The sequence below is a fragment of the Bombus bifarius genome, unplaced genomic scaffold, assembly GCF_011952205.1.
Source record: "Bombus bifarius isolate JDL3187 unplaced genomic scaffold, Bbif_JDL3187 scf7180000010271, whole genome shotgun sequence".
Taxonomy (NCBI): Eukaryota; Metazoa; Arthropoda; class Insecta; order Hymenoptera; family Apidae; genus Bombus; species Bombus bifarius.
The window spans coordinates 6,102,344-6,242,778 of NW_022885586.1; the positions used below are offsets into that span (position 1 = coordinate 6,102,344).

Below are 140,435 nucleotides of genomic sequence, written 5' to 3' on the forward strand. Positions count from 1 at the left end.
GTATACGTAAAGTTCTCAAGACCGATGATCTAATCAATTCTCAAGGCTTTTCATTAAAATCTAATTGACATATTACCGTCTTCCTCCGTATCATCGAGAATTCCTTGAAACGTACCTGGTTCCTAGATTTTATATTGCAATTTCATAAATTGATAGCTGTCAATTAACTACATAAATGAGGCTTAGGATTATCTAAGGATATGTTCGATTGATAGAAACGAAGATGTACGTTAGGAACATCTAGCCAAGATTTCCACTTTTGATATCGAGTTTTGTTATAAAACTGTTCATTTAAGGGATAACTACCTGGTAATCCTCTTCTTCTTCAAGCCATTTCTCTCGGAGGAACACCAGGCGTCGTTCTCTTCTGTATATCGCGCATGTAGATGTATATGGGAATCGGTCGAGTGTTTTCAGCGTCGATCCGTGACGCAACAGCATCATCTACATAATTAATAGAACCGTTTATGCGTCTACGTGTAGCTACAAACAGGGCTGGCATGTAGTTAATACATCGTGTCGGGCGATCGCGCGCGATTATGATTTCATTGCTAAAAGCTATATGAGCTTTATCGGGCCATATAAAGGCATTATCAAGCGTGTATCCAGCCATTAGCTGAACACACGCGAAAACAAATAAACAACATGGAAACTGAAAACATCAAACGCGATCCGTTCACATCGACTTTCTTTATGCATATAATGTAATAATGTTAAAGTATCGTACGACTTGTAATATTTATTATATCGCGATTAAAATGTAACAAATTATTTCTTTGACGTGGAACAACCACTTACGACTATTAATTCTCGTTATTTTTAAACGATCGTAGCATTTTCGTCGATGTCTTCATCATAGGCAGTTCCGTTTCTTTAACCTTGGTACACGAAGAACTATGAAAGACGTATCGACCGCTATGGTGGCGCCATCTCTTCAGGAAGTGGCGAACCAAACTCTCGTGCATACCAGAATCGGTTCGTGCCGGCGGAACAGAGGCTTTATCCCACTTTATACGGCACTCCATAAAACCTCCAAGTACCATGGCCCGCGTATACGAGTCATATTCGCGTCTGAGACTTTGATCGAAGTTTCGTTAACGAAACTGCATTTTAAGTATCGCGAAAAAACCTCTAACGTTACGATTTATACACTCAGAATCGAAGGATGTTCGCCTGATTCGTCAGAATGGACCTAATGGCATGTACCTCGGCTAATTGGGTCCTCGATTTTAAACATAATTCCGTATCTTAATGCAGAACGGAATATCGAGTAGTCGATTGCTAGCAATAACCCTCATTATGTACTTCCTTTTCATAATATCAAGCGGTTTACAATTTACCAGAACCGCTCGAACGCTTATTCCGAATATAATCAACTTCCATGAAACAAATATCGTACTTTTCGACTATCAAATTTTCCATCGATAATTTTAATTACGTGAGAGACTTTACGTTCGAAAACTTTAATTTAAAGCATAAAGTCTGGTATATTAATATAAATAGAGAAAGTTAAAAATGACATTCATATATTTCTAAAATTCTCAGCCTCGCCCAATATCACCCAAATTGCGTATACCATAGAATAAATATTTCAAGAAAACCCGATTATATGTTTACGGAGAAATCTCTGCGCCTCCTTAGCAGCACCAAAGATTTAAATTATTCCATCGAATGAATACTTCGATAAAATCATATGTATATATTTACAAAGAAATTTCTATTTCACCCAACAACAGCCAAGATCCAGATCACTTCACCGAACAAGTATTTCGAAAGGATACAAAGAATATATTCGAATAGATCCAAATCACATCACCAACGAAAGTAATTCATATCTCCATAGAGAAATTGCTAGCCTCGCCCAAGGCTCAAATTACTCCACCGTTAAATAAATACTCCAAGAATGAAATTTATCGCCGATTTAGATCACTACGAATAAATGTCCACATGCTCATTGACCAAAATCGTCGAAAGCAGGGACCACGCTCGAGTGTCTCTCTCAGCGTCGATGAGAAAATCCGTGTCCCATAAAAGTCAAAAGCTTAACGTGACGCAGTCACTATTTCATTTTCGCCATAGTCGAACTTGGTAAAGATTGGTCGCGACGAGAGGTCCGAAGAATGTCGACGGTCGTTTTCTCCGTGCACGTATAGGCGACATCGCGGAGCTGGCGTGTATAAAAGAATCGCGGCGGAGAGCAACTTAGAAGGCGACGACGTCTGTTTAAAGTCGTCCCACGGGCACCTACGATCCTGTTGGAAAGGACCAATGACCGAACGGGGGCCCATGGAAGGAGCCAATCGTGCTATAGGAACGCGCGGTATCCAGGACTCTCGGTAAAAACCATCAAACGAAGCCGCCGGCATTCACGGAAAGCAGCGACCCTGCTGCACCCTCTCTTCGACCGTGTCCACCTTGCGTCCTTCCTGCTGCATCGACCGCATTTTTTCCGTTGCCATCGATCGTGCCGTTCACCGTTCGCGAAAAAGATCGTTCGGGGGAAAGGAAAGTAATCCCGGTACGCGGGATAGTGCTAAAACTCGACGTAGCGGTATCTCGCGATCCACTCGTCCGCTCTTCGTCCTTTTATGTTCGCTCTGATTCTGATTCCGAGAGACTGATTCGTTTAAATCAGATCGGAATTTGCAGTGTGTTATTCGGTTGCGTTATTGAGAGACCATTTCTATCGTGCGTCTATGCAAATGTTCTGGTTATCGAATTTTATGAACTAGGTTCCTCCACATGAGGATGGAAAGTTGGATTTACTTCCTGGGGAAACTGGAAGAAAGCACGAAGCGAAGGTATAAAACGTTCATCGGTCGTTTTGTTAGCGACGATTCGCTGCAGCGAATTTTAGATCATCAGTGTCAATAAACCGCAATTTTACTGAAATGAAAGGATTTCAGAAAGTTCCCTTTCACTCTTCGTTTCTTCGGCCTCTGACTGGGAAATGGTATTTGCTCCATATGTGGTGAACGTTTCCCTTTTTCCGACGGATGGCGATATCGCAAGGGTTTTGTGATAGACGCTCGCTGCTTAGACACTTAGGACGTGTTATAATTTATTAGCTGAATTCGCAATTGTTATGTAAGAATGTACATCTGGACTTCTTCTTGTCCCGTCGACTGCATTCTCGCCGTCGCATCCATCATGCCGTTTACTGGAAAAAGCCCCGTGAAATGAAGACAACCGACGCGACGACCAGCGATGGTTAATGTATTATTCTTCTCATCCCGTTATGGTGTTGTTTTCTTGCTAAGTTCTTGCATTTAGCGCCGATTATCATTAATACGATTAACACGAGCTTAATTCGTTCGAATAAATAAAATACATAGTCGTAGTAAAGAAACAGAAAAATTAATATTCCCGGTAATATTAATGAACAAAAATAGTCTGTTTAACACGATAATAACGGAAGAAAATTCCAAACATGAGTACAACTCTCGGAATAAATAATGGTAAAGGAAGAGTCTCAACGATCATCGGACGATCCAAGGAGCGTCTTTCATTTCAACCTCCAAATCTCGAACCCGAAGACAGTCCTCGATGGACTGTCATTACGAGAAAATAAGGCGAGCTCTAATGTTAGGGGTCTGTGGAACTGGTTCGGTTCCAAAATTCTCAGCAATGGAACAAAGGACTGTCACAAGCACGCCATGTACTACCGAAACACAAATCACAAGAATATAACAAGAAAATTGAGAAAAATAAATTACGAATGTTAAATGAAAGATAGCGGATCGTATTGAAATTGCAAATTCTGATAAATAGGCAAACCATAACAGCGTGATAGCCAATGGGGATAATAAAACTGCTGTTTACGATGCGAAAAAGTTGCGCAAAAAGGCTTATCGCACGCTGTGTATTTCTGTCGATCGAAGGGATTCACCGGTGTCTTTTTACTTCTGTTTTCCGCGCACCAAATTGCTGTCCGATAATTTACGAGAAACCAAGGCTTACCACGGTATTCACTTAGCACCACTTACGCCACCGGTACGTAATTGCATAGATCAATTAGGCTGTCCTTGCCGTTAAATTCAAGCGGAATTAGCCGGCAGCAAGACTAACGCTTTTACGCTATCTGGAAGAATGCGTTTACTATAATGAACCACTCATTCCGATTCTCCTGCAACGTCTTAATTTGTATACAAAGGCTAAACGAACAAACAATATTTAGGAGTTGCATTTGCATCGCGCGATAGTGCACACCGATGGTTCGATTATCACAAAGATCAGACTCATTACTCAACTGTTGATTTTTATGTATTTATGAAAAATTTGAGAGCACGCAAAAACATAATTAAATGCCCACAGTGCACTACCTTTTCTAATATTAAGTAGTCGAAAGAAATCTTTACTTAGGTTTCATTTCTTCGATCGTGTTTATATAAAAATATAAATTTTCCTAAATATCTACAGTCTACTCGCTACGTATACCTATGAACTTCCTGATACATCATCTATCTTTGATTGAAATAAAAATTCAACATGTTGCTAGCAGCGGTACAAAGCTACTACAGAGGCAAAGATAAAAAGAATAAGTATACTACGATGAAAAGGAATAAAAATCTACAGTTTTGTTACAACTGTGCAATTTTCAGCTTTCGTCTCTGGCTTCCATTGCTAGATACTACAGGTATAGTTTATCATTTTCGTTATCTTCCGATCGTCACGTCCGCGACACGGGCTACGTTTTATGAATTATTATTAGATTATACCAATGGAATGACACGATATCCCACGACTCGTGGGTTCACGGTGAGCAAGTGCACAACAATGTTGAACCACCGTCGTGTTGGTGTAATTAAGATAAGAATAATGAACTTCTAATGGGCACTCATCGACGAAATGTAGGCATAAAACGACTATAGAGAAGATTAGAAAAGTAGAACGTTTACGTCGCTTATTTAGTTAATTATTTCGCGTTGCGTAATAGACAGCTCTGTCGTGACGATACATGCCCGTTGTGAAAATAGTAACTTATGCAATGTAAAACTCATCGGTAAATATTATCAATCGACACGGCGAGGATCGATAAATTCAGAGCGGAAGCTAACACGTATAGCAAATTGTACACGCTTCCTGTCTCCTTAATTGCATATTATGCAATAATATACGAGTGTAAGTACGTTTGAATCAGTAACCTGGCCAACAATCGATCAAGCATAAAGACGTTAAATTGTTTCTTCGCGCTACTTTTTTAGTAAATTGACATCATCATTGGAAAAAGCTGTAATTTCAGTCATCGATTCACAAGGTGAGCATAATTGATGTATCGTCTGCTTAAATGTAACATGATGTTTTTGGAATAAATTATTCCTCCTTTGTAAAATATTTTCCATATTTATAATTACGTTTAAAACATACATAATTTTCGTTGAATATAAAGAACACGTGTTGTCGATGGTTCATCGTTATTTGATCCTCGTCATCATCTCTCGGTAGATCGTTAGGAGGTATCTTCCGGTTCCGTAGGGAGTCGACAAGAGCCGGACAAAACACCATAAACCATATTAAGCAGACTCATAAACTGCGCCTTATATGTGCCGACACATGCCGTCTGATTTCAAATCCCGGGAAGCAGCTCGATCAAGCTGCTTCTGCCTTGATACATAGCCGGGGTGTGTCGTATAATATATATTTATTGAGACAATAAACCGCAATTATGGCCATCATATAACTCGCTAACTAACCCTTTCGTAGTCTCCCTTCTCTTTTCTTTTCTCGATATAGAAAAAGGATTTTTTGGTATCCATCGCTGGCGCCTCTAGAGTGATGAAAAATTTCTGCACAAAAATATCAAGTAAGATAATCACTTGAATGACGATCTTCCTTCTTTCCTCCTTTAACTCACTGATTTTCTACTTCTCTCCTTTCCTGTGCTGTCCTTAATAGAAGAGATAAACGAGAAAAGATTTTTGTGCAATCATAGCCGGCGCCTTTAGCCTATTGGGGAAATTTCTTCGCGAAAGAATTAAACGCAAAACCGTGTTTGAGCTACAACTTTTTAAATTCAATCTGTTTTTAACACATCAACTATCTCGGAATCTCTCGTACTTTTCCCTAATACGAAGGTGAACGAAAGAAAATTTTTTCGGTACAGTATCACCGACGATTCCTCTCTATAAAAGAATTAATGCTAGTTAGAGTTAAGAAATTCTTTGAATGGCAATTTTTTCAGTCAAATTCTCTTTCGTACGAAAGTTTGTTTTCAGCTAATAGAACAAACGATTATTCTTGTTGATCGTTTAACAGCGAAACATCAGGATCAACGAATTAATCTGAGCCTAACGACGAGCTCGTTCAAGAGAGAAAGAGACAAAGACCACGAGACCCTGGAGCCCACAGCTTCGGCCAACGGATTTAATGATTATTACCGCGCCGATGATTGCACCATAAAACAACATATTGCTGTACCTGGAACTCCACGGCGATGAAACTTCGGCTAGCTCGTATAACCTCCGGGGCGATAATAGACCTGCCCTCGTTTCCGGTTGTTCTCTACGCGCCGCCGTCGATGCTGCACTCGAAGGTGCAAACGTCACGGTTTTACCACTCGAACATGCTCGAGAACAAAGTTTAGAAAATGGTGTGACGAGTTTGTATGAACCAGACATCGAAGGAGAAAAACATTGGTGGAATACTACAACGACTATGGTAGTCCAGTTTTCCTGATTTCACTCGTTCGTTTCGCATTTGCCATCAAGTCAGAGCCGTACCTTTGGAAGAACCACTTCCCAAACGTGATTCGAAGTTTATTAATTGACTGCATTTCCATGCAAATTCACGTCATTGAGAACATAATGAAATCATTGTTGTACGAGACACGTAAAAATATGTTGGTAGTGAACAGGACGCGTATAATATTTTGGGATTCGTATACGCATTTTCTGCCAATCTCCGTAGAAGATTATTCCAATTATCGATATCATACAAAGCGCTATATTTTCGATATTTTATATATTTTCTTCGTATCGCGCGCGCTCTGTACAATTTTGTATTTTCAAATTTCTTATAAATACATAAAAATCCGCATTCTATTTGTTAATATTCGCATGATACAGGTTTCCAAGAAGGTTGTTGTTTTTTCTGAACGAATTCGCGGGAAGACTGGACGTGTGGGTGCCACGGCTCGGGTCTCGAATCACACGAAACCCTACGGTTTCGCGGGAATGAGGTAGGCCGTCCTACGCGCGATTTCCGATGAATTTTTAATTTTCCCCAACGTACCAAAGCCCCGTATTAGTCAACACACAAAGACTGGCTCCGTATCGCGTGTAAACGCGAACCGTATATTCAATTAATTCAGGGCGGATGTTGTAGGCCGGCGATACAGCGCAGGGGTCGCTCCTCATTCTCGAAACAGGAGAACAACCGCGTACACAGTGTGGTTAATTAATGGGAGTGAAGACAGAAAGTATGCACGCTTGTACTGCACACAACAGAGAGGCAAGAAAGCACATTGGCGAGATGTTGGCCGGCCTTTCTCAATGACAACGATCCCTGCCGATGAAAAACGAGTCGAAAGCTCGATTATAAAAAGGAAAACATAGTATACGATAATTACAAATTAGCACCTTGCCTTCAATGGCGTTAAGAACTTATGTTTTCACCCTCTTGTTTCTACGAAAGTTGTGTGGCTGCACACAATATTTAGCTCTTCGTAAATCTTTCAATTTCTGATAAGAAGAAAAATATAGTACATAATACTAGAAATTAACATTTTGCCTGTCACGCTAATAGAAAATTAAGTTTTATTAACCTTGCCGGTTCTATGAGAATTGTACGCTTACATATTCAATCCATCGAGAACAATTCAATTTCCTTGAGAAAAGATTTTTCATTTTTATTAAAAAAGGTTTCAAATATTTGCTTCAACGTAGCGTTGTATAATAGTAGGATAGAAACACTGATAAGTATTCCAGAAGTTTTGTACGTTTTTTGAAAATCGAGAACAGCAGAAGATTTATACTTGAATATAAACGACCCACTTCGTCTAAAGAGTCTGTAAAATGTATGGCTATGGAGGATTGAAGTTGTACGAAGTAGAATAGACTTCGTCAGACAGTAACGGTAGAATTACAGAGACGGTTCAATCGATTCGCTTCTAGTTCAAAAATCTTTAAATAAATCACTCGTCTGTCGCGTAATATCTATCAAAAAAGTTCAAGACAAATGTTCGTGATTATTAAGAAAGGGTTCACAGAAGTAAAGTATTCCTTTGCGTAATTAAAAAAAATTCAAGGGTCGGCATGAAGTTCCCAAGAACCCACTTGGACACAGGTGCAATTTTTCTTTGACCCATATTTATGACTTTAAAACTCTCCATAAAAAAAGAAACTAAACCTTCTGTTCGAACGGAAAAGAATGAAAGATAAACGGCGTCAAATTGTCGCATGTTCGAAGGGACAATCGAACGCGGCGGACAAAGGACAAGAACAATCCTGAAAACCGGGACAAAGAGTCAGGGAAGAAGGGACGAAACGTCTCGACAAGGTGAACCGCGTGGAAAGGAGGCAATAGCGATCGTAGAAACGGGCGCAATGCCACAAGAAACTGACTGACTAACTGGTAATTAGCATATTTCCAGAATATTTCGGTGGCACGCGATGTTCCGGTAACTCGTTCCGAAAATGCGAGGCCCTCTTTGTTCGGATTCCAGTGAAATAGGCGGCTCGACGAATACATACGATATAGTATACCAATTCTATTTTAATACCTCTAAATATGATCGCGAATTCAGTTCAGGAAACTATTCTACCTTTCTTTCCAACTTCTTTCTTCGTCCAATCGGTTTTCATATTCGTTCAAGAATATTCAATTCAGGAAACTATCCTTCCTTTCGATCTTCTTTCTTCAATCATTGTTCATATTCGTTGCAGAATAATTCCTATCTTGTGCAATACATTAGACAAGTACGATATAGCTATAAAATCTAGCAATATTATTTCAATATATCTTCAAATGTAATCGCAAATTCAATTTAAGAAATTCTCTTTCCTCCCTCGTAAACTCCTTTCTCCATCCAATCATTCTTCCTACTTGGTCAAGAATTCCTCCCTCTGTCTATTTTATCGTTGCAATCGATCTTGCAAAATCAGCCAAGGTCGATATCCTAACCGATCATTCGCGGAATAATCATTCTTTCACCGACGGTGGCCGATTATCCGTGTCGGTAATTGAGCTTAATTGGCCATCGATCTACGTACGATCTTCGGGTGGATCTGTGTGTTTTGCCGGCGGTGGCGTTCCAGGCCAGCGTACAGTCGACAAAGAGAGATCGTTTCGTTACGAGCCGTGATTATTATAACGCTAATGACACGATGACTCAATTAGAAGGCAACGTCCAATCGGAATTCAGGCGCCTAGCGTCTCCGATTGTCTCCGTACGCCCATTCACGATCTTAAAGCCGTACTTCTAAGCGGCGGAGCATGATTTCATTTTCTATTCGACTCATCCTGTGCGACGCCGAGTCGCACGTGGGCCGAACGATCGTTGGAGGAGCGTGGCATCACGAATCTACCGTAGCAAGCGAACGCAGATCGTATCTGACATTATGCGCACGCTATTAGGATGATTAACGGTACTCGTGTGTAATCGAGTCACGGGGTATTGTCCGTCGAGTGTCACCGTTCAATCTCATCTTCCTTTTCGATCGGGTAAGGTGTGACCCAACGACGCTTTCTCGTCTATTGCAGCTCCTTTTCTCGTTTTTTGATTACTATAATGGCATAGAATAAATCTCTCTCTTTCTCTCTGGTTTTTCGTGGGCGAAGCTACCGCTTTATTTTCCAGTTACTCGCAATTAAAGTGTAAGAAATGATACACAGTTTGCACGATAATGGTTAGTCATTAATCCAAGTGGAAGGATTCCCAGAGTTATCACTGGGGGAAATAAATGACACTTTTTTTCATCGAAACCATGTCAGAAAATAGTGCACGCTCTCCATCAATCACTCGGTTGCGTTGTGCAATAATGTTCTCGATAGAAATCTTCAAACCCGGCTCGCCAGTCATTTTCTGAAACATCTAAACATCGTTATTCGTAATCCGTCAAATGGATGATGTAAATCAATCGTAGGGAACACCGAGCCATGTTTCGACGTGCGAGGATTGACGTGGTAGAAAGCTGTTCGCGGCGAGGAGCAAATTGTAACGTCTGAATCGTCGTTCGTAGCACGCACCGGATTCACGATTTTCGTCTCGGGACCAACGTCTACGTTCAATCTTCGTTCTCTCTTTTATATTTCCTTTTTCTTCTGGCACAGAGAGCGAGCTCATACCCACGTTGGTAAGTAAGAAACGAGATCCTACGTTCCGATTTACAGGTCGATAATTTCGTGGCTCGCGCTCTTCTGGGAAAACCGCGGAGACCGACCGCTTTCACTCCACGCCATTTACGATTGGTTCAAGGTTCTCGTTCTCTTTTTTCCTCTGTCCCTGTGCTGCACCTGCAACAGGAAAGAACACGGAAACGTGATTGCTGTGTCGGCGCCCTGCACATGCAACGTCTCTTTCTCTCTTTCTCTCTCTCTGTATTTTTTCTTTTTGTCTGCTAACGACGAATATGAAGTACGAAAAGGAGAGAATAAAGCAAAAATAAAATAGAAAGAGAAATATCCTTTAACGAGACAAAAGAGCAAAACAAGGGTTCCAGAATATTCCTCTTTTTTACTTCCAGAGAGGAGGACTGTTCATTACCGCATGCTGTGAAAAATAAAATTAATTGGTCATGAACTTACAAACAAGCCCTAATCGCTGTCTTATATCGCGGCAGGAAAACACGTAGCTCGTTGGCCGCGTGAAAAGTAAAAAAAAAAGAAAAAGAGAAGGAAAAAGAAGAAATGTGAAAGGCACGAGTTTGAGGAAAAACGCGCGCTCCGATAACATTGGTTTGCATTGAAGAGGAAGGTGGCAGCTGATGTGGCACGCGATCTGAAAATTACGGTCACCATCGATCAATAGCCGCAAAAAGGAATCAACGAAGTTCCTGCGCGGACTGCATCAATGGCTACGTTCCTTTCCTTCCCTTCACGGCTTCGTTTTGGTGCATTTGGTGCGACGATCACCTCAACGAACGTCTCGCGTTGCCGTTCGAGCGCGGTCATATTCTACTTCGCAGAAATGGAACAGAAACTTGGTACTCGAAGCTATTCCGATGTGTACCGTTTCTCGTTAAATCAATTCTTTTAATGGATCGTAACAGTGTGTGAAACGTTGATTAATAATGTGATACCGTTGTATCTAATTAATAATTAACGGTATCAATGCGCTCGTCCATGTAGAGATCGTGTGGATTAATCGGACTTAGGATGGGGCACGCGAAAAACACATTGTCACGTGATTGTTATTCCGGAGTAAACGACAGAATCACGCAATCGCCGGAGGAATCTGTCGCTTGTGTTTATCAATCCTCCGTTTTATCCTCTTTGTCACATCTAGAATTCAACAAAGATTCACGAATGTTGATAATTATCCTTTGAATTACAAGCAGAATTGCGTAACGTCATGTAAAGCTACTATGAGATAGATCAGGTCCTTTTTTTGTTCCCTTCTTTTTTGTCTGACCAAATTTTCTGTGAAATCATTAGCCTGGCTATTGATAATTATCTGTAATGGTTAGATCCGTGGTATCGACAATCCCGCAAATTTTTTCGTCTTCGACGAGCTCTTCTACTTCCCACGTGTTTCAACGTACCCCGTAATTTCTTGTACTCGAAAGGAATTGCGAAACGCTTTGTTCGGTATTGACAGAGGAGAAGGAGATTGCGCGCAGCACGGTTAAGCAGTAACACAGAAGAATGTAATTAGAGTTCTCGACATATCGATGGCCGATAACCCGATTATTAGGACAGGAGCAACAGAGGCTGCTGCGAAGTGAAAAGCCAAGCCAACGATGTTGCTGCCTGTAACGAGGCATCGATAGAAACATTTTCTACCCGAAACGGTTCCTCCGAGCTCGCAAGTCAATCGAAACTCGGGAATTATCAAACTATGTGGCTACATCGAGGTTATCGCGTAGTTGCAATTTAGAATGAACTTTCAGCCACATTCGATCATTTTTCCTACGTAATCACGAACCCTCGAAGATCTTCAGAAACGATCAACTAATAACGTCTTCATACTGCAAACTATAAATGTTGGAACCAACCTATAAATAAATGTAGGATGGTTTTTCAAAAGTACAAAATAGAATGAATATTTCAAAACCTTCCAATGAACATACGAGGCGGTTTTAAAGATAACCAAGTTTCGATAACTAGCTCTGCCACCTCCACTTACACTCGCGATAGCGGTTTATCTTGGCGTTTCACGTGGTCCTAAAACGAAGGCAATGCTAAGTATATAGTGGACAGGCTTTCGTCGACAGCGAGCAGCATTGGAGGGGCGAAGGAGTCGATGATGGAGCGACGAAAGTAGAAGAAGAAGAAGAAGAAGGAGAAGGAGGAGAAGGAAAAGAAGAAGAATAGGAAGAAGAAGAAGAAGAAGAAGAAGACGACGACGGCGATGAAGAAGAAAAGAAGAAGGAGGAGGAGGAGAAGGTTGGAGAAAAAGTGTAGATAGAAAAAAAAAGAGGAGGTAGAAGAAGAAGAAGAAATGCCTAACGCCGATCGAAGAGACGGAGCCCCACCTCTTACGAGAGCGATGCCGTGCCGGGACAGGCCCGTCGAATGTTAAGGAGACGCGGGGAGCGAACATAACCTCACCTAACCTAACTTCACCTCCACTCTCGGAGGCCGCCGTGCGGCCGGCGATCCCGCGTATGATTTCCAGTCGAGCTCTCATTGGTCGACTGGTCTGTGCGCGGTTACCGCCTTCGCCATTAAACAAAACCTTGCGAGAAGAGAGCGAAATTAAAAAACGAAGGGTCCCAGGCCCTCCTCGATACGTTCTCGACCTTGCCCCGACACCGTTTCGGTACCTCTAAGCCAATTGCGATTGCCTCGCGACGTGTCGATTCACTTACGCACCCCGTCAATTCAACTCGATTATTCTCGTCTCCTCTTTGTCTTCTCCTAGGCTTCAACCGAGGCGCAAAGTGATTCTATAAGGATTCCTACCGTAGAAAGCAAAAATAAAATTTGATCTCATATTGCATTCGAAGGGGCTATAGAATTATTCGATGCTAAGTATATTTAAATATAAATAATGTCATTGTTTTAATAGGTTTGGAGCAGAAAGAATTTTAAGGAAGAACTTGTTAGGCGTGGATACTAGTTCTTCTGTATACCTACGCTAAGTGATACTACAGAAATAGATGAAACTTAAATTTCCTAACTCGTAATTAAAATACAGTGAACTTAGAGAAAGTTAATGATAGGAAGTATGTACGCAATACTAAGTTCATGAATCGCTGCCTGTTAGTCGAACGAGTCCAAAACCTGGAATGTTATACGTTCTAAGATTTCTAAAGATCTACGAATCATCCCTCTGATACACAAATCTCGTTACCCTCGAGCTTGATTACGAGACTTAACGAGAACGTCACGACGCTCTCTTCCTATCCCAAGACAGCTGGTCGGCTGGAAAGGTTTCGTTGGTCAATTTTCTGGCCGACAGATTCGCGAATCCGCGTCGCGAATATGCTCCCTCGATCTAAGCCCTCTGCTTCACCCTCCGTCCCTCTCTCGTCTCTTTCTCGCCACAGTTCAGACTCTCTCTCTTACTTTCTCCTGTTGCCCCGTAATTGATATTATTATGGGCCGGTGAGGCCCTCCCATTACGTTATAAATATTACACGGGTCGATTACCGCTCTTTGTTCCGGACATGCTTACAATGTCCGCGAACAATGCTGGACCCTCTTCCTCCCCCGCCACAATCTTTTTCTCCTCCAGCAACTCTTTCCACGGGCGGCATCGCACATGAACGTAGAGGACAGCGACGTCAACGACGACGAGGAGTTAACCCTCGATTTAACCGACGCGAAGATACGCAGATAAGAAAGGATCGGAGCGGATTGCTCGTTGGCCCACGAGTGGTGAATGGTATACGTTCGACCACCCTGACACGATGTTGCAAATAAACAAATTTCTGCGCGATACGTTAGTTACTCTAAATTATGGAAGAAATAAAGAAAGTTTCAGATAGAATATTTTCTCATACTTTTCGAAGGAATTCGTATATCTTAGATGGGACCGAGGATGGTTGCACGTGGTTTGCTCCCCCGGCCGCCATCTTAAGATGGATCCAAGGCAGGACCTGCTGCTCTTCTACTTTTTTTCATGCTCCGTTCGTCGTCCTAATCATTGTTATTACGAGCGGTCGCCCGTTCGCACACGTGCTTTTTTTCTTCTTCCTTCATCCCCCTTGCATCCCTCGGTGCTCCTTTTCTCCCCCCGTGGCCCCCTTATCCATGCGATAGATTTCGGTCAGACCAATTACATTTTTTCCTTGGCCGTGGAAGGAATAAAACTATGATACGGATCGGTATCGCGCCCGTTCCCCACCTGCCTCGTATCGGCGTAACCTCAAAAGAATCTGCCCGTTTGCAGTAAAAAAATGAACAAGTCGTAGGCGCGACAGACACGCTTGATTCTAATAATCATACGGCCGGTTCATTATCTCATGACCCGGGCTGGGCGTAGCAACTTTTAATGTGTACGCGGGCGCGTTAAGTTTGATGACCGCCCGTAAAATCGTCGCGGAAGATACCGATGGCGCGGCAAGCAATTTACGCTCATATCGAATCGGGAACATAATCTCGTAGAAAGGAAAAGGAGTGGCGAAAGTGTAACAATTTCAGAGAAGGTTTAAAATTATTTCAACAATTGGCCAGTTGAAGAAAGCCATAGGTGCTATCAGCTTTGTGTGCTCGCCTTTCTAGATTTATTTTCCAGCTAGATTGGTATAGTTGAAAGTAACCTATCTTTAGCGTAATTTTTATAGTCATTCGAATGTCTTTTTGAAGGGATTTTAGAAAGGCTCGGAGGTTGCGATTGGGACGAAACTGTAACACTCGATATCTATGTGTCGTATAAAATATTGGGATCTTTAACCACACAATCTTTAACAGTAGAACTACCAAAGTTACAATTTTTACACTTACAATTTTATCAGTTACAAACAAAAAATTACAATTGGAACAGTAGAACGTAATCTATCGAGGTGGTAGATTTCAAATTTCTTGCGTTTCTACGTGCAGACCATTTCAGTAAGATTAACGAGATGGTAAAATTATTGAGATGGAAACTTGGCTCACATCGTTTTAATTCTAACTTCTATCAGCGTATGGTATATTTAGATATATACTCTGTTATCAACTATTTTAAGATTAACTTTTTCTGATAAAAAGGGAAGAGTCACAGCTCTCCCTCTGTAAATTTGATTTCTCTTGTCCGTCCCTATCACATCCCTAAAGCTTCATATCGAAGAAAACATTATACAAGAACGATATACTGGCATCGTATAAGAGCAAAATTTGCAAAACGCCGCGACAGATGATCGGTACGATGGAGCTTTCTCTCGACACGCTTGAAATTGACCGCGCAATCCGCCGATTCCGGACGTTTCTGTGTGAAACGAGGGGAGGGCGTGCCGACTTTCTTGCAAAACGCAATTCCGCCGGCAAGAAAGTGGAGCGCGCTCGTTGTAATGTATTCACGCGATTTTCTGCTCGTCGTTCTGTTTCCTTCACCCTCCTTCCTTTCATCTCTCACTGTCTGTTGCTCTCCTTACCGCGTGGAGGATCGTTAAAAATGTCCGAAAGCGCGCGTTTCGGCTTTCCGCGAAGTGTATTTCGCGATAGAAACGACGTACACGACCGACACTCGCCGCGTAAAAACCGCGATACGAACCGAGAGGAAGAGAGAAAGAGAACGGGAAACAAAAAGAGAGAAAGAGGGTAGAAGAGGAGGAGGTGAGGGGGGAAAAAGGCGGACGAGCGGTGCAGTTATGTCACTATTAAAAACGCATTAATCCTGAATTCGCCTTGGATCGGGCCGGTCGCTTCGTGCGGACCCGTACGATTTAAGCGCTCGGTTTCCCGGCGCGCGATTTCACACGTTGCACGCGCATTATTGCTTCTCCTGGTTTTTACCACCCCTCCGTTTCAGGGGAATGGATTACTATCTTCCCGTGAAAATCATCGAGGTGAATTTTCAATACAATTTTCTTTTTTTTCTTTTTTTAGCACGACATATCCGCGATAAAAACAAGGAAATAAAAATTGTTAGATTTTTTTCAAGGGTGAAACGAGGAATTAGTGAGATTTTCAATTCGAAAATAGGAGAAATCGAGGTATCGATGTTCCACCCTTTTCCGTAGGAACTCGCCCGAATGGATGCAATATCACGAAAGCGCTAAGAGAACAACGACCAACGACGAACATCATGTTGCTGTACTCGAAAGCTCGGCGATGCAACGAAGCGGGGAAGCTGGAAGCTTCTAAAGTACTCGCCGCCGCTGCTAATGGCACTTCTCCGACCAACGAGGGGGAGATTTTAAGCTCGTTTCGCGGAAAAACTGTTGATTTTCCTTGAACGAGAAATTACTTTCTCGCGTTCGCTACCCCTCCAGCTCCTCTCCATTCGTATTGTCGAAGAATCGATATTTAACAAGAAACTTGATACGAAGCATAAAACGAAGAGACACGTAGCCTGTGTATAAGAACGTCCGCGTTTCTCTTCTATGCCGATCTACTGGAAATGAAAAATTTAAACACACCGGCATCGTGTTTCACATACTCGAAGAAAGATTCTTTTCCTTCTCCTCGATACACGCTTCGCTCGCCACGCCTATTAATGCCCTGAAAAGGTGTAATCGGATCGAAGACCGTCGAACGATCCGCTTTCTAGTCGGTTGTTTTTTTCAACCAATTAGAAAACCGAACGTAACGATGTCTCGTCTAATATCAGAGGGTTCGAGACGCTTCCCTGAAACGCCGTTTAATATCCATAGCGAGAAGAAGAGCAAAAGAACGTGTCCACCGTGTGCGTTGCCATAGATCGTGGTTGCCCTCGCGTAATGATGCTGCCTGTGAAAAGTATATCGGGATTCCCGAAACGAGAAAATAGTAAAAAACGAAAGGGAAAGACGAAAACGTAAGAGGATACGGATAAGCGAAGAAACGGGAGACCAGCAGAGGAGTCATCCGCCTTCCTAATTCGATCGAAGCCTCATTATGATCTTAGAGCTCGTCCCAGGGAACCTAGCATTAGTATAAACACGGATCGAGAGTACCATTATACGGCCCTGGTGGTGGCCCATTTTGAATACGAAAGGAGCAAAGATATTATGTTAATCGAGCCGACGATATTACAATATAGTATCGCCACGCTGTTCCCGGAGGCCGATCCCGTCCAGACTTTTCGCCTACTCGTCCCATATTCGCGACCACGTATGCATATATGTATGCTGTTCGTCGCTGATGCATTATAAGTTGACGAAAAATAATTAATGAACACAAAGGGGATGAAATAACACGGTGGTGAATGCCGGCCGAGAGCTCACAGTGAGACGTGGCAGCGCTAGACGGTGCTCTTGATAGGGAAGCAAGGAGTCGCTCGTGAAAGCTCATGAATATTTATCTGGGTCAGACTTGACCAACTTGCCGATTAAAGCGACGTTTTGTCGCTTCGTTAGATTCCCGACAAAGGATTGGAATAACGGTCGCCGTGAACCGCGCCCTTTTTAACTTCCTCCATTAATTAGACGTCGTTAAAGAACGAGCTGACTACTTGTCTTTTCTCGCGAGTTTCTTCTCCCAATCGGAACATTAGGACGTCGATCGATTGTCAATGATGGCCGATCAAAAGGTCTGATATTCGAAGTTCAATGCTGAAGTTGATATTTTTCAAAATATCGCGTGTTATTTCGTAAGATAGGCGATGAATCGTGACGATTGTCGCTTCCTTTAAACAGATTCTCTATTTGCCTTACGATCCCCGAAAGTCAGCGTCGCGAACTCGGTATCCTCTCATGAAAATTGCGTAGTGGCTGTCTTCGAGTTCGAGCGGATTACAGGGGTGGTAGAGTTGAATGAAGGGTGTAGGTGGGCTCGGCTACTGAGGGATCGTTGTTGCCATGGCGACACCAACCCCGTCCTCCGGCAGTTCACCATTTCCCCCGTGCGCTACAGCGATCCCTCCGACCTCCGGGGAAGGCGCGATCCATATCTGCTAACGCGAAGTCACGTTTCAATGGCCATTTTGTGCTGTGACAAGAAAGAACGGGTCCTCGGCTTCTCGCGAAAACTTCGCCTTCGTCTGATTTCACTTCCTTTCAGGGAAAAACTCTGGTCAACCTCTGGACTATTTATGAGTTTGCTTAAATAAGAATAGAGGATATACCACCCATTGATGGTTACGCTTTAATTAAACGTATTTACTAAACAGAGAGAAAATTCGACGTAATGACACGTATTATAATGACACGTATTTAAGCCACGTTGTCATTATGTCAAACGTGGATTCATGTGGGAATTACATCGTTGAAGATGTAAATAGCGAAGCGACAAGGAAACACCACGTCGCATGGAAGATATAGTTCCATAGCGTATAATGAACATGTCGAAGACCGGATAATAATTCGTGACAAGGACGTCTGGGAACGAATTTTCGAAACAAAGAACGACCAAGTGATGATTAGAAACAATATTGTATGCAATCCACGGTGCAATTAGCCGCGTTTACGTAATCTTGACGAACCGTATCCGCTGTCATTCGAGCGTTTATTTAGAACAATGTTCCAAGTAATGTTCTAAGAAACTTACCAAAAAAAAAAAAAAGAAAATCATTTTTCAGCAGAAAGAAATATACTTAATTCGGTAACTACGATTCGACGAAGAAAATTTTTGGATATTATTAAATAAACAAACAAAAAAGCAAATTCGATGACGAAGATTCTTTCCAAGTTCTTCCATTCTTTCCAAGGCATTAGTCGCAAGGTCTCTATGTTACGCGAAGTGCTTTCGACACATTCCTAGAGCACTCAAACTCACTCCACACGTAACCAGCCGCCCTTTCAACGACGCATAGGGGTGTACTGTCGCGACACTTGTGCATTGGTCGTCGAGGACCGATTTAAGAGTCACGGCCCTCGAGTCGATTATGACGTTAAGAGGAAACAACGGTCTGGATCGGTAATTAAACAACGAGGGAATGGGCAAAGCAGAACAATCGCGACTGCGCTGGCGAAAGCGGAGAGCAGAGTATGAAACGTATGGATCACGTGTCACGATGACGACACGGGAGTAAAAACATCGTTCAACACTTTGCATACGTGTCTACCTTGCCGTAATTGAACGATTTGCATACGCACGTATCCGATCTCGTCCCGCAAATTGAATACGAGAAACTTATTTAATTTCCGCTGGCAGGCAGTTACGTACATCGTGAATTAATTAATACTTACGAGAAGCAAATCACGGTAAAAAAGACAAGTATCGAACGAGACAAAAAAATGAGACAAAATAAAGAAGAAAAAGACACGTCCTTGGCAATCCGTATGACGCCGCGTGGAAGTCACGCGCATGAAACGATCTGCATTCTAATATCGATATTATTGTAATGTGCTCGACCAACGGGTTCTCTGGCGCGACCACTACCATCAACCACCCCTGGGCCACGGTTAACAAGAATTCAAAATGGAGGTGAGGCGGCCCGCGTGCACATCCCCTCGGAATCGAATTTCAACACCGTCTACCTATCTTTCACCGATTCTCTGGTAATTATTTTTTCGCTAAATCTGGGGATCTCGATCAGGTGATTCGGCTTCCCCCGTTCGACGATCGACGATTCGTCGAGGGTGCGAGGAGAAAGGGCGTATATATACATGTGTATCCTTTTCGAGACTCGAGGCTGAGCTGCGTGGCGGAGACCCATTTGCGATGCAGGTAACTCCACACCCCCCTCGAGGTATCTTCCAGCTTCGGTCGGCCGCTTCCTGTACGTGTGAACGTATACGAAGGTTGGTGCGACCGTATACGTGGCTACACGCGTATAACAGTGCGCCTGTGGTTCGACGATGCACATGCAGACACCGGCAAAACCTATCTGCCATGCACGATCGCTCGGTTGCATATAAGCCGAGACGCGCAGCACGTCATTACGCGGGCAGAAAGCAAAAAGACGATAGCCTCGCGGCCGGCCAATCGCCGTTCGCGTGCTAATGAATCTGAACCGACCCGACCAATGGCGGAACCCCATATACGCCGCTGGTGAACCCGGTATAACCCTCGTGGCAATGCCGCGGTACCAGAAACCCGGGGTGTGGTGTGTGCGCGCGGCCGTTCGATCAGAAATCCTCCTCTTTTTCTGCGATCGGAGAATTGCGAACGACAGGCCACGCGGCGCACGATTTTTTCGAAATTTCCAATGGTTATTACGCAACGCCCTAACTCCCCCCTCCCCTCCCTTTAGTTTAATTTATCGACTCGAACATATTTCCGAACAAGATTCCATGGAAAGATTAACCCCTGCGAGCCGGTGGATCGTTTACTCGTGTTTTAAGTATCGCGATATAAACCAGCCACTATGCTCTATACCTAAGATATACATATATATATATATATCTATCGGAGTCAGGTTGGTATTTTGGGGCGTTCGATGAACCTTTACTTACTTTACCGTCGCGAATGTAGCTAATATTTATCAGTACGAATGTGGACACTACAAGAGGCTATGAGTAATGGCAATAGGATGGTCGAGATGATGGTGACAAGGAATTCAGGTTCGATAACGAATCCACGGTCCACGGGAGGACAAGTATCAACGTACTACTCGATTCGGGTAACTTCTCGATAACTCAATCAGCAATTCGTCCAACGACTAACTAACAAACTAACTCTCCCGTAATTCAAACGAAACTGCCCTTATATACTCCTGTCCCCACTTCTCGGGTCAATCTTTGTTTTTAAGGAGAGCCATATAATCATTTCATACCTCTGTCAGGTACACGTCCCTCCCGTGACCGTGGCTATGTCTAGTGACCCGCTATGTCACTTCGAGCCCGAACCCATCGTCATAAAGTCAGAATGGAACATTAAGACTATTTCTTATTTTTATTACTTAAGTGCAGCTATAGTAAAAGTCTGGACTAGGGTATTGGGGTTTTTCCCAACATTCCGGACGGGAAATCCCGCTGTCCTTCCATCTCCGACATATCTATATATATACACATTCTATTTCGAAACCTACAACAATATCACCAGCAATGTTAATCAATGTATGAGAAAGTCTCTTCCCTTACGATTAACTTCTCCACCCTATACTTCGATTTCTAATAACCGTTTTAACTTGTTCATCAGGCGAGTTTAAATTTTAAATGACAGCAATTGGCGAACAATTCGTACAACTCATAAATAAACAGATCCTCACCCCCAGAAACCGGAACGCATGCGAGTCGCGCATGCACCGCGTGGGTAGCCAGACACAAAGGTTCAAGCATACTACGGTGAGTGCATGAAGATAGAGGAAAAGGGTAAGGTTCCTGGAGAAACGAGGTATAGCACGGCAAGGAACACGCTCATTGTTTCCCTCCTTCTCGAGACTCTCCTCGCTAGCTGGCTGGCTGTCTGGCTGGCGACACGTAAAGTGCGTGCACGCGTGCATGCGTGCCTGCATGCCGTGCAGCGGCTCGGTGCATGTGCACATAGCGCGTACAAACGCACGGTATAGTCGATGCAACGTGCACAGAACAGCTCGGTGCAGCGTGTACCGGAGTCAGAGAGCCGCTCAGGGCTATCATTATGGCGGCAGTAGACACTCCCTCCTTATCGCCGGTTTCCAACGCGAGTCTCGACCGAACGAACGCTCGCAGCTCCGTTCGCTCGCCATCATTATATTTTCCGCGGCGAGAAAGGACGCGCACACGAGCGAACGCGCCCAGAAATACGCACACACGCGACCAAACGTTGAATACCGTGCCTCTTTCCAGATGGAGAACGTATCAGAGTATGGGTGAATCCGGTCACCATCCAGTCGAATTTCTTCCTGCGTCTTTAAATATACCTCCAGCATCGATTCGATACTTTGTAACCGATACTTTGACGAGAGTCAGCCCCGGTGAAACTGGATTAAGCAGGCTGCGAGGAAAACTGGATTGGGCGGAGGGACGCGTATCTGGGCTTGCCTGAGAAAAATCGATCTGTTTTTTGCGTCCAGGGGATGATTAGTATTATGACAGGCTGCAGTCGGTACGATGATTTTACGTTCGGAAATCTTGCGCGGTCGATTGGCAATCCAGTCACCGCGAAGTTAGTGGCGTCTGCTTTATTATGCAAACTCTTGTAATCTGTTTAGAATTAAAAGTTTGTCCTATTCGATTATCGTGATGATTACAGTCTCGTCGAATACCAAAAACAATCAATGTTTTTCATACCTTTAGTAAAATTGGGAGGCCGGCTAAACCGAGATCGTAAAATTTATCTATTTTCTTCGTTTGTATTCGTTATAGCTATTAGTCTTTTTAATATATTTCGTATACACTGCTGTATCAGTTATTTTATGTCTTCGTTATATTGCTAGACATTTTGTATCCTCGTCTTCAGGTCGGATATTATAATAATCGATAATAAATACAGATATTTTCAATAAAATTCAAGTTGAATAAATTGTCTGACCATGAAAGGACAATTTTGTAACCACTTGCTTACAAAAAATCTCTATGACATAGTGTAGTAATAAATTAATTGCCGAATGTACCGATTCTACGAACAAGCAAGTGCAACTTCCCATTTATAGCGTCGTCTTTAGGAGAGTAACATTTTTCCCAACTCAATAGCCAAATACTGTACGTGCAATTAAGTACATTGTACCCGCGTTGCACTTTCTTCTCGCCAACCCTCCATTCATTCGCGAGAATCTTTATTTATGTCCGAGTACAATTATCGAGGATTCGTCGAAGAAGGGTGAAACAATCGCGAGAGATGTGTGCCGGCGTTCATTGAGAAGCTCCTCTCTTGAAACGGACGGCAATTTCAACTTTTTCCCCCGCGATGTATCCCTCAGTTTGCGAAGCGCAGCCGCGTTTTTACCAAGCGTTTCCTGCAATCTGTTCTTTCGATACCAGTTAAAGCTCTAACCGGTCTCGCGACCGCGGTTTTTGCCCCCAAAGAAATCAGGGTTTCGCAAGAATGATCCGGATAACTCGCGAAGTGATCGATTCCATAATTTCCTAGAACCACGAGGACTTCGATTCGATCTCTTATTACGAACGATTATCACCGGTCATTATGCTCCACGTTCGATACATAACGATATAGGACATGAACCATATTTCATCGTTGTTAACAAGCATTGATATTTTATCGACTTTGAAATTGATACCCGTCCGTTCTCTCCTATCTCGACGAATATTACGCGCATCCGTCGAATCAACGCGTTGCATTCTATCAATGACGCGTTATCACTTTACCGTTATGCCTGCTCGAGATTTCTTTCCACCTGCATCCGGACGAAGGAATTCACCGAGCATCAGAAATCGATCGGTTTTCAAACGACAATTAGCGATTAACCTCGTGGCTCCGTTGTACAGAGAAGTTTCAGCAAACTTGGCGAATCTCCAGTGACTGATGCTGCTAAACGGAGATACGATATAATTGCCTTACTTATTTGTCACGATTAAATTACATGGTAGAGGCGAATCAATTGGAAAATATTATACGGTCAGACGTAAAAATGTTGAACGTTTGACAGATGTCTTATTAGAAATGAATACATATTTCTTATTGTCAGTTACCTTGAAAATGGTCGCACAAACAGTCACGTGGTCGAATGACCGCCATGTTCTTCCGTCATCTCGATGATTCTCATGTATAGACTTTTTGCATACATTTTACTATGTTTATCACAAGACTTTTCCATCATTCGCCGAGCCATACAAAAAATCTTCCAGTAATTACATCATCCTGACCCTGAGTATTCGATGACGCACTCATATCGCACTGAGACGTTTCCATCACGCGACCGTCGCATCGTCCGCGTCTTCCATTCGTCACTTTCTCGATCCAGCATCGCAGTCCATTACTCCAATTCCATTTCTCAAATTAACACCTCGAAAAGCCACAAAAATTCCAATCCAATCTCGGTAAACCTTTCTCCATGATAGAAGTCTTCTAGAAATCCACGTGTTCGAGGCTCGAAATCGTCGGCCATACTTCGAACGATCGCGTCCTCGACGTCTGTCCATCTTACACGATCGTTCAGCGAAAAGGATGGTATTTTTTCACCGTGGTAACGAATTCGTAAGGAATCGCGACGAAAAGGAAACACTCCGCCGCGTCGGGAGCATGTGACAAACCGCTCGCATCGAGGACCGAGGAGAGACTCTATAAGGTGGTTTCCATCCCCCAATAGCGGCTGGCGCGCTGGCGGACCCGACGCTGCAATCATTCCCCGTAATGATTGTCATTACCGGGAACGGGAGGGCGAGCGAGCGGGTGGACGAACGGGGCAGAGGGATTGGCCTGCATTGCGATTGCGTTTCTGTCTGGTCCCATTGGCCGACAAACTGCGACTACGGACGAGTCTCTGTTCCGGTAGACTGCGACCTCAGGCCGTTCGAGATGTAATTTTGCCTCCTGCTATTCCTTTTCGCCGCTAAAAACTGCTTTTCGGAATCGATCTTCGTGGTACCTGGGCCAATGTCGCGGATTCGTTTTCTTTAACATCCGCTGAAAGCGACGGCAAAGAGTTACTCGTGAACTTGGCAAGTTTCAGTAATTTTTCGTTACAATTTTGGTCGTTGGAATATGGAGATTTGATTTATAGTTGTCATATGTAATTGCAGTTTTTGATTGCTTTATAAGGCACAGAATTCTTTTGTCTAGTTCTGAACATCGATGCTATATACGTATCTATCGTTTCGTTGTACTAGTCTGTATTAACGTGTTCGCGATGTACTCATCCTACGGAAGATTTATAGTTTATCCTTTCAGGAATCAAATTAATCGGCACCTTTGACCAGTTTATTAATCTCATGACACGAGTACGCGATTAATATTCAACTGTCGAGAAACAAATGATTTACTTCATAGGTTCAGTTGTTATAAAAGGAGGACATAATGAATAGTAAAGTATAACGTACAATTAAAAAATAGTGTTTGTAACGTTATATTTTCCTACTTTTCAATTTATGGAGTTAATCAATGTGGTGTGTGAACAGCTCAAATATCTAGCTTAGAATCTAAATGATACTGTTGAAGCAAGTATTGTGTGTTCTGAGATTGTACGTTTCGATGGATTGCGAAAAATAGTATAATATAATCTTGAAATAAAGACCTTCTTGATAAAAAAAAAATATGCATGTAAATAACAGTGAATGTGTTAAGTAGACATTATTAAACCAATTATATCCCTACTCAAATTGCACCATTGTCGATGTCAGAAACATAGGAATGAGCAATAGCCAGCCGTTCAAAGCGTATTTCAGAGTCTAGTGCCCTAATTAGGAAACAGTGTATTATCTCCTTTAAACCGCCAATTAATTTTATTTACAGATCGTTTCCCCTATTTCACTTTTTAATCTCAGTTTGTATTGCAACAAACTATTCCATAGATTTTAGTAGCAGATTCATGTAAGTACTACGAATAAATGTATGGAATTACATGCAGAGGGAGGATACTTTTATTGAGATCGTTACGTCGCGTCGCTTCGGATCGTAATAAAGCAATCGACAGAGGCAGTGTGTGTGGGTTCAAGAATTTAAAGTGTTAGTGAAAAGAATGGATTTTGAAGCGAGCAGCTTTGGGAGAGGACATCAAAGCATCAGATATCGTGGTGGGGCCTTTCATAGCTGCCATTATCGCGTTACTTCCGCGTGGCCGAACGTCATTTGCCTCACACCCCCGTGATGATTTGAGGGCAACCGAGCCACCGACCCAACCCCTCGTGGCTTGTTGGGGCCATTATGTTACTGCATCGCAGCGACTCTACATTCGCGTCGAATGCATCGATGCAGATTTCTCTGTCACCTCGTACAAACGTTAAAACAAACTAACAAATATTTATTAAAATTTTAACGACACCCACGTTCGTTACCAGTTGCCCATAAATTACCTTAATAAACTCCTGCACGCCATTAAATCGCAATCAAATTTTTCACGCGTTTCACGCACGTACAGAAAGAAAACTACGACTACATTCTGAAATAGAAGAAGCACGCAATCAAATATAAATCCTCGTATCCCGCATTAACGAATAAAACCCATAAATCTCCGTCTCCATCCTGAACGAAACCATTCCGTCTTTATTTGCGAGAAAAATCTAGAAGGAGAGAAAACATTTGAAAACGTCACCGACCTCAAAGAACGCTCCATCACCAAGTGCACCCTTGATGACAGCCTGCACCTGCACATCTACACAATTGCTAACGCTTCGCGCACCAGCTCGTTCATCGGAGGCCGGAAAATCGTTTCGCGATTCGCGGTCCCATGGAAATCCGCACGTCGAAGAAAGCCACGAGACGGTCGAAGATCTCACGGTCGATTATCTTTACGGGCGACATTACCGGGACCATTAGAGGAGCGTCGCGTTAGTCGTCAGACTCCTCGCCCAGATGACAGTTTTGCTACGCCTCTGACGTCAACCAAGCTTCGAATTCCAGCGTGGGCGGGTACGGGCGAAATGGCTTCGTCTCCCTTCGTCTATAAGAGCGTCTCCTCGCCCCAATCCTGGTCCTCGTCCTCCGCCACCTCGACGGCCACCACCTCGCCTCCTGCATTAAGCACTTCGCAACGACAATTTGCGATACATTTGCAAGAGCGCACGCGACTTCATATTCCATCCAACTCCGCGGAAAATTTTCTGGAAAGGCAGACACAACCTCGACTGGTTGTCGTGGCTATGTATATGAAGAAGGAGAACATCACGAGGATGAAGAGAGAGAGAGAAAGAAAGAGAGAGAAGTGTCGAGGTCCACTATTGCTGAAAGTGTCTGATCGAACGATTCCACGGCTGGCTGAAGCAGTTACGTTTTTGCCAGGCAACGTTTTACAGCGTCATGGTTCTTTAATCAACGACGACGAACGATTGTATCGTTCGGGTGGAAAATGTGTTTAAAGATCAGAAAAGTCGGACGATGTTACCGCGGCAACCAACGATTTAGAGAATCGTAAAAACTATTAATTTATAATAAAGTCATTTAAAGGCTGGTTATTAAGAAACTTTATCAGAAGAGTTGAATTACAGAACTCGTTCCCAGTGCATCGAACCATGAACCCACGAAAGCGGTAATTTAAACAACGAGTGCGTTCGTGGATCGTTAATTAGGATCGTAACTTTCGAAGTAATCTGGAATCGCATTTCACGGTGTACCGATGTGCCGCGCACGAAGTCGATTTATCAGCGAGGCCAACGGTTGTCATGGGGATGCGACCCGCCCCCTTAAACCAACTCGCAACCCCCATGCAAACTGCGCATGGAGTCTCGAAAATAGTCCTCTTTGACTAACGAAACAAACCAGAAACCACCAATCAAATACGTAAAATCTAAAAGACACAATCGTCATTTTCACGAAAGAGAAAATACAAAATCTGACAGGGAACTGGAAGAATGGAAGCTCTAAAAATTCCTCAACCACGTTTAGACGCTGCCAATGATTTCTCACGAAAGTTAACGGTTATCTATCTGTAGGATCTCGCTCGCACGAGGATTTCCCAAGATAAGGATCTAAGCCAATCTATGTCTAAAAACGTAGCTTAACCAACGCTGAAAACGATCGACGGCAGAGGCTTTCTGTTCCTTTTAGCAGATTTTCCATCGTCCATTCGATAATCTCGTATATCAATATCTACCGTAACGGATCACGCGAGAATATAATTCTCAGTCGAGTATACGATGAATCGACAAACTAATTAAAAGACAGCCGAATTAAATCGTTCAGATTTAATAACTCGTTCATAAACGTTTCAGTCGAAAACGTTCTCTTTCGTTTAGTCTAATTGTTCCTAATCGAAGGACAATTGCAATCGTTTCCGAAACTAATTACTCGCTCTTCGCAGAGTTATTCTGGCCAATTTTGGTATGGAGGATTCGAGGATCGCCTACGCGAGGAAGTCGTTCTTCTATGCGCACCGCGCACCTTTCGACTTCTTTTTTCTCGTCGCGACGTGCACCAGCTCTCCCACGGGGCTCGACGCTGTGAAAGGTATCCACGGCACTCCTACTTAATTGTTGTTTATATCAAGCAATTTTTTCAAGCCTCGCCGGCTCGATGTGTACGCTCATATAAGAACAAAGCACGCGTCGTCTCTTTAGATCGCGTTTGTAAAAGCGACGCTTTCTGTCGCAGCACGACGATGAAGGTTCCCTCTTGTCGAGTAAGGTCGCATTTTTAACCTCTGAACCCGGTTGCTGACGGTCGCCGCCTCTTTTGCATCTCGACGTTTGCAAACGCCGTTCTCCGCCTTCTATAATTTCACAGAAGCGAATGAAGTGTTTTCCTTTCTCCGCGTCGAGATGCTCGCCCTTTGTCTGCCTCTTTGTTCGCTGGATTCGATATTAAATCTCCTCTTCCTCCTTCCCGGCTCCACTCGAATGTACGTGCTTCCAATTATCTTTCCGAGAGTATAAAAGCAAACGTAAAGAATGTTGATTACCTTCTTTGTAACGTGCACGACAATTTATTTTCCTCTCTTTTTCGCTTGTTTGAAGAGGTATCAAGCGAAGAATTATGTAAGTACGTACTTACATTCATACAGAAATCGATAGATTTGTCAGGAATCTTTCTAGAATCACGAATATTTTGTTTATGAACACAGCGTAAAACAGATTGGTTCTGGAATGATCGAAGCAGCAGATTGACTGGGGATTCGTTGAAACGGAAGCGTGTTCCTTCTTTCACTGCACTGCCACCGGACAGAGGTGAGAAGAGACCCCTGCTGCGTGTTGTCGGCTACCCGGCTACCTACCTACCATTTCACTGGTGAGGTCCGCCTAAGGCCTCGCATTTATCATCGTGGACCACCTCCGGTGACATTCGTCGCCATTCCAGATTAACATTAGATCTCTCGTACGAGTGAAAGAACGAACAGTCGTACGTCCGAGTTAAAACCAGTATTCCTTCGGTGCTCTCGATATTTTTAATATCGTACATAAAATCAACGATCGGGAGTGATCTTTTTTTAAACGACCTATTCTAATAGCGTTTAATAACATTGTTGCCTCGCCTAAAAACCGGTCGGCGACATCGAACAGGAACAGAGGCAGAGATTGATGCCCGACAACGTTGTTAATTCTTCGTTTTTCGCCGGTGGTATCGTGTACCGTGCCGTGTACTTACATATACGCGTAATTTCTAATATGCATAAATAAGATTGATGGGCTCCACGTGCACACCGGAATTTCGATGGGACTTCCGCGCGTTGCAGAGCCATGTTCCCCCTGAAGGGGAAAACGTGAAGCCGAGGATCCTACCTATCGTGGTGCCGCGAGGCTGGAAATTAATCCTTCCAGAATTTTTCATTGTCGACACCGACCGTCTCTCATTCAGGTAACCCAATAATTACGAGGCGCTCGATCGGTTCGACCCAGCCAGTCAAACGACAGACTTTACGTTCTCCTATCCTTTGTTCCTTTTTCCGATCCTCCATCGTGTCGCGGATTCGCGTTACGATACTCCAGGTAAAGGAGAAACTGCCGGGTCGAATCCGAGCGAAGCGTAATTCGCCCGTCGCGTCGTCCAGTTTTTCCAAGGCTTCTCTGGCTACCGTGTTCATGGAAAAAATATTATTGTTGTAATTAAACGTCATTAATGCTCCTTTATTAGGAGTTCTTGGGCGGAACGACATTTTATTATCCTGTACGTGGAACGCTACATCCTGGATTGTTGTCTAGTTACAGTCTGTTGTATTTTTAGTTGTAGAATCTTTTTCTTGTTCTAATAGTGTCATTTCTTCCGATACTCTGGGGCTTTTCTATTAGTGTTGAAGGTTGTCGCTGTTCTTTTTGTCGTTAAATTCCACTTCTAGTGTTCCTATGCTGCTCCTTTCTATTAGTGTAATTCTTTGCTTCCTTGTTTAACGCATTTGGATTGCTTTTTATCACTGCATTCTCTTTTTCGATATCTTTGCATTCTTTCTTCTTGTAGTCTATCCTCGCACACTGTTACTTTTCTGAGAAATTTAGTTTTTCTCTCGTTGCTAGAACTTTTCCTAGAATCCTTCTAGCGACAGGATCTTTCGAACGTACAAGTTCTCCTACATCTCAATTTACGTGTACTTCGAGAAGGCGCTGCCTATCGGAGAAGATTGAATGCTACATATAGTTTCGAATGCGACTTCATCAATCAGGTCTCTAATTGTAATGAATCGCAAATGGTATATCGTAAAACATACATACGTTACTAAGTGAAAGATAAATCGTTTCATAGAAATTTCATGGCGGATATAGATAGTTCTCTATGTAAATTTCTACATGCTGTCACACCTAAATAGAGAATATAACCGACTCGTTTGTCGATTTCGAAACACGAGCGCAAGAAGGGTGGTCTCGCTCTTAAAATCCATCGCGTATACTATTGTACACGAACAGCGAAAGGAAAGAGGACAAAAGCTGCTATTACACTGACATTTTTCCATCTTTTTAAACGGCGGAAGGGAACGCAATACCTTCGAACGCCACACACGAAATCGTTTCTTTCTCGAGGCGAAAAAGCAATTGCAGAGGCACGGATTAACTTCGAAAGGAACGCGACACGAGGTGGCAGCGATCGAAAACGGCTACCCCTGCCTTGGTAATAAACACAATTACTAATTTAACGCGTTCTGCCGACGGCCATGGAATGAGACTAAGGCACCGAGCTTCGACTTCTTTCCTTTGGAATCGTCCAACAGAGAGATCTATACGCAAATGAACTGCGACGAATCGTGAAAGAATCGAGCCCCCTGTCGCGGTATCGTTGCTTCGAGAGGAAGAGAAGAGAAAAAAGAAGGAAGAAGAAGAGAAAATAGGGAGGATGGTCTTTTAGAGGTAGATAGAAAAAAAAAAGAGGAAAAGGAGAAACAAGTCTGGTAGGTGGCTACGATGGTCCAGCGACGCGAGAACAAAAGGACGACGACTTAGTTCCGCATGGACCTTTCACGAGGCACCGCAACGGTGACGCTCGTTCCTCATCTTGCTCTCTTTTCTTCGTCTCCTCCTGTTTCGACTCCTCGAGTCTATCATCCCGCGCTTCCGCCGCGAGCCAGACGCGCTGCCCGCAGAGATACGCCGATGATGATGATTAATCGTCCTACCTTTGTCTCGCGATAATGAGATTTTCGTTTGCGCAATGCGTCCACCTGTGAGACCCTCTCCTTTGATCTGGCATTCTGTCTCTCTTTCTTTTCGTTGACCGTGAATTTACCGGTATACCATTTATAGCGACTGCGTTCTATCGCCCAGGAAGAATAATTAAACTAACCCATTGTCGGGGTTCATCATTTTAGTCAATAACGTGGAAACAAAAGGACTGTTTTAAGGCACAGATTAATTTATGGTCCTGAATTCGATGGAGGGAGAATGATTAAATCGGTCCATTGTTCTGGTAGATAATTTTGATTTTAAAAATGAGGACGAATGATAAGATATTGGAAACAATTATCTGAAAGTTGATTATTTCGATTAATAATGGAAATATTTCGAAGTACAGTTGAATTTTATGGATGACGTAGGTAGAACAATCAAATCGTTCTATAATTTAATTGAGAAAAGGGAAAACAAGGGATAGGAAATTACAATAAATAATCTTGCGATAGAGTCAAATAAATATCGCTATGATTTATGGACGAGCAAGGAAGGGGACTGATGATTTTCACAAATAAAATGAAAACAAAGGAAGGAACGATCGAATGAGTGATTCCGAGGTAAAATCAAATTCACAGCGCGTGAAACGAGCGAAAGGTAGTTTAGCAGCGACACGTGTACCAGACGAGACGAAAACGAGAAGTTACTGTTAGGGAAGCAGGCATGTGCGTATGCAGATACAATGGCGGCGTAGAGGAGAACGCAAGGGAGCGTGGAACATTTGACTACGGGCTGTCAGAGTGTCAGCCAAGCCCATCCTCTTTCACAACGTAGGAAATATTGTAATTGCCCGTGCGGAGTTTCCTCTGCGACATAGTACGCTGTCCAAACATTATTCGATTCGATTCCCAAGGGGTTCAGGAACCTCGTGGCCTTGACCAAAAATAACTTCATAGCTATTTAATACATCCTCGTCGTCATCTACTTTCACTTATTATTCACCAAAACTTTAAAAATTCCAAATCGATTCACAAAATATTATAGCAATACTGTCCGCAACAGAGAGAATACAAAGTATAATATATAATTTCGAACTCTTTCACATGCCACATCTAAAAAAAGAAAAAAAAAAGAAAATAGAAAAATGAAGACGCTATTAGAAAAAAATAATTTTTTTTTATTATTCAATGGTTTGAAGCAGTAAACTTCGCTAGATCTATAGCGAAAGCATGCATTTTATTGGTTTTGTTGGTTCCCATAGAACCAGCAAATTCACGGGTGTCTCGGACGAAATGAGTCACACAAAAACAGACAGTGAACAAAAGGGGAAAAGGATAGGAGACGAGACGAAGAAGGAGGATGAGGAACACGGAGAGAGAACAGGCAGACACGGAGAACACGGAATCCGCTTGTAGAGGCATGTCGCAGGCCCGATTGTTCTCCTCTTCCCGGCCCTTTCCTGAATCGGGGCTCGCGAAGTTAAGAGATTTGCCGGCTTGGCGGGCGCGAGCAAAGCGATTCCTTCAGCCTGGCAATCGATTGTCCGATAATATCGGCCTCATTTGTCAACCATAGCGAGCCGTTTAAATGCAAATAGAGCAAAGCGATCTGACCGCTGTGAACATCCATGAAAATACAGTGGATGGAAATTAGAATCGTGCCTGGCAGCCGATCGTTTCGTCTACAGAGTTGCACAAATGTCTAGGGCCATCTAGATTTGAAAAATGTAGCGTCGATTAAACGAGATACTCAGAACCAAAGAGACGCAGGTCACATTTTGTCATTTCTAAGACAAGATTAGAAACGGTTAATTAGATAGTCAAATATTAATGTTGTCAATGTAAATAAACGAAAACTGTTTAGAGGAAACCTGTTCTTCGAAAATGGATTTACTCTTTCTCCCTTCATTTTTTAAAAAACAGAAAGTTTCTTAAATAGCGAACTAAAAGATTCAGAAGATTCCGTAAAATGTGCTTCATAAAGAAGTGTGTATTAAAGTATTACACGACCTATCTTAACACTTAAAAATCAAAGATTTATATTATGATCGTTTAGAAGCTAAAAATGAAGTGTTTAGACGATGTATTCTCTAGAGGAGTCGCTAAAAATGAATGAACTAATTTCGTCTCTTTCCTCTTTTATTTTTGAAGAATCAAAGAGAATATTAGACTTATAGAAGATCTAACTGGAAAATTAAACTGATTTTTTCCACGAAATGCTATATGAAGGAATCTTCCTCTTAACTATTACACGATTCAAGTTAACATTTAATTACTACACTCTTCTTTCTCATCATAAATAACAAGATACCGAGAGATAGTTTTTTCTACGGAAGAAGACAATTAAGCTTCTCCTCGTCAAATCTGGGCACCTGTTCCCTCTCTTTCATCTACTGTGGATGACCTGACGACGGCATAGGAACCGTGGCAGAGACCGCAGCCATTGATGAATAGCTCCCTATAAAAATAATAAATTATCGCCTCCGGGGGTGGTCTCTCTTTCAAAGAGCAGCCGGCAATTGTTGCTCCGTATGTGTACACGGCTACTGTTAATTATATTGTGCCGGTACTGTGAGTACCGCCGCGTGGAGCATCGTCATTATTATTCGGCTCTACGATTCAAACATTCAGCTTAATTATTCTGCGAACAACGAGTCGCGTTATCTTCCAGATAACGAACGATCTTCATGGTCGAATCTTTTCTTCTTCTTTTCTTCTGAAAAAAATACCGCGTCTGAAATAAAGAAGAAAAGCCGAAAATATATACATCTTAGTTTGACTTCGACACTGAACCATGTCAGAAAAAAGCTACGATAATTCGGTTACTAAAATAGGAAAAGTCGAAAGCGTGACTCTCGATCCTGTCACCCATCGTTTGTCTTGTCTTCGTTGGTCGCCTTCTAGTTCTATTGTTTTCTATATCGAGAGAAATAGAAACTAGGATCCAAGGAACGGTCGATAGGTATGCAGATTTTGACCTGTTTGAATTTCTGGCCCGTTGCGAATTTCTGGTCCTGCGAGCTACAGTTCCCAGCCTCTTATTGTCATCGTTGTCACGTTATGCTTCCTCTGAGGGCGTAAAAAATGTTGAATATGGAAGATCAAAGGTATGATGTAACGGAGAAGATCTCAACGTTGATTCGGTAGAATCATCAAGGCCATGGTTCTTTCGCTGGTTCACTGCGAGGAAAAGAAATTAAGAAGCCTTGCGTAACTCTCTTCATACGTGGCACGCACGAGGCTCTCTTTTACGCGCACCGCAAAACACCGGTACCTGTTTTGAGCTAAAAACTTGAACAACGAGCTCCGCGATTCGACTACGCCTTTAGCTGGACCGTGTCTTTCCCATAATGAAATTACGTCTTTGCGAGTTGCGACTGTCGTATTTGCAATCGTCACACTTATCGAAGTATGAAATCTAAGATAAGTTAATTTAAAGAATCCTAATGCCATCGGCTTTTGATATCGTAATTTTACATTTCTACTATTTTGCATTCGTAGCACGTGTGTCAAATTTCTAGTACAATTTCAATCCTTGACTCCTTATGATCAGAATTTGTTTACAGCTGTAACTGATCACAATCTTTCTATTTAACCAGAAATTTACAAACTGATAATCATAGATAAACTATTTAGTGTCAGTTGGTACAGTGGTATGGCAATAAGCGAAAAAACCAAAATTCAAGAATATCGACAGGCTTCATGAACCTATAGAAAATTAGTATCTCAAATCGCGAGTACGTCACATTCCTGGTATTTCGAATCCCTAGTACCGTACTTCTCCGAAGGAAAAGAAAAAATGTCAAGGCAAGAGTAGAATTGCAACGCAATCAAAATTCCTGGGTACTTGAAGTCAGATTATGTTCCAAGAGGTTCTAAACTCACCTAGATAGCAGATAGCAGAAGGATATCGAAGGTGGTGAGCGGAAAAGATGAAGTTGAAGAGAAGATGGGAACGAAAAGAGGAATAGAAACTGGCAACGGCGGCGGCTCGATTGATTGCGCTGCAAGAAGTCAGGCCTTGCCTTCCCACCGATGGTACGGGTGGACAGATGGACACACGGTTACGTGCTACAGGTGCTGGCCAAGAGTCGTCCTCTTTCCTGATCCCGCAGGAACGCAAGCTCCGCGATATCCTCGTGCTGTTGCTATCGGTACCGCCAAAGCGGGGGAAAGGGACGTCACCACTTTTTCTACATCCCACATTCCGGCCACGTCGGGCATCGCCGAGGATTTTGCTTTCCGTCACTCTTTCGTGCTCCTTTGATCGACGTGTCGATACGTACTCTGCAACCGTTTTCTCTCCCGTCCAAACTATATCTCCATCCAGAAATTGGGGACATCCTCTGTAACAATGAATGAAATCCAGGTCATTTTTTCTAAAGTTCCAACCTTGTTGTACTTTTAGGCAGTAAAGAATTTTAATCCTTTGCCATATAGATTAGGATGAAAGATTCAAGCGGAGATTAATTTGCGAAGGGAATATTAAAATCGAAAGCTTTCGATATTTTACTAGAACATAAGGATTAACGATTACTAGGAAATTATCGCTCCTGCATTGCAGATTTCTTTTTCCTAGAAATCCACGAATCTGGATTTCCTCGGCGATGGAAAAAACGAAAGGGAGGAATTGATCGTGTCACAAGGCAGGCTAGAGCATCGTCACACTCGGTTGTCTCGACAGGGGGTGAAGTTCAGTCCGCGAGGACACCGAGATGAATTGCGGAACGAAGTCGAGAGCGTGGTGCAGCTACAAAGTAGCAGAGAAAGCGAAAGAGGGACGAGACTATGCGGCAGGACAATGCGAAAGAAAGAGAGAGAGCCAGCAGAGCGAGATATAAAGGTATTCAGGGTGGCGAAGGTAGCGGCGGCGGCGGCCACATCAAAGCGTCCACCGACTGCTGGGCTTTGGCTTCGACTTTCCGCGCGTGTTCCTGCTTGCGTGTGCGTGCGTTCATGCACGCGCTCACGGCTCTCTCGTGAGAGATCGAGCCGCGGAGACTGGCTGGGCTTCGACGGAGCTTCGATTCCGGTCGAACCGGTGCGCTCTGTTGGCCGCGTGCGTGCGATCTCCGCTTGTATGCTACTCGTGTCTGTATACTTATACACGTACGTGTAGCCTTTCGATACAAGCGCGTTCCTCGTGCATTCGTCGTCGATGCGTTCGCTACATGGAAAGGATAATGTCGCAGCATCCTTCCGAACACCGTGGAACGACCGTGTCGCCGCGTCTCCGCGCCACCGTCTCCATGGAACGTTTCCTTTTTTTCCTTCCTCTTTCTTTTCTTTTTCTTCTTCTTGTTTCCTCTTAGACCAGAAGATCGAGCGAAGTCTCACGACTCACGAGCCGAGACACATCCAGGAAGGAGAACGCATTCAGCCGAAACACAATGAATCCGAACGAAATATTCTTGGTATTTTTAGCCATCGCGTCCTCGTTGGCTCTTAGCGATGATTCTGTAACGAGTCGAAAATCGTCGCGCGGTGAAATTATGCGCAATCCCGCGGCCATCGCTGTCACATCAGTGAATATTGAACACGCGGTTGGAAAAAGCGGTCGGCCTGAAAAATATTTTGACAGCGTGATTTCTACGGTTGTCAACGGGTATCAGGAAGTCGGCGCTCGCGCGCTCGCGAGAGACCGCCATGGGATAATACATTGAAGCACGGCTAATTTGAATTTCAGGCGAATTGAAAGGCACCGTGTGTCGCGCTACGTGTCAAAAAGATTACGGTAACGCGCGCCCAGGGAAGTCGTAACAATAGTAATTTACGGTAATAACTCATCCGCGTATAGAAACACTTCAAATAATGCCAACCGTGGCCGCATGGTTGTTGAGAATCCTAGAATTTCCGTGGCACACTAAGAGCACCGCAATCCCACCAGAAGCGTCGCATTTTCTACCCTGGTAACGATTAATGACAGGATAAACTCATCAAACTGCCATACTCTTTTATTTATAATTAACACCGTCTTATCGTTTTGCTATCTTACAAAAACGTTCGTTCTCCGCGGAGTACATAATTTCATATTATGTACTATATACAAATATTATATGGCGCCTTGTTAAATTACTTAATTCCTATCATTATTGAAACCAATCATTTTATATTAATTTGCAATTATAATTTCACTCGTGTATCGTATCAAACAAATTTATTACAATTAAATTTACATTTGCTAAGTATAACTCAGTCGATTAACTAGAAATTGGATAAAAAAAATGCAAACAAAGGTAAATTCCACCGGCAATTAATCAGTCTTATAGTAAACATTGAAGAAAAAATATAGAAATTTACTCGACTCGACAGGAACGTGCGCCTATCGTTAATTTACCGAAACGTGGAGAAAGGATAGTCAAAGAAGCGAAGCTGAAAAATGAGTAAAAGGATGTTGGAGAAGGTCTTGTGGATAGAGATTGACGAAGAGGACACGATCCTGACCACCACGCTGGGTTACTCCCGATCGTAAAGTAACCGAGGCGCAGAAACCCGACGAAACGTGCAATTGAAGCGTCGAGCGAGCGTGATTACCGTCATCAGCGAAGTTCAAATACCGGTGTAAACGCTTCGCACTTTCGACTCCCTTGGATATGCGATTGTGCGAGATCGTGAACGGCTCTACACTTTGATCGGGGACCCGTATTACGAGGAATCGTTCGCAACGTTGGTGTCAAGAGAGGAAAGAAGAGAAATTGAAATCGCTTCAAAACATAAAATCATTTGCTGTGTCTCGTCGATGAACCTCGTGAATTCCTACATAGGTATAGGTTGTTCAACGAACCATCTTGGGAACCGGACTAATGCTTCTCAATATATATTGCATCGATGAGTTCGATGCGGGAAAAACAGGTTTTATTGCGTGGCGTTATCGAAATTCTAAATTCAAGATTGCATGTTGCGCCGGCGAACAAGCGTTTTCGCTCTGTACGTGTTGGTTTAACAAGGATAACGTAATGGATCCGTTAAGAGCGTGGCGATCAACTTAAACGCCGCTCTAAATTACACGAGTTAATTTTTCAGTTACTCTGCTATAACAGCGGCACGATAAGTAATAACGGTAGAAGTGTAAAAGAACCGTTCATTTGCTAAATAGAAGACATTATTGTTTTTCATTTTCTTACTCTTTTTAGTGTAATCGACATCCATCAAGTGGTGATTTTCTATATGTATGTATATTTATTCGATATTACAGTATTTTCTTGTGAAATTATCGATGCACGAAATGGCTGCTCGTTTGCTCTTCTATCATTAGTTAATCGAGTATTCAACACGTCAAAATATTTGCTAATATTTTTCGATACTTGGTAAAGGCTTATCCACAATTTGCGATACTGCCTCTGCCATCTGTCAGCAGGTTGATTAACTTTGCGTTTTAGACGTGCATCGTGGCGTCCTCTGAAAGACTCCCTCTGAAACGCTTCGCTACCAATGGTGGGAAAATTATTGGCCACGTCGTGCTTCAGACTATTTTCAACAACCTTGTTCCAGCAATTTCTTAAGCACCTTAGTACTTTATGACTTTTGATAAAGCACGAAAAAAATTTCTTCCATAACAATGTCTTACAGGAAAATCCAATCGAAAAGAAGTTTTCGAAGAGACGCTATATAAGATATAAGCTTCTTCGCAATCTGTCCGGTAGTTCATCACCTAATTAAGCGAGATTCTATCTTATATGTATGTATGTATGTACATAGTTAATGAACCCAATGACCACGAAGTAACGGTAGATCCTCGACGCACTTCGAATTTCATCGGACAAGGTTATAATATTAAATTTTATCACGGCCTAAGTGCTATTTACCCTAGGATCGAATTATCGAAAGAAAGTCAATTACTCGACTCGATCTATGATTCGAAACGATCGGCCTGAGTGACCATTATTCACTTACAATCAGCCACTTGCTCTCGTTCAAACGATTCACACGAGTCACGCAATTAGCGTTTGTAAGCTGTTTAATAATATAACGGTCAATTTGTCACGATTAGCTACCGTAATGATAGCTTCCGTGGATAATTTATTGTTAATTATTCCCGGAACGGTTGCAGGTACATATATCCAACGTACGTCCATCAGGTGCCGACAACTAAATTGACAACTAATGGAAATATTGCACGTGCCCATAATCAGAGGAAAAATTATCCCACCGTCGCGCTGGTGCTAAAGCCTCGGCTGTACTTAAATTTCCCCTCCTACCACACCGGTACATCGTAACAACAACTCTACCTGATATTATGTAGTAATTAGGTTATCTCCGCGATCGGCAGTAGCAATTTGCTGCCAGCGTTAATTGTAGTAAAATTTAGTGGCCCCGGAATGGAAAAATTGTAGTCTTTAATGCGAGGCGCCGCTACAGATTCCATCTCTCCGCGAGCGGCTGACAATCTTAAAACATACAAAATCATGCTGTAACAATGTATATATAAAGTAGCTTGGCCGATTTTATCTGGCAACTAGTAAAATCGTTTAATCTCTCGATCAAAGGTGATGCAATTTCATAGCGCTCTAACAGCTACGATATAGAATGTATAGACCGGATGATATTTCAGCCTGATATTCATACTAAATTAACCACAGTCATTAGCGCGCGTAATTAAAATAAAAACGTAGATAATACGATCTCATATGTAAACAACATATAAAAATATATATAAAATGAAGAACTTGTTCGTTCATTTTCTTGTATTTATTCCATTATATTATGGTAGCTTCGTGAAGCGACTTACTCGGCCAGCCGTCTTTTATGCTCACGGATTTTCAACGGCAGTTCACCTTGAAAAGTACCACCCATGCGATTCTTTAAGGCTCGTGCAGCACCGTGGCTCACTATGCCGCGTCATGACGGCCAAAAAAAACAGGAACTGGCATTACACGAGGTGCGCATAAAGTTCCATGAATTATCGCGTGGCTCGACGTGCCCCGAGAGTGCGGGACTTACGTGTTCGGGGAAGCAATGCTCCTGGTATGGCCGCAAGATGGGCTAGAGTTGCCGATCTAACCTATACTTACCGTCACTGAGATAATCTAGCGCTGGTCTAACCCACTGTAATCCGAGCGCCGGCAAAGTCGTGTCGAGGGCTTCTCGATCTTCTCTTCCTATTCCTTCTCGCTAAGTGTGCGTCTAGCACGTGTATTGAAAAAAATTTCACCAACTAGAATTTTCATATCGGCAACTGATTCGGCCGAATTCAATCGGTACTCGTCAAATTTGCCAAATTCCTTGAATTTCAAGTTTTATTTTTTGACGGATGTTTTTGATCGCATTTTGTGACGTAGACTTTCTCGATAACTTTCTTCGGGTATGATGCATTTCGGCAATCATTTCATCATCAATCATCAAGAGTATTTGAAGTTTGTATATTAGGGACACCCTGTAGAGAACTGGCAGTGACCTGCACGGGGTCCGTAGGCCGTGGGTGGTGTGGTATCTTATGGGTGAGGACGGCTCGGCCAATGGGAATCAAACGTGGGTGGTTGTAGTAGTCTGAGTTTTCTCAACGGCCTTACCTTTGCGTGGGTGTAGGTTGCACGGCTTGCAGGATGCACCATCTTTCAAAATGGTGGCCATGCCCCCCGTGTCTCGCGGTTCGGTATGGCCGTCGTTCCTCAAATTCGCGACAGTGTAAAATACGAAAGTAATCGATAAATTATTTCCACGCGTAATGTAACACGTTGCGTTCGTAGGAGAAAATTGGTTTCCAAGAAGCAATATGGAATCAAGCCACTATATATGTGGTCTCAACTGACGATTTGCCAACGAGACCTGTTTACGATGTGAAAATGCGAAAATATATTCTCCGACTGCAAATGCAGCCGAACGAGCAATATTCCATTCCGGGAAACACAACGGCGTTATTACCAAGCTATCGATTATTGATTTTTCTGGCGTGAAGCGAAAATTACAATGACTATGGACGCAACAATGGAGTTGGTACATGAAGACATCAGTCACGAGCACTCAGCACTCGCGTGCTATCATATTGTTTCACGCCATACACCTATATACATTGTAAAATGCGTGGTACTTACAAAATAAAATTCACCCTTCTAGGCACAAATTGACGTTCAGCAAGTTAAATCGTAAACATCCATGTAAGAATATGGTCAGTTCATGTTGATTGCAAAATTGAATAATAATAATAATAATTGAATAATAATTTATACATATATGTACTCGCTTCCATGGATATCAGCCTATATCAAGTAATTTGTTTACTTTACTATCACGAGCCTGACAATCGTCGTGATCATATGGTCGGTGAGTATGTGTCTCTCATATATCTTACGCGCTATTCGCACACGATCGATTAATTCTATCCGTTGGGAAACCAAATAAATCATCGATCACCGACGAATAGAAAATTTGGATGAATAACTAGAAATCGGTAATTAAATGTGATCATCCTGAATCGACATTGCTGGGTGGCCACCCCGTAGCGAAATATTTCAACCAGGCTGAAACTGGTTTCCAGGAATTTTTTCGAATTTTAATTGTACCTTATACGTATCACAGGTAGGCACAGAATCAGGGTTCGTTATAGATAGACTCCCTATCTAGTGCGATCATGATGTAATAGGTTCGCGGTGCAGTGTGTAATGGGCGTGTCAAGATTAAACTAGATTGCCGTTATTCAGCGTTCGCGGCCAAATTTTTTGTCCAATATTCATCACATTTTCTGTGCCTTTTCCGTTGTTCGAATATGTAACTAGAAGAACCGGAAAAGACAACCTCGGAAAAATCTTCCAGTCGATAATGATAAACATCGTAGGTACGAGAAAAAGGCAGAGACATACTCGTTTATTATTAGATAAATTCAAAAACATCGATTTAATACGGCTATCATTTCCTCTTGGTTCGTCGTCAGATCTTGAAGAACGCCATCAAGAACGCGTCATGAGCTCACGAATGACGAACACCTGAAACAGAAGGAAGAATATCAGACAAGTTCTAACGGTGATCTTATGAAACTGAGTGACCGTAGGCGCGCGTGCACGCGATTTTCATGCGCGCACGAAAAGGAAAAAATGTTACTTCTAATTTTCTATTCTATATTTTACCGTAGACTATCAAGCCAGCGGCGAATTGTAATTTATCTAATCTCGATCTACACCGACACACGCTCGCTACGGTACACGTATCCGCAAGTTTATTCATACACCATCTTTGTATACCATAGCACGCCGACAGAACCGTCGGTGGAAATCTGAAAGTTCGCGGTACCACCGCATAGAAAGGAGTATTAGAATCGGTAGACGTAGAATGGTCGTGACTAGCGGCGCTATCGATGGAACGTCCTGTAGAAGGTTGCCAACACTTCGACGTTCCCAGGCAAGATCTTCGCCATGACGGTTCCTTGGAAACAATTACGCCTCCTGGCTTATAATAATGAACCGTTCTTCTGGAATCCTAGATATATTTATATATGTACAATGCACACACACACACACAAGGGCGAGCTTTTCTCGAGAATATGTGCAGCAAGTGCGTGCTACGAGGATGGATAGGCTCGTAAATCTATTGGCAAAATGCATCTCTCGTTTTCGTATCCTGATTTTTTTTTCATATCTTTTTGGTACCCCAAGGCCCACTAGTTTCGAGATTTATCGCCTAACGTCAAAACAAAAAAGGAATTCGATTTAGAATGGACTTGAATGAAATTTTAGGGCTTCAAACTTTCTACATAGATTTTTGAAAGCCTGATGTTATTTTTTTGTATTATCAACTTGTCTTCTAATCCGCACTAACTGGCTTTTTCGAAACAATCAAAGTTTTAGATAAAATGCTATCATAGGTGTAATGAAATTAATGGCTGTAGATGAAACATATGACAAGATACATTTCCTGTGTTTTATAGAAAAGCAACTACAAAATTTAATATATCGTTAACTTTTCATTTGATTTTGGGGCTGAATATGTGTTTTTATTACTTCCTTAAACATTTCGCAAATATTAATAGTATTGTTCGTGCACACTAAAATTAATTAAATTACTGACATAACTAAAATAAGATTACTCGTTTTTTACGAAACAACGTGAATTTTATATTTATTTCTAGAAGACTTATATCTTCGAATTTATCAAGTTTTCCCTTTTATAATTATTTCATATCAAAACATTTTTTAACTACCAAGTAACATAATGTTAGAAACTAAAAAAAATGGACCTTATCATATCTTTCCTGTGTTCTTTTTAATCGATAGAGTTCTACAGTCCTGAAACAAAACTTTACCAACCGCAGTCTGTCGCTCAAACGCAAAATCGCATTGTATAAATGTATTACGGAAAATATCGACCGTCATTTCTCGTCAACAACCCGAAACAATCAGCGTTTGAAAACAAGCACGCGATCAATGATAACGGACTAAAACCAACCTAACGCCAACTCTTAACATTTCTCATACAACCTACTATTTTTATTTTTGTATTCTAACTATAACTTGAGAAAGATAAAAATTATCTCATACGATACCATATAAAATAATCTGTTTCTCTTGTTCTATACTCCCACGCCATCTTGAATAACTACAAAGATAGCGAAACGGTTGAAGAAATCCATACACCACGCGGGTCGAACTTTTCTTACGCAGGATCTGTAATAACCCAATAAATCAGAGTAGTCTGCCGGTGCAATTACGTCCCATGGTTGGAACTCGCAGAACCCAACCCTTCTCGTAAATATTGCCCTCCACAACGGAGCAGTATCTTTTCTGGCCTGCTTTTTCTTTTCTCTTGGGCCTTTTTTCTCGCTGCTCTCACGACCCCGGCGCAACCAGAGGAACTTCACGTACCCCGTTCACCAGGGTTGTCGATGATGTCTGTCTTCCTCCCCTCCCAACCCTCCCTTCCCTCCTTAACCTCTTCGAATCCCCATGTTTCCTTCATTTCGGCGCGGTCTTTTTTTCGCCGTCCAAAGAGCCGAGGCGCATAGTGCAACCATGGGAACCAGCGAGTAGAGAGTTAGACTTTGGGGGGTTTAATTGCCACCGAGCGATCTGTTAATTCCTAAGTGTCAGCTTGAGAAAGCAGGCTGAGAAAGAAATACGAAGGCATGCAATAAAAGAGCGATTCCGTAGCCCCTGCCCCCTGCCCGACCACGAATGTACTCATGAAACGCGTCCGCGTATTCTGTTGCGCATGATGGATTACGAAAATGTCCGACGACGAGTAAGATACATCAGGCAACACCTCGTATCTAAGTGGAAAATGCAATAAATATCGCGCGTTATCTGGCCAACCTGTTACCACACGAGTAAATGAAGATCGACAACGTGGCGCTCGCATGTCTATAACTGATGGTATAACGTCGGTTAAGTGACCAAAATTACAGAGTCATTACACTGCATTGTGACATTTATTACCTTCGGATAATACCGTGTCATTTAACTGCCAATATTACCGTGCATCTTCTTTAGCGTCTCGCTACGTTAACTAACGATTTATCGTGTACCAATATTGGCCGCCGCCTAACGAGAGAAAGATACGCCGATTTGATACGCGTTGCGCATTTTCATCATACGCACGATGACTTTGTGCTAGGTAAGTAAGCGCATCATCGTTCGTTGGTTAAGTACACAAAGGATAAAGATTATATTCAACCTTTCGAAACGTGTATTTTCCATCGAGACTCGCTAGCAGCAAGATTTTCGTAAACCTAAATGTTGCGCCGTCGAAACCGACAAACCAGATACAATCGAATGGAATCGCTAAAAGTACGCGCATCATCAATGCCGGTCAACCTAACCTCAAATCATACTGCGTACGCCTTCGCTTTTGCACGCGGCAAATAAAACGAGTGGCAGTCGACATCGAAATTATACGTATAGATGGCATTGATGTATAGCCGAGCGGGTTTTGATAGACCGGACGGCCCTCACAGCCGAGTATAATCGCGCCGCAGCGCATCGTTTTCTCGCCGTGTCGGAGAGGTCCTCCATTTTGAGCCTGGACTCGGTAACCTCGGCATCATGGTCATAAAAGTGGTTGATTATCAGCGATGCTATTCTATCAAGCCTTCATAGATGAATTTCATCCCTTCGTGCGTCGTTAGTATCATCCCTTATAATTCCTTACTTCGTCCTTCATCGATAAAAGTATATAAATATGATATACAGACAAGAGTGAATACAGGCACAATTAAAGATACATTTCTGAAAAGTATTTGGTAACATGAAAAAGGTCTAAATTTTAATTTTATAACAAAAAAGGTGAATAACCGTTACGGTAATTATATTTGGACAAGCGTTTTACGTTTAATTCGTCTACGAAGTGGTTCCAATTAGTTAATAACTTGGTACTTCAATTATTGATATAGTAAAGGGGCTGAACGATACCCGAAAGTATTTCGTGTTGGCGTGCCTAATGTCAGGTAACATCGCAACGGGTAACTCCGTGGAGGAACTTCGGCCTCGGGATATAAATCTTCCGCCGACAGATGCGCCGCCCTCAACGTTCACCATCGACCAACCAACCGACCAGAATTTCCGAGGGTAACGCCCTGAAAAACCAGACTCGCCTTGGATGCCCATTGCATTTGCATGTCATTTCGTAAGCGATTACACCCATCTCAAATCCGCTGTAACACGTTCAAAGAACGCACAGCCTGTACCGCATACGAAGATTTTGTGTCACCTATTTTTTCATATTCGATTAGATACTGAATAATTCTTTGATAAATATCGATTTCCATATGTTTATGTACTTCTACAAAGTAAGTTTTCGATGAAATCTCAACTTGAAATCGTAAAAGTAGTATCTGTTCTCATCCTTTGAGATCGCGTGTTACCCAGACGTGTACGAACCCACAAGGGAGGAAAAGTTGAATGTATGTAGACAGTAGCGTGCGTATTACGTGGGGATACTTTAGCGCATAACGCGAACAGACGTTGCCTGGATAATTTTTCTGTATCACGGAGTACACGTGCATCGCAGCAGCTCTGTTGTCACGAATGAGAAAGGAACGAAGTCTCAGCTCAACCGCAGGGAATTCACGAATCACGCGATCTAACTTCGTTCCGGGGTTAATCTCCTCTAACACTTGCGATAATTTCATTAGTCTCATTGGAGAAGACATACGGCGTGAATTTCTAAGAGATTTCACAAAGGAAACACAGGATATCCTTCATTATGTTCACGCGGTATTATATTTTATCAAAGAAGCGTCAAATTTTCTTTTTTATAGTTTTTTATGATACAAAACACGAAGAATCATGTCCACCTTAACGATTGCTATTCCATACAATCATTCCCTAATAGAAAATCTCTCTTCCTGCTCGATCCTTCAACCCTGTCAGTATACTTATAGCCAAGCCACGATTAATGAATATTCAAGAGGCGAACGAGCTCGATCTTTCTTTCTCGAGTAGGCCTTAACTTACGTGTACTGCCCGATTTTTCATTATACCATTCTGTCCGAGATAAAACACGGACGTACAGCTTCCTGGCGTCATAATTCTCTCTCCCCCTCGTCGAGGCTATGCTACTTTTTCATCGATCAATGATTTATACACGCTATTACGTTTTCATACTCGTGCCTTTGTACTTCTTTGATATTTTACATTTCGGCGACCGTATTCGATCGTTTGCTTTCTATTTCCCTACCGTGTTAAACGGCAGAACTTAATAAAATAAATCAACGAGGACATTTTTAAATCGCTGAAGGTAAATCTTCGCGCATAGAGCGAGCTTCTGGGTGACAGGAACGAATTTTCTTCGGCTGATCACCATTTTATTTCTGCTGGTTTGTATGCAGTCGCGGAATTTTCGTGCGGCGGACGATCGTTCAGCGGCAGCTTAAGGTCCAGCGTCGGCTTGGAGGTCGTGCATCACCAGAGTCTGGCAGGATAATAGCTCCCTCCTTCGAGAAGTCTTATTGCCGGACCATGCGCCAAGTGATTGATAGGCACCGAACTATAGAGCCGGGCAACGTGATATTTCGAGACCTTACGCGCTCGGGAAACCAGTCGAGATGCATTGCATAGAAATGCGCGCGGCCTCGCGACTCCTACATGCGGAAATTTGCGTGAGAAATCAACCACGTTCAAACTAACTCAGTACTTTCCTCAATTAGAGGCATGAAGTTCCGTTTTAAAGCGTAATGGAAAAATTTGCATGTCGTTGCCTCATTCATAAATGTAAGCTGTCTATGGTGATGATTTTCTAACGTAGACTAGGTCTCAGCCGAGTATGGAAACTAAAGAAGAGCAGGTAGTGATTTTCTTGCTAAGAGAAATTTGTCTTTTAGCAAGTAACATGGTAGAACGATTCTTTTGTTTTTAACAAGAAGCAGAAGATAGGGGGTGGGGGGAAGACACGAACGTGAGATATCAAAGTCAAGTGCAATTGCGGTAAAAGAACGTAATTCAACGCTTCTGAAAGAAAATATTCACTTTGAGAAGAAAGAATATAAGGTGGAAAGCATATAATATTAGGTGGATTGGTCAGCTGGTACCTTATTTCATTCTGTACGCCAGGTGGAGCCACGCAACAGACTGTGAATACCACAGACATTTCGCATATCATTATGAAAATTGTATTCGAAAGGTGTAACTTCAGAATGCAATGACGAATTATTATGCATATGCGAGAAACGTACTAATGGTACCTAACACGTGATTCAAAGGACAAAAAGGGAGAAAACTGAAATCAAAGAAAACTACCATCTATTCTTTATGACAAAAAAGTAAATTCTACGAATTATCTATTTGTAAAGTTTCAAAGATCTTCGTTTTTATTTACTAATCTGAATTGATAAAATATCTGTACAGTGTTCAAATTTGAACTAAAATTTGCGTCAGCTAGTTATCACTGCTATTTCAAGCTGGCACGCGTATCGACCTGGGTGTAGGTGTAGTTTCTAAAGCTAGAAGCTATCGCCGGAAACCATTCTTCCATCAACCGCCCTCTCGGTACCCTTTCCGGTGCGGAGACTGTAAATCTTTTCCAGCACGCCAACCGACACGAGGTCCGCCCGAGTCCTCGAAACTGCCCTATTTTCATCGTTCTATCGTCCCTCGCCCTTTCTACTATCCAAGTGCTTTAGATCGTAACAACGATCAGTGAAAGGTTAGCAGATACCGCGAAGAACTACGCCCTTCGAACGAAACCAAGGTGTTCTTGTCAGTCTAGGGTAAACTATACCGTGGTTAGACCGTTTCGGTTGGGCAGTTATGAATATATTATTTGGTTTCGCTTTCTCTTCGATGGAACGGTTAATGCTAGGTATCACGTACCGCGAAGGGTATTTCTAATTACACACAAGACCGAGACGGTGTGTCTTACACTCTAATCGCGAAAGTTCACTGAACACTGTTCACTTAATCTAACACCTACGATCGTAATTACAAGTATTTAATACACGGAAGGAGTATTCTTTTCACCAATTTATCGCCAAACAAAAATATCCAAATTATACAATAAAAAGAACGAATTCGTCCTTTCTATGATGAAAATTCGTCTCTAACGGTTTTCTCTTGACTCTCATTACCACTCAACTTCCTTCCACCGTGATTGCATCGGTGGTATCCGATCTGCGGTCACGGAAATAACCATGCATCAACCCTTCACGGCGAATTGGTCGCATGCCTTGCGGTCGTGCAGTTCGCGAGAAAGCATACAACCCAGAAAACCGAAACGTGCCGGATCGATTTGTGTCTGACGCCAGACGCCATATAATAGATCGGTTCGTATATACACACCGAAAGTCTCATTCCATCGAGTTCGCCCCCTACTACTCTTTGTCTCCTGTTTCTTTAGGGGTTTACGTGGACGTTTGGGTCGCGATGCCTCGCGGTGGCTCTCGCGCGCCTCTTGGCCCGGAGGGGCCCCGAAAACCTAACCTCAAAACGCACACGGATAATTGGGGATAATGTCGGGGTTGCCGGGGCCCCGTAATTGCACGAGGCCAGGCCCTTTCGAGACTTCCCTTCGTTCCCCATCCCCGAATGCCCCCCTCAACAGTTCCTCGTTCTTAGCCACGCTGGGCCCTTGCGCTAGCTGTCTGTCCATCCGTCCGTTCTGCTACGTCCGTCTGTCGACCGCTTTCGCAGAACCCGATAGTACCTAATTCGTCGGTTTGTTTCGTGCTGCCGTGTTATTACGCGGTCCTGACTCGTGTAGCTGGCTTATGCGATCCGCTCTCCATCCATGATCCACCGCGAAAAAGACAGCCGGCTGTGACCTCGAAAATGGACCTCTGAGACACTCACGGTTCGAGCATCGCGTTGACCTAACTGCCTCGAGCATCCTTGTTCGTTCTAACGTGTTAAGTTTTACACCTTGGTATCTAGATACGATAGTTGCTTGGAGAAATGGTCCATAGGAATAATCTATGACGCGGTAAATCTTCCACATCGAAGGTCTGTTTTAGAAAGAAGAAAGGATTGAATTGTTATATTATAGTTGTATCTCTAAATTAGGTTTTGCGAAGAATTTGAATTTAGTTCCTGATACTTATGATTACTTTGGACATATCGCCAGGCGCGAATGAGTTGTACTACCGTGTTGAAGTAGAATGTTTCACGATTGAATAAAGTGTGCCGAGGAATAAAAAGTTCCCGTGTGCGCAATTGTCGAATCGATAACATAATTATTACACCGAAGCATAGTATCTATTGTTTTGTCATGATTAGTGTATGGTGTCAAGATTACACTCAACAACCTCGAATTACGTTGTTCCCATCAGATCAAGTTTGATACAATTATCCAATCCGCGAACAAGACGAGGGTAAACATTAAACCTCCTCTATTCTCGCACAGAACTACCATCGACACGTCTACAATGTAATCTATTAGCGAGGAAAAACTTTAAACTTGCGCCACTTGCAGATTTGATTAGTCGTTTCAATTCCAGTACCCGTGGCGCAAGAGTAGAGAAAGCGTGAAATGTCAGACATTGGAAAGAGAAACGAAACCATTTGAACTTTGGAATTAAACAATTTTCAACATAGAATATAAATGTGGAGAAAATGACATTGCATCGGCATTTATCAAAGAGTGGAAGATATAGCATACAAGAAGCTATTGCAAGACTGATCTATGATATTACTTAATAGGTAAAGTTACAAATTAGCAGATAAGCAATTAGCTGGAACTTCAGGTGGGCTTGGACAAACATGTGACAGAGATGGACGCTGCGGCTCGTAAAATTCTTTAGTAATTAAAGATCTGAAAGAACGCAGAGCGTGTCTCGTTCACGTCGAACGACGAATCTATACCCTTAAGGAAAGAAATTGGTTGGGAGTAGCGACGAAACATCGTGAGATACGAAACGGTTTGATAAATCTGCATGTAGATGAGGCTTCTAGATTAAAAATTTTATGAAGTTAATAATTTATTCCAAGAATTCAACCCAGCAAATTGGTATTATAATTCTGAAAATTGTCTGTATTGCTTGATGCATTTAATAAACTAAATTTTTTTGAGTTGCGAATCGTTCTTCTTATTATTCTATTCGTGATGCGATTATACCGATTATTCGATCGAAATTTTGATCGAGGAGGACAAAATCCTAGAAAGCTGAATGCGTCTTCTGTGAAGTGGGACACATCGGCACATTTAGGCTATCATTATCCACATCTGCCGCGGCTGTCCCACGAGATAGAACAGAGTCTGTAATTACCGACGTCTTAAACGATGTATGTTCTTCCATTCTTACATCTCGGTCTTTGTTTCCACAGCTTGGGGTCATCGTATCGTCATTAGTGCCCCTCTTACTGGTCTAATTCAAAGGTGCCCATTTGCACGAATGTTTCCTCAAGAATTACCGAATGTTTCTTCTGATTTCCTAGAAGTGGAACATCAAGATATCCTACTGGCTTTACTAGATGAATAATTTACTTCGTTCTTTCCTTCTATTCTTTCTACGCTAAATTCGTTGTCGAAATGAAAGAGAACTAACTTCACGGTAGCTTCTAGCCGTCGGATAAGTACAAGAACTGCGTTGGATTGCGAATATTTCGACGCGACGCGACGATGTTGAAGGAGGTTCGAAGAAGAAGCTACTGACGCACACTAAACGATTTTTGGAAGAAGCGTCCTTGTGGGTGATGAAGGCCACATTTCTGAGACACAATGAAATCAAAAGGTGGAAGGATCGATTCGCCTGCGGGTATATCAAAAATCGTGGATGGGTTCTGGTACATCGATCGTGAACGGGAGTCCGTTCGATAACTAGGAGGATCTTATCTCGAGGGCTCCCAGTTTCGACGGTCCTCGTACCTCGAACTCTTAAAAGATGTACCCTCGAGGGGCGATCGTGCTTTGAGGGCGCCGCATCGCGCCAACCACGCCTTCTCCACCGTTATTTACCTCCGTCCTTTTCGCCCTTGCAGTTTTATTGCCTCTTTCTTCCCCTTTTTCAACGTTGGTCCAGCAAGCCCGGGAGCGATAGATATCGTCGGCATCAATAAGGATCCGACGGCTTTAACAATTCCACGATCCGCACGAGGAACCGCAAGAAACAGAAAATCCGTTTCCACTTAGCGAATCTACAAGTTCTGTACCAGGTAAAACATTATTCTGCGATGCTAGCTGCAAGTTTACAATCGTAGATCGAAGAACATTCTTTCTAAATAACATGACAGAAAAGAATTTTGAAGAAACCTCGTTAAGGAATATTTGGATAAATTAATCTGTTTATTTAAATAACAGTAACCGCCAGCCCTGGGTACAAAATGTGTTCGAAACATATTTCGTTGAGAAGACCAAGGACAATTAGATAAATAAAGAAACAAGTGTTTTATGCACAAAGTGAGCAGCATTGTGTGCACGTGCAAGCATGTAGTTTTCAAGGAGTATAAATCTCCCGTGACAGTGATGCCTGGCCAGCGGCATGTTGGAGGAGTAGAGGAATTTATCTGAAGGATAAAGCAAAACGAAGAATATTTTTTTGCGCAGTAGTTAATGGTTAGAATATAAATCGCGTATGTTAATATTTTGCCATCTTTCAATTAATGTATCTACATTCATTATTTTAAGATATTTATTAACAATATTGTTTCCATTCAAAGTTCATTTTTCGCAAGAAAAGTTACTATATCAAACTTAGACATCGAATCAAAGATTTGTCCATTCGACTTTTCCCGGACGTGATTCATAACTTAAATATCTTGCGGTATTTTATCGTTTTTCTTATAAGAAAATCATTGTACTAATAGAAGAAAAATCCAACATCTTGATGAGATCATCGTTTTCAACGAATCTTCTACTTTAACACGAACTTCTGTTCACTTACAATATCACTATTCAGAATTCCTCGGGGGGAAGAATTGTGTGCACCAAAATGGCGGCCATTCACAATCACACTATGCATTTTAATACATGGTGTATCACTTATACGAGAAATTAGTGTCAAGATGGTAAAGATACACAATTTTTCGAAAACACTAGAAGCTACACTTTGACATATGCACTGCCATCGTTAACTGTCACTTTTATACATGAAAAATAAAAAATAGAAGGTATTGGCAACGTGGAGTTCGAGGAAACCTTAGTCAAGGTCAGCAAAATGGCGGCGATATAAATGACTCTTGATAGATCGAAAGGGGGACACTGAGTTATTCGTCTCGGAACCAAAACAACGTGGATTTAGATGGAAATAAGGTGACAAAGGGAACAGAACCCGCTGATCCATAGTCCAGAGCGGAGCACACAAGACAGGCAGGTGTAACGCGTAGCGGCAGTAGACACCAACTGATCTCACATAACAACGGCCGATAAAATTGTTGCGTTTCCACCAAAAATTATCCTCTTTTTTTCCCTCGCGGTATAAAAAGTACAAAATTGTGGTAATTTAGCCCCCACCGCCGTGGCGGCGATTCTCCACTCGCTGGCCACAGGGAGGAGAGAGGCAATGAGCGAACAAGAGCGTAAAAGACAGATAGAAGAAGTAACAGAGAAAGAGACGAAGATAGAAAATGTTAGAGACAGAAAGGGAAGAAGAGGGGCGGGAAAAGAGGAAAGTAAAACGGGGGCCTTTTGCCCGTGAATACGCCGCACTAACAACACGGAACAATTATGGTTCAATATAACTGAGGCTAATAACAATAGCTGAAGCGGCTTCACACGCTCAGCGTATCTTTTTCCCTCCTAAAAAAATATATTGTGAAACATATTTTAAAAACGTATACCGTATTTTTAACGTAGCCAGCGTGTGCGACATATCATATATGAAATGTTACATGCAAACGTTTAATGTACGATACAGTTGTATCAAATGAAGCAATTCGCTGTACGTATGTAAGCCTGTAAAAGTAATCGTGGTTTATGCATCATGACATCGTTATCGCGTGCACGCTGAATCGTTATAGCTAAAAAAGCTGTCGGTTTATCAGAAAAAGTACAATACACTTACCAACATGAAATTTTCTGCGAACTGTTATCCATAGCCTGGCGTAAATTCGAAAACACAAAATCACTTTGACACACGTCGAAAGGAATCTTACAAATGATGTTCGATTTCGCTAGCACGGCAACTCTTGCCCTGTACTGCTGCTCGTGTGAACTCAACCAATGCTTAAGCCACCGAGAAGGGGCATACTATGAAATTAGTATAATCACGATCAAAATTACTCGCACCAGGCAGTGCTGGAACCACCAACCGCCGGTCAAATAACCCGCTCCGCCATCGCCAATCAGCGATCGCGAGTTGGCGGCCATCTTGCGCGATACAGCATGCGCATCAGCAGCCACAAATTACCGCAAAAGTGGATAATCTTTGCTCACGTGGTGCGTACTATTCCAGCAAGATGTATGTGTCCTTTGCTCGATCGTTCCGTTCCAAAAAGTGAAGACGATTTTGGCTAATAACGCTATCGAATTTTACGTTGACTTTGACATTCTAGATAACGCTATCTTTTATATATTGCACTCCCGATACGATATATATATATATTTGCACATGAAATAGAAATAGACATGTCGAAGCTAAGATAAGATAACGGTCTTAATTCCGAATAAGGTACAAATGTCAGTTCTTTCCATTTAAATGGTAATCCGTTCTATTAAGTTTCCTTTGAATCTTCTGTACTTAGCATTGCATAGCACGGCTGCATTATTCTGTCGCATTCAGAGAACTCTTTCCTTTCCGTGTTCAGTGCACGAAAAAAAGAAACTGCACGCAAGCCGAGACCGCGAAACGTAATCGCGCTTCGGAGTCTCTCACGCAGGCTGGTACAAGGTTGTCGTCTTCCATTTATGGCGCAACCGTGCACCATGTAATTATAAGAACAAAATATTTAGACTGCACTAACACGCTGCTGTAAAAGCGATTCTTCATGCGCGCGGTAAAATAACGACAGCATTCACATGGATCTGTTCCAAATTTCTAATTAGACTTCGTTGTTTATCTTCGTTAACACTGGGAATCTTTTCCACTGAAATTAGTTAATAACTTTAATATACTCTAATGCGGCTGTAATTTACTATGAGCCGTTAGCCGATCCGGTGAATGACACTTAGATAGTTTAAACACCGTTGCATATTTTCCTTACTTAGCTCGTCATAAACTAATTAGCGACATCTGATAAGCCCGAACATTTTTCTCCGGCGTCGCCCACGTTGATATATTCTACATATACGCGATATGTACATGGATGCAATTGGGTAGGTGTATATCCATCTTAATGCACACGCCTCACCCGTAGGGGGTTCTCGAAGCGCCGTGTTACGTTTCGTTGCGTCACGTGAACTGGCCCCCTGATTATAGTCGTTAATTATCGGTGGTTGCGGCTAAAGGAAATTAGAGGATTCGAGGTCGCTACTCCTCTCCTGTGGTAAGAATAAAAATAAAACCACCACTGATCTCTTACGCTTTACATAAAGAAAACGATGAACACGAACGAGTTCATATTCGCAAACGTAAGAGAAGAAGCTAGAACCACATATTTCATTTGTAATTATCATAATACCAATATTATCGACGTTACAGTCAAATTACAAATGCTCGCATCTTGCATTTCTCATAGGCTTTGAAGCATTATGTGACCTTTTTTCTTAAAATTTAGTTAGAATCATAGAGCATGCGGATTACTGATAACCATCGAGATTTGCATTGCTAAAAGGAGATAAGAAGGAAACCGCAGATAGGGAGGAAGGGCGTAACATAGGAGATTCCTGCCAGTCCTTCCGCCGTTTTTCGAGACGTATACTATCTGCTACACCTGGGGCACGAATACGAATTAGGACCAAGTCGCAACAGGATCGAGTCCCGCCGATTTCGAGTATGCTGGCCCCTTAGGCAACGATAAGTTGCTGCAGTGGGTCTAGCCACTGCTCTGCCCTCTGTAATTATACCGTATACAACCGAACGTTGTCTTGCTCTTTCTTTCTGGCGTCACTTTCTCCTTCGTTTTCCACCGTTCCTCGTCTTCACTGGATGCTTCTTATTGTTGAACGCGTGTTTCGCCGACCATGGTCCTGCCGGGGGCCAAAGTTGCGTTCGAGCAGCCGTCTTCGAGACTCCGCTCTTCCGCTCCACCCTCCTCGTTTCGTTTGCTTTGTTCTACTTACTACATTGCTCTTTTATTGTTTAGTAATGATCGCTCCGTTCGGTCCGTCACTTTTTCACAGACAGTGCACGATTTACACGATTCAAGAGCGAATAAAGAGGATCGTTGCCGGCTACAAGCATCGAAATTATTTATTTACCTTATCGATGCGCAATTAATACGAATCTTCAATTAATGATCCGTTCCTGTTAAATGCATGGTTACGCATATTGTCGGACAAATATTGTCGCTACTCTGGATCTTGAGCAGACGCGTTATTTGCATCTTCGATGCCCGAAGCATCAGTTGCTTCTGTGGATATTTGTACAACGATAATTGGTTCAGGAGCAGCGATCCGTTCGCGCGATCACTTCAATATATATCTAGATACACATCTTGAACAGTGTTTCGCGGCGTGATCGTAATTTCGTATCGCGATTTAATATTCGAGAAAAAAGCAGGTCGTCTGTGGTTGGTTGCCGTCGGACGAGCCACGTTCCACGGCAAGTTTTCTTATCCCTACTTTCCACAGTATTTATCTTATAAATTACAATCTGCATGCATTACAGTTTCTTACATTTTGTTGGTCAAAAGTGATCATAACTATGCACACTTCGACAACAACAGAAAAGGAAAGAAGTTGCGAAGGAATATCGTACGCCAGGCTGATCCGTTTTACCGGTTTGCCCAAATAAAATTGTTAGTTATTGCGAATCTTTGTAATGGTCTAGGGCCCGTGGCAGCCTTGATAAATTGTAGTAATCTTAGATAAACACCATGACTCATATGACAGGACATCATCGATGAACATAACGTTGGTGCATCAGTCTTGGACGCTGAGACTGTGTTACGTACGCTATTTGCTTATAAACGTGCGTGAATATCTTCTATATAAGTGTGTAGAAATGCATCAGCGTTTGAAATGAGTCAGTGTACCACGATTTTCCAGCTATGTACGCTCACTGACTGCGAGATTTATGGTTTGTTACGTAACAACGTCTCTCTGGTAAATTTAGTTTCGTATACACGGTATATATAATCATTTCACACACTAGTGAACGCACATTATCCGAGACACTCGATAGCAGATAATGCACGCCGTATACAGAAGACAGTGATATACTGCCTGTTAACACGAATCTGAGGCCCCATTAAATAATTAAACAAGCCGAAACATATCGATTTTATATGTCTTTGCATTTTTATATATTTAATTCCAATACAAAGTAAATTTGTAATATTCTTTTAAAAAATATTCTCTTAATAGGACATTATAGTTAACGATGTATTTTGCTGTTTCTTCTTATTACATTACTCTTATATTTCATGCACTCGTTTCAATTAATTTATAAAGTAAATCGATTACAGCATCGTTGCTGACACAACGAGAAACTCCAGGAATATGGTCAGCCTAATGGTGGCCATTTTTAAGCGAGAGAAAGGAATTGTGACCACCAACTTCATATAATATGCAAACAGTACGTCCATCATGACGAACAATACACGAGAAGGTTTCGATCGCCGAAGGCTTGCGTGCAAGATACCTGGCCGATCAGACGTAGAGTGTTAGAAGCAGGCGTGATACCGCTTTTTGCGGGTTAACCGACGACGATACCACGGCATGCTAACGGTCATGCGATACACTAGGTCACGCATACAAAAAAGAATTGCATACATATGCAATATTTTTGCATTCATACCCATTGTTCGATGCAACGACTTCAAAACTCCGAAGTAGATATCTCCTCCTCTGCTCGTCTATTCCTCTTGAGCTTCGTATCTGACGATAGAAACAACTGCAATTTGATAGAAAGTTCTTCTAGATTGCGGTGAACCATTGGGGTGCGATGGTAATCCACTTTACTCGTCACACCTCGTACACCATGCCAGACATTGATTTTGCATTATCGTTACCAGTTAACTGAACCGATTGGTTCCCTTTTCCTCCGTGTTCACGTAGATACACGAGATATCTTGATATATAGATGGTCACGTATAGATGCTTGTCCACAATGATGACGTGTTAGTGTTTGTATTTGTACGAAGGGAGCAAGCTTCGGCGCGAAAGGGTGCAGCACGCAAAGTCGAGGGTGGCGGCAACCGCAATATTAGATTAATGGCGGATGTACTTCACTTTCGGTGCCATATCGTTTCCCGACGTAGATTTCGTCGGAAATTAAACTTCTCGAGTAGCATCGTCCATCAGTCATACAAATTGAAAATTGCCTTTAATTATTTAGTGTTCATATATGGCATATATGCATATATGGCACGTTTGCAATGTTATATTTTGTTATTTGTGTAAGAATTAATTCAAGAACACTCCAACACAGTTGTTTTATCTCGCATCTAAGATCACCACGATACAAGATGCAGATGCTTGGGCTAAATTTTAAGAGATCCACACTGTACCCGCGACAACGTATCGTCGCATAGCATAAAGAAACATAAATCAATGTGCAAAAAGTAAAAAGTTATAGCCACCGAGACGTCGAGGCAACGTCTTTGCTTGAACAAGCGGCAGCACCGGGATGGCCTCGAGGGCTGAACGAGGTGGAAGAGCAGAATGGGAGATCCCGAGCCTTGATCGTGATAAGATGCAGCGGCGTCGTCGGTTGACAAAGGGTCGTAGGAACGCCCCCTCAGATCCGACGTGCAACCGCTTGCGGGGGCGTACATATTAAAATTGGCCCCCCACCTCTAACCCTGTATCAACCATTCGCCGATCTTGTTTATTACTGGCACGTACAATCACGTTACCAGAAAATATGATCCCTTTTACCGAAAACTCTAACCTCTGTTGTACTCACCAGCTCGTATCTTTGTGCCGTAACTTTGTTGAACATCATTTCTTAACATCATATTCGCAAGACATACTGTCGTTCATAAAATGTGTGTACGAACTTCAATGTGTACTATATTGTATTTATTTATTATGTTCGCGTATTTTGCTCCATTCCATATTTTTATACTAATGATTCCGTATTTTTATGCATTTATATATCTTTCCTATAGTAATAATAAATAATGTAACGTATATCCTATATAAATAGTTCGCAATATTATGTGTTAAACTATTTGCCACAACGTATAACCTATAATGCATTAGAAAATTTCTATTTCTTTAAAACATTCTTTAAAATAATAACATTCACTAAAATGATACTGACAACCTTTGTTGAAAACAATGATAAGTCGATAAGGAAACATGAATATAGATAAATATAAATACGAATAGCAAATAGAAATTCAAAATACCAAGAATATGTTTCTTATACATACATATACATATATATATTCTTATTCTTTATTCTTAATGCCATCCTCATTATTCAATATCATTAAAACAGTCAAGTAAATATAGACGAACATAGATGTATTGAAAAAACATAAAATAATGGAAGTTGAATTATTATCTGTTATCTTACTTGTTCTGCAAACAGCCTACCAATTTTTGCATGTGCATCGTAAATAAACACCAACTGTAACAATGCAACGCATTTGTTAATTTTACGTACATTGCTGCATTGTATCGATACTACTGTGAAAAAATATTACATGCTTTTATTTTCTTCACTTAAAAAAATACAAGTGCGTCTTCTCATCCTCTGCCGCTGCTTTTGAATCGAACCAGGTGCTTCCTTAGCGAACAAAACTTTTCCTGCGGAGAGGTTAGCGTTGCGTCCATCTTGTAGTTCGCGACCGTATCGACATAGGAATAGGCGCAAAGTGCGCCTAATGCTGCCCTCTGCGATAGACTGGTCGAAACATCGCACGCCATCTTGGATATTTAATGCCTGTTTTTACCGTGTGATTTTACAGTGTAAACGTCAAGTTTGGGTTTTGTGTTATTGTGCCTAGCGTATTTGAATATACTTATCAAAAGCACAACAATTACAATGTTCCCGCAAAGTTCACAGAGAAGGTATTGGATATTTAGCGATGAAAATGATTTAACAGCATTAAGAGAGAAAACCAATGCAGAATTTATCCAAAGGCATGGTGCGAATATGAAGGTGAGTTATGCTGCTTGCAGTGATAAGTAAACAATGAAATTTTGTATTTTAATTGCCAAATCGTTATCGTGCGTATTATAATTAAGGATAAAATTATTATTTCCAAATAAACTGGTGAAGTAGATATTTGAAGTATATTCTATTGATAATTGTAGCTAAACATGTCGATACATATGTACACTGTTTTATATGAATTTTTTATTTGTCATTTTTCAATTCGTTTTTTGGAGTATAATTTTGTATTGCATTGTGATACACATGTTATTTCCACAAAACATAACATGGAACTTATATTTTAAAAAGCCAGAGCAGAGAGAAGAACATTTTCTATCCCACATAGAGGAACGTACATTACTTCGTTTCTATGAATTACAATTGAGAGACTTCTGCCGCCGCTTCACACCTTCAATGCCACGTGCCACTGTAGCTACTGCGTTGCATTACTTCAAACGATTTTATCTTAGAAACAGTGTTATGGATTATCATCCCAAAGAGATTTTAGTCACATGCGTTTACTTGGCTTGTAAAGTAATTATATTGTCTCCATATTGTCATTACATTTCTGCAGTTTGTCACAGTAGTTGATTTTAGGTAGAAGAATTTAATGTATCCATATGTCAGTTTGTTGCTAATATTAAAGGAGATAGAGAAAAGGCATCTGATATTATACTTAATAATGAATTGCTCCTTATGCAGCAACTAAATTATAACTTAACAGTGCACAATCCATTCAGACCTGTAGAGGGATTAATGATAGATATCAAGGTACATCTTTAATACCTTTATATCAGTGTAAGTTCAATAGTTTTGATGTATTTGATAGAATTAATATATTTTTAGACGAGGTATACATCTTTGGAAAATCCAGAACGGTTGAGGCCATATATCGATGAATTTTTAGAAAGGGTATTTTTGACTGATAGTGTTTTACTATATACGCCAAGCCAAGTTGCATTGGCTGCAACATTACATGCTGCATCCAGAGCCTCTGCTAATTTAGATAATTATGTAACTGATATTTTGTTCTCTCAAGAACATTTAGTGTGTATAATAGAAGCAGTAAGAAGTAAATATATCCTCTTTGATTTATGTTTCTCTGTATATCTACAATATATTTTAATTGGCATATATAATATATGTTCTAGAAATAAGATCTATGGCTAAATGTGTAGAACCTCCTTCAAGAGAAGTGGTAAGAGCTTTGGAAAAGAAATTAGAAAAATGTAGAAATCAGGAAAATAATCCTGACAGTGAAATGTAAGTATATATTTATAGTCTTAAGCATAGTTTTATAGTATACTTTAAGTATAATGTAAATTATATTTGGTAACATAAGTTTCAACAAGATAAGATTTTTGTATGTACTATTACAGTTATAAGCAGAGAATGCAAGAAATGTTAGATGAGGAAGATTTACAGGACAATGAAAAATATGCTAAAATTATACAAGATCAAGCAGCTCATGATGAGAAAATCTTGGGTGTCAGCAAAGTTTTGTCTCCTTCGGCTCTATAATAAGGCAATTTCTGACATTGCATTGATACCATTTTTTATACCTTTGTCAATTGTACATAATAATGAATAATTGATTACTTTATATCAATAAGATCTAGGAAAGGGTTACAATATTTATTAATATTTCAATATATACCTTTTCGAGATAAAAATACATTTGTTAGTTTTTCATTAAAATCAGGAAATTGTTATAAAAATTATTTAATGTATATATTGTGTCTCTTTATAATAAATGCGATTAATAAACTTTTTGTTTACCTTGTTCATTTTCTATGCTTCTATCGTTATTCAAATGAAATTGTTTAATTTTTTACAATTTAGATGGGGATTATGCTTTCACTATGAAATATTCTTGGTACGAATTTTGGTTCCATTTTAGTATCATTATTTATTGTGATAATAAAAAAATTAACAAATATGTTAACCGTTCTTTAGAATGTTTAAAAACGCTATTAATTTTAAAATTTTCAAAAATATGTATCACATACCCAGATTTCTAACGATTCAATCCTGCACGATATTAATTATATTAATATTGCATATGAGCTTTACCAACTAATTTAATGTAACGTGAACACGGAATATTTTCGTATTTAAGAATCTTGATGCCTAAAGTCTAATCTTTGGCTTAAATGATATGTCGGATTACTTGTTGGGATGTTTTGGAAAATCGTTGTCTGTTGACCCATTGTTAAATTACTTGGCAATGGTTGAACAATAGGCAAGGCAGATGGTAAAGGAACTGTCGCTAAATGTTGTGGAAAAATCGGTGCTCCTGGTTGCAGTTGCGCTGGATAATTAAAAAACCTGAAAAAGCTTTTCCTTTATAAAAAGTCACATTTTCATTGAATATCGATACTCACCAAAGACGATCCTCGACGAAAATTGGTCGAGGTGCAGGAATACCTAAACTGGAGTAATATTGTTGCGCCAGCAGTTCCACGTCGTTTGTGTACTTCCTTTTCCACTTTGTACGTCTATTTTGAAACCAAATTTTAATCTGTAAATATAAGAAACGACACAAAAATTCATTAACAAATACGAGTATTAGAAAATGTTATTCGTTTATAGTAGTATGTTCAATAAAGAATTGAAGTGATCTAGGTGAAGGAAACATTGATTCGATAAGACATTAAGTGAATAACATAAGCTACGAAGTATAATATGTTAAGATCAAAGAAATTCAGAGTTTCTCGTAACCAAAATCAAAAAATATTTGCCCCGGGTGAGGATCGAACTCACGACCTTAAGATTATGAGACTTACGCGCTGCCTACTGCGCTACCGAGGCATTCGAGAAGCTTTTCGCCACCACATTTGAAATTGCAAACCTCGCAAGCTTGAGCTTTTCAAATATATTTATGCAAAAAAAAAAAAGTTTTTGTGTTCTATGCTAAATAATTGCGAAAATACAACAATCTTCAAGGGATATTATGAATTTAAGGAAACATACAAACTGAAGCTCCTGTGTGGAGAAGTATCAGGAGAAGTCAAGCCTGACCATGAGAAAAAGATGAAACATGTGAGGCAGCGCGGGAAAAAATGATGTCACCATCTTGGACACGATTCCTACAGAATTTTCTGAAGGGGAATGCCTAAACCGGATTCAGAACGTTCAAAGCGATAATATATCCTAATTAAAAAATCGACGCCTCTTCGGTCCGTCGCTTCGAAGCATCCGTTGTCCCGAGATTCTTAGTTCTTGTGGCATGCTGGAAACGTACACACGAATCGGAGGAGCAGTAGAGCAAGAAGAAGGGGACTCCCGGAGCTGGCTCGTTAACTACGAGAAATATTGTGACAGTTATGTCTGCGCCACGACACGTCTCCTTCTTCCCTCTGATCCGTCGTCTGATCATCCTTGCCTTTTGCTGTGATCACAAAGATAATTATCTGCCTCGTTCGCGGTACCCCGCGATATTTCTACCGCTTTGGCAATTATTACAGTTCGCGACATTACTGGTCTGGACGATTGCAACTCGACCGAACAGAAAATATCCAGGGTATTGTCATAAATTAATTAGTTTAAAGCGATGCAACAGCAAGCCATGTTGCATCCTATAAAGTAAATGGAAGAATTATGTAACTGTCGCAATCCATTTCTACAACTTTGTGTAGGATTACGTAGCTAAATCTTCGTTGAAAGCTGAGCACTTCGGATCGGGAGGATAATATTAGAAACCGAATTGCGTAGAAAAGTGAGCAATACAGAGGGTTGCTTAAATGTGGCGCCTATAGTAGGTAAAAAGAATCGAATTTCTAGGTAGAATACAATTTCTACGCAACACGATGATTAATTAAAGATTTCCGCGAAAGAAAGGGGCGATCGTTTTGCGTTCTCGTCTTCTCCGTGCGAGAAGAAAGGGCGTATAAGTGCTAATTGGTCCTAAAGGGCGATCTTCCCCCATGGCGCCACAATCTGGCGCCTATACATATGGTGACCTTTAGAGCCATAATTCAATGCCCGGTTGAATTTGAGAAACTCAGGATACATGGAACTTAAACTATTTCAGGTGCCCTTAGGCTACGGAAGTCTCAGACATTATCGCAATTTATTGTGTGGTGTGCATCTTGTTCGAAGCAACTTCAGCGAAATGTGTTTCCCTTTAATCACAGGGAAATCTTATTTAGTAGCTCCAGTTCTTCTCATTATTATGAAATATAATGTGGTAATTTTTCTTCTCCGCGTGAAACCGTTAGGTAGATCAGTTTCCGTTCCGGAAATCTTTGGAATGAATAGCGACATAAATTATGTAACACGTACCTGAGTTTCAGTCAGTTTCAGACTTTTGCTGAGCTGTAGTCTTTTCGCCACACTTAGGTATTTGTTCCTCTCGAATTCTGCTTCTAATGACTTAATTTGCGCCGCGGTGAATGCCGTACGAGGCCTCTTCTTTCTTTCGTCATCGCTAATAGCGCTGTCACTTTTTTCTTGAATGTCTCTATCTACACCTGTTGTAGAGTTGGCACTGCTACTGCTGGTACACGCCTCTGGTAACATCGTGGAAAGGATTATACTATTTCTATATGTATTGTGAAGTACATCGGGCGAGAAATGATAATTAAGCCACGTTTCCTTATCGTGTAATTATCGAATAATTGCGCGACGCTGGTCATGTTACTTCAGCGGAATGAAAACGCGTCGTAATTAAATGAGCTCTAATAACACGTGGCTCATGCGAGATTAAATAGCAGACAACTACGAATTATAAACTATAACATCGTATTCGATGTTTGATCAGGAATAAACGGGACTAGATTTAAACAACTGGTGCGATGACAAAGGCCTATCATTAATTGTAAAGCGGTGGTTTATGTGCCGTGACGCGACCTGTTCTCATTTTAATTGCTTTTAAATGAGATCGGTACCATAGACGATACAAAACGCCGTCTCTTTTTAACTTAACCAGACCCAATTACCCCTTTAAGATTTCTTTCCTCATCAATCTCGTTACTTTTTTCCCCCCGTCGAACTTGTTTATATTTATATTTATCCCGGGCATACAAGCCGCTGGTACAAGACGTCGCGCCTCGCCCATGAGGAATGTCTTTGGGGTCTCTTTTAGTCGACTGGTAACAGGATCGCGTTCTAAGTAGCGGGGATCATCTTCTAATTATCTGCCCATTCGTCATCCGACGAAAAACCCTGGCAGCACGACGCTCCATCGTTGAATATATGTATATACGTCTGTTACTTCAAAAAAGAAAAGTATAACTCGCGACACAGCGATACCATTCGTGTCATAGCGTACGCATACTGTACCCTATTTTATCACCTTTAGAAATAATACATTATATATATATGTATAGTGAAAATTAATACAAAATCCCTTAAATCCCTTAAATCCCTTAAAGCCCTTGAATAACAGGATCAAATTGCTCGGTTGTTCGTGTCGTTAGAATATAATTAGCATCTCATCTGTATTGAATGTCTTGGAACAAGCACGTTGAAGAGATTAGACCTCATCTATCACTGTATCAAACGTGAAGAGAACCTGTTATTTTGGCATCGATAAATCGATGACAAAAGCTTCCTCCTTTGCAAGAAGAATGGATCGGCTCGAGCAACCCTTGCAGTCAGAGGTGCAATAAATATCTCGAAAAAAGTATTTGCGGCGTGGTTACCGGGACCGCAGAGTGTCGTTTACCGGCTACTAATTGTCAGATGGCGACGTAATTGTCGCGTTTCTCGCGCGTTTTTCGAGACTTCTCTTCTCTCCCGTACTACGGAGTCGTCGGCTAAAACCGTACCGCCTCTAATTCACTCGACGTGAACCACGTCGTACGACGTGCATGCTTGTGCACGTGTAAATTAAGGAAAGATTCCAACTCGAGTGCTGGGAAACAGTATGCGCAGATAATAATATCAAAGGCTACAAGTAGCACGTGTTTACATTTTAGATTTGAACGGCTATATCTGTTGTATTAGCACGATGCCTGTGGACATTGCAGTTAATAAAGAGTTAAATCCGTCTTACTCTTCTCTTTACAGAATTACCTATAGGAAAGTTTTTGTAATTTTTTCTAACGAAACGTTTCGGGAATTTTTTTTCTAACGGAGGTTTCACACCTTTCGTTGAAAGAAAAGCTAACATTCTTTTCCGGAAAAGATCTGAACAAGCGGAAGAGAAAAATATTTTCGGAGGGTGTTCGCGCGGCTCATTTGTCGTCGACTTTCTGACTCGGTTGCATTGACGAACGAGCTCCACGAAGAAGAAGAAGAAGAAGAAGAAGAAGAAGAAGAAGAGGGAAGAAAGGGTTGGCGTGGAAGGCTACGGTGCAAAAAGGAGCTTAAAACGTGAAGAAGCGTGCGGTGGAAGTCGACGAGGAGCACAGCGAGCCGAAATAGAACACCACGCCCTCTAGTTTACCTAATTGCTGCGAGCTGCGGTGAACTTGTCTCCTAATTATTCTGTGATGAATGGTGAGAGCACGAGTAGAAATGTGCGATAAAACGTGGCTAATTTTCATTCGTTCGGCGTTGCACGATTTCACACTCGTGGCCAACTACCAGGATAATTAATCCACACGCGTAAGTCATACCCATTGGACGCTTCAGAATAGACAGATGGCTAGATCTTTTGTCATGATCTAAACCATCGTTCACTTAGATTAATATCGTAGACTGCAGAGATTTCAACGAAAGATGTCTCGTTTTACTCTTCAAGGAATTGAAAATGATTTTGAGTCTCGAATTAGACCATTATACGTTTGGTATTCAACGATGGTGATATCCCTACTATAATTACTATATCTGATAGACAGTTGCAAGATATATTATGCGTTGAAGAAACGACCAAATAAATCGTTTATTAAAAATCATAAAAGTGAGCCGGTAAAAAAGGAAAATATCTTTTGGACGACTTTACTCGTTCGCGAGGCAGCTTTTGCAAAGATTTACGCGTCGCGTTGACGGCTTTGTAGTTGGACGCGACGTCCCACATATCTCAGTTGAAAAGCACGGCGCAAACGAGAATTGTCCTTTCCTTAGATCTCGGATTTATCGCGGTGACCATTACGTTGTGTAAATCACACAAGACAAGGGCCCTTGGTAGAAATTAGTCGTCGAGAATCTAAAACACTCTTGGTAAAATGGAATTGAGCTGAGCCAACTATCGATGCTTCTTCGTACATTATGGCGTGGACATATAATAACACCAGTCCAGTAAATGGATATTCTGTATGAACTGAATCTATGACTCTAAGGAATTGATTCGCTATAACGATCGTAATACGATTGTAACTAAAAGATGCATCGAGAGATTAAGATACGTAAAGAATTTCTTATTAACGCTGGAAATGGAAACCAAATAGGATCAACCCATAAGATATCGCCGAATGTTATCCGTTCATGGTGTATTTCTTTCTTTTTTTTTTTTTTTTTTTTTGTACATTCTGTACGGTAGGGATACGAAGACACATTTTGCCGCATTTCCATGGCAGAATTAGCAGGAGACAGATAAATAGTGAACGAAGAGCAGGAACATTGAGTGGGCGTGGACCCTGCAGGAAGTAATGGATCAAACTCACAGTCGTCCGCGCAAACTTACGAATTTGTTACCACGTGAAGGAAGCATGTGGATTCTGTAACAATTACTCCCTTTCACGTTGGTAACAATATCCGAATTAAGTGGAAACAATTACCCATTACTACGCAACGTGTAATAACTGTAAAGTTGGGATACAAAGTAATTTTAGAGTTGCGCGTTGACATCGGAATGTTTGCGTCAACGTATATTACGGATTTTACGACATGTTTTACTGATTACATACTTAGAGTTTTAATGAGGAATCTCTAGGTAATGAGAAGCAATTAAAACTTAAAACGATGGCAGCGCAACGAATGATTAAGACTTTAAAAGAATCATCGTGTGTTTTCGAATGATCGGCACGGTATTATTTTAATACCGACTTCTTTATTGTACTATTGAGATATCTTAGTTGGCCGTGCAATTTAAGGAAATATAAATACCACAACAGATACGATAAGATGTTTTAAATAATAGACTTTCAACTGAAATAACTCGATAGTTTGCCGTTTGTTGAATTAAGACATTTTCCGAGCTTTTACCTCTGTGTTTTCATACAATATATAACCAATATATATCTTTATATATATACCTATATATATGCCTTTATTAACCAAGTAATTTGACAAAGCAAATACAAGTGTGCAACACCTGTATAATTTGTTGAGTTACGCCGTATAATCTTGCAAAACAGTGTCTACCATTAAATCGAGTATCGCAAACGCGATTTTATAATGATTTCATTTGGATACGTTTAACTGATAAATGTTTGTGGAAACATTTAATTTTATCGCATATGTTAAAATCGACGTTCTTCTTTGTTTCAGTAGAATCGCTCTAATGCATTTCAATTAATTTTCATTGCAAATCAATTGTAATGCGGGCATAAAATTTTCAATTCAGCTTACCATAACACATTTCTGGTTCAGGGGTCGAGCAAACCAGATCCACATCGTTAAATTCGATTTCTTCTGCCATGGACATGGAGGAATCTGGCGCTATCAATTTCCGTTCCTCCGAATCATTTGCTATTTAAATGAATTTCATTTTTTTTTTTTAATTTGCTTCATTAATCTTCGTAGAATGAAACGGAAATTTTGGGCGAACTTACATTCGTGACCTTGCAAATACGTTTCGGTCTGAATTGATACGCGAGTTTCCTCTTCGACAGGTTTCTTACTTGGCGCTAAAAGACTTTCGATACTGAACGAGCATACTTTCGGACTTTCATTCAATTCCATCGATTCTCTATTGGTTTCTGATGTTTTCACGTGTTCTTCCGACATTCTAAATTTCGATCGTTCTCAAATGCCTGACGCTATCATTTAGATCTCCGTTCGATGTTCCGATTGATTAGATATCCACTTCAAAGTATTTCAAAGATACGTATCTAGTGCTTTTTTAAGAACCGATCCTTTAAAAATCACTGCACATGTCTTCACTATGCTTATCACCATCGCATCACAATCACTACCTGTTCGTACAATGCTTCTCAAATTTGATTCGTCGGTAATTAACGAAACATTTTTGATTTTATTCTATGAAAAACAGAATGATGTGACTGATGAAGTTGCAAGTACGAGATCGATTCAGATCATTCATAGATATCCGTGATCCGTTCGCGGGATTAGAGTCGAAACCAGCGACTGATTGTCGGGGTTGCTCGCGATGTCCAACAATATTTTTTTTGGCAACCAAGTCAAATTCTTCGTTCTTCGAGGCGGCGACGAAAAGCCACGTGCTCATGACGTCATTGTATGTTCAACCAATCCTATGTAAGTTTGGGCGGTTCTTGGCAAGCACGTGCGTTTCTGAAAGGAGCCCCTAATGATCTCGTACAGCGAGACGGTAGCAGTCACTAAACGGTGGTAATGAGGTACCCATAAATTTCTGTCACCGCCATGAAACGCTGTTTAATAACTGTCTTGACAGAAAGCGAACGCAATATGATATCAATTTTCAATCTGTTGCATCTGCATCGAATATGAATTTAGAAATACCCTGATTATGTCAAACGTCATTTCAATTTCGAAAATACGAACGATTAATTTCTTTTTAATATTCTAATAATTCGATGACTGTATGATGAGTTATATTCAAACAAGAAAAACAGAGGAATTGTAGATAGTAGATGCAAAATATGTGTAATACGTGTGTATAGTTGCAAATTTGCATATAATGACCGGGATGATAAATTGAACGTCTTAAATGTATTATTAGACCTGTATTACGATTCTATAGAAATCTGAATTCCCGTAATTCGAAATAAGCGATAAGTTTGTCATTTACCTATTTGGTAAGGTCAGTGTACATTCGCTCATACATTTAATGAGATTATTAGACGCACAATTGTTTATATTAACAGAACGATGATAGGGATGATAGAATGATACAAAAAGTGTTGACAGATGCGAAATTTGGCTACGTTTATGCGAACCAACGAAATACACTGCAGAAATTTGTTTCGCACTTCAGCTAGCCAAATTGTGATTCTTCTGAATAAATCAGAACCAGATGATATTGGCTTAGAGTTAGTTCTGATTCAAATTTATTTATATCCATCGCGTTTGATTTATATTAATTTTCTTACGTTTTGATTCGGTGCAAAAATAAAAAAGAAAGAACGGTATAAAACAACTTCGAATTTTATATCTTCAAGTATGAGGAATACATTGTAATCGAACATAGTAGACAGTAAAAGGAAAGAACTAGTAGGTGTGTCCGTAAGATCACATTACTTAAACGACACTCCTCTCGCATGTTCTGCAATATGTTACGTTGCCAGAAAGCTGACACCTTTGAAGAAACAAGTCAGCCAAAATGTTTGTTAATTTTACGCTTAATTGGTGCCACAATCGATAGCATCAAGGTAGTAAGGGTGTAAATTATCGATTCCTTCGAACGTGTCAACCGCAAAATAAAACGGTCGAGACACTTCTCTGGCATTTGTCTTCCATCGTTTCCTTGAACATATTTTTGGAATCATATTTCGTCAGACGAAAAATCACACGTCATGATTCCATGTTCTCACCGTTGTAATAAACTGTCGTGTATCATCTTACCAACTACTTGGCGCCATTAATTACACGCCGCACAGAACCGAAAAGCAATGAACTTAAGATGTTTCTGACAGAGTGTAACAACAGGAAAACTCAGGATTTGTGTAAATTTTATATATATATTTTTATTATTTATATAATAACAGAATAAAAGCTTTCTATATAATCGATACATTTTGCTTTTATCGTAAAATAAAACGTAACGTGATCACTATTCTTAGTACAATTCTTGTTACTCGAAAATATATCGTAACTTTGATTAATGTGATAGAACAAAATAATTTTTATTTTAAGAGGAAATCTCAAAGCATATATAATATAACTTAAAACCCATAATAAGTTCAATACTCGTACTACGAATATAAGGATGTATATTCCATATCCTTTTCAGGATGTATGCTTATCTGTCATATAGTAGTTGGAAAACTGTGTTTGGTCCTTATATCATTTGTAACTTATTAAAGTATATTATCGATTTAATATTTAATAAGGTGATAAGTAAACTTTCCTGTTTAAATAAAATGATTCGTACCTAACGTGTTATCGTAATTGATAATTGATATCGTGATTGTAACGACGTAACACTTGATTGCAGTGCGACAGAACAGAAAGATATAAAAGTTTAATAAAATATACTTTTTATCGAAGATATCGTTTCTGTTGCATATCTAAAATTCTGATTAGTGAAACAAAGTAAAGCTCATTAGAACTTTATTGATTTATAATAATCTACATTTGTTGCGTTGAATTACCATTCCATGTATTATTCTCATCATTATCATCCCCACCTGATTGTAGTCTATGTACATTTCCTTCAGTTTTGATGGTTGTACTTCCTTGATTACCCAAATATCTTCTAACCAAACTAAATGTCATAAATCGTTATCGCCTATGTCCGTATTTCACTTACATAAATATCCTCATAAACATGAAACCTACCCTGATGAACTGGCAACATTCTGAAGATTTTTAACTGTACCAGCTGCTTTGTCTTCTGAATCGTTATTTTCAGTAGAGTTATTTGGTTTTTTCGGTGTTTTATTGCGTGTACCTCCGGTAAAATATCCTATCACGTAATAGTACACAGCTGTGAAAATTGAAAAAGTGGACCAAACGAACCGTGGTAAAATACCAACATCTTGCGTAGATGTCACAGTTGTTGTAACGGTCGACTGAAATAATAAATCGACAATAATAAAGCATCTCGCGAATACGATGAAGAATGTGAATATTTCATCAAAGCATAAACTGAAATTACGTTTTTCAAAGGCAGGATTAGGATAACTGCTGTAGGAACCAGTTCCAATTCTAAAAGAGTTTTATCATCATCTTCGTGCATTAATTCCCGTCTTGGAAAGGAGGTAGACATCGCAAATTGACGGAATGGTAAATTAATATTCTGAACAACGTAAGTACGCAAATCACGCAAAGTACTTGATGGTTCAAACTGCGCGATATAAGGATTGCCAGATGGCAATCGGAATTGTATTCTACTGACAGTTGCCGTAGATATCGATGGTTCAGATGGTTCCGAGTTGTTACTTTGTTGTTGACTTTGTTGCTGTCCTTGTTGTTGTCCTTGTTGCTACATTTGACAAGGATACATTTTTTCTATATATAAAAAAATTAATTTTATGAGCTTTTTCCGAAAAAGAACATACAAACCTGCTGCATTGCTAATTCTTTTTGTTTTCTCTCTAATTTATCCTGAGCAATTTGTTGTAAAACTTTCTCCCGAGCTGCTGCATCAGCAGCTCTCTCTTTCATTCTCTCTTCGTAAGCTTGTTTCATTTCTAGATCCTGCTGTTTTTGCCGCATTTTTTGTATGTCACGACCGATTTTACGACGTTCTATTTCACTTTGTCTATTTTTCTTTTCCTCCTCTTCGATACGCTGTTTTCTTTGTAATTCTATTAGCTGTTGTGCTTTTTTTAGTTTTTCCTAAAGATACACAATATTTTAATTTTTTTTTTTATCATAATGCTTTAAATAAAAAATTTTTATGTAACCATACTTCTGGTGTTAGTTCTTTAGTAGGTGTCTCCTTTGTTTCATTGACTGGTTCTGATGGTTCGCTAGTTTTTAAGCTTGTGGATGGTTCTTCCTTAATATCGTTCTTAATTACATTATTATCCTTATCCTCTGATGTAGCTTGAGTTAATGGTACTTCTCTGCTTGATTTTGGTATGTTATCATTATTTTTATCTACGTCAATTTTCATATTAGCATCAGTAGTACCACTGGCCACAGTAGCTTTTTGTTCTGCATCTATCAGATTGACAGATGCATTTTTATTTTTTCCTACTTTTGTTAAAACTAAGTCAATTTTAGTAGCTAAATCAGCTGCTGTTGTGGTGCCAGCAATAATTTCCAAAGGTGCACCATTTTCACCAATGAAGAATAGGGATGGTACAGGTACCAGTTGATCTGTTGAAAAATACTTAGGAAAATACAGAATTTTGTTGAAATTTGAACTTGAGTTATTTTATCAAAGGATACAAATCTGAGCAAAGAATCTGTAGGTTTCAGATCCACTTTCCAATCGAATTGCTACAAAATCTTCCTGTTCCAAGCGGCAAGAAACTTCTGTAGCATTGATTGCTTCAGCGACTTGTGCAGATGTGTCATCTTTACCTGTAAATAGATGACAAGGCTATTTGTCATATAACATTCATGATACAAACAAAACATAATTATTATAATAGGATTTGAAAATAAAAGGTAATCTGTAAGTATGTTACTAATTAAATGAAATGAAAAACAATTTAGGCGAAAAACAAGTAATAACAGATTAAATAATGCCTTAACCTAACATTACAAATATATACCTTCAATGAAAACGACAAAAATTGCTTTCCTTGATTTTGATGTTGCCACTGCTTCATTGATGCTACCTTTAAACCACTTCATGTTTTCTGCAAAGTTAAGGATATTCGTGTTCTATTGTGCTATCAGTTGATAATGACGTAATGAAAAAGTGAGTTCAATCACTAGAAATTTTCTGTAGAACTTGACGTTTCAAAATCTACGTAAGGTTTGGTTAGGTAACTATTGAATTGTATTAATGAATTGGTCCATTGTATTGAGCATAATTGTCCGTTTGTCTTTACATTAATTCAGTAAGGTATATATAAATAGCTGTAACCATAATATTGTGTGAATTTGCAAAAATAAGCCTTGTGAAATGCAAGTCAGTGTCACGTAACGCTATTGTAGACAAGTTATTCGCAAATTGAAGGTAAGCTTATTGTTAAATCGATGAAAATACTGTTGATTGTAACACAGCCTTTAAGTTTAGAGGTTAAACAAGAACCAGTGGACATGAACCATTGTAGTGTGACCAGTGTATAAATAAGGATGCGAGTTAATGAGTGAAAAAGATATAAAATTTATGTATGAACCATTTTATTGCCTTTGTCTCGAGAATAATACAATTAAGTAATGGCTCATTTCATGAAGAAAGGTAAGTATTGATGCCATTTTTTCCTTATTATGGTTAAGATGAATGTGGAAACTGGAAGCGGTACGGGTTATTTTGTTGGCCACACTGCTTGTATCGCCATGTTTCTTACTTTCCGTTTGTTTGCCAGAAGGAATAGTGGAATAAAATGTGGTAATGGCGAGTGCGTCTGTTCCGCATATTTGATGTTGTGATAAAGTTGGGCGTACGCGTCCGCCTTATCAGTCGTGACAATTTTTTTTCTTTCAAGTATGTCTACTTAATTTACGTGTATATACGTAGGTTTTAAAGAAATATAACCGACAATAAAAAGAATAAAGTGTCCAGTGTGTGATGTCGGTGATTCATTATCGGAATATGGAAGTACACGACAGATAATAGAAGATAATCATATTATACGAAATAAAGTTTATAATTTTATATATTTTACAACACGTGCACTTCATCCATCATATTCGACTTCTAAACCCTCAAAGAGAATTTTAAGTACACTATTGTATTAGAAATAATCAATACGTGCCCGTAAACGTATAACAAGATAATATGAAATCGGAACGAGCATGAAGGTAACTGTGTGTTTCGACAACGTTAGAGTGGTGGTTCCTTGTGGGGATGGAACCCTACTGGTTAAAGATTTAATGCATGAGGCTACTTTAAGATATAAAAAGGCAACTGGAAAAAATGATAGTGCATTAACTATAAATAGTTTGTCCTCCTTAACTGGAGGTGGTCTCCTGGATCCAGATGATAGGTTATGTGATGTAGCTGATGACAGAGAACAGATTGTTGCTCATTTTGTTAATCCTGATGTTACGCATGCTGGTGGTGATGGGGCAAGTTCAGTTGGCACGAATAGCCCAGACTTTTTTCATCCAGATAGTAAAGAACCACCTTATACAATTGATGCACATTCCTCCATTTCTGTAAGCGGTATTAAAAGGGAAAGCACCAAAAGATTGTCAATGCATGCATTGTCAACCAGAGAACCTTGTTTAACCACATATTCTGCTCAGTCCCTTCCCAGAGAATCTCGGCGTAGAGAACCACTGGGACAAGATGCCAAAGTGTCATTTAAGTATGCAAATGCTAATATAGAACCAGGAGATCAAGGAGAAATTAGAGAAATTGTGATAAAGAATGAAGCAGGACCACTGGGGCTTCATGTGGTGCCATGTTATGATTTATTGGGTAATGATCAAGGACTTAGAGTCGAAGGTATTGAGCCTAATGGCAGAATTGCTAGAGATGGGCAAATTGACCTGCATGATAAGATCATTAAAATAAATGGACACAATCTATTGCATATACCATTTTTTAAAGTGCAAGAGATCTTTCGTACCTGTATGACAGAACCATGTTTGCAAATTTCCATAGTAAAACATAAGAAGCCGCAAGAAAAATCATTGCATAAAAATCATGGCAATACTAGTGGAGGGTCAGAAAAGGAAATTGATGATAATGTTAAAAGACTTCAATGCAGTAATTACAATTTGCTACAGACAGCTAACACCCGTAAGATTGGACGTATGATAGAGATAGAATTAACAAAAGGCAGCAATGGTCTTGGATTTAGTGTCACAACACGCGATAATCCTGCAGGAGGTCATTGTCCGATATATATTAAAAATATATTACCAAAAGGTGCTGCAGTTGAAGATGGTAGATTAAGATCTGGGGATAGGCTGTTGGAAGTAAATAATAAAGAAATGACTGGTAAAAGTCAAGCAGAAGTGGTTTCACTTCTCAGAAGTATTCTACCTGGTGGAAAGGTAAGGATGGTGGTATCGCGCCAGGAAGAAATCTCCTCTAGTATTCCAGACTCTCATTCTCATGGTACTTCCACGAGTCAAGCCTTAGAAGCTACAGATAATTCAAAATATTGGAATGCATTGAATACATCACCGAAGAAAAAGAATACAGAAGTGCAAGATAAACTTAATACCCATAACTATGATAAGTGCACTTTTAAACCAGTGAAGTCTACATCAGAAGATATTGTTTTATCACCACGTAAAAATCGCATGATTTTAACTTTAGACATACCAGTACACGATTCAGAGAAAGCAGGACTAGGTGTTAGTGTTAAGGGAAAGACTACTAACACAGATGAAAACACTAACATGGATCTAGGAATTTTTATTAAAAGTGTCCTTCATGGGGGTGCAGCCTCAAGGGATGGGAGATTGAGGACCAATGATCAATTGCTCAATGTTAATGGGGTGTCATTATTAGGATTATCAAATTCAGATGCAATGGAGACATTGAGAAGAGCGATGCTCAATACAAACAGTTCTGTAACTGGGGTGATCACTCTTACAATAGCCAGGAGGATATCTTCGTACGATGGAAATGATAAAAATTTATCAGAGAATTTGTCTTCTCATTGTAAACTGGAATCAGCTAATAGTATATATATTTCTGATTCTACGAAAGGCAATGAAGGCAGAGTAAAAGAAAAGAATAATTTGAATTCCCAGTCAGACATCTTGGACAACGGCGGATTATTGTCTTGTGTGACCGCCTCTCCATGGAATCCAGTTATCGATAGATTGACCGAACAATATAATAAGAATAGTTTAAGGAACGAAAGTTACTGCATCGCTACCAATAAAACGTGGATAGAATCTGCTAGTACCGTGAAGAAGATTACGATAGGACAGCGCGACGATCGCGCGGAACCAGTATTGCTAGAAGACTCCAATGACCCACAGTGCAATGAAGCTAAACGAAACACAGATGATAAAGATAGTCAGTATTCCGGAGATCCAACCTACGATAGTCAATTATCCTTGGAAGAATTTAATTCCTCTTCCAATAAGTTTTCGCGCGACGCTTTAGGTAGACAGAGTATGTCGGAGAAGCGACACGCCGCCTTAGATGCCAAGAACACAGATACTTATAAGAGAAATAAAAAATTACGGGAAGGGCGCGAAAATAAGAATCAGGAACAGACCAATCAGAAACATTCGAATCAATCGGTTGAGTCAGAGGATCCAACTAAACGAGGGTGTAAATCGGACATTTACGATAAGAATAAAAATAAAGGCACTACTGACGGTAGAACGGCCAGTGAGAGTAGTATGAAACGATACGAAAAGTCCGTAGATCCTGCTCAGTCAGAATACGTATATACTATACCTGGATGTAATAATAAATATACATCACCGAGGAAACATTGGCTTGTTGACGATGTACATGGCGAGATAAGGAGTAGCAATAATTTTAAAGACGATCGCAAGGGTTTTCCAAATAGTCGGGGGGATGTGAAACAAGCATCTCTCAATTCAGCTTTAGATGATCGATATAAGCGTTTGCGAAAGAAAGGTGGCATACGTTCGATGCTTCGATTAGGAAAGAATAGGAAATCGCTCAATTTCGGTGATAGTATAGAAGCTCGTCACGAATCCAGTAATTATTGCAGTGGAACGATTAATTATATCGCATAATATACAAAAGGGAATTTATAACGTAGATACGGAATTCAAGATATACATAAACATACTTGTGCATAACACCTAGAAAACACATATTATACACGAAATATACACATCTTAACACTCATTGCACGTGCGCTCGTACATGTACTTACACACATATATATTATGTACTTAAATATGTATGATTTGTTCCAAAGTGCCTTATATCATTGCAAAACAAAAAAATTTATTCTGTATATATACTTATATAATTTTTGTATTTGTCTTTAATTCGTACCGATCATGTATCTATTTTTAAAATAAAACTATGCACGTAATATAAGCAATGTGTAAGTTGAATAACCGATAATTTAACGAAACGGGAACTATTATTGATATTCATTAGACTCTTAAAATGTATTTGATTATAAATTTTATAACGCTAAAATTTTCTTGCAAATTTTAATTTATATCCAAGAGAAGCAATGTTCGATACAAACAGCATGTTGCCAAACTTGGGTGAGTTACGGTATGGTACATTAATTAAATAGATGGCAAAGAAATTTATCTTCATTACAAGTACAATATATGTTTCTTCTGTTCTAGCACTTCAGTTAACTCCGAATCAATTACTGTACCAACAGAAGCGTTACAGGGGAAAGATAAACATTAAAAAGCCGAAAATATATTTTAAGAAAAGAGTATTGAACAATCTTTTAACGCCGTTCTTTGTCAATCCCAACAAAGGTAAAACTCTGGAACAATTTTGTATAGAGTCACAAGAGGTACAAGCCGAGAGACAGTTGGGCCCTTACGATCAAATAATAGCGAGGGAAGTTCGTAATTGGTTTGACAATTCTAAAATGATTGGTTGCTTGCACGTAAACAGTATGAAGCAGCTGGATGTATTCGACGTTCAAGTTGCACTTTTCAGGGAAAATATGCACTACAAGTATTATGGGCCTCATATTATAAACCATGTCATTAAGAATTCACATTACAATGCTCTTGCCCCGTTAGTTAGCAAGTATACTTCGTTTGTGTTCAGTCCTGAAATAAACACGATTACTTTACAAAAGATTATCAAGAAAAGCAAGAAAATGTTTATAATGGGTACGTAATATGGAAATATGATTGCAGAGTGATTTTATTAGTCAGTTGATATTTTTGCAGGGGGAGTACTGGAAGGACAAGTCTTGAACTATGATGATTTTCTGAAATATGGAGAAATGGATATTATAACGGCGCAGCTGGGTTTGGTTCAAACATTACAGAATGCAGGAGGCCTTAACCTGAATCGACAACTCACACATCATCAGACGACGCTTGTAACACGATTGGAACAGATCGGTACAAATGAGACAACCTCCAACGATAAGAAATGAACAATCGGTGCCTGTATAATTGCAAAGCTACCTGTATCTATAATTTATTATATGTTTATGATGCACACGAAGCATTAAGTAAAGTACAAGTTATTCTCCCGTGCCCTTTATCACTACAAAAAATAAGAAAGATTGTTGGAAACTGAGGTGTCTACCTCTTTATTACTTCTTATTACTTCCAGTTCCATGAAGGACGGTTCCGCGATAAGGTTAATCGTTGAGCAAGCAGCGTGTGTGTGACATATACGCATGTAACTTATCAGTATCAGATTTATCGGTTATCAAACTCGTTATTAAATACATATCAACCCATTTGACTAGTGGTTTGCCCCGATACAATAACTTCGACAATAGTATAAAAATATTTTGGTTAATGGTGCACTGCAGTCCCTTTGTTTCATTATATGCACCGTTCTTTGTACGTCGTTGCGGTAATTGTATCTTCTGATGGTTCTCAGTGACAGTAATTGCAACGAGGATGACACTTGACTCCATTTTCTCCGCATCTACAGCCTCCGGACGTGTCTCCCTTTCCCTGCGAATCGCCCAAAATACGATCAATATTTAAACAAAACAATCGAGTCGCAACTGCATATATTAATATTTCAATATCGAATGATGATATTGTCACGTATCGACTACTCACTCCTGGACCCCAACGCGGGCCTCTTGTTACCCAGCATATCTCGGTCTTGCACATTGAGCAGCGTAACCAATCGCAACCCCATTTCTTCATCAGAACAACCGCACACGTGGGACACGCGAGTGCTTCACCTCTGTCCACCATTTCCTCGAGCATCTCCGCAGTTCTTCGCGATTCTTGATCCGTTTCTTTTGATAATCTTAGTTCTTGCTGATACTGCTTGCAGTTTTTACCAGTATGAATGGCCTATGGAGAAAAGATTTCTTTCTAATTTGTTTTAATGCAATATAGTATTTGAATTCCACTTTTCATGAAAGAAGTATAATTATTAAGTTTTGTTTTCCGACCTGACATGTGAGACAATTGTTTGCGCCGCATACAGGGCACAGGAAGTTGTTCACATCGTCGTCGTAGATGCACCAACCAGGACAGTCAGGAGTTTTACAGTGGAACGCGTTGTTTCCAGCATTATTCTCCGCTTGAGCGATTGATTTGGCTAAATGTTGCTGATAGATTTCTGGTTCAACGAGCTAAATAATCGTATCGTATTAAATTTTTTCTAAGCACTTATTTTTACCAAAATTTGAATGGTTAACTTACTGCTTTAATTTCACGTTCTTGGAGAGTAGACTCACAGGTGTATTGTGAGTCTCTGTAAGGACATTTCACTTCGGCTTCTTCGCAGTATCGAATCGTATTAACAATACATGACCTAGGAAAAATTACTTGCCGATAATGTGTTATAACTTTATTTCAAATTTAGTCAGAAGTTAATAGTATACCTGCAGAACATATGTAAACAATCCCTCAAAATCACTCCTTCACGAGGACCGTATGTAACGAAGCATACGGGACATTCGATCGGTTCGGAGTTCGGTATGACGTCACAGTTTTCCAAGGAAATTAATTCCTCGTATCTATCCATCTTCACTTCCACTGGCGTATTCCTCTCCTCTGTCCCCTGCAATTTTTGTTATACTTTATAGAAAAGATTTCTATATAAAAAAGGTAAACAAATTTCTAGAAATTGTTTAGTACCTGAGGTTCTTTGACTTCTTCGGGATCTTCTTCCACAATTTGTAACACTTCCGCAGACGTACTTGTATCATCGTTTATCACATTTGATACTTCTTCTGCAGCATTATCTTTCTCCACTCGTACCATATTTTCAGGTCTTAATTCTGCAACCAATTAATTATTAAATATTCCATTATACATTTATTGGTTTGCTTATTGTTATTACTATTTATTTTATTAGCTTACCTATTATTATTATCATTACCTGGAGCCACGAGGTACAAAAATACCGGAGAGCCATTTACGGCCTGTAATTCGTTTAGAGTCGCCTCATCGCGATCAGCTAAATTTTTACCAATGATCCATCGTTGCACGTTCGTCGGTATCTCGAATTCCGTGTGTATCTTTGCTTTCAACTCGGCCACCGTCATTCTGCTGGGCAGCTGTTATTATATTTGGGCTTAGTACAGCATTTAATATCGTCATATGGATTGGCAAACCTCGGCCATCTTGATTTGAGTAGGTAACGCTATTTACCTGAAGTGGTATCGGTCCCTGGTGAGCAAGCTTGTCCTCAATGTACATATTGACTTTAATCAACTGATCTTTGAGACGGGCTGATCGTTGCCGAATCACGGAACAATGAATCTTAAGCCGTGCTAGTTCCTTTGCTAAACCAGCTGCTTGTTGGTGATGACCAGATGCAATAGCTGCCTCTAGCTTTCTGAGTAATCGGTTTATGGCCAGCGTGTTCATATTCTTTTCCGCTGAATTGTCATCTGTCGCAAACAGAGAGAAAGCACAAGCGTTAAAATGATAGCAGGGAAAAACGCGTGACATTAAGCAATAAATTTAGACAAATGATTCATTCAGAAAATCCCGCAACTATCTAGGACAATCAACTAAATCAAAGTTACCTTCTTCACTACCTTCGAATGTATCTTCCTTCGTAATGAATTTTCGTTCAATTACGGGCGGTGTTTTCGGCATTTCACTGGTATTATCAATTTTCGTAACGATATTTCGCTCGGAACCAGTATGTTTGGGCGAGGGAGTAACACGTGCATTCGCGTAGATCGATTGCTCGATCACATTAGCGTAAGTGTTTTCGTTGAACGCGGGTGTTCTCGTCGTTTTTGTTGCTTCGATTTCAGCAAAATCTCGTGGTCGTATGAGCTGGAACGTATTTTTCACCAATCCTGAACCACCTAAATTCTTCCCTGATGTTTTGTATAGGACGTTTTCTTGTTTCCAACCCGAGGTGGACGGTTGTTCCGCGGATGTAGAAGGCTGATTCAATCTTCGTATATTTCCACTAGTTTGTACGGAACACGATACCTTCTGTTTGTCGGGCTCGTAATCATTTTGCAGCGCTATATTCTCGACCTTCGTTACAGCGGAAACGAAATACGTAGTCTTGCTAGGGCCAGCCGCTACCTCTTTTTCCGGAGCCAGTTTCTCAGTCACGTCGGTGTTACGTGTCACAATCTTGCCCGGCTTCGAACGCTTTGGTAACGAGTGTTTCATTTCCTTCAACATCTCCTTTAAATCCGTTGTAATTGGATCCTCGATGGTGTTCAATAACGGTGACCTGGTCTTAGTCGATTTCGTTTTCGCGTTCGGTTCGGTCGGACGAAAGGTATCCTCGACGGCTATCGATTTTTCTGGCAGTATGCCGCTCTTTGTCTTGGCGTCTTTCTCCGCCTCGACTAGGATATCGAGCACTTTAGTTACCTTACTTGATATTCCGGCTTCTTCCTCGTGAACTTTACTTCTCTGATTAGTGGCTGTTGCGTTTGTGCGGGCCGCTCTACGATCAATAAGCTCCAACTCTTTCATACGCAATTGCTTGTCGATCTCGTCGAATATATCCGAGAATTCTTTTTGAACGCCATCGATACGTTGTCTGTCCAGCTTCTTTGGTTCCTCAAAGATGTTTAAAGTTGTGTGTTCCTTAGCTTCCACGGAGCTACGAGGAAACAAGGGTCTTCGTTGGTCCTCGTTACTCGCTTTTGTTTCCTTTTCCTTCTTTTCACTGGAGACTTCCTGTCTGGATCTAATTTTTTCCTCCATTACGGACATCGCGCTATCCTTCTGAGCGACCTGATCGTTCATTCTATTTGCAGCCAGTTGACTCTGCAAGAACGATATTCTGTTGGAAGTTTCACTGACCAGTCGATCTCTCTGCTCCTTGATCGAACTACCCTTTGCCCCCGAAACTTTCTCACCCATTTCCGTATTCTCTGACCGATTTCTAGATGTCTTTTGTTGTGGTGGAAAGTATCTAGATATATCTTTCTCGATGTGACTAGCCTGTCCGCTTGCAGACTGAACCGAAAATCTCGGATGATCCTTCCAATCATTAGCATGCTCGAAGGCCTTCGCATTTCTCACCACGTCTCGTTCAAACTTCGCCGGCTGCTGATCCCTGGCGTTCCTTGCGAAGAAATTGGCATTCACCGTGACCTTGGTTATGTTACTGATGGCGTTGAACTTGGAAATCAGAGCTCGCGTGCCACGTCTGGGCGACGAACTTTCCATTGCAGACGTGACGATGTCTTGAACGAGCTCCTCGTTCATATCGTTCCTTTTTTCGAAAGCATCTACGAATTTCGAAGATTTCAATAGCATCGAGGCTCTCGCTCGTGCTTGTTCTTCTTGTACGATCGCTGCGGCTTCTTTGTCAAGTTCGCTGATGTTCGTTAAAATCGACAGGCCGGATTTTCGTTTTGCTTCCTTCTTCCTGTCCTCCGTTTGTCCGCCACGATGGAAGAAGCTCCGCCTAGACAAAGACGCGTCCACGGAGTAGCTCGTGGAAGAAGCCGTGTTCGTGGCAGCACATTCTTCTTTTATTTCGATCGTCGAGCTTGTTGGCCCCCGGAGGACATCGCCCCTCCTGGACGCTCCGGAATCCCGAGAATGTTCGAAGACGCTCCGTTTATACCAAGGTCGTGGCATGGCGGTGCTCAGAGTCCCAATACCGGGCGCCACAGTCTGGTTGTCTTGAAGAACAGCGATGTCCGACGAACTGGCACTCGTGTCCTTCGTGTTCTTCTCCTTCGTACTTCGTTTCAATTCCCTTTTCGGCATTAGAACGCCTCCTTGAAGGACTAGCGTGTCGTTGCTCAGAGTTTGCGCGTCTTCGGTGTCTGCTGGTTTTTCTACGTCCATTCCGCCATCGGTAATCTGATTCTCGCACTTTTTCTCAGGCGAATTACTATCGACGATCTTCTCCGGTGGTTTCGGCGCGCGTCGCTTTCGCCTGCTGCTGTTCCTCGATGTTTCGCGTGCATCTACCTCTGTTGCTTTGATCGAAGTCACTGGAGGATTCGGTGCGCGTCGTTTCCCCTTCACGTGTACCCTTCTACGGGTGGAGTTTACGCTATAATGATTTTTTCGATCGTCTAGCCTTCTCAACGATTCCAACAATCGTCGATCGGGAAGCGGTAAATTTCCGCAAGAATTGAAGGTAGTCGACGGCTGTAGCGAGTATCTCGCGGTTATGTCTCTTCTATGAGAATGAGCGTTCGTAGGTAGCGTGCAGGCAACATCCGCTAACTCGTTCTCTTTGTTGCCAACTGCAACCTTCGAAGCTCCAGCCGCGAAGGGGCCAACTTCGGCCGCTTGTTCTAGTATGTCTAACGATAATCCATTATAACTGCTCAAGGTGCCAGTGTGAAAGGCGAAACTACGTACCGTGGTGGTACTATAAAACGTGTCTACGCTTTCCGCGCTCGACGATACGCTTCGTTGCCGGCCGTTTTCATTATCTCCGTATTTATCGATGGTTTTTCGCCTTTTGTCCACCGTTGATTCGCGATTACCGGACCGTTTGAACCACTTGAACAGGGAGAATCTCGCGTTGCCACGTCCTGCCTCGTGAACGTTACGCGACTCGTGGTCTACGGACGCTTCCGTCGCGACGACGTCCGACGTTCTTCCTTCCCGGTCGCTGATCCGTACGCCATTGGAGAATGTGTTCGTCTCGATGCTGCATGCGGCTCGCTGTACCATTCTTACTCACCGCATATTCCCTCTCGCAGCCAGCTCCGCCCCACTGCTCATCCACTGCTCCGCATAGTTCTTTATTTAGAATCACTCGAATGTGGTTTTAACTTCCTTCCAGTTCGTCTCTATAGGTAAAGCCAAACTCGTGGAACCTTCGAAGAATCTTCCGTTCTCATCCGACACAGCACACCTCTCGATTTCGCGTTACAACCAGTACGTTCTCTTTTGGTTTTAATTCAACCTATCCTCTGACTCTCTGTATATCCGATTTTCTAGTCTCTCGATGTTTTTTCGCCTATCCTCCAACGCCAAGCAAAAGGGAAATTCAACAGACAACGACGGCTGCCGGGTACGGACGCAAACTTGCGCGGAACATCGTGTTCCGATCGAGTTACGCGTTTCCCCGGCGTGTACGTGCGAGGAATGTATCGCGGAACGGTAAATCGACTGACGAATTTCGCTGCGAAACCGTCGGGGACGCTGCCGAACACGCACGACAAAGATACTCTCACTCTTCACTATTAATAGACGGGCCTTCTCCTGCCGTGGGTTATTTTCAAGTCCACTCTTGCTGTCTGCGCGCTCGCTGTCCGAAATCAAAACAGAGAAATACGGCCGTACGCGCGCGCTTTTTAACCACGAGCACCAACCTTTCGTTCATGAGTATTCTTACGATTCGTAGAAACGATTCTTTTTTACGGTATTTCAATTGACAATCTTACTTTAGATTTCAGGAGAATAGAACGTGAAACAGGTGTATCTATGACATATCCAAGTATTATATTATCTTTTGAGAAGTTGATTGAACGAACGTAGTTTTACGATTGGATGTAGATTTTTGTCATATGTCTGTTCTCTGACATAAAGACGACATATCCTAAAATAGGAGTATAATATATATGACGAACGAAGCAGGTACTTAATAGGCCATGCGCCGGATTTATATACAAACAGCTTAAACCATCCGATGTACACCGTCGCGGAGATTTGTATCACGGTATATGCAAACTCCGCTCTCGCCCACGGTATTATTTTGGGATTTGACTAATCCCGTGAGAGGGCATGGACCAGCATGGTGATGATCAGCGTCTCGCTTTTGAGTTAGCCGATACCAACTCACGAACAAATAAGTGTCGTCTTTTTGAAAAATATCCAAACTCACGTACACGTCATTCGATATTCGATGCCACGTTCATATACATACACATATAAGACACGAAACATGTTGGACCAAATATGAAGCTACAGAGTTCCTTTACGATTCGTCAGTCTCGTATTTTGTTTGCCATCCACCAAAAATAACGTCCGGTTTCCCGTAATATTTCTTATTACAAACTCCAAAAACAAACGATACTTCGGTCTACATTTTCTTCTGTTAAACGATATAGTTCCAAATAAACTTCTGGTTTAGATCATTCTGACGCTTCGACTCTCTGCTGATAATCTCCTGTTATAAGATCGCTATAACAGCTTGCCGCTTTCCTTCTTTTGCCGTTAGTTTTCCCATAAACGCGATTAATGCCACAGTAAGAAGTTTCGCCAGGGATGGTAGCGTGTCGTTCCTGCATACTCGCTGTTAATGAAATTTTTCGGTGATAACATAATTTTCAAAGAGGTGTCCCGTTTGGAAATCAACCAAGCAAATATTTTTAATTACAATTACCGAGTATGAAGAAAGACATCAGCGAGAGCTAACCTTTAGCGACCTTTAGCCTCAGGAACCAACCTAAGTATGTTTGCTCAAGAGTTTATAACGCGGCAGGTATCTCAAAAGTCAAAGCGGTTTCTCTGGAAAACATAACACGCGCGGCCATGATTCTACAGACGCACTCGCGTGCATTTACGCTATGCTCGCACAAACGGTGATGAAACACAATACCGGGGTACAGTGAAAAGGATTCGTTCATGGAAAAAGGGACGATGCTCTCCGTAGAAAACGCCAGGTGTTCCTATATTTTATTTAATTACTCGACAACATTCAAAGTTGCATCGCCGGCTATCCGCATTCCCGTTTCCAGTTAAGAGGTTTCATTTAAAGGAACCACAAGATATATGATTTTTTTATACCCTTTGCACGCCTTTGAAATAAGGCCACTGTTAAATAACCCCGTGCGCGCGGCAACCAGCAGTATTCTCGCGCGATCATACTCGCATCTTCACGGCGCGTTTAAATTGACCTATAGAGAGTTCCCTCTTATCTTTGTTCCTCGCACACCGTCCCCATGATCGTCTATCATTCACAGTAGTCGATAACAATAGTATGTAGGTTGGCGATAGAATATCGAATATGCGTTATAGTTATGCGTTTTTGATACGACCCCTCATCCCCAATTCCCTCATCTGCTCCAAACTGTGACATTCTCACTGAAAATTATCATTCGTTCTCGATTTCGTTCGATTATTACGAGCAATGAGACGGCGAATAGCGAACGACGTCGCCAAATAAAGTCTCCGAAAAGGCATCCTGGAGTGCTCCACGCGATGGAACCTAGACACGCTCACAACTTACTTCTCGTATACGTTCATGAACGAACGACGCCACGATGCTAACGTGTGCGTGGTCTTAGCTCACTTTTATTGTCGGAAGCCGAACTGGAGCGCAAGAGTCTACTACTACCCCCGTATACCCTCTTCTCGCTCTCCACTTCTCTCTTTTCTCCTTCTTTCTTCCTCTTATTCAGGAGTTTATTTCGCGAATCCACCCACCGCCCCGGCTTGGCTCGAACCCTGGTTCCACGGTACGTAGCAACGCCATATCGTGTCCTGAATACAAATCGCGATGTTTCCTTTCGCGAGTTTCCCGAAGACTTTCAGGACGCGATCATTACCATTAATGAAGAAGTCAACGATGCATCGGGCTCTTCTCGCTGTCTCTCTTACCGTTCCGTTCGAGCACCAAGCCCTTAGGAAGCACTTGTGGTTGTACCTTCGATCTCTTTCATGGTTTCTTTCTCGTGTTTCTTCATAGTCAAGTTCTCTTTCTTTCGCATAACTCAATCAGCAAAACGGCGAAGATGGGGATGGAGGAGAAGTTTCGTGGCCGATCGTAATACATGATTATTCCCTCCGGTATCGGGGCACCGGGTATATCCGCGATTTACAATTTTTATGCCAGATTCCCAGCAGAGCGCCACAAGTCGCGGCCAGCCACGATGTGTCGTTGAACTTTCAAAAGGTCGGTGCTGCGGCGCCATGCCATTGCTTAAAATTTAGTTACCCGTTGGATACGGGCGATGATGTTTTATTCAGCTGTACGCGCTGGGCCAACGTCGTGCTTACCCGGGGAACAGGGATACAAATTAATCGTGATCCAGGACAATTTTTGCTCCCTTCTCTCTCGACTTTCCTCGCCCTTTACTAGGCGAAAAGTTTTCCGCCATGTAAAACGGGATGTCGATCGCCGGCGACGACGTCGCTTCATTTAGACGACGCTTCTTGTTTTGACCCCTTGAATGAAGATTAAAGCGGAAATGCTTGATGATATCGAAAGTTTTTTATATTAAAAGATGCCTTTTTTAAATGGACGACTACCTTAGAATGACTTAGAACACGCTACAGCGCAATAAAATAAAAGTAATTATAAGTAATAAAAAGGAAAGGATCGTATTATTCAGACATGCGCCTCTACCACAATAAGTTTCAAAATATATTGGTTGGCTAATTATATTTTTAGTTGGTGATATATTTTTCTTAATATCCACGGTAATTTGATCGTATGCATATTTTGCGAAATTTTCCTTTCTATCGTTGCATTAGAATATAAAGCATTAGTTCTACGTGAAGTTCTTTCTGCACGAGATGTGCAAACGAACGCGTCCGTCGATGATTCTGAATTCTCGAATTGTTTGATAAGAGATAGCGAACGTTCGATATGGAAATTTTATCACATTGGCGCCTGCTCTGGAACTTATTGTGGAAAAGGCGTGCGTCTGAACAGTTTGATCTTTTTCTACTTTTATTCTATCACGCTATAACGTACACATAGGACTGTCGCCCATTTAACAGCACATGAACGGCATCAGATCAATATCGGCGTATTCATATTCTCTATTTGGAAGCTAGATTAATGCAGGTCGATTTTTTTTTCAAAAGCAAGCCATATACGTTATTGCCTTTTTTTATTTTATCAGAATAGTAGGGATCTTTTTACGCTGTGTTACAAATACAGAAGATTGATTTGCGTAATATTTAAATACAATGTTACCACTCGATGTTTTAGATTCTAAATAGATTGGTTCAATTACACTTAAAAAAAAGCAAGAAGTATTCGATATTAAAGAATAACTAGTTTAGTTACTAATCTCACATTTTACACTTCGTAACATTCATGTCATTTTCCAAATATCGTTTTATGTATGCTTTATCATTACAATTATTGTGAGTTTCTAAAACTTGTAGCAGCGCGCTTCGAGTTCAATGGATTTCGGTAACAACGTTATTACTGCGTCATAACGATATTTCCTGAAGTACATAGCCGCAGAGGAGCGGAAAAGGGAGGTTGGGAGCCTTGTACTTCGCACGATCTGTTCATCTTAACCCAGGAAACAGAAGGACCCGTGATACGTGAGGGAAAGTACTTCTTAGACGGACTTCGACTTGTGTGTTGGCCCTTTCGAACCCTTTGGCTATCTCCTTAGTTACACCGTTGTTCCGTACGTGAGCAAGATAGTTAGATTGTCTTCTCGAAGTTATCCACTGTTCGTGAAATTAGACTCCCGGCTTCTCTCTTCTCCATGTCCATACGTACGGCAAGCTGTGAACGTGTTTCTGTAATATCCGCAGTTGTTCGCTGATGAACACACGCTGGCTGGCGTGTTAGCCAGGCCGAGGATTCACGAAATAATCGCTGATACGCGCGTGCCAAATTACATTGCCGCGTAAATTTGTTTCGCGATGCTGCGAAATAAATTATGTATCGGCCGACGCACCCTCTTTATACCAACGGGAAATTCGATTTCTCTGTCGTTTTAACGTTGTCACATTCGGCCGGCAACCAATTACCCTTTCGATAAGCATAATATTAAAAGCAGGCTTAAACACAGCCAAATAAAGATCGATAGATGAATTCCCATCAAGATAATCTTCATTGTATAAATTCGATGTCGTTGTTGAAACTCTATCATTCTATTAAATTCTTTTCGTTGTTTCTCGATCGATAACAAAGCGGATAACCTCTGTTCACAAATGTCTTCGGATCCTCGTTCGATAGAAATTTCGATGGATCTTATAAAATTTTTACGTCACGAGTAACGCATCGCCTTAATCTTTCGTGCGATATTCCGAATGCTTTTTCCTCCACAATATTGATAGCTCCGATCAGCTATGAAATTGGTTCGCGGTAAATCTTCCACTTCAATCTCGTGGCATGGTTTAATGCGTTTTACGCTCTGCGCCTGCGGATCACCGAACTAGTCCTCCCGAATAGTATTAACTGAAACGCATACGATCAGCAGACGGTCGAATGGTCATTTATCAGAAACGGTAGCAGATCGATCCTGATAATCGTGCAAGCGATCCAAGAGTTAGAGGAGTTGGAATCCCACCTACGAGTGGCCGATTTAGAGAACGTAATCACCCTTATCTTCGTTGTTCGTTCTATTTACCACTGAAAACAGGTCGGCTGCCTATTATCCCGATGTTTGTTACCAGTAACAACGATTCTCCACACGTCACGGATAATAATCAGGGATGAAGCACGCGTGTTACGTCCATGCATCATCATCCACATCAGGGCAATCTACCAGGGGTGATCGATTCGTTGCTATTCGTCTGTCATCAAATTAATTGTTATCCAGCGTATTTGGTAAAATGCGGTCCTTCGTTGAATCGTCGATAGAACACACAGGTTTGTCGTCGAACGTGCGTTTGTTTCCAATACAGCCATCCTGAAAGGTGAACGATTATTAATAACACGCGGTTATATTTGCTATATATTAATTAGCACGAAGAGGATGAATGATATATTCAATGAGTTCGAGCGTGGGGACTTGATAAAAGTTAATAATTGAAATGATTTCTGTTCACACCATCGAGTGTAATCGAAAAGAAACATTGTGAAATTTCATTAAATACGATTACATATCCACTGTTAAAAATGTAGTATATTTTCGGCGATCGTGCGTAAATGTATTTGTATCTAGCAGAAATTGATATACAGGTACAAACATGCACTGGTAGCCGTGTCAGTCTGTACTAGAAACAGATCGTTTTGCATATGAAATGCCGTAGTCGTTCGCAAATGATTATTAGAAACGGGTACAGGACAGCCGTTACATGGCAATGTCCCTTCCAGCACTTCTGGCATGAAATAATTGTATCCCGTTGCGGTGATCGAACCGAATTAATCAACGTGAATGGACGTGGTAGATTCAATTAAGCTCCTCCGTTTGTCCTTCCCCCGAGATCCCCGCGGTACTTTTTACCACGCAGATACGGTCGTTCGCTTTCCAATACCGTCAGCCGCTTTATACATTTATCTTTTTATCGTTTTTGTACCCATTAATTGCAACTTGTCTTGTTATATAGTGAACTTAAGTTTTTATCCGTAGCTTTTGCTTCGAAACCGAGGCTTTATACTTCTTCTAAAAATATTCGTTCGGATCTGTTTTAATTGAAATACGATGTATATTTCTAGATTTGCTAACGACGTACTGCTATTTCGACAACGTTTCAACGATTATCAAACAATCGAGCGAACCGCGAACACATGTAGCTCGCAAGCTTTCGATTGTCAAGGCTCGATTGCATTAAGCTTTCCGGTAGAGAGGCACCGAGTTTAATCGGTAAATCCTGGCAATTTTGATGTCCGTGAAATAACCCCGGTATCCCCAGTGGTAATGATATGGACAGGATATCAATACGCTCTGTTACAGACACCGAGCACCGTTGCCTGCCGGCTATCGACCGTAAATTGTGACACGATTAATAATTGAGCGTACTTTTACAACGATCTCTTCACTGTTCGCTTTGTACAAAAGAATAAAGAATGTCCGTTTGCAATAATTTATCGGTCGATCCCGGCTTTGGATCTCTCTCTCTCTCTCTCTTTCTCTCTCTCTCTCTCTCCCTCTCTTTCTGTCGTGTTAATATCAAACAGCGGATCGTTTACGTTCCTGCGGTTTATATTCGCGGTTGCATGGGGCGTTGTATCCTCGTCTCATTTATAATGGAAAATCAGAGGAAGTCCTGGTCTGTGTTTCGCTGGAGATACTTTTAGTACCATTGGAGAAATTCGTGAGTCTGCGTTACTTGCGTCCTTCTAACATCTCGTAACGTCGCCTACGTGTCATAACTTGAATTTTCCACAAAATTCTATCGCTGTAATATTTTTTGCTTTTTTATTAAATCGAGGAATCTGAATAGATTCCAGCAGGAAAATCTATTAATTACTAACATGAACTACATATACGTGTTCAAGAAGATTATTGGATCCTGTAGCTATTTTACGTATCGTCTAGGTATATCTAGTAATAATTTGGACAATTAATGACAATTTATCATTTATCTGAGGTGGTACGTGTGTATATCAAAAAATACTGGCGTACCATTCTTTTTATTATAGCATTTACATACTACACATTTGTTTAGATCCAAGTAGATTAAATTTCATATTATTTGACGACATTTTCACACGATTATGAAGATTTGATTATATATATAAAATGTAGAAATTGATGAAGAAATTTTGCATTAGAAAATAAAGGTGTGTGCCGATATTCGATGATTATGATGAATTGATGATGAATTGTGATATTAGCGATTAGTGTCTGCACAACGATAACAGCGTTATACGATGTGTGGCGATGCGAGAAGAATTATGATCAGCATAGGTATATCTGGTATCGTGATGATGTAGAGCTTCATTGAGCAGATAGCCAATTAGAAATCGAATCGGACGTCGGATATTGGTCGAAACATGACCAAGTTTCGGTTACACGAGGCCCGGTAGTTGCAGATTAAATCATTGGCTAGGGTTCCGGTTTGGATCTTTGTTGGACTTGGTTAGGTATCGGTTGGATCCTGGTTAAGTCTTAGATAGCTTTGGGTTAGGCGTTGGTTACATCGCTGCTCTATAGACAGACATATACAAACAGAGGTCCGAATTGGAGCTTACACGTGTATCAACAGTTGTTCCGATCTACTATTGGCCAACGTGGAAATGGATGTTACGGTCTGATCTATTTCTTACCACGAAAGCAGCATTATATTCCTTTAAATCGGTTTATTTATAAGTACTGCTCGAGCATCTTCCTCGTATCTTGTTAAATAATTAAAAGAAGCATCGGTCAGCTCTAAAAATATTTTTGCGAAACTAAGTAATTACCAATTAAATATTCACTCGGAAGTTTCTTATACCGAAATAGTACCCAACAGTTTCAAAACTCGAACAAAAAGTCACGAGTCTGTTTATCACTTCAAAAATACATAGTATAATTTTAGACGTTCACCATAGTATCGATTTTCGAATCGAGAAAAGCAGTGTCGCCTAAATTTTTCAAGCAACCCTTCGTTAATGGGGAAACATGTATTCTAAGCGCGTTCCCAGGGGGAGAAGCGTTGATGTTCGCATTAAACATGAACTAGTTCACTGGCCTAGCTCCTGAATAACAGTATACACAGTTAAACGAGAGTAAACGGACACGAGAGCTACGTTAAATAATGCGCGAAAAGAAGAAAGAGGAAAAAGGTCCAGGCAAACGTAGAGGAGAAACGCGGAAATTTTTCTACCCCGGATTTTATGTCTCGCCGGGCGTTTGCTCGCTCGTGCCCGGCCACTCCAAGCCATTTTATGGTACGCGTGGTCGCAATCCGGATATTATGCGAGTATAGCGTCATCTCGGAAGATCCTGAAACACAGGCCACCAGCCCTCCGTTCTTCCTACCTCGTACAGTTCTTCGAGATACGAGGTAACTAGACGTTCTTACGCGCTGCGATATATATTATCGGTTTACCACGAACGCACCTGCTCTTTGTCGCAGCTCATGGAGAATTAATTATAGAATTGTCTTATGCTATCGTTGGTAAACGAAAGTACGTGCACCAGCTAGCTACTGACACGAGTTTTAGTTCATGAAGTGGATTAAAAGGTAAATCAGCAAATACCGAGTAAATAAAAGATGGTAGATGAATGCGAACAATTAAGTTTTGAGGAATTGGTAATTCTGGAGAGTAAGAAACTTGGAAATTATCAGTGCCGAAGAATCGATAAATTGCGAATTGATAATACTGGTGGATAGAAAACTTGAGAATTGGTAATGCTGAGAATCGAAAATTGATATATAATGTTAAAGAATTCTACAATGGGAAATCGATAATATTTGAGAATCAAAAAGTAGGAAATTGTTCTAAATTAAAAAATAAATTTAAAAAATCAAGAAGTTGAAAGATAAGAAGAGAACGTGGGAAGTTAAGCTCGGGGAAATTGGTAAATCGATGAAGTCGAGTTGGGGAGTTCATATTACCGTGGTATCAGAGATTTGTAGATTAAAATATGCATTTAGAAAAATCAAGAAGCCGAAAAATAGTGGAATACGGAGAACTGAATTTAAAGATTGGCGATGCTGGGGAATCGTATAATTTCGGAAGCATCGCAGAAGGGGATTTTTATGCAAAGTATGTTTGCAAGAGGGCTCAGGAATTATAGGATAAGTAGTATTCTAAGCTGAGTGAAAAATGTTTAGTGAGCATTGCTGGAAAAATTCAACTCCGTTAGTGGTGCAAGAGATTATTAATGTTAGTAAGGCGACCAGTTTGTTTGCCACTATTTAAAGAATTATCTCATTCCATTCTTAAACATTTTTCTTTCATTCTAACCAGTATTTTCTATCCTATAAATCATAAATTCTTCTTTAAAAATATCCAATATTTAGCTACGAGAAAATTACTAAAATATCGAAGAAATTAAAATCGTGCAAACGCTAAAACTCAAACAAGATCACTTTCCAACCTGTCATTGACAACCATAACGAATAAAATCGAATATCGATCAGCAGTCATGATTTTTCGAGTCTTGGCGAATCCTTCTTGCATAATCGGATTTTCAAAGTGTTTCTATTTGTTTATTCCTTCCCTGGGAAGGAAGGATCGTTTGCGCGACGATCGAACGAGATATACGGGCTTACGAGTGTTTGGCTTGGAGATTGAGGTTGCTGGAAAAGAAGGCAGCTGGTAAAAAAAAGCAGGGGAAACGACGATAGCAATGTGAAAAACGGGAAGGAACAAGGCGATGGAAAACATCTTTTCAGGTTCCTAGCGCGGATTCAGACATCCGTTTCGTTGTTGCGTCCGTTTCCAATAACGCAATCGCGGAGGATCGATTTTCAATCCAATCATCAGAGAATGCAATGTGTAAACCGTGGCAGAAAGTGCAATATACTTTCATGAGTGGCCATCTATGATCACCCAGAATGTCGAGAAAGAGGGAGGAAACAACGCGGATAGTACGTTGGTTATGCGGCTGGCGGGTTGGAACGCTTGAAAATCGAATACTCGAACAACCCCTTGTACCAGCCACGGGGAGCCGGTATAAACTCATAATCCCATATTTTTTCTTCTCTTGACCCCCTGTTGTCCCTTCTATCTCATCTTCTTTTATCCGTTTCTCCATCCCTGTTTCGCTTTTCCTCGTATCCCCTTTATCCCGCGAATAAACGTTTCCCTCTTTTCCAACGTGATCCACCACGCATCGATCTAGATTTCCGTGGATCCACTATAAGTTCCTACCTTCCTATCAGTCGCTAGACCAAGATCCAGAGATCGATACGTGTTCCATTTGACGAAGCGAGGAAATTGAACACGACCAACGTCAAGAATTCCACTCTCTGCGGCTCTTCGTGCACTCTGGAAACGTTCGTCGAGGAAACGAGCTGCTGGATGAAAATTCTTTCACGAAGATTCGCTAGGGTGCGTGCGAGGGATGTCTACGCGTATCTCCGTTCATATGGTCACGAATTTACCAGGAATTGCTACGGCGATTATCTAGGCGCGAAAGTTCCAGCTGGACGAGTTGGAATTAAACATTCCAGGTTTCGCGAGTTCTAAATCATTCTAGCCGCGACTTCGTTAGAAGGTTTAGATAGCACTTTTATAAATATTTTTAATTTTATAATATTTTACAGTGCAATCGTACATTTTTGGAAAATGCGTAATTCTTATACTCGTTTGAGATGGATAGGGAATATAAGTAGGAAAGAAGACTCCGACTAACTTCATTGTGAAAAATTTAATTTCTATTTATTTATATAATATACAGTTTGCTATATTTCGAAGTGCGATGAACATAGAAATATAGTTTTTAAATTTTTATTTCAGCTAATAATTACAAACTATTGAGATACATTTAGTATAAAACTATCTCCTATTTGCATATTCATCGCTGCGCAAACGTTGCGCAAGTATCTAGAAGAAGAAGACACTAAGCAAAATAACAAGGCGATTCTAACGCATACAGTTAAACGTAGAAATGGGGTAGAATGATAAGGAAAAGAACTCATTGGTTCGTTTCACTTATCGACGCACATAATCTGACAGTTGCCTGCAATTCTCGTCATGCGATACACCAGCGATCCGTTCTTCTCCGATTCCTTCCCTCCAAGATTGGGAATCACTTTTGCGAAATCTGAAAATCTAGAGGGCCGCCTCCGGTGACGAGCGAGTGGGTCGGGCCAGGGGCAGATTTATTTTCACCGAGGATCCTTTTCTCTCGACTTGGGCTGCCTCAAAGGAGATTTCGTTTCGGGTCGATCGGCGGATTCGGTTCTTTCGTACGAAGATTCGCTTCCCTCTCTTTCTCTCTCTTTCGTGGTAGGAACCGAAATTACGACGAGGTGCCTGACGTCTAGCACGTGGTTGAGCGTGTCTGCGTGCCAGGCTGCATTAGGCTGGGTACACACGCCATCCGTCGAAGTTCCCCGGGATAATGAAAGAGAGAAGGTCGCGGAGACAGCCGGAGCGAGAATAAAGTATGGATTGCTTTTAACGGGTTCGCGAAGAATGGCTGGTCGATGGATGGAGTAGGAAGCGAGCCGAGATAGCGGCTTCTGAGGTGATAAAGAGAGAGGGTAAGAGAGAGTGGTTTTAGGAAGGTGAAGCCATGGAAAAAGGGAGGTATACGAAGGTTACGTGGAAGAAAGAAGAAACACGTACGAAAGCAAACACAGGGATGGTAGGTTACACACAAACGTAGACAGACAAAGAGGGGAAGGATGGTTCAGCAACTGTGCTGGCTGCAGTCTCGATAAAACATTCAGTTCGAAAAATGCTGCTCCATAAAAATTCCATTCACTATTATGCCACGCAATCTTTGGCTGGATATCGGTTATTGCTACCGCCAGCCATATCGTGGCCAGATTTACGTACGGGTGCTTATAATACCTCGCCACCCTGTGCTGATTTGTCATTTGCACTTTCTCGTACGTTTCATATTTTAACGCGTGTCGCCGATCGATATGTAACTTTACGCGTTTCACTTACTCGGCTCATCTCTTTTTTAATAACAATTGTGCAACATTTCGTGTATCGATTTGGTCTGCCTCAAAAACGAATAAGTTCGTCCCCTTTCTTGTGAAAACTGGGATTTCTGATAAATAAAAGATATAAAATATATTTATTTATATATAATATATATGTATATATGTATATATCACACATATATAAAATTTTGTCTATTTATTAGTTATTTTTGAAACACATAGTGGATTATTTTCATTTGTAATTATGTCACATTAAAATTATTCTGACGTTAACAACGTCAGAGAATGAACATAAATGTATTTATCACATCTTTTCTCTGTGATGTTCTGTATGAAACAAAGCACAGAGCAGGGAAGAGCAAATTGCAGCACCATAGAAGAAACAGAAGAAAGCAGTAATTCTCTGTCGGCTGAGCGAACGGCAGCACCGAAAGCACAGCACAATGAATCTCTTCCAACAGGGTGGCCCGATTCCCGGAGATTATACACCGGGGGTATGCAAGTTTTTTACGATGTGTACGGAAGAGCCTAGAGGGCAGACATTTAACCGAGCAAAGCGCGGCTGACCATAGTCTGTTATATACGACAAGGAACGACACAGGTCAGCCGTACATTTTTCGCGTCGCGACGCTCCGAGATGCGTTCTGTCTCCTCTTCTCTTTGCCTCGTCGGTTGTGGCGACGGGTTATGATCTTCCGCGAGGTCGACCGGAAAAATGAAAATTCCGGTATGTGCCGGCTTCTATTATGTTCGCTGCTACACGAGCCTGCGCCACGATACCCGGCGACCTCGATGTCGACTAAAAAGTGCGTTAAGATGGCCCCAACCACATTTTTGCCCCCAGCCCCCGGAACGTCTTTTATGTGTTTTTCACGGCGTCGTTCTTCCTAGACGAATCACGCGACGTGATCTTGCAGGGGATCTCCCTATCGCCGTATGCAAGCGAACCCGCTCTGTATATTCAGGGACGAGAAAACATTGAAAGAGGTTGCTTCCATGGGGGTTGATACAATAAGGCGTTCCCAGCAACGAAATATTTCCTTCTTTCGACTATAGTTATTGGAACTCCTCGATATTTCACAGTATTGAAAAGGGATGGTATCATATATGGGCAATAGTATTGTGTCGCTGATGTTTGGGAAGATTGGAAATTATTTTATACACATGGGGTGGTTTCATTGGATATTGGTGTCTGTAGATTGTATAGCATTATCTATTTTTTATTACAACCGTCGGCTATTGAAATTTAGGCGACTATGTACATATAGTAAATGATTTATTGCTACACCATGTTAGTTGAAAATATACCAAACTTTTAGGTTGCTCTTATATAAAAGAGATGGAAAATGTGTTTTATCACGTTCTTCATATAAATATTAGGTTGTTCGAAAAGTTTCTTACGTTTTATAAGGAAATAATAGACGCACAATGTTTTTTGTTCTATATTAGTTTACTGAATTATGCACGAACATAATAATAGAAATAGAACGAAATGGATCATACCTAATTCAATAAAATAATATAGAACAGAAATTGTTGTTCATCTCTTATCACCTTATGAAACGAAAGAAACATTTCGGACAACCTAATATATCCGATCACGTTTCTCAAGAAATGAAAAATGTTAAAAATTTCGAGTCGTTTCATTTCAATTACTTTGAACAATATCTGTATTAGCTAAATACTAGTAATATATGTAAATTGTTGATGTTCGTTAGGGCATCCATTAAAGACCCATTAATTCAATCATGCATGTATATTACTTAATACAATTATCTATTACATCATTCCCTCGAGGGTCCCCTGGACAGACCAAAAACACGTATTCCGGTTGAATCATAATTAATAAACAGCGATTGAGCGTATCACTTGATCCGGCCAGTTGAAACGCGTTTAAACAATTCATCGTCGCGGTCAGTCACATCGACTGACAGTTCGTTAAATCTTTCCATTGCCTGTCGGTGGTTGATCAATCGAGTCTGTTTATCGTGTAATTGCGACCGTTATGGAAGTATCAGCCGATTGCTTCCTCCACGTTGAGGTTCACGATCAAACGCATTCTTTCTCACTTTTTCTGTCCTCGACTGTCGTTGATTAATAACCCTGCAAAATTTGACACGTCGATGGTACAGTTTGTCGTCACAGCGACCGTTCAATCGACGTCTCGATATCTCAAGTATAATCAATTTCCCGTTGCTGGTCTGTAGAAGACGTCGCGTAATTTTTTACTATCCTAAATTTCCTCTTAAGATCACGTTTTCTCCTCGTCAAGGCGATACCTTTGTCAACGTCTATCTACGTAATGAACTAATAACCTAGAAGCTAAATCGAAAGTGTACCTCCAATAACGTTGTAACAAAGTTCGTTCTCATTTTCATTCTATTTCTTCTCGCGAAATATGGCGTTATTCGTGCCATTCTCAACACGAGCTTCCGGGCAACGCACACCCGTCCGTTTATCCGGCAAAGAGAGCACTCTCACTTCGTTAGAAGAGAGGAAAATAATGCTTTTCATCCAGTATGCAGGCATATGGCCGACAACCTCGATCGTTTGCTCGTTCGCGCGTGGAAACTGGCCATACAGCGGAGAGAATGAAATTAAAGACGAGGAGAGAAAGTTATGAATAGAAACGCGCCGCGCCGTCGTACAGGAATCGCGAATGAATTTGCGGAACGCGTCTATCGTTCGTTTCTTCGCTGGAATTTCTGTTTGCAGTTACAAATGCACTGTTCCGTGTAAACATTAATACCTACGGAGGGAAAATATTTGTCTGGCATCGTCGATTGCAACGTAGCGTGGCTACGTAAGCTACACCTAATACATTCAGTAGAATAGGTCGACGCGTGGTCAGCCACGTATACCGTGGTACTTGGCTAACTGGGCACGAGTCGGCACCGTATCTTGCTAGTTATCAAGGGAGGTGTATCTTTCTTCACCATGGGAGTACTGAGTTAGTATAACGACAAATAGTAAACGCAACATTATTATATAGCGTGTCCCATCTGAAGATTTACACGCAATTATCTGGCGAAATATTTATTACTCTAGAAAACGTTTCAAGTAAAATTTGCTTCGTTCCGGAGAGAATATTTTATAGTGGTCATAAATCTTATCTACAGCGTCAAAATCGTTAAAATTTCAAGGTGTTTCTTTTTAATGGAACTATGTGTTTTTATTTCAGTAGATACGTAATCCTCCTTGTGATAAACTCATTGGCCAATAACATCTTGATCTTTCAAGATAATTTATCGTTGTTCAAATTTCAACTTCGTTAAACATCTAGGAATTGTACGTTATCTTCTGTATTTGAAAGAACAGCCCTGTATAAGACTTTAATCTGCATCGAATATGAAATATCAATGTTACTTTTGAATGGAAGTAAGAATTTGTCTCGATAACTGGCTACATTCGAGATTAAACGCGTCTCGTGGTTTTTTCCCAGTTCTAAGTTTCAAGTGCCCTTTTCTGCGACAAATACGTATTAACGAGGGAATTATATACGAGTTATATACGGCTGTGAGTTTCGACACCGTATTCGATATAAAGTTGCAGCATGACAGGGAGAAGCAGCTTACAGTTTAGTCAGAAACAAGTTATGCGTGTAATTGCGTAAGCACATTTCCGTCTGAGAGACACCGAATGAAAGCGGCACTGGATATTACATGGAGCAGCATGCGTTCTTTTCCCGTTGGCCAATTTTCACGTGCAAACATGTGACTATGCAATGAAAGTCGGTCAAGTAGTAAATCACAAAGATATGATTTTTTCGGCCACAGGCCGGAAGACGAGTATCCGACCGGAAGAGGCGAGGAGGTCACTGCTTAGTCAGCGACGGTAACGCGAATCTTTCCTCCAAAAATGGGGCGGCGTTTTCTGCGAAAGACAAGACAAAGGATTTGTTTGACGAAAATAAAAGAACACTCTGTTGCTTTATGAATTACTTATGAATTATTTATCAATTGTTTATGAATTATTTATGAATTATTTTTTAATTATTTAAATTTTGAGAAATGACAAATATCACGTTTCGGTCAATGAGATATTAGCAGAATGTTAATTTATCAAGTAATGATATTAACACAGTTGTAGCTTGTAGAATTTTGTGATAATTGAAGGATAGTTTCGCGTAACGAAGGCTACGCTTGTTACTATATTCCTTCTAGAAAAATATTTTAATTTATTTAATTTTTACCATATATTTCAACATTTTTAACATAACATATATGATATATTTTAGAATTACAAGGAGTATTATTTATAATTATGTAACAGAAGAGCAGTGCGTAATTAAATTATGGAGTTAGCAGTTCATGTTAAAAGTTGCTTTTGGGAAAAACATTTGCAAATTGAACTGATATAAAAAGTAATTATAAAAAAGTTAATAATGGCATATTTTAAAATATTGTTCATAATCATTATGGGTATCAGAATGATCTGACTATCTCGATATCTGCGTCATAGAATAAGAAATTAACGATTGTGATATCCTGATAAAATAACAATTTTGCTAACAGGAACACAAATATATATATAGTAGACGTTTTATTGGACATTGGACATTTTATTTAAAAATCCATAATTATCTTGCGTATCTGTTGTACCTACAACTTTGCACAGAAACTAGTGCCATAGTATTATTTATCTTTTTCAACCCTACAACTTTCATAACCAATACTTTCATCCCTTCCTTGAAGTAACAAAGATATTTTAAATGAATACAGCTGGTGGGACTTGCATCTTCTAATATTTCTCTGATGACATAATTTCAATATGCAAATACGCAAAATATATATAAAGTAAAATGTAATAAATAATATAAAATAAAAAAAATACGCAAATGTACAATAGGCAAAAGGCCTCGTTGTTGATTTTTATTTCTAAAGAAGAATGTAGAGAAACGTGCGCAAAACGTCTAGCATGAACTGTCACGTAGAAAGTGTGGAACGCGATGGCCAGGATACGCAGACCGGATACGATTTCGCACACGTGTAAAACATTTCACGGGACGTATGTATGTCCAGGGATCGTCGTTCGACGAAATGAATGACATTAAATTTAACGCTGCCAATTTGTCGAGGTGCACGCATCCGCGAATCCCGACGCACACGTGGCAGCGCGAGCACCAGGGCTTCCGGCATACATCGTCACACAACCGTCGAACGAGCCGTCACACAAGGAAACCTCAGAGATGTGCACGCGGACGATGGCATAAAGCACGGTTCTGCAAACACGTAGGTATCATTTGAGGGGACATTCGATGTGCTGCATAATATATGGACTGCGGCATGACGCCATCGTAATTGATTGTAGCGCCCTGCGGTTTGGCACCCGCTGGTCGGAAGTGTTCACAATTACTACAATGGAATCGCGCAAAGTTAATGGTAAAATATTCATTTCCGGTCGTAGTAATTCGCACGTGCGGACAGATCCGCGATTGGGAACCGATTTCACTCGGACCGTGATGCTTCGGGTTTTCGTGACTCGTTTCACAGACAGTGCTCCCCCCTTATCGAAAATCCTGCCGGAAGCAGCCTCACGAGCCCGTTTCAAGCGTGTTTCCTTGAATTTTGATGGGTCGATTACCGTTCATAGTTACATCGTGTGCTCATACAACGTTGAAGCGTTAATTCAGACGTCCGAACCTGTCAACAGGGCGAACCTTTTATTACCCTCTTTGAAATAAATTGGGGCAAAACGTGTTTATTGGACGAAAGAGTTCGAAGCTTGGTTTGATGATTAAGATTTAATGGCACCAACGATTTCCCAGATACACGATCACGAACGCGCCGTATAAACGGGCGAAATTAGAATGGACGTAAATAACGAAATATTTGACATCGGCCTGGTGATAAATAAAAGAGTAGCCCGGGTCAGGCTGGCTCGACGTTGGCAAATAAAAAGAAATATTTTATACAGCGTACCAGAGTTTCCAGGATATAATCCCTGCAACCGTGTTTGTGCACGCATGCTACGCAGAATGCTGTTTTGGCATCATCGTACGGTCGTTTAAAATTTAAGCCGGGACCAAATTTAGTGTCAACCAATTACCAGCGCGGAATCGACATTAATCCAGAGTTTAATGCGTGGATCAATTTTCAAGCGGCAGCTGCTAACTGTGGATTCTTTCAGGGATGAATATGTTTCGCGTCGAGTAAGCGTTCCATCTACCATTGATTCTCCGCACGCGGCAAATAAACGTTCTTTGATGTCAATAAACCGTTCTCCAACACCAACGGCGGGATGCACTTTTCGATTTATGTGCATCTGTATAAAAGCGATATCCGGTGAAAAGTGTTTCGAACGCGTTATTGTAACTGAAACACGTGACAGAACGTTTACATAAACCGTCGGACGAACGTACGTTTTGCAACTGTGAATGAGGGAAACGACTCGAAGGAGGCGGATGTTCAGAGAACCGATGGTACAATCGCTGTATGATGAACGCCTGTATTTCTGCGTACTCTTCTACAATTACATTCGAGATGAAGAGATGCGAGAGAAGAGAAAGAAAGAGTGAAATGGGTATCAGCGTTCAAGAATATGAGTTTTTCCGAATCAAACTAATCAAGTCGAGTTTTTATTAATTTTTTAATTCCATTAGTATTCGATTTTCCAGATACTAACGTCTTACTTTCTAACTTTTGGATTTAATTACTGTAAAAAGATGCTACAAATGTTCGTAAGATCTTTTCTGTACATTCCAATTGATGGAATTGATCAATGTGGCTTCCGAACAACACGTATACTATAATGAATTTTTCCATTATAATTTCTACAAATAGGAACGGATGGAGAAAAAAATTACGTAAGTGGTATTTATAAATAGATAGTATAGGTGTAAGTTATGAAAATAAGTATCCTCGCTAAATAAACGCGAACGAGAGGGAAGTTTATTAAATATTTCTTGAAAAATGATAATTATAAGTGAATCTTGGCTATCGTGTATCACGATTCTTAAAATTATTGTCATTTCAATTGAAATAATACAGCGTTTAAACAAACGAACGTAATAATAAAAGATACCTGCTCTGATAATGCACATCGATCGTTCTAATGCACATAGGATCGTGTTATACTTTTAATCGAAAAGTTCCAGCGTCCATTCCAATTTTCCATGGCGTCTTTTTTTCCTCCCTCTGCTGATACGAGCGAAGAAAAATGCCATCCAGCAATCGTCGTCGATTATTCAACGACAGATCCCATCGCAGATGCCCGATACGGGTTTGAACCCGTCCAAAAATCCCGACTATAAAGTTACGAATACGATTTTTCTGCCAACGTCCGATCCGCTCTGGAAACGTTCAGATTTCTCCGGCGCATTAATCAAGATTCGAAATCCCCGCTTTCACGTGGCACGGTTGCAGGTGCACACGGCCATAACGCGGCTCGAAACTTCACCGGCAACTATTCGTTCGACTCGAGAGGGGGCGGAAAAGGGAGGGCAAGAGAGAGAAAGAGAGAGAGAAGTACCGTGACAGAAGCGTTTAAACTTGCGTCGGAATCCTTCGTGTTGCCTTGTGGGCCAACTCTGTTGCGCATAAATCAGTCAACTTTACATAACGTTCAACGCCGACGACGTTCGTCGTCTCGCCAAGTCCCATGTAAGCTGCAGCGCATCGCCGTTCTTACGTCGCGTCGCGGCCAACTTCGCGATTTTCAAGTTTCCTCTAATAAGCCAGTCGAACTTCAGCTTTCGACGGAGTCTTTGTGATCTCTAGTGGGATTGTCGAAAATAGTCCATGCACGCTCGATCGTATCTCATTAATATCACATCGTCGGCAACTTTCACTGTCGCTTTATGCCTTGATAAATTTACTATGACGAAGGATAATATCTGGGAATTCGGTGTCTTGAGAGACATTTCAACTGGTTTGGAGATGAAATTGCGTCGTAAACGCGATAGCTTTGGTGATAGTTTGCAGAGGGAATTAGATCCCTGCACGGCTGATCTGCACGTGGTCAGCAAGTAGAGTTTCCCAGAAAATGATATGTCTATTGCTGTGTTTCAGACATGTTTGGGAAAAGAAAAAGTACATTTCCTCGTGGCAATAAAAGATGCAAAAGAAGAAATGGAATACGGTAGAATTCTTTAAAAGTTCAATCAATTATAAGGAAAGTTTGTTGAACAACCAGTTTTTGACTAACTGCGGGGTGTTGAATTATTGCAGGATGTTACATTTTATTGCCTTTTTGCACTGAATCCTGAAATGTTCACGAATATTCGAAGGTACAAAGCAATTCGTTTTACTTTTTCGCAGTCACTACCTTTTTCAATTTTTGGGCAATATGCCAACAGAATTTCAAAAAATTAAAAACGAAAAAAATCTCTGTTTCAACTATTGCTATTTTGCTCCAAGACTAATCTGATTTATTAACATTCTGTTTGAAACTCATCTCGACTTTATTCAGATTGATCAAAATCCTATATATTACAAACGAAAACGTTCATGACAGCGTCAGCATTCAACGATATTGTTACCGTATGTAAGTATCGGTAACTGAAATAGAACTGGTACGAGGGTCAATCGTGTCGGAAAATTGATATCGTTACAGGATAAAATTCTCGCAATATTAGTTTATCTTGGCTTATACCTTAGACACACGTCGTTCTTTTCTTCGATGAACAAAGATGGTGGAGCTTGCTTGCTTCTGGGATGATCCATCCTTCAGTTCTATCCTCGAGTTCTTTCCACGGTTAGCTGCAACTCAGGCCAGTTACCGTATCGTTGAATTACCTGGATCACCAGCAGCGTATGCGTTTCCTGTCTGCTGTCAAGCCAATCTGCTACCCGGTCTCGTTTCTCGCTTTTTCTCCGTTTCTTCTTCCACGTCGTCCGGGGAATATCGTCCATCCTTCTTCACCGCGTCCTCGATGTTCACCGTCGGTAATTGGATCTCTCGATCGACCGAACATTTCGGCTAATGAACTGTAATCGCATTTCAATTTGATCATGCTATCGTCCTCGTCGTGATCCACGAAACGCCGTATTCCGCCGGATCGGCGAAACATTCGATTATTTGATCGAATATGTGAACCATTTTCCATTTAGACGATATGCTGGATGGCGAAGAAGAAAAGCACGCTCCACAGCTAACGAATGCGAAATTACGGAAAAAATAATTTACATATATGTAAATTCTTTTGTAATTATTTAAGAACGAAAATATTGATATCTTCGATTGATTAATTTCTGATAACAGTAGGATTAAATGAAAATTTGGTAATTATATTTTACACATATCTCGCGAAAATAGTTTCATTCGTCACATTCCAATTTCCCAGGTAAACCTGTTACGTATAATCGAATTGGTCCCCCTGTGATCGTATGAAACGCGATCGACATATGATTAAGGATTCAAACCCATCGGCCGAGTTCATTCAATCAACGTTCCTCATCGAGCGTGCGTTCCACGCGTGGCCATCGAGGCTGGCTTGCGAATTTATGGCATGCGAGACAGCCGTTCGATCCTTAGCAGCCGGCGTGAAACGTTTCGAAGGTCGTTAAATGGGCGGACGAGCCGACAGAATGGCACGACGATAGCGCGGAGGCTGTTGCCGCTGTTTAATCCCACAATTAAGCCTCGCGATGTTCGTCCCTGTATAACTTGAAAATCGACCAACGTGGTAGTTGTCGACGGAAATTTCGGTGCAAAGGACGTTTTTCGATGCTGACGTTCTATAAACGAGTACAAATAAACTATATAACGAAAATAAATAAAAAAAGAAGAAAGAAAAAAATTCGCACACAGTGGACAACGAAGGGAAACGAAATGGGTGGTTGGACGAATGGACACGCGAATGGTTACGCGAATGGTTACGCGAATGGTTACGCGAATAGATACGCGAATGGCTAAGCGAAGGGTGACTCTCGAAAACGGGACAAAGATAGCTACATACGTGGTACGATGATGATGCGAGAGATAGAAAAACAACTCGGTCAATATTGTTTCCTGCCGCAGAATTTTAACGCACCTCGAAACCCTCGTTACCGTTGACAGGATTTTGCCGCTGGGTTGCACTCTTTGTAACGCAATGTAACGGAGACCATGAGCCTCTACCCACGCTGTTCGCGCGTCAACCGCGAGGGATGAGGGAAACACCGACCCTCCCCATTCCCCGTGAAACCTTCCGACCGGCACAGAACCGCCTCATCCAAAACCACGTATGCGCTCTCTCTTTGTGCACGGCTATTCAACGATGCGCGCCACCCACGATCACCGCTCGCAGATCTTTCCACCCTTCAAACACTCTCTGTCTCGCGTAACGTGGCTTTAGTAAGCCACGGCGATCTCGTTTCCCCCTGTTTTCAACGCGATACATCGATTTTGCTGCTTCGATTAACGGCTTGGAGTTTGCTGGATATCGACTAAGTTTGATAATCTTTCTGAGGATGGAAGGTGGTGGCTGAAAAGTCGGAGAGGAATATGATGTTGTTTTCAAGATTTCGTTTAACTGGATCTAGTGAGATGAGGAAATTTTGTTTCGAAGTTACTAAAGGATGGTTAACACAGATAGGAATAGGGAAGGTTCGTAGCTTTTGATCTTACAGTTTGAAAAAGCGTCAAATTGAATCTCTTTGAAAGGATGCAGCACTTTTCTGAATCAACGTGTTAAATCAATATTTACAGAGTAATCGAAGTAGTTCCAGTTAGATGGATGTTTCTTTCTCGGCAACCGTTCGAAAACGCGCAATTCCCGATATTTTTTCCTCCATTTGTGCGAGGTTTTTCTAAGCGCGACAAACCGCCTGATCTTTTAAGTTATTTACAATTGTAATTTATTGCGCGACCAAATTTAATCTTAATTAGAAAGTCGTTTTTTACCTCTATTATTATGCTTGTTATTATTCTGTCGTTGGATCCTCTTTCCTCTAGTATTCTTTTAAAAATCGCGCGGCTTAATTTGCCGACGTTATGTTTTAAGAACGACCCCTGTAATCTTATTATCGTGGGAAAGAGTCGCGGGACTGAGAAAAATTTTCATTTTTTTTAGCTCAGCAGCTTGGATAAAATAAAAATGCGAGGTGATAAGAATAAATCCTGCGTGGAACGGGACTTTGTCTTCCTTTACCTTCGAGATTTTTCTTGGTACTCTTTGCTATCGCGACAAACAGTGGAGTTCCGCGACGCCAAGTAGGAAAAGTCCGTATTAGGTCAGGCGCGGCTTCTACTGTACTCCTCTATTTACACAGCAACCAAAGCCCGCTTGCTTTTTTCTGATGCTTACGCTTAGAACTTCAGAACTATGCCACCTTTATCACTATTATTTTATCATTCGCAAAATATTATTTTTATTTTGCTTACCTTTAATTATTAACAAAATATATTGACTATATTGGCTGTTTCCTCACTATTATTCCTGTCGACAATAAATAAATTCGTAAATAAATATGAGAAAGTAGTTGTGCGTTTTAATAAATAATTTTATTAATTAATATTTTAACGAACAATTTTACGGCGTACAAGATCATTTTTCTTCAAACTTTTCATTTAATGAACTTTTTTTTTTTAACTTCCATGTTTTCTGTACAAACAGCCGTAAAAAAATATTTTCTACCTTCCATTATTTCAACGTCTAAGACACAAGTTTGCCAGGTTCCACTCTTATTAAAGAACTTACTAACAGTTTCATATTAAATGTATTCTTTCTTGCTTTTTCCATATTTTCCATCTCCATTACAACAATGCCACGTGATCAATAATATCCATCATTATTTCCAGTTTAAATACATCACGAGGCCTCGTAATATTTCTTAAAAACTTTGTAGGAAGTTCAAGGAATCGGAAATATCCCTATTTCCCTACTTTCTTCATTCCCTAGGGTCGGCAAAAGGATAAACGACAGGACAAGTGCGGTAGTTCGCGGCTTAATTCGAAATTCCGGCAAGTTCGTCGTAATCTTGATGTGCCGGAATGGCGAGACAACGACTTGCACTGATCTAACGGCGACAAATCGTCGGCGCAACGTTAAATAACCGATAAAGTTGGCGCGCCGTGTGTCGGTCATAATTCACAGGAGTATATCAGAGGAAGCTCGTCGCGTTACGGAGAACCTCGTAGTCGTCGCCGTCGTCGTCGTCGTAGGAATCTTGAAGTTACATCCATGTTAAGATGTGCTGTTAGATATGGTTTCTAACATGGTCAGAAAAGATTTCTATTTTTATAGAAATGGTTATTAAGTCATTTTACAAGATTCGAAGACAATAGGTGAAAAACGTTGATTTATTTTTAGTGAATATAAAACTTGCGGATAAATTGAATTGGTACTTTCAGTTTCACTTTTCTCGTATCTCGCAATCAATAGCCAATTACCTTATCATCAATCTCGCTGTTTCTAAGGGGTCATACGACAATGATCGATTGCCTAGCAGTTTCAGTGGTAAAATGGAACCTTCCACAGGGTTAACCAATCTGCTGTCTAGTCCCCATAGCAAAATGCCTCGGTTTCTCTTTTCAGAGAGATAACGAGCTGATAACGTAATGGAAGAGACAACATTAAGCCTCTCAAAGAACCACAGCATATAAGGTTCAAATAGAATTTTACATAGTACAAAGAGTAATTTGAATAGGAAGCAAAGTAAACATATTATTCAGAATTATTATATTTACATATATTTAATGTTGAAGTGGTCACCACTTTTAAGAAAACTCTACATCTGGTCTTTTTAGTTTCCTCAATCACTGAAGCCATCGACAGCGCGTAGACAAAAGACTGCGACGAAGTCAGACCATAAACAGTAGACAGGCGACGTTGGCTTCGGGGTTTTCAGTTATTGGGTAACACAGCTAGCGTGCGGATCTGGACCAGCTCAAATTGTATTCTTACTTATAATTGCACTTCTATTTAAATATATTTTCTGCCTTACAATTTATCCACTTTTCTCCATCCAGTTTTCTCTGTTTACACATCGAATAACCTCAACATTTAAAATATAACGATACGTATTAGTCTGGAAAATTAATAGTCAACTCGTTATTTTAAAAAAGTTTCGAATTAAGAGACGACGTAGCAAACATGTTAATAAATAATCATTGCCGATATTCGTCATTCTACGCGATATAAATCTTCAATGCTCTATGGTTAAATGGTTTTCCAAGTAGATTAGATAACACGTTTGTGCAAACAGACTCCACTACGAATCGTAACAATTCGGTTTGTTCGATCTACCATCACCATGTTGGTTCTTTCATCTGGAAACGAAACCAGGCTATACACTACGAGAGTTTTCGTGGTTGCTCGCGTCGGGGAAAAGTCGAGTAAAAGGGGGCGGAAACGGAGGCAGAGGAATAAAAAAGAGAATATTACGGGAGCCAACGTGGAATCGAGTCGCGCCATAAAACCGCCGTTACTTCCATATAAGCTGAGCACGAGCGGCTCCTAGCGTGGATCGATGAATAGAAATCACCAAGGTTTCGCGCACACGTACACCTCGAGGACGATGTCGCGCGACACGCGTGCAGAATATGGGAACCCATAAGGCTGCGTCGCGCCATCCGAGTAAGACCTCCGGTACGATACGTGCTTACACGCGTACACGCTCCGTGAAATCGAATGATTTATCCGGCTGATCCATAATCAGCCGGAGAGCATCGTCTTTTAGGATCTCTATTTTCTCTTAGAGAAAAAACTAGGGATAATGGGTGTGATCATTATTTTTATAACATAACGAAAATGAGAAATTCCATACGGAATAGATAATGCTACGTATATATTTTTTTATTATACTTTATTGCATACTTTATTCATACAGTCGTGGAGAAAAATAAGTGTACAGGTAATAGAAGTATATAGGTGTCAATGAAGTTTAATCGAACTAGTACTAGTATTATATACTTAAGTTTTATTTATTTACAAACGATATATTTTTGTAGTACATGGATTATTTAGTTAATAATCGAAAGTAGTAATTACGTGTCTGTATAAACAAGTCGTATTTAATTTCCTCCATATCTATTTCTATTACGTGCCTTACATATTTTTGTCTACGTATCTGTACATCTTTATATCTTTCCTTTCTGGATAAAAGCAGGAAGTTCAAGGGAACCGATTTAAAGGAGCTGATGAAGTAATCCTCGTTATTCCAACCGGAATCATATAAGCCCTGTTCGCTTCAGCAATAAACAGGAAATATGATCATGAATGAAAAGACAAAAGATCGTAGAATCTTCTCTCTCTTGGTTTCTTCCCTCTGTCTTTCGATCTCGTATCACTGTCTACCTTCATTCCTAACTTTTCCCCTGTTTTTCCGTTGTTTCTACGGAAACTCGTTACGTATTAAGACACGGTTCACCCTCCTCGCTTTTATGCTCTGTTAAGGCATAAAAGAACTGCCGTAAAACCGGCTATCGTAAATACAATCGAGCAACGGGCATCTCCGGCCAGCCGCCTCGCATATCTCGACGCGTTCCCGTGCATTATGCCACTTTTATGTGCACGGACAATCCTACTCGCAACGGATCTCGCGCATCCGATACGTCGCGGGATTTACTCGCAAGATCTATGACGGATCGTGGAGACGCTCGACATTTGGCTTCTTTAACCCTCTAGCCTGAGCAACGTTAAAATCGCGTTCTATATATTCCGTTAATTTCGGCGAGTTATTTGTAAATTGGAAGATAAACAATTTTACTAATTTTCATATTTTTTATGTCGTATTAGAAGTTACCAAATGATAAACCTATATAAGATATAAATTTCGCCTGCTACTTTGTACAGAAATATACAAAAATTAGCAGCAGTTAGAATAGTTATTTTAGTAAATGTCGATGAACTATCTCAGCTGTAATTTGACAGCAGATTTGTTAAGTTCATGTAAAATTAAGCTTTTCACTTTTAATTTCTTTAATATGTATATTTAAATAAGTTCGTCACTTGTCTCAACTAACTAGTAATATATTTCGGAATAATTGACATTTTATCAATGTAATTATATTTCACTCTTTGCGAGTTTAGTAATGAGATTTTTAGTAAGTAACACTCGAAACGATCTTCTGTTTTAATTTTTTATGGGTAATGAATTTTAATTTTAAATATATAGGAATATTTATATGTGACAAAGTTTCTACCGTGAAACGTCTAGTAATCATCGGTCTGAAGAATTGAAACCGAGGATTAGTTCAAGATAAACTTTGTTACGAATTGGAGCTATAATCCCTGCTACGAGTGTGACTCGATACTGTAAGCCAAAGTTAAGACCTATTCGGATAGTGACAGGAATAAGACTGTTTTGGTTGGCGTTGAGGATTTCATAGAAGTTCATAGAAGAGACGAAGTTCAATAATTAAAGCATTACAAACTGTTTGAAATTTCAAAGCTTTTATTACTTGTAAGGCGAGTATAGATTTAATAAAAAGGATACGCGGGGTGCTGACAAATTATGCTTAGAAATAATCTGGATAAAAAGAACAAAGGGAAAGCAATAGATCAACAAATAGAAAAATTAGAAATGCTAATAGATGTTCAAGTTAATTAAATTCCTTGAATTGAATAACTTAATTTCAACTCTATATTATTCCTGACATCAATTATCTAATAGAAATTACTTACCTGAATAGTATAGACCATAGCTAATTTGATTCAGAAACACGATAGCGATAAACACAAAATTAAAAATTACATTATTGTGGTATGAATCGAGAAATAGTTAATAAAGAAATCCTATTTTTACTTGAAACTTGGAAGGATATTTCAGCGCATGTAAATAACAGATTCAAACTCGTGAAATGCACTCTGAAGTCAATTAATCTGACTGGTAAAGACAATAATAGAAACTTAAAAAGATATTTCAACTTAAGTAAAGGAAAGACTTTTGTAAAGTCTTTAAATCACAAGCTGCTTGAATTCAGGCAATTAAACGAAGCTTAAGAGAGGAATTTATATGTTCATAGAATGTACACGCAATTACATGACTGTTTCTATCAATCCTTCATATGTTATTCTTCTTTAGACTTATATTACGACGATACCGAGCAGGATAAATTGAAATTCCGTTCGATTTCTAAAAAGGCACTGTAGCCTGGTTCTCCAGACCCACATACACCGGCCATATAACGTTATATCGGCTACGTCAATGTCCTCCTTTTTGCACATGGCATCGCAGGTTCGTGCGCCGGCAATAAAAAGGAACCGGGAGACGTGGATAGAGTGTAGAAGTGGCGAACGACAATACTTGCCTGCAGTGGTCTCTACCTGCTCCACCGTCAGTGTCCGATACTCGCATCGAAGTCATAGAAACTTTTTTCCCCCCTTGCCCATTCCTCGGCAACGATTGCTCGATCCGACGACAATCGTAGCAACAACGCTCGAAACTTACTTATTTCCTGCTCGCGAGACTTCGGTAAATAACTCCGGATCCTATGAAAAACCAGCTTCCCATCGATGATCGATAGAATTCGCTAAAATCGAAACTGCGACATTTTACCTCCGGCTGTGAAAATTTTTATTGGTGTCGTTTAAAGAAATATAAACGTTCGTCAAATATAAAATCGGAATAAAAATTCAAACTCTATCACGGTCTCTTTGTTTCCTAACCTTTAGAAACGTCACATTCAACGTTCTGGTTTGTCAAGTCAGGAGCACCGGTTTTATCCGGATACCAGACAACCAGTCGGATCGTCACATCCTTTCAATATCCATCCCCTCGTGCTGTTGACAAGCATTGGCCAATCATCCGATGGAATGCAGGGGGGTAAAATGCAAATCTTATCGGATTGTTTCAAGGGGAAACGGCAGGAGAGAGCCCGGGAACCACCGATACGCGGAACGGAAGTTACGTTTGATATCTGCGTCGGACGAACGGCCGCAGTCGTCCAGCTCTCATCCCCGCTTCGGGGCTTTTATCTTGGCGAGAGGATACTGGACGCACCGCGATAAATACCCACTCGATATAATGGATGTGTATGTATCTACCAATAGCGACAGCGGAATAAATCCTATTTGTTTCGCGAAAGTTTTGCGAAAGGGATAAAGGGAGGGAAAGAGAGAGAAAGAGAGAGAGAGAGAGAGAGAGAGAGAAAGAGCGCGCAAGCGAGACTGGTCGCTATCGATTGTAAATTCGTATCATGGAAATTGATATTAGTAATGAATTTATGCGGTCTTTATAAAGCATCCCGATATCTCTGCCCGCCTTCTCTTTCTGTGTGATATATGTATATATTTTAATGCGGGTTATTTATTCACATTTTAATCCCAGTTCGTTCCGAGCACGATATGTTATATGCATATATATATATATATTATACATATGTACAAAAAATATATATGTAATATATATATGTACATGTATTTTGCAACCAGTACAATAAAAAACACACAATAGCACGCCTGTATATCGATCCACGGTATTTTCGTTCATGAAATAACGAAAGATAAGCGAATCACGATGAAGCCAGAAATACGTTGAAAGATATGGTGGTTAATCACGATCCTCCTAACAAATATACGCCCGTGTTGTTCAATTACTTCCAATTAAACCGATGTCGCACGAATAACAAAAATAAAATTGGGCAGAAATACGAAGATTGGAGGGATGAAAAGATAATAGGATAGAATGAGGCACGAATCGATCCTGGGGAATTTAAAATCAATCGTTGGTCGGTGTTTGCAAGCGTCCTCGGTTACACGGTTGAATACCACGGGCCATTGAGTTTTCCATAGGATCCCTCGACAGGGGCTGTTACCCTTTGCGAAATCCTTTCGAAATCGTGCGGTAAGTGATCCCCTGATCCACCCGTCGCGTACCAGACCTATAACTCTGCCAACACGACTTGGCCGGCTTCCATTCGCGGAAACACCCCTGCTGCCACCATAGAACACCCTCTAGTCGGAATAGGGATTGCGAACCCCTGCGAGGATGCCCGGCGTTAAGGGCTGGATAGTGTTACGTTTTGACTAGACGCACAGTTTATGATTCTGATCGGCCGTGGCGGCTCGCGTTTCAGATTTTATGATGTAACTACCGGTAGGATTGACCAGACAAGCCATTTGGCTTATGACTTAACCCTGTGGAGGTGAACTGGCGATACTAAAAATTCCATTACAGGTGACGGTATATCCGGCAGATATAATGAATTTAATCTAGGCTCCGGTATAAAGAGCCCCTTTCTCTCTTCTTTTTTATTCTTCCTACCCTTTTTATCCTTTTTACCAATCGTGCTACTACTCTTTTTCTTCCTATTTTTCTCTTCCTTCTCTTCTTTTGTTTCCCTGGTTTCTTTCACCTGGCTTTTACTTTTCTCTTAATCTTCCCTCGTTTGTTCTTTATTATTTTCTTTTTTCCAGCCTTTTTACCTATTCCTTGCTTCCCTTTCTTCGTTCCTTCTTTCCTTTCTTTCCGCGTTACCTTTTCTTCGCTCTCTCTCCTATTCTTCTTTCTATTTTCTTTAATCCTGTCCACGAAAGAAATTTCGTACACTTCGCTCTATCCTAACAACGGAAAGGGCTCTAAGATATCCAGTTTTGGTTTTCTTTAATCTGTCGCAGACGAAAGAAGAACGTTGGGAAATGTTATTAAACGAATCTGCAGTCTCGCAAAGGTAAGGCAGGTGTGTACAACAAATTGAATTTTCCCTGCATTCGACCACACGTTCGGCATTATTCTTCGCACGGTACCAACCTTAAATTTCCTCTAGCCGTTGGCTTCGTTATAATTCGCAATTTCTTAGAACACGGACCGCTAGATACAGCATGTAACGAAAGCATGAACTTTGTCAGCGACGTTACAATAATATAGACAAGACAAGTTTATGATCTTAGACAATCGTGTCTCGCGTGACGCTACCTAGATTCAATTCTCTTTCTACGATCGTTGAGCTAGTGTTATAATAGCACTATTACTTTCTAAGACACTTAAGAAACGGGAGTAACCTTTAATGTCTTTCAACCATTTTCAGTCGTTCTGTGTAATTTTTCTATCTCGTAGGAGAAAATTTACGATAAATTCGATCAATACGAATAGTGCGTTTTAACGATGGTAAAAAGTCCGGTGCAATTCGTATCGACAACGTGCACTCGTCGCTCCGCGAACGAAACGCGAAGATAGATTGACGAAAGGAACGGGTTCTCTCTGTGAATCGAGGTCTTGTAATAAATCGTAGCTGGTAATAAATTAGCAAGCAACGCTGGCCGTATCATTGATCGTACATTCAGAGAAACACGTTTCACGCCGTTGCGGCTTGTTTATAATATACGCGGCATCAAGTTCTCTCCCTCGCCCTCCAGATAAATTAACTCCGCTCACGCTATGAAATTAGCGATTTCAACATTAACCGTGTGTCGCTCTAATTCGCCTACTCTGCACAATCAGTTGCAATTACCGAATTGAGATTTAATTAAATCGTTCGACCTTTGTTCCAAGCAACGACAAATGTGTACCACACGACGTCGCGATTGTGATATTTCGAATATTTCAGCGCGATAAATTTACTTTTCGAGAGTTACTCGTGACTCATGAAAGTGTCTGAACACCTATACAAATTTTTTCTGAACATATCATATAAAACATTTTTGTTTTTTTTTTAATTTTAATTAGTAAAAGATATCGGCTATCACGATTATATTGGTGAAATTTGAAATGAATCTAAAAATGTATACGCAAACAAATTTATGTTTTTATCCTTTTGGAATTTTCACGAATACATTGGCATTTTCATTAATAGTTTGATATGTTTTATATTTTTTATTGATATGTTTTATTGATATGTTTTCCACGAAAGGAATGTATGGTATTTTGATCGATGCGAAATCGAATATTTATTGTTCAACTGCGGTAATCGTTTAGGGGAGAAAAAGAATGTGTAACAGTGGAAACAGTAGCCATTTATTTCACGTTTCTATCTGCCTCTTCATGTCGAAGACAAAGCATAAAGCGCACAAAATACAGGTCAACAACGACGTTCAACCAGATAGCAATTTGTGACGGAAGTCTGCTGTTCGGGCGCTGCGATGGAACGAACTGAGAGATATCACGCTTTGACGATACAGAATTGATATAACGGACATCATTAACGGGACGTTTTGAACGGGTATAGAACGATCTCGCGAAAGCACGTTCATTCTAACGAGTTCAATTTCCACGCAACGATTAACCTTACAAAGGTGTCGTATTTAACACATCGTTTGTAACGATGCACCGTGTAATAGAGAAAAAAGATAACGTTAAATCTACCGAAAATGAAACGAGAAGAAGTAACTTGTAAAAAAGGTAGTATTTCTCATGAAGCGAGAATTGTCGTCCCCGAAAAACGGTACATAAAATAATTTTCCACTCAAGGTAAAAAATCGCTGTTTGTGAAACGAAGAAGAAGCGAAAAAAAAATTAACTTGCAAAGCATGATTTTGTCACTAAATTATATTTCAGCAAAATTAGCTCGCAAGAATAAACGGAATGACTAGCTTGAATTAAGGTCAAATGAGAAAAACTAACTGACAGAGAATAATCTTCCTCGCAGAAATTATTGTTTACAGAAACTTCCTGCAAAATAACTTTTTATGTCAGGTAAAAAAAATTGCTCCCCATAAAATTAATTTTCCAACAACCTGGAAATTTTGTAGGATTAGTAAGTGAAATTTATTGATCAATTTATAGGATGCATCTGTTCTACGCGATAGTGTCAGTACAAATACTGCGTACAGTGTTGATACTACCCCTAATATGTTTTATGATTCGTTCCATGATACTTGCCTGTCAACATTTAAGCAGTAAAAGAAATTGATGATGCCCAGCCTCTATAATGCGAAGCGTGTGTACGAGACAGCACGTACACCTTCTAATTTGAATTGTGACCGAAATGCTATCGTGGATTTTACGAGGCTCGTTGGTTCGTTCGTGCGACGTCTTGGTACAGTTTATAGTATCGCCTTTACGAGGTCAGCATCTGGTCTACGTGACACCTCAGATGCTTCCGAAGTATTAAATCGACGGTTCGTAGGTTCTCGCACGGAGGAAATCAGTCGTCCAGCTTCACCGCGTTCAGATGCACGATCTTTCTCGTCCAAAATTTTCTCTACGCTCCCGAATACACGAGGAGAAAAATAAATTTCATGGAGTCGAAGCTATATATTCTTGATTCAGATACGTCCGTGGTCCAAGTTATTTATTACTGCCTCCAGCGATCGAATAAAATAAATAATATTACTTAATGTATTTTAGCCGTATTATTCGTTTGTCCAAGCGACTACGATTCTCTACGCTACAGCTTTGATAACTCTGGATTTTTTTTTTTTGTTATTCCTTTGTGAAGTTTGATCGTATGTGCCACGACTTCCTTATTAAAACGATCTGATATAGTTTCGAATTAGTCTCGCGTCATTTTAATATATTAGTAATACAGTTAACAGGATATTATGTTTTCTCGCGACTGGAGCGTAGCCAGACGATTAAATTATTTTATTAATGACATTAGGGAAACGAGAAAGTTTTTCAGCATACTGCAATTAATAATTCTAGACGATACAAAGTATGATACTTATTCTTGCATAAATTATAAAAATTTCTGGCTTTTTACTTTTCGATTTCCGTAAAATTATCAGCCGCGATTGATGAATAACGATTGTTTCATGTATGAAGAAAGTTCAGTGCAGGCAAAGGATGAAGGTACCTTACTGCTTAAACAATCTTTTACGTTTTCACGACAGTGTAAGTTTACATAAATCTAAGTAGTGCGTACACATGAACGCACGTGAAAATGTGCGATAAGAATCGCGTGAATTTTTTACAGCCGGCAAATAGCGAGTCATTATTTTCCAGAGAGAAATGGCCACAGTAGTAAAAGCGTTTCTTGGTCACACGTCGATGGATAGTTTTATGGGAAGGTATACTGATGACCAAAGATATATTATGATATGCTTTTAAAAGGAGAATCTAGTTTCCGATTTTGTATGATAAATAATTGAACATTGAATAATTAAGCATTTGAGCAACGTGAACACATAACTCTGATGTTCAGCATCCCTTTAAAGCGGGTAGATTCTACCTTTGCCTTCTCTCGTCTTTAGCCCACTCCACCTACAGCTTTGGTCCTTTCCAATCGCGATTCTCAGTTTCCAGCCGTTTCTCCACATTCCTTCGCACATCTCCGGACCGTACAAAGATCATAGAGTCCTATGTAGAAAATACCAAGCGTCTGTGGATCGCTAAGGGGCCATGCTGAAAAGCATACCTCAAATGCAAGATACTATTTGTATGCAGATAGTATTTGCCGATTTTCCAGCGGACTGGAGAATAACTTGGGAAACATAACGATGTAAAAGAGATAAACGTAGAGATTGGAAAAATGTTATTAAAACGAGGATCGAAAGTATCGCTTACGAAATTCCAACATCGATTTTATTTTTCCCCCTCTCGAATTTTAATTCTCTCGTCGTCTATACGTAAAAAAAATATCCCACCCAATCAAGGCAATCATTCGAATTACCAAACCAATCCATAGATTTTGTATCCTCTTACAAACACACATCCGTTTCTAACGTTAGAATTTGTCGGATAAAAAAATTTCCAAGCCAATACCTTAGAAAACCGTTTCCAATTCATTTACAGTCGCCTTTTTAGGGATTCCCATCAGGAGAGCTATTCGAAAAGGTCCACACACGCGATTTTCCACGACTCAACGGGGACAAGGTTCGACCGTTTCAAAGCCATTACCTTCGAGTGCGTCGCGGGACGCCTCTTCGATGCAATTCTTTCTTCAAATCGGCGCCATAAGCAAACCGTGCGTTCGTATTTGTACGGAAAAGAAAAAGAGGCTTCCGGCCTTTTCCCAACGAGTAGCAAACGCGTTAAGAGCCCCGCGACACAAAGAAACAATACCAAGCGCGAACGTTGGCCCGTGTGGTTTCAAGTAAATTCCAAACGTGGTCACTTGACTCAAGGCATGCCCTTTATCCCGCCGTAACACGTATACACACTGTGTGCACGTTCCAAGGGTGGCCGCGTGCTTACCACGAGCCGATTCTCTCGTTCCTCTTTCTCCTGACCGAGATGATCGATCGATCGTGCCAGGTAGCGCGAGGCACTTTACAATGACTGTGCCACGGTAAATTATTCAGTGGTCGCCGATGTCTCGATGCGAATGATGTATTCGCGTTAGATATTTCGACGATAAGACAGGAGGGTTGCGGGGTGAACAACGAGGGTCGGTTGATGGTGACGTTTCGAAGAATTATACACCGCGAACAGGATACATATTGATCGTCTTCGATCGATCGTTCCGGATGAATGGTAGGGAAATCTGATCACCGGAACTGCGCAACCCCGTAAGCAATTTCATGGACGAGTTTTCGACGTAGTCAGGTGCGGTGTACTCGTGCTCACCTCTGCTTGTAACCTGGGCGTTACGATTCACTCCAGTGAATCATACGTATACAAGGTATCACTTTGTAAATCTGATGTCTGCAGTATTCATTTAGTTCGGATCGGTTATTGGTATAATTAGAGAGGTATCGATAAAGGACTGGTGTGTATAAATCTAAGCGAATTATTGGGCCGTTACACGCGCGCAGCTGTGCCGCGGCAGCTTGCGTCGTAACGATGTGGCAATTATATCGATGACGCTTCTTCTAATAAATAATACCTCTGTGAATTATTATTAACGAGTACATATATTTCTATAGACGTATATACTGTGTATCGATACTATGCAACATTATATTCGATTGCGATTCGATTCCGTTTCAATAGCCTTCAAAAGATAATTCGTTAGAGAACATGGGATATACATATATGGTTTAGTGGAGCCAACCGGTTGATATTAATCCCTAATTACGCCACAATTATAGGATCGTGTAACCAGCGGCGGTCAGTTAATTGGACCGACCAACGTGATTTCGCGAAAAACGTAATTGGACGTAATCACTGGAAAAGGCACAAAGTCGATTTCTCAATCCTCGACAGGCGATCGTTCGACTCAAATGAAACAGATAATATCTCCGCGTTCGTATTTCCGAATGATCTATCCTGGCCTTCACCTCGACCTTGACGTCTCTTGTTTGTCTTAAGTTAGATCGATGATGCTCATGATTCCAGCGAAAGGCGTCTCGAGCGAGTTCTTTATCGAGCGTTTTCAGAGGAGTAAAAGCTTCAAGAGAAGCAAGAGGAAAATCTAGGATTCTTCCAACGCATCGACATCTTCTTTCTTCCTAGACTGTCTATCAAGCCTTCTGTTCCATCGTTCCTTGCTCTATTTCTGTTCGTTCCCTCTCTCCTCTGCCGTTCACCCTGCGAGAATTGGGGATTTGCGGTTTACCAGTAGCGTCGCGAGTGCCAGACGCAAAAAACAAATGAACGAGCCACGAAAGGTGGCCTGGAGGAGGGCGGCAACCTGGATCTGGAAGCTGGTACCGTCTCGCGTTGCTTCTTTCTTTCTTTTCGTTCTCTTTTTTCTCTCCAGTCCGTTTGTTTCGTTTCTTTCTCAGTTCGCGAACTCACCTCCCACGACGAAGGTTCGGTTCTATAAAAGAAACACCTTTCTTCTATTTCTGTTTCAACTTCGACCTCACCCCCTTTATCGGAGCTACACTTCAGAGCCTCTGTTTCCGCGAGTTATCGACGTTGGCCGATAAATTTGAAACGAACGAAAGGAAAACAACGGGGGGAAGAGGGACGGGACGGTTTTCCAGGCATTTACCGTGCTCCATTTAACAATTATTTTAATTTTATTCCATTGTTTTATGCGGACCGACGTTTAAACGGCTCGCTATTGTTCGCAACCGTGATCGATGTACTTTAATCGATCCTCAATCTAAAAACAAAAATCGTTTGACGAACGTGGCATTATAATTCGTGGTATTGTCGACATATCACGTGGAAACTACCTTTCTCAAACCTGCAAACATATTCCTGCCAACGAAACGAATTTTCAATGAAAATGATACTTCGGTAATCTACATTTTCGCGCATGCATATTACGATTAATTAAAAGCGATCATTTATATGGAAAAATGCACGTCTCGATAAGTAGAATGAGAAGGGTGAATGGTCAGACGGATAATACAGAACACGTCTGATCAATCAAGTAGTATAAACGGAATATCATACGGCGAGCGATATTCGTAGTAAGACAAACCAAATATTGAAAATCTCTATCCTGAAAAGAAAATGATTTTCGAGCGAAATATAATTATACCGATATTTAACCATAGATGTGAAGTCTCTATAAGACTTTTTATAAATATGACAAAATTTTTTATTTCAGGAACCTGGGAGTAAAATTAAACTTCAGTAGAAAAATCTATATGTCTACAGACATTAAAACATTATTATTATAAAAAGCGAGAAACTGACAACAGAATTCTCTGAATAAATACGAAATTTATGTATCGTCCTCTATACTCGTCTCGTTTCTGAAAAACAATTGGACCATTTTTCCACGAGATCTTTTAAAACATCCCTCTTTTTCTTTGCCGTTCTATCAATAGCACTCGTTAATGCGTCATTATCCTCTCGTAATACCGTTAAGCTGAGCCATGCTTCTGCGCGCTCTATGCGCTTTTAAATCCCATAACTCCTCTTTATTTATTTGCACGATAAAAACGAAATAACAATAGCTCATCATCTATGAGGCTATTATTCGAAACGTTTCGTACGTTTGCAGGAGATCGTATATTCAGTGGAATCGTCGCAACAATCGAACGGCAAAGGATTCCGAGGGACGGTGTAAAGTAACGAATAAATGGGAAACGATTATTACTGGCGCGAGTTTACACGCGGGTCCAGGTATCGGCTGGAGAAACGGATGACGGTCGTACCTCAGCCCGGAGTATATCGTAAAAATGAAGACCATCGTAAAATCGGGCGACTGATGTTTTCGTAGACTCTCTCTTTAGACAGGCGAACTGGAAAGCATCTTCAATAAATAGAAACGTTTTTTTTCTTAGAAGGAGAGTAGCTTTATGAAATCAGCGGCGAGGGATCGAGCGGTTCCCTAAACCGATGGTTCGCGTGCCAGCTCTGGTTCTGGCATGCCTCAAGATTATCGATTCGACGGCGTTTGTTGGAATACAAACGACAGCTACTTAGTCTTCCGCCTCTTACGTAACCTCCTCTGCCTTGCCTTTATTGGGTTATTACTTTGATTTGTCACTTCTTATATGGTTCCGCTTATGGAGCCGAGGGATACGCGGTGAATTTTGCCAACTTTTCTTAGGTTCAGCCATCGAACCATTCTTGCACACTACCGCTAAGGTTATCCAGTAATCACGATGAAGATCGAGAAGCTTGCTCAAGGCAGAATATATTCGGTTCTCAAAGGAATAATTCAGCCTCTTTAATTGGAAGTATGTGATGAATGAGTAAATCCTCATAAATTCCCGAGGCATCTTACTAAGTTCTATGATTCGCGTTCATTAGGAATTCATCAGTTTCTTAATATTTATGCCAACGCTTCGGTGTCTCACCGTCACTCCATACTTTACTTCCGATGAAATTCACTCGCCAAGCTATAACGCGAGCAAAAATCTCATTTTCATCGTTTCTTCATTCTCCAAAGCTAATCTAGGGAGTTTGACGAATCTGTTCGGAAAACATTGTCTCTGAAATGTCATCTTTGCTGTTAATTCTCTTTGACTGTTGGTCGAGTCTTGATAAAAATAAGAGGAGAATTCCTTGAAACATGATCATTAGCGAACACGTATGTATCATTCATAACCATACGCGAAGAGAACGAGTAGCGCGACAATTAGCCAGCTCCTGCGGCCTGGTCCCGTACACGATCTGCCGGCCGGTTAACGAATCCCAGCACGTAGGAAACGACCAGATTTTAAGCTCCACGTGAGATGCTAACCGCGGCGATCTAATTATGCAATTTAAATTTGAATCAACGCGCGTGGGGCGCTGGTGAACCTCGTCGCATGTGCTAGCAACGCTCATTTCAGAAAGAATAACCATGAGAATCTGGCTAGTTTCAGACAATTTCTTTTTTCCGTTTCTTCTTTCGGACAAGTTTCGAGCGCAAAATTGGTAAACTACGAAGCGGAAGGATGCTTGTTGTGAAGAAAGTAACGGTTAGACGCGCGTAATATTCCTGCTTGGAATCGGAGGATTTTGTTGCGGAGTAGAGAACGATGGAAAAGTAAAATGATGTTAAGTGAAATTTGGAAAAATTACTACAGAGGATTATAGCAATGGAACGTGCAGCATCAACGTTGTAGACGTTTCTTTCTAGAAAATTTTTCTAATAAAGATTTTAAGCGAACTTGTATTAAAAGGAAAATATAACCAATTGTAAGTCAAAAGATTCGACCACTGTAATATTGTTAATTTTAAGCGAAGATTGTGAAAGAAAAAAAGAAATCAACTCAACGTACATGAATCTGGTTAAAGAATAGACATTGTGATCTGGAAAAAGAAGATAGTGGAAATAGAGAAGGAAAAGGCGAGATTTTTCGTATGCATAAAGTGTATGTTGAAAATCATATAAAAGCTATCGAAAGTTACTAAGGTGAATTGGAAGTTAAATTACTGTCAGTCGAAGGAGATTTGTCAAACTCACTGAAACTTCTATTCGTATTCGCCTGTTTAATATTAATTTATTGTAACCGTTGTGTGTACTCCATAATTTGTCATCAAAACTTATAATAACCTATTAATTACCATGTACAACATTTTCAATCAGAACTACAGTTACTTTAATGAGCATCACTATCCTTCGATCACGCTTAACGATCAATCTCATCACAGAACAATTCCCCAAAGTAAATTCGCGAACTTATTTCCCGTCCCATTACACTCGGGATCTTAAGCTCGATCAATTCGATAAATTACCTCGCTATTTACCAAATAACTTCCTTTCAGTGGAACAAACTCAGTTTTTCCGTGACACGTAAACGTTTAGAGGGTTTTGGTTTTCCAAGAAACGAGACAGGGATGAAAGAGAGATGAAAACGGAAACGAAACAAGGGTCGAAAGGTAGAAAGAGAAAGATATAGAACAGCGGTAACAGCACGTTGAAGCTGGCTACGCTTGTTGTACGCGGATGAAACGTGCAGATCCCCTGGCACAGTTCCGGCTTACACGTTTGACAGCTGAGGAAATTATATTTCTCAACTGCCATTTAAGTTTGCGCGTCGCTTCGTTCATCAGGCCGAATAGGCAACTGGCATCCCCTTGGTGGATTGCTCTTCCTTCTTCCTCTTTCCGTTCATATTCCCCGATTCTACCATTTCTCTTATCCTTCTCAGATCCTCGGCAATCCAACTTCGTGGCTTAATCCCTTGATGGTAACACGATCTGGATCTCCGACTCGCGCGAAATCCTCGCTGACGTTCGGCCACGTTGTTACTGACAATCGTATAATATATCGTGATATTATTTCGCGGGAAGGGATGATATGCCTTCCGGGCTGCCCTCAGTTCGGTTTAAGGGGGAATTTGATTACAACGTTAATGAATTGCCTTTTGTCTAACGGAATTCAGCTCTCTCGCAATAGAATCTCTCCTTCCGGTTTCCAATCTAACGAGTAGAATCCGAGGAAACCCGGCGAATTCCAGATTTCTCCATTGGTTTACATCGAGTTTTTAAGCACAGTATCTTGTTTCACTGCGATATCTCTCAATGAGATTTGGAAACGTGACGTCATAGAATTGGATGGATGGATGACGAATGATCAAGGATTGAACGAAAATTTATATTAAAGCTTTGAATGAGAATGAGTTCAGAGAATGAGCTAATGAATATTGAGTTCTAGAATGCATTGCATTACATCGGATACTTGTCACGTTGCAAGAGAGAAATCTTTAAAAATATCGTTGGAATCGTGAATCAAGTCAATTTACTTTCAATTCGTTCATTAAAAAAAAAGCGTAACATAAATTTGTAAAACGGCGTTTGCAACATGACTTTCTCCTTTTTCCAATTTATAGAATCAATTAATGCGCCTTCCAAATGGCTTCATTGTCAGAGAATGCATAAGAATCAGAATTGAGGTATTTTTTACAAAGTCTGGAGTCATTTTACTCTTAAACTATTATTATTACTTTATTATTAAATGTTGTGTATTATTTAATAAGTACTACTCTTCTATAAATAGAAACTTGTCTGCAACCGAAAATTCCTCCAACAACTTGCAGAAAATCCATTTCTCCATCGAATTATTGTCACACCGTTTCTACACACTTTGCGACAATTTAACTTATAATTCACTGGAGTCGCAACACGTTCTATAGCCACTCGAATAGTCTCTTATTGAAGCTTGCCAACGAGTGCATTCGACGTGGCGCCACGTCGAAATCGAGAGACAGCAACGTCAGGGTTGGTGACAGCAGCCTGGCTCAAAGTCAATTCGAAATACAGACAGCTAGATCGTAGCCCGTGCCTTTTAAGGTGATGAAAGGAATCAGCATTGAAGGTGTCGTCGGATTTAATCGTCGCTTTCAGGGTATCCGCGAAGTAACAAACGTCTCTATGTTAGTCTCGCGTTTCGAGGAACGTTTCGAAAGAAGGAAGAAATGGATCGTGTTGGAAAGTCGATGCAACCTGAAGCAAGGACGTCTAACGAACTACGAAAAAGTACGTCGTAAAAGCTTGTCGTTTTCTGATTGTTGCGCCGCTGTCTTGATAAACCTCGATGACCGATTCGGAATTCAAGATCGCAAGGATAAAGATTAAAGGGTACGGCGGTGGAATAACTTACTTTCGGTAACCGTTCTAAAAGCAGCCAGGTCACGTACTTTCTTGTAGCAGCTGCTGGAAATTTAAAGCCGATTCCATTCGCTTTGTCGTTCCGAGACTTCTACTTTTGCGATCGTATTCTCCGATCGATACAACTCGTCAGGTTGTTAATTGTATCACGAAAGCCGTTCTTTCTCGAGCCAAAAAGTATACGCGTGAAAAGCGAGCAACCGAGATATTTCCGAGAGACAGGGGAACGGAATACGTTCTCCTTGATTATCACGTCGAGTATTCCCAAGATACACGAACGGTCTTGGTCGTTCTCGTTTTTCTCTTGAAACGTATTTTCCTGGGTCGCGCGTTCGCGTGTCCATGTTAGACCCTTCATATTTTCTGAATGAACACGACATGCTTGTTGTTGGCTTGCCGTAGTAATTCATGTTACTCTACCACGCACGAGACAGTTACAGCCTGAAAACCGAATCGTCCTTATTCTCCAAGCCGGTTATTCGGCGCGACATTCTACTCTTACTCGAGATTAACGCGCATGAAAATATTAGAAGACCGGCAGAGTTCCCTTTTCTCTTCCATTCTGCGAATGGCTGCGGCCAATTTAACCCTCTATTCGTATGCAGAACGAGCCGCGTGTGCACTTGCTTCGCGCATATGTTACATGCTTAGCTTGCTGTCTATCTAGCCTGCTGTTCCGGAATTCTGCGTGGATCTATCGGCCAGCTGGACCTAATGGTCATTTCACGGACGAACACGTATCCGTTTCGCGTACAGTTCCGCTCAAAACTCCCCCGTCTTCTCTCCCTCATCCACCCCCACCTGGCTTTCCTAATCAGCGTGAAATTAACTGTCTCCGTTGCTAGTTGCAAACTCGAACTCGTGTTACGCGACTGTGAGCCTGCAGGATTTTAGCATAAGCGCCGATACAGGAATTCCACGTGCATTGGATGCGATGAACTTCATGCGGAACGAAAGATCAAAGGACCGTAGGTGTCACGTTTTTAAAACTTGACCGCAGTATATTACGATCTAGATTATCGTAAGTACGTATGAATAGTAGAAGAAAACGATAAGAATTAGTGTTATTTCCAATCTATGGATTTTTATGTATTTTTTGAAAATTTAAAGATACAAATTTAAATTTAAAGGATGCATATACCTACTGTGTGAAAATATATAAAATATTTCAAGTAAATTATTCATTGTAATGCTTAGTAGGTAAAACAAATTTCTATTTAGGTTCCAGTGCTTTTAGTTATGTTACTAAAAATATGAATTATTAATCATCCATGGCTTTGTATAGACATGTACAAAAATCTATATTTGGATAATTTTTATATTCCCAGTCGAATTCAGATCTTAAAAATGCTAATACTCTTGATAATGACATTGTTTCAAGAATATTATAACGATATTCGGGAGGTATTTTACATCAAAAGATCGTTTGAAAGTTTGTAACATGTTTCGATGATTTTAATATTCCCAGCCGAATAATTCTGATTTCCCAAATTCCAATAAATTCGACAGCAGTGTCGATATATTCGAAGAGTGCTTTATATCAAAAGATGTTCCACGAAACGTTATATGTATTGTGTTTCTAAAATTTCTAGTCGAATAATTCTGATTTCTCAAATTCCAATAATTTTGACGGTAATAACGTTGAAAATCCCTGGAGGGTATTTTGTATCAAAGGATCGTAGTGTCGTCTTTTGAAAGCTTTCTAAAGTGGTAATACGTAGGTTAATGGATCGTAAGTAGGTGATGTAATGAAACGAGACACCTCCAATTACGATAATTTCTGTATTTCGAGCGATATAGTTGCGAATCGTAAGATGTAAGTGGATGAGTGATGCCACGTGAAAATTTCGCTTCACGTGACAAGAACATGTATTCCACGTGAATCCCTTAAGAGTGTAGCATGATTGCGAAGAGAATTCATGCGTAAATTATAGCAGTTATCGTACATAATGTTGCAAAGCTAAAATTACTATTTGAATGTCACATCTGTATTTATTCGCTTATGCACGTTTCGCTTGTTCAAGTATAAGAATCTTCCAGATAATTTTAGTACTCTCTGTTGCAATGGTTCTCATCTTTTAAATTCCAATAACTTTAACAGAAGTAGCATTCGTAATATTTACTTACTCGACTGCTTTGTATCTCCTGAAAGTTCTGTTTCTCCCTACAAGCAATATCCCCATAATCGCACATAGAAAAAGAGAAGAAAAACTCATCGAGAAGTGTCTCGAAACCTGGCCAAGTCCTCTGTCGCAGCCCTCGCGTCAACCCTCCGTGCAAGGGTCGAAACTTACGACCATGAACTTGCGAGTTATGCCCGTTGCCCTTGCGGAGAATAAAACACAACCCAGTGGTTGGGTCCGAAGTGCCTCGGGGAGCGATAAAAAGACTGCTGCGTCGCGGCTACGTTTCGAAATTTACTGGATATATTCTCCACCCCTTCTCTCTCTCTCTCTTTCTCTCTCTCTCTTTCTAACCATTTCTATATACGTGTATCACCTACGTGTACTTGTACGTACGTTTGTGTTTTACGCTTTATGAATCTCACCCTCGATCACACGAGTCTCGATCGCTTTCGCGAAGGACGCACGTTCCTCTATCTGTCCGGAATGGTTCTCCGGTTGCGGTGTTTAATGCGCCCCGTGTATGGTCATATTAGAGCTGTATTTTCATTACCCATTACGTTTTACGGGCCGTTATGTCGCGGCACGCGGGAACTCGAACCGCATCGAGTCGAGGCGAATGATTCGTGGAAAAAGGAGTGGTTTTCCAGGGCTGGACTGTCCAGGGATGCATGGTGGGTCGCTCTGTCACGGTTAGTGCACGTCCGAGAAATTACCAGCTCCTCTCCTTCCTGCCCTTCTTCTCCTTTCATCTCTTTTCATTGCCTCGGATTGTAATTGTATTTGCTGCCGGGGCGTAAGAAGCAGAGCCAGGAATTTTTCGTGCTTCCGTGGAATACGAGACCCGTTTCTATACGATGCAACGCGTAGCCCGCGCGTAAACATTGTTCTGAATTAAATGTGCGATGAATGGCCGCCGAGACAAACAACACGGGCTACGTACCTCGGCGAATTGTAATTAACAGTACGAAGCAGGAGAAAAAAAAAGAAAACGAAGGAAGAAGGGTTGAAATAGGAGGGGTGCACGACGAGGAGCACAAGCAGAGGTTAGACGATCGGTTCGAATCGATCGATTCACTTCGTTCTCGCGTTCTCTCTCTTTCTATCTCGTTTGGTAATAAAGATCTCTTTTGCCAGGCTCGTTCCCGGGCCTTATTATTATACGGTGACGCGCGAATTTGCATTATTGAGTTTCACGAGCGGCGAAATTCTAACGGATATCGATTATTCTTTAAAACGGGCGGCGTGCAGCTGTTTCCTTAGTAACCGGTAATTTCGTAGATCCTCGCTGACGCGCATCGTTATACCGTTTATCCGGAAATTAGCAATTTCATTTTGCTTCGGCCGTAATTAATTTTCGATGCATACGCGCGATTGTGTGTTTTAATATCCGATCTTCTTTCCAGCTTTTCACTCCCCCGGCCACCCCTTTCACTGACTCTTCTCGCTCGTCGGGCTCAAAGTATCGCTTGCTCGTCGTCGATATAAATAACTCCCCTGCCCCCGGATTATTCTTCTTTTAATATTTATCGGGAAAAATCTGTTTTTAAGATCCCCTCGCGGATTTCCATGGAAATTGATGAATTCTGGTATCGATATATGAATGCAAATTCCTCCGCGATTTTATTAGACGAACTTTGACACTTCTTTCGTACTAATTTTCGTTTTTTTTTCGGTTATAAATTCTCCGTCGTTCTACATATTTTATATGTTGGTTATTATGAATCGCGAGAGACTTTGTTTTAGATGAAAATCTGATACAGGAATTTTTTAACAGTAAGTCTATTTTACTTCTAACGAAGCTCGTTTTTATCCCAGCAAAAATTCCTGTTTTTCAGTATCCCCTATAAATAAAACGAACTCCGTAACCACTCTATAGATACTAATACCTCGGAAATTAGGCAAGAATCAAGAGCCTTACAGAACTCATTTCCTCTAAGTATAAATTGCTTGTTCCCTAACACTCTCATTCGGTAGCTGCAAAAAGTATATGCACGTACCCTTATTGTCTAATTTATTTTTTAAATCAGGTTTTTCATTTCGTAGTAACAGTATCAAATTATTGAACTCGCATGAAGGTATAATACTACCAAATGATACGAATACACTTGGATCTATTTAATTAGCATGTAAATACTGTAACAGATTTAACGATCTGCAAATAATTTTTTTAATCATTGTAGATGAAACAAATTTTGGTACTTATTTAGAATAAGTACAATGCGGCATCTGAACAAGAATTCAAGACAAAGACAAAAAAATGCATATAATATGCAGCTTTCCTGAAATCCCTTTTTAATGTCACATATCGGTAGCTGGTGACCAGTCCCGTTTATAGCCATTGATATTTCGTCAAATGGGTTTGTATCGTTCGTTAACCAGCGCCACGAAAAACAGGTATTTTTAGCGCCGCACAGTGTGGCGTGCATTGGACAAACGTCGAGATAGTCATTGACCGATTTTGATCTTACAATTTATTGATATCCAAATCAGTCTGTAGCTAAGAAATATAAATGTAAGCGATAATTCTTCAAAAATTCAAGAGAAAATACATTATCCTTAACCTTAGCTCAATTTTGTGTCTCGTAATATAGTCTAAAATTTCTAACATACGTGAAGTTAAAATACAATGAAATATTTATTTTGAGGTGACGTTGGTATTCCGAATAAATACCCAAAATATCCCTTTTACATACCAAAATAGGTATCTAAAATATTCTTTCTAAATAATTTCTTCCCAAAGCTTCCAACTGCGATAGATACCGATGCTCAATACCATCCAAACCCTTTTTCCATCTTTCGCAGTATCCACTGGCAAATCCCATTCTGCTACAATTCCCATCGTCGCGTCGCGCCGAAGCTTAACAAATTTCCGGCCCCCGATCTTTCTTCAGCGTGCCAATTTTTCCATACAAATCACCCACAACCAGCCACCTTTCATATCTCAAAGTGTCTCGAAAGACGAACGAGCCGCGACACCCCGCGGAGACGTCGCCTATACATCGAGCATCCCAGTCAGTGCGAAGAAAGAGCCTCCACCCGCGAGAGTAGCGTGCTCGTGCACACGGCCGACGTTCCGAAAATTTAAGCAAGCTGCCGTGGCACGCACGAAACCAACGAAATTGAAGTGGCGCATGGAAATGGTGGAGACAGGTCGTGACAGAGACGCATACACAGCAACGAGAGGGGCAGAGAGGCGGAGGTGGTTTCCGCGTCTCGTCGAGTCGCGTGAGCGTGTACAAGCGGCGTTCAAGCAGCGTCGCGGCCGATCGATCGCGTAAACCGTCCCTCATCGTACTACTTGGTACCGACGATGAATGTATTTTATCAATTTTTGCCGTGGACACGCGGGCGCGTCCACGAATCGCGCCGGCGAATTTGCATGATTAATCATTTCGACGTCGCGTGTTGGTACCGGTTCGCCTGATCGGTTAAAACGAACGATGACGAAACCAGAGAGGGAGTGGATACGAGCCACCGGGAGATGCGTCGACGTGCACGGAGAATTATGAGTTTCCGACGCGACCACGTAACGGGGAATTTGCGTGGGATAAAGCGGACAACCGGCTGCGCGGCTGAGATTAGGTTCCAAAACTGCACGGGTTTCGGTTATGTAAGGATACTTTTAGAATTCTGCTCGGGTGCACAAAATGCTGGGTTAGATGCGCGGTATTTGCGTTCTTTTCTTGCGCTAGTTTTATAGCAGAATTGGTTAGAGATGTATTCTTGGAAAAAAGAGACGTCGAGAGGTGAAATTAAAATGTTCCAACCGATTGCATTTCCTCTATGCTATTTTAATTCACTCGTGATTCTCTTTTTAATATCTGTTCTTGTAATTCGTCGTTATTACCATCTGTTTTTGATAGTATCGGGTTATATAAAACTCTTCGTAGGCTATTAGTATAGCGTAAACTAATTCCTCTGATATTAAAAATGAATTTCGCTTTTTCCATAATTCTTCATTGTATCGCTTTCTTTTTCTTCTATTCTCTTCGATGCACAGAGAATTCTTGGCTCTGAAAATAAATTTTTCTTTCAAACGTAAGAAGAACAGGGCTAGGAAAATGTTGTAATCGACTTGCTTTATAACAAATGGATCCTCTATTCAGATTCTCAGACCGTCAGTGACGAATCCGTTGCATAATCTTCATTAATCGCATCAGATTTAGCTGGTAAGCTCTTTGAAAGCGATTACTCGATTGCGTAGAATCGATGATCGGACTCGTTTCGCTTCGACGCTTCTTCCCCTTTCTATTTTACAATTCTGCTATTGGTACTGTTCGAACAGAGCGGTAACAATGTTAGAGTTTTCAACAATCTCTCTTTGTTCCTTGCGATGCTTGAACAACAGTTCCTTAGGTACTTGAATCGCTTTAGGGTCTTGACAGCTCAGAGTAGCAAATTACTTCGTGAAGTTACTAAATGTAGGTTGAGTGAGCATTTAACCACGAACTCAGGCTAAAACAATTTTCTTGGTCTTCGTGGTATTTCTGAAGCCCATGTGGTCGAGTTGCTCTTGAAGAATATCGCGACAAAATTTTCTGTTCTTTCTTGAAATCGTTCAATCTTTTATTCAGAAAATCAAAAAATAGAACAAAATTCAACCTTAAAATGTCAGTGCACAATGGAGTATCATTTATTTTTTATAATTCATGATGGAGTTATAATTCTTGGATAGACAGAGATGATCGAAAAAAATAATTTTCGCGATACGACAAATAAAGTAGAACATAAGCGAATATTACAAATTACGAATTAATTAACTTATTGCTGATTGATAATCCTAATGAAATATTGCAAATTTGTAAAATCATAAAATTGTGAAAGACGAATATGTAAACTACAAATTGTATATTACCTTGCCAACTCACAAACGCTATTAGTCGCTAAATTATTATGCAAGAGGACCCAGAGAAGTATAAATAACAGAGAGATATTTCAGAAGTACCTAAAATAAGTGGGAAAATGCAGTTCTCTACTAATATTCCAGGATTAATCAAAGAATGTACGGTTGCACAAAGAAGTTTTTGAGAATTTCCTGTAATTTGATTAATGATAACGCACTTTCACGTATTACACGGGATACGGGCGGATAAAATGGGAAAAATATTCAAATTCGGGTGTGTCGTTCGTGAATATTTCTGTTTATGCGCCGTGACACGAATACGGAACACGGATTTTTAAAATTCAATCCCGCGAGTATGTCTCTGTCGGAAAGAAACGAGTCATCCGAGCAAAGCAAATTCGCAAACACCGTCTATCCTAAATGTTTCCGGAGCAGCGGTGTGCTCGTCATTTTTTAAATTATTCCATTTTCTCCGTTGGCCATTGTCGACTATTTCTTATTCATTGACAAAATATTCTCGGCATTCTTCCATTCTTCCAACGAGGACGAATCTTTCTCCTACGATTTCACTGTTGCGTCCCTCTTATAAAGACGCTATGTCTAGCAAATATGGTCGTTTAACAAACCACGGAATTATACACTGTCGTTCATAAGTATTAGGTCACTTATTGGTTTCCTGTCAAATGTCATAATTAACTTACTTTGTCAAAAAGACAATTATGCTGGATGCATTCGTACAAAATTGTAATCCGATACACGCAGAGAAAATTTGTGGAAGCTATTTAGAGTCATGTAATTATAATACTTATGTGTTAACATACGCGGTTTTTCAATTTGTGTAAATTCTATTGGAAATAAATTTTAGTAAATTACGTAAGAAATTCCAAGAAGTCTGTCCAAAATTTGAAGATAATTTATTGGAAGATAATTTAGGAGCTGAATATGGAACCGAGTATCGATAAATGAAATAATAATCTGAACTTCAAAATTGATTACAATAATGATTGAAAGACCCAACATAAAATAAGATTGGACTTTATTATACAAAATCAATGAAATTATCGTTATAATAATGAATATATTGGTTCGTTATATCTGTGATTTGGACTGAAATAATTTTTAAAGGTTTTCCAGAATTTCCTAATGATGGTTCCGATTTATCATTTTCCATAGCTGTCTTAATACTTATGAATGGGAGTATATTTCGAGTTCCATCTGCAAAATGCTCGTAGAAGAACAGACGACTACCAGTGTTAAGTCTAACGTGCAAAATTTCCACTGGGATCCTCAACTTAACGATGGTTGTTAAAAAGCCATAAACCTTGTTCCATCTTGCTTCTCCACCTAAAATTCGTGCCTCCATCCCCTTACAGCATGAATTTTACTACCACAGACTCGTTTCTCTCACGATCAAATTGTACGAACAACTTTACCACAAAGTGTCTCAATCTACGCGCTGCATCTATGAGAATAAGCTTGCGTGAGAAGAAAATCAATCGTTTGGTCAGACGATAGTTTTGTCAGTGGAATGGCCCGACTAATAGATTAGGTTATGGTTCTGGTTAGTTCAAATTTACACATCGTTCATTTATACGATCATGGAAAATAAACCCTTCAACCAGTCATAGGATAGAAAGTTGGAATTAAGAAATTCTTAATAATTCAGTTGGATCAGTCAAGAAACTGATCAGGTCTATTTTTAGAAAATTTCTGAATCTCAGGATAGGTGAAGTTTCTAGAACTAACGATTAACATTTCATTCTTCAAAAATCAAATAATTGACACCGGAGAAATTAACAGCGATTGTCACAGAAGCTTCAATTTGTTTCAATAGCACATTCAGAAATATTTAGGTAACGGCTCTTGGATTTTAAAAATATCTAATGAAATATTCTTTAATGATAGCTTTTATATTATAGTTAAGGAAACTTACGATTTTTGAGATGTGTCGGTCTTACTTTACGTAATGCTGAGAATTTTCAGGTAAGACTTGAATCATTGTTAAAACAGATTGATTCATCAGACGGGTTTATGGGCCAAAATGAAACAAGAACTTTTTTTAATGGATTAAGCTGCTATGATTATAGGTTAAAAGCCCGTAATTATTCCGAACTCACGTACGTTATCTACAAGTGGGCGGAGCAAATGAAGGGCTGTTGAGTCTCGTGATATTACACTGGATATTAACCAGGATAAAAAAAGGAATAAATTATCGCTCTAGCAATTTTCCACAAATTCCCGTGGAACACCGGATACATCGCAGAAATATTCGTAACGGAAGAATGGCGTAACGTGTATCATTTCTCTAGTGGAAAATGCAAGCGGCGCGGCAACGGTATTTGTGGCGTGTATCGTGTTGCGAAATCAAATCAATATTAAATTACTTGTTCGTTAAACTGTTCCCGCAATTTATTTGTGCCACTGTTCTTGTCCAAAACGGATGAAGGAAAAGCGTGGAAATTACAGTTGGAAATTTAAATAATTCGGGGAAACGCAACACGGAGAGTTGAACAAATTTTTCAACAAAACGACTGAGAAAATGTGGCACGCGTGGAATTTTCTATGTTTGACAAAACACGCGCATGCAGTAAATGGGAGTTTTCTTGTACACGCACCCCTCTCCGTTTTATAGTTTATTAGTCGTCGCGAGATTGTCGTAACCTTTTCTTGGAAAATCCCTATGGCACTTTTTACGATCGTTCGTGATACTCAGCTGCGCAGTCCTGCTATGTCCCTTTCCCTTTTCACTTTTTCCTTTCCTTCCTAATCGTTCCTTTTTTTCTTTTTGTTGGCCAGGTTATTTCACTAGAGGATCTTCCCGCTGTGGGAAGCTTACAAACCAACCCGATAACCGCGTTCTCAGTATCGATATCGGCGATTCGACCAGCGTTACGGCCACTCAAATATCAAAGGTAAAAAGTAAAACTGTCTCGAATCCTCTGATCGATGTTCTGGTGTAAAAAATTCACGAAACGATTGCAAAAGGTCCGACAACTATATCGATCCATGGACCATATACGTATGAATTCTGATTGACATTGACGATTGGTGATGTACGCCGATGCACATGTGACTTCATTTTATTTTTACACATACGAAAACACATTATGTTCCATCGAGACACATTTTCATCTTTGTCGCTTCCCGATCGAGCAAAATTAATTTTCCTGGCTCTTTTCATCTCGCCGTGAAATCGATGAGGAAGTTATTTGCAAGTAACGTGTTCGCTGTTTCGATTTCAAGCAGCTCGATAGGCGTTTACCACGCGAAAAATATTGCAGTACATCAAAAGGATTGCTCCTTTGCCGTTAGCTCGATGGTTTATGCGGTGCAACCGGGCGACGCGTGCTCGCGATGGAAAAAGTTCCCTACCCCCTCCGGTCAGGAAATATCGAATATCGCGATGTTTCTTCGATTCGATGGCGCGTTTCAAGACGGCGATAAAGCAACAACCAAATAAGATTTAAATAACAGCGGAAAAGATGAAAGAGCTTTATACGTTCGCTCCAAGCATCCCTGTGTATCTCGTGTACGTTTTAAAAATGATTCAGCGTACTAAAACGTACTAAGACGTACAAGAAGCAAAGATCGTCGAGAATACTCACATGAACACACAGGCACAGGTAGTGAAAATTCGTCGATATGGTGAAGATTCGACGATCTTCCTGGTCGAGTCGCGTATATTCACAAGTTGGAACCCGGCTGTCGTGAAATATCGAATCGGCTTGGCCTCTGAGCCGCTAACATACTTTTCCTTCGTTTTGATGGACATGAAACGTTGTGTGTTGGTCTATCGAGCTAACGTGGTTTTCGGTTATACGGTTATACTATAACGCTGGCCGAAACGCGTTTCAACCAGGAAAGTGGTCAAACTTCGATCGAGCGTGGAAAACGCATTGGTGCACGATAAAAGCGGCGAAACATTCGAAAGTGCGATTCACTAAAAGGTAAAACAGATACGCGTGTATATTCACGTGACCATTGCCAGCAGCTTTTACCGGTCCATCGCGAATGCACGGAACTGCGAATTGATCGGGTATCAAACCGTAGGCGTACTAAAGAGAACGTTTTGAAAATTATTGGCGTGCAAGCTTAATCCGCGTGTGACTTAATTTGTACCGGCTATTGGCTGAAGAAACGAAAACACTTACCTCGTGTCGTCACGCGAATTTTATGTTCATTGTAATATGATTACATGCTGAAGATCATATTTTTTACAAAACTCGTTGTTCTTTTTTGTTCAAAAAATTTCTACAAAATAAATTCTAATCGTCTCTCGTATGATATTCGTTACAGATTCCTACTTTTCATTCTTATCTTTTCTATGGTTCTTTCTATTTCTATAGTTCAGGCATTAAAAGGTAACTTAAAATGGTGTAGTAAATAAAATATAGTTTAGGAGTATTAGGTTGTCCAAAAAGTTTCTTTCGTTTTATGAGGAAATAATAGACGCACAACGTTTTTTGTTTTACATTATTTTGTCGAATTACGTACGATCCATTTTGATTTGTTGAGATAAACACCGTGACATTTCACAGACTCGGTTTCACGTTTGTATAAAGGTGCATTGTTGTAAGAAACACGTTTGCGAAAGAAAGACACTTTCCGGACAACCTAATACACGAACTATCGTATACGCTGAGAAAATTATCAAGTAACTTAACATAGAAATATCTTAATATCTTGAATTTTTAGGTACAATTGCTTTCTAACAATTGTCTCCTTCTTTGTTCATGGAATCATAGAGAAATGTTAAGAATGTTTTGAAAATAAAATTAAATAAAAAGAAGGAATTTTTTAATTCCTTCCTTTGCCGATGTAGAACGTAGAAATGAATATACTCCGTTTTGTATCACGTGACATTTTTATTCGAACGTGTTTTTATCAGGTTAAGTACATAGTTCCAAGCTTATTGTGTTTGACCATCACGCACGATCTCACGGCACGTTACGTCAGAGGATGCACGCGTTCTAAAATTTAGTTTACTGATGTTGGTGAAAGAACGGCGTGCCTCTGACGGGCTGTGCTTCAACAAGAGACTCTCCACGGCCATGATTTTCAGAGTTCAGGAGCTCGACGACGGGGATCTGTGTCCATGAGAACGACGCATATTGTTTTTCCAAGACACAAAATGAAACATGAGCATTAAATCGAATATCCTCCGACTAGATTTCCCAGAGGACTTGCCCCTACATCGCTTTCGCGACGAATCGATAAATTTCGAATATGTCCTCTTCAATTTGGTCCGGCTGTCTCTAAACTCATCTCTATATGCATCTCCAATGTTATCAAATTTTACAAACACCAATCGCATGAACAAAAAAAAAAAAAAAGGAAAAAAACAGAGGGATACCATAAAGATGCAATTTAAGGCGAAAAGTAGCATTCATATGATTTAAATATCCTATGTAGAAAACATTGAAAATTTCACATCTGTCACTAAACCAATCTCTACACGTATTCCAAAAATTATCAAATATTGAAAATAACACTTACATCTTTAAATAGAAAGATAAAGAATTGAAGAAACATTGACAAAATGTAGTTTAAGTAGAAAATTAAGATGCAAATGATTTAAATGTCAATTAGGAAAGTATTGGGAGGAAAGTTGTGGAAATTTCGCATCCAGCAAAGACAGTAGTCGCTCCTGATCTCCGACTTCCATCGTATCAGGGACTACGAGCGGCGAAGGAACCCGAACTTTCGACTTTATGCTCGTTTACACCGCCCATTCCGACGCCGGGGAGGAGCAGGGAGGGTTAGAGTCTGCAAGCGAGGGTGTAACAGGTGGCACATTCCCTCTCGCTCTCGCTCCACGCTCGACGACGTGCGATTTCACGCGGCACCGTCATTATTGACGCTCCCTCCAACGACGAAGGGACCGTTTCTAGCTCACCCATTCATCCCCCTTTCGTCTCTTTCTCTAACCCCGTTGCCACCGCGCTTAAAATCCTCTCCAGAGGAATTCTCGTTCGTGTTCCTCGATCGAGGTTGTGTGGCTTGCCCCCGCGATTCGTCTCGCAATAAAGCTTCCACGGGCCGCGTGCACCGACCGGAATAGAAATTGCATTTTCCTTGGTGGCAAGCCTCGAAGAAAATTCACGGCCTCGGAACGTCGTTAGCGGATCGAAAATGTGAGTCTGATGTTCTCATTGTAACACGGCTCGTAGCTGGCAGAATGTCTGGCCGATTGTTGGACCGAGAACGTTTCGAAATTACCGGTACTTTTCTGCAGGCGAATTCTTCGGGATGGCAAATGGTAAGAACGACGTAGATTACAGCCGTAAAGAGATATTTACGGAGGTTCAATGAAGATGTTGGAACTGAACTTTGTAAATATGGATGGTGAGAATGTTTATCTTGTTTGATTGGAAGTAATTGTATTTTAGAGGAAGAAAACTTTGGAAAAAAGACGGACAGAGTTACTTCGAGCAAGATTAATTCTTTAACAGCTGGAGTCAATCCGTCAATAGTGATATATGATATATTTCACTATTAACAGCTATTAACGAGTAATTATTAATTCTTTTTTCCACGAAACTTTGGAAGCATGTATTTTTCATATCTGCTACTAGAAATGCAAGAAATCTTGTCGATAAAAAACAATTATCCTCTAAATTGTTCATCATAAATTCTTCATCGATCGAGTCAAAGAGACAAGCTTGCTCTTTCTCATCTACCTTACACGATAACATTCTCCATCTTCTAAAATACGACTGCATTTACTTATTCCGTGTTACTGGGTTTAGTACGAAAATTCGTCAGACACGCCAACTAAATCAAGAACAAGATCTACTTATATGTTAGCTTTTCATTAGCTGTTATCGCGATAAAAGTTTCGAAATAAGTGAATAGGGAGTATAATCTAGATTAGAAGAAAGAAACCTCGCGCGTGCACATAAAAACGAATGATAAATACGATGCAGATTATACGTAGTGTACCTGTCATCCTAGTCAAAAGTTTGCAAAAGCATGAATGAAAAGTACACGTTTAAAAGGTGTACAAAAGTGGAACGGTGAGTGAAAAGAGAGTAGAACCAGGTTGTATGAAAGGATACACAGGTAGAAGGTTTGAAAGCGTGGGGGTGAGGGCGAAATTCTACTCGGACACCTTTGCCGCCTCGTAGTCAATTAGTATTCTGTGGCTAGCTGTGGCTCTGCGGCGGACGAG

General features: G+C 40.7%; 6 protein-coding genes, 1 long non-coding RNA gene and 1 other non-coding gene across 13 annotated transcripts; 2 read left to right on the top strand and 6 right to left on the bottom strand.

Moving 5' to 3' along the window:
- Positions 1-849: 849 nt before the first annotated feature.
- LOC117216295 lies at positions 850-59,359 on the bottom strand. Of its 3 annotated transcripts, none has more exons than XM_033462902.1 (4): positions 59,206-59,359; positions 59,076-59,129; positions 35,048-35,508; positions 8,106-10,452 (listed from the first exon to the last, which is right to left on the bottom strand). In XM_033462902.1, the coding sequence occupies exons 1-4, from the start codon at positions 59,250-59,252 to the stop codon at positions 10,385-10,387; spliced, it is 630 nt and encodes a 209-aa protein (XP_033318793.1). In that variant the 5' UTR covers positions 59,253-59,359; the 3' UTR covers positions 8,106-10,384. The 3 variants fall into 3 exon arrangements, 2 of the variants coding, with proteins under 2 accessions (XP_033318793.1, XP_033318794.1); XM_033462903.1 differs by having other exon boundaries at positions 59,210-59,354; XR_004489342.1 differs by lacking the exons at positions 35,048-35,508; positions 59,076-59,129; positions 59,206-59,359 and adding an exon at positions 23,679-24,773 and having other exon boundaries at positions 850-10,452.
- LOC117216298 lies at positions 41,949-53,989 on the bottom strand. Its single transcript, XR_004489344.1, has 2 exons — positions 53,514-53,989; positions 41,949-42,081 (listed from the first exon to the last, which is right to left on the bottom strand). It is a non-coding gene; the product is annotated as an uncharacterized LOC117216298 (long non-coding RNA).
- A 68-nt stretch (positions 59,360-59,427) lies between the features above and the next one.
- Positions 59,428-61,444, top strand: LOC117216293 (cyclin-H). The gene is made up of 6 exons (XM_033462900.1): positions 59,428-59,663; positions 59,967-60,191; positions 60,255-60,428; positions 60,504-60,729; positions 60,809-60,920; positions 61,037-61,444. Exons 1-6 carry the CDS (start codon positions 59,547-59,549, stop codon positions 61,176-61,178), a joined length of 996 nt encoding a protein of 331 aa, XP_033318791.1. The 5' UTR covers positions 59,428-59,546; the 3' UTR covers positions 61,179-61,444.
- Positions 61,445-61,522: 78 nt separating this feature from the next.
- On the bottom strand, positions 61,523-69,156 carry LOC117216294 (homeobox protein ceh-19-like). Its single transcript, XM_033462901.1, has 5 exons — positions 68,318-69,156; positions 68,115-68,234; positions 63,942-64,168; positions 62,042-62,178; positions 61,523-61,985 (listed from the first exon to the last, which is right to left on the bottom strand). The coding sequence occupies exons 1-5, from the start codon at positions 68,490-68,492 to the stop codon at positions 61,772-61,774; spliced, it is 873 nt and encodes a 290-aa protein (XP_033318792.1). The 5' UTR covers positions 68,493-69,156; the 3' UTR covers positions 61,523-61,771.
- Positions 62,396-62,468, bottom strand: Trnam-cau. Its single transcript has one exon. It is a non-coding gene; the product is annotated as a tRNA-Met (tRNA).
- A 1,467-nt stretch (positions 69,157-70,623) lies between the features above and the next one.
- LOC117216591 (UBX domain-containing protein 4) lies at positions 70,624-73,502 on the bottom strand. Of its 3 annotated transcripts, none has more exons than XM_033463413.1 (7): positions 73,094-73,502; positions 72,765-72,899; positions 72,280-72,692; positions 71,931-72,206; positions 71,524-71,850; positions 71,205-71,437; positions 70,624-71,118 (listed from the first exon to the last, which is right to left on the bottom strand). In XM_033463413.1, the coding sequence occupies exons 1-7, from the start codon at positions 73,173-73,175 to the stop codon at positions 70,995-70,997; spliced, it is 1,590 nt and encodes a 529-aa protein (XP_033319304.1). In that variant the 5' UTR covers positions 73,176-73,502; the 3' UTR covers positions 70,624-70,994. The 3 variants fall into 3 exon arrangements, with proteins under 3 accessions (XP_033319304.1, XP_033319303.1, XP_033319302.1); XM_033463412.1 differs by having other exon boundaries at positions 70,624-71,121; XM_033463411.1 differs by having other exon boundaries at positions 70,624-71,130.
- A 243-nt stretch (positions 73,503-73,745) lies between these two features.
- Positions 73,746-78,672, top strand: LOC117216593 (partitioning defective 3 homolog). Its single transcript, XM_033463414.1, is given in 4 exon segments — positions 73,746-77,133; positions 77,748-78,254; positions 78,315-78,517; positions 78,519-78,672. Coding segments are annotated over 4 exon segments (3,585 nt in total). The 5' UTR covers positions 73,746-74,285; the 3' UTR covers positions 78,546-78,672.
- On the bottom strand, positions 78,659-84,939 carry LOC117216590. 2 transcript variants are annotated; one of them, XM_033463410.1, is made up of 9 exons: positions 81,116-84,939; positions 80,724-80,965; positions 80,452-80,629; positions 80,208-80,350; positions 79,952-80,130; positions 79,770-79,881; positions 79,517-79,699; positions 79,173-79,415; positions 78,659-79,061 (listed from the first exon to the last, which is right to left on the bottom strand). In XM_033463410.1, the coding sequence occupies exons 1-9, from the start codon at positions 84,198-84,200 to the stop codon at positions 78,981-78,983; spliced, it is 4,446 nt and encodes a 1,481-aa protein (XP_033319301.1). In that variant the 5' UTR covers positions 84,201-84,939; the 3' UTR covers positions 78,659-78,980. The 2 variants fall into 2 exon arrangements, with proteins under 2 accessions (XP_033319301.1, XP_033319300.1); XM_033463409.1 differs by having other exon boundaries at positions 81,104-84,929.
- Between the last annotated feature and the right edge of the window lie 55,496 nt (positions 84,940-140,435).

What these genes read in the sequence shown, in the direction of transcription:
- LOC117216295 (XM_033462902.1), bottom strand. Translation starts at nt 59,252, where the DNA reads ATGAGAAGACGCACTTGTATTTTTTTAAGTGAAGAAAATAAAAGCAT. An exon ending in GTAGGCTGTTTGCAGAACAA is followed by an intron (nt 35,509 to 59,075) that starts GTAAGATAACAG and finishes TCATTGTTACAG; the next exon opens with AGGATGTCCCCAATTTCTGG. An exon ending in TTCTGCTATCTGCTATCTAG is followed by an intron (nt 10,453 to 35,047) that starts GTGAGTTTAGAA and finishes TTCCTGTTGCAG; the next exon opens with GTGCAGCACAGGGACAGAGG.
- LOC117216293 (XM_033462900.1), top strand. Translation starts at nt 59,547, where the DNA reads ATGTTCCCGCAAAGTTCACAGAGAAGGTATTGGATATTTAGCGATGAA. An exon ending in GCGTTTACTTGGCTTGTAAA is followed by an intron (nt 60,192 to 60,254) that starts GTAATTATATTG and finishes AGTTGATTTTAG; the next exon opens with GTAGAAGAATTTAATGTATC. An exon ending in GATTAATGATAGATATCAAG is followed by an intron (nt 60,429 to 60,503) that starts GTACATCTTTAA and finishes ATATATTTTTAG; the next exon opens with ACGAGGTATACATCTTTGGA.
- LOC117216294 (XM_033462901.1), bottom strand. Translation starts at nt 68,492, where the DNA reads ATGTCGGAAGAACACGTGAAAACATCAGAAACCAATAGAGAATCGATG. An exon ending in GTATTTGCAAGGTCACGAAT is followed by an intron (nt 68,235 to 68,317) that starts GTAAGTTCGCCC and finishes TCATTTAAATAG; the next exon opens with CAAATGATTCGGAGGAACGG. An exon ending in TGAAACTGACTGAAACTCAG is followed by an intron (nt 62,179 to 63,941) that starts GTACGTGTTACA and finishes TTATATTTACAG; the next exon opens with ATTAAAATTTGGTTTCAAAA.
- LOC117216591 (XM_033463411.1), bottom strand. Translation starts at nt 73,175, where the DNA reads ATGAAGTGGTTTAAAGGTAGCATCAATGAAGCAGTGGCAACATCAAAA. An exon ending in TTTTGTCGTTTTCATTGAAG is followed by an intron (nt 72,900 to 73,093) that starts GTATATATTTGT and finishes ATCTATTTACAG; the next exon opens with GTAAAGATGACACATCTGCA. An exon ending in TAATCCTGCCTTTGAAAAAC is followed by an intron (nt 71,438 to 71,523) that starts GTAATTTCAGTT and finishes TTATTATTTCAG; the next exon opens with TCGACCGTTACAACAACTGT.
- LOC117216590 (XM_033463409.1), bottom strand. Translation starts at nt 84,200, where the DNA reads ATGGTACAGCGAGCCGCATGCAGCATCGAGACGAACACATTCTCCAAT. An exon ending in AAGAAGTCAAAGAACCTCAG is followed by an intron (nt 80,131 to 80,207) that starts GTACTAAACAAT and finishes CAAAAATTGCAG; the next exon opens with GGGACAGAGGAGAGGAATAC. An exon ending in AAGAACGTGAAATTAAAGCA is followed by an intron (nt 79,700 to 79,769) that starts GTAAGTTAACCA and finishes ACGATTATTTAG; the next exon opens with CTCGTTGAACCAGAAATCTA.